A 136,270-nucleotide genomic window follows, 5' to 3' on the forward strand; every position below is an offset into this window, starting at 1 on the left:
GCAAATGCTGTGTTGAGAGGGATAGGCAAGGCTTCGAAAGGAGACATCTTATAGATGGAGTATCTGTCACGAAGCCAGGGCTCTGCCAGTACGCAGGCAGAGGTGAACCAAAACAAACACCCAGCTTGTGTCAAACAGTTTAATGAAAGCAGCACTTACTGTCTGACTGTTTTCATAGTCCAAATATAAAACATAAAGATAGCACTCAGCCACAGAATATAAAGCAAAGACTGATAGCAATAAAAGACACGTAATCACAATTATACACCACTAATTGGGAGAGTGGGACTATCCATATGTTGGATTTCATTCTTGCATTGTCACTCCTCACTGGCTATGCTGGGGGGAGGGGGCAGTTGCATCCCAGTTTAAGAAGAACCCTACATTCCCTAGCACTGGAATAAATTCTTAAAGAAAAAGTGTGACTTAAAGGCAGGTTAATCCAGAAACTACTTTTCAGAAATTGACCTGTGCTTGTCTTTGCTATCCATAATATGCTTATATACTAGAACTTTATGATATACAGTAGAGTCTCACTTATCCAACACTTGCTTATCCAATGTTCTGGATTATCCAACGCATTTTTGTAGTCAATGTTTTCAATACATCGTGATATTTTGGTGTTAAATTCGTAAATACAGTAATTGCTACATAGCATTACTACATATTGAACTATTTTTTCTGTCAAACTTGTTATATAACATTATGTTTTGGTGCTTAATTTGTAAAATCATAACCTAATTTGATGTTTAATAGGCTTTTCTTTAATCCCTCCTTATTATCCAACATATTCGCTTATCCAATGTTCTGCCGGCCCGTTTATGTTGGATAAGTGAGACTCTACTGTACATGTTTTCCAGTAGGAGAAGAGTAATGTTCAATATGTAGATACATATTAATATGTACATATATATTAAGAATCTTCTGTGTGTGATTAAATTATTGGCTTAAAATATGATATGATCAAAACATCTTTTAAAACAATGTTTGTAAATGTTAGGAAGTTTAAATGGGAAACTGAAAAATACAGCACACATCAACCCAAAATAAAATCAGTTTACAGCCATCTGTTAACATCTTACATTTGTATTAGTGTAAAGAAATATGTCTGGTGCTAGCACACCAGAAACAAATGATTCTTTAAATAACTACCTGGGAAACCAGACTCCCTAATATAGCAATAGATTTTTACTTATGTATAAACATATATATATATATATATATATATATATATATATATATATATCTCCAAATACAGAGTTATTTCCAAAGGCTTGCTGAATACTACAAAATGAAGAATGCCACTACTTTCACATTGGCAAGGGACCATTGAGCTTGCATATCTTGTGTTCTCAAATGTCACAGAACAAATTAAGTTTCTCAAATAGTTTGTGATGCTGTCTAATCCATTTAAAAAGGAAAAAGTTGAACCTCTCAGAAAGAATGCCTATAAAGCTTTCCTTGAGTCCAACCGATTATTGTAAGCTTAACCTAAAACCTTTGTGAAAATCTCAAAGTCAGGAATAGATCTTATCTAAAGCTACAAGAGAGATAATTTCAGCTGAACTTTAGGAAATGCTCCTTAACCATAGGAGAAGCTCATAATTGGAGGCAGTAACCAAAAGGAGTAGATAGGCTAGTTTTCCAGGAGGCCTTCATGTAGTCGCCAGTCAGCCTTCTGGTGTGATGCTCCATTTCTAGATTTCCTTCTTTCACTTAAGAGTTGATCTGGGGCCCATCTACACTGCCATATAATGCAATTTGAAACTGCATTATATGATCAATATAGACTCATATAATGCAGTTCAGTGCTGTTAAATTGCATTATATGTGTCCACACTGATCATATGATGCAGTTTCACAATTCAGTTTAACTGCATTGAATTTATTATCTGAAAATGATGTGGGAATTTGCAGTTCTCTTATGCCCTGAGGGATGCCTGGTGAACTAGCTAGCTAACATTGATAACGAATCAGGAAATGAAGACTCCGTCAGGATGAAGGCAAACAGAGGCTTTATTCAATATGCACAAAAGGGACACTAGTACAGCACAGGTACTCAAAAGGTACAAGTGTAAAAGTACATCCACAAGCAGACATTTTTATACACAAAATTTCCCATTCACTGATACTGCCTGGTTTCAAAATTTTCCTCCCTCTTCCCTGATTGGCCAGCTGGCAGAGCCAGTCAGCGTTTTTCCTGGCCTCTGATTGGCTGACAAGCGGGTTCAAGCCAGTGCACTTCACCCTGATTGGCAGGGGCACTGGTATCGTAGCTAGGGATCTCCTTCCAGCTGGGCAGGGAAGCTTGAAAGCCTCCAATCAGCCGGTGGGGGAGCTCCAGGGGCCATGCCAGCCCCCTTGGGTATGTAGTTCAGGAATGCAATAAACAATGAAAAAAAATCCAAATCCGATCTGACAGGATTTTGTAAATGCGTGGCCCTGCCAGATGACACAGTGGGAGTTGTTGTCCCAGATGTGTTTCCAAGTCCAGAGACAAAGGGAGAGTCCAGAGATGTAGATTTGCAGATGGAATCACAATCACAGTTTTGGTCTGGATCTTTGTCCTGTGACTGTCCAAGATCTCCAAGAAGATATCTCGGGGCCATGAATGGATGGCCTCCTGTTGGGATCTGGACCCATCTCTGGTTGGCATCTGGGATGTGGATGTGGTCTCTGGAAGACTGCTTAAGGGGAAAGTTACTGGAGTTCACAGTTTTGAGTTTAATGAATATTTGTCTTTCTTTTATAGAATTTAATAATAAAATAATAGCAAAAGTAATGAAAACAATAAAAAATAGAAGAGAAACAGTCATGGGGTGATGTTTAGTAAGGGTGGGAGAGAGGGATGGAGAGATATGAGAGAAGGGAGAAGAATGGGGGCCCTTGTCAAGGCTGAGTAGCACCTGAGGAGGTCATTTGTAGTATTTTATTATATTTTTAGCTCATTCAGTTATGCATATGTTTGTAGAAGAAGGAAAATAAATAGAAACAGAAGGAGGAGGAGGAGACGACGAAGGAAGAAGAGGAGAGGAGAGGAGGAGGAAGAGAGACGTGAGGAGAGATGCATGGTAGCTAGGGAAGGAATGAAAGAGAAACAAAGTGACTGGGGCCAGGAAGTGGAGGTGCTTTGGCTACTGTGTGGCTGCTGGCTGGCTGGCTTCCTGGCGGAGACAGGGAAAACGATCAGCTGGCAAATCTCCTCCGCAGCTGCGGAGGGTCGCCGGCACAGACCAGCCCAAACCATTCTCCTGTGCTATGGGTGCTGAGATGGGTGCATGGGGTTGTGATGGGTGGGTTGTTGGTGGTTCTGGGGGACCCAAGGGGCCATAGGAGATGGAGGCCATTCTCAATTCATTATGGCTTCCATCCTTGGGAGAACTACAGGTCACAGGGTCCACATTATGTGTATCTTTTATTAGGGGGGAGGGTCTGGTGTATTTGATAAAAGTCTACACTGCCATATAATCCAATTGAATACAGTTAAACTGCATTTTGAAATTGAATTATGTGGCAGTATAGATGGGATGTAGAGGGCCTACAGGATGGTTTCAGCATATAGAATTCTATGAAACAAACATAGTGGTGCTGACTGCAATCAATCATAGTTTTAACAATGATGCTGGATGCCAAGATACTTTGTTATCCAATTATTCATATGCTTTAGGCATTGCACCAGAGAAAAGTGTGCTCAATATTAAATCAGTTATAATCACAGTAACATTGTAATGAAATATTCAGTACAGAGGTCTTAGTCCAAGTTCAGTTGCTTGAACCTGGTGCAACATCATTTTCCTCTAGAAAACTTCTGGCTCAGTTGATTTTCAGGGAAAGGCAGTTGCCAAAATATGTCACATGCCAAAATGGGAGCCATTGTAAAGGTACAAGATGCTCACAACTGCCCTTCCTTGAGAAAACTATGCCCCCCAAGAGAACAGCAATAATGTGTACAGGGAACAAAGGACTGGGAAACTAGAATCAGAAATGATCCTATTGGGCTCTTAGAATCAGCCAGAAAGCTTGGCAAGTTGATCAGTGGATTTGCAGCCTGATATTGATAAAATAAGAAATCAAAAAGACATTTTCAAGGACTAAGAGTGTATATAAATGCTAGCAGTTTTCCATTGTACCAGGAAAACAGATGTATCAAATTGCAAGCAGGCTAGATTGTAAACCCAACTTTTGCCAGGGAAGTTAGCAAGAATGTATGCTTTAGCCAATCCAGAATGTACATTTGGAAGCATTCCACATGAGGTGATAATATTTGTTTTAACCAATATGTGAATGCCACTTGGCCCATCAGTTTATGTAGCCCAAGGGGTATAAAATAGTGTCACGTCCCTTGAAGGGGGGCGATTTTTTTTCTTTTGAGGGCTACCTGGCTCCAAGTCCCAGCTAGTAAAAAATAACAAATAAAAACCAGTGTTTTCTAACCCTCGGAAAGTCTCTCAGAGTGATCTGTTGGCCACTCGCCTCTCTAATATAGGCATATAATAGCTGAATTCCTGTCAGTATCAGCTGATAAAATTAATATTTGTACTCCAGCGCATGTCGTGCTGCCCATAAGTCCTGAAATTCTGACCATGGATAACTGAATTTCACCCAGTGGAGTAGTACTGGAACTGACTTCTAATTTTAAATGTGTATGATTGTTTTAATAGTAATATGTTCATGTTTTTTGGGGGGGTATGTTGTATGTTTCTATGTTGATAATTGAATGTTTTACCTATGCTGGAAACTGCTCTGAGTCCCTTTGGGGGGGGGGGGGAGATAGAGCAGCATACAAATAAAGTTGTTGTTGTTGTTGTTGTTGTTGTTGTTCTAAGTCATCTTTTAAACATGCTGGATTTGTTGTCTCCTATTCATAGACAATCCTCTGTAATGTGGCAAATTGTGGATTTTCACTTTCTAGCATAGGGTCCCTGAATGTGAACCTTAATGTCCTTTGCTTTCAGTTGTCCTCTTATATTAAATGAGGAAAAAGAACCAGCTGAGCTTTGAGCCACATCCATTTTTCTGCTTATGAAAATTGAAACTAGACACACACACAAGGGGGGCGGGATATAAGTAGTTACCCTTGCCTAGGTTGCAAAATAGCCTGGCCCCAGCACTGCTTGGAAGGGAGATCTCCATGCTTGAAGTTTGGTAAGCCTAAGGGCCCATGCTGAAAGAGCTATGGTGGTGTAGCAGTTAAGGTGTTGGAGACTCAGGCTCAAATTCTGGTTTAGTGGGTTGGCTTTGATGAGTCACAGTCTCCCACACTAATATTCCTAGGGATGGTATGAGGAGAAAAGGGAAATGATTGTCTTTGTTATTTCTAACTACTCGGCGAAAAGGTTTGATACAATACATGGACTAAATCTGATAATGTGACATTCCCATCTCTCTTTTTCAGGACTCTTAATTATTCGTATCCACTTTACAGCCGTTGCTCAGGATGAAAACTGTAAGTCCTTTCGGGATCATCAAGACAGTAAGAGCAGCATTAAAAGGCCTGTAGTTTTAAATGGTTTTATTCATTTTTTGTGAGGAATGTAAGTTCACTGGGAATGCCACAAAGGAAAGTCTACAACCCTAAACCTGTAGCTGAGTACAAAAAATTCCAGAGGTCCTTTGTTTTTAATTAAAAAGTAGTGATACTAAAAGCAGAGAGCAGATGAATCAATATCCATTTTATATTTGGATGAACTGGCTACTTGGGAAGTGGTAAGAGGCAAATCTACTTTATGAAAAGTGAAACAGAGTGCTTTTCTCTAAGGCTCGGTTCCAATAATGGTAGCTATTTCCATAATGCACTGGCAAATTCTAACCAATTCTATTCTTCCATTTCTCTCCTCTTAAACAGGTTGTGATTATTATGAGAAAGATGGAAACTGTACTGAAGGGTGTGAACCCTGTCTGTCGGGAGACTTCTGCTGTGGTAAAACGACTACCTTGCTTTTCAGAACAGAGTGAGATAATGACAGGGAACAGGAGGGGGCTGCTGCTGGCCCACAATTTCAGTTTGTAGTTCCTCTATCTTCACCATCTGGTAGCAGTTCCTGCAGATTCCTTGGTTAGACTTCCCTGTGAGAACCTTACCAAAGTACAAAAAAATCAACTACCAGCATCAGATTTCCAAGGTCTCAGATCAGTGAAAGGTTTATTCCCTTTGGTACTCTCAATTCAGCCAGCCTGGACAGGGCTTTTCTCAGTGTGAGCTTGCACTACTAAGACTTGGCCCTGCTAAGTCTGATATTTAGCAAGATACTCAACCTCAGTTCCTCATCTGGAACATAGGAGTAATAGCAATCTATCCTATATGAAATACGTTATTAGCCCTGTCTGTACAATATAGCTCTAAACATACCTTACTACATAAACATTGCATAAAAGATATATTTAAAATAGGGCAGCATTAAAGAAATATTTTACAGAGTTGTTAACAAACTTCATATGTAGATCCTACAAAAGTTTAAGGATGCAACTGTGGAGTGTGGGAGATGTAGGGCATTGTTTTTCAATATGAAATCTTCTCTCTAATGCATTTTTCCTTCAGTAATCACACTTCCAGCATTTTAGTTTCAGTTGCACACTTTAAAAAGTGGTTTAAGTATAAACAGAAAAGGGGCTAGCAAGGGAATACAGACACAGCAAAGATCAGGTATGAATGGTTCTCAGTGTCTCTCACTTTCTGCAAAACAGAAATCTAAGAACTGAAAGAGAATTTCATGGAGGCTGTCAAATTCTTATGTGTAGAGTGACCTAACTGAATATTGAATACAAAGTAGTCTTTCTGGATCCCACAGATAGCAGACCCTGACATTTTTCTACCTGAACGTGAATTTCAAATACCTCCCTTGTCTTCAAGATTAAGAACAGTAAGGTTCCAAACCTAGGAAATTGTTTTGGTATCTGAAGCAGAAGAATTTCACAATTTTTCTCCCTGGCTGTTGCAAACACAATAGCAATATGTTGTTGAAGGCTTTCATGGCTGGGATCACAGGGTTTTTGTATGTCTTTCGGGCTGTGTGGCCATGTTCCAGAAGTATTCTCTCCTGACGTTTTGCCCACATCTATGGCAGGCATCCTCAGGGAAGCAACGCTCTGAGGACAGAGGAGCCCCAAGGACGGCTAATGACTGAACAAAGGATGCCCCTCAGGCAAGAGACAAACCTTTCCAATGCTAATTAGGGTGATTAACTGAAACAATAATGCTAGCTTCCAACTGACAAAAGATTCTTGTCACACCCTGGACTCTCCACAGATATATATATTTTCCTTTCCTTGCCTAGTTTATCCATGCCTCACAACCTCTGAGGATGCCTGCCATAGATGTGGGCGAAACGTCAGGAGAGAATACTTCTGGAACATGGCCACACAGCCCGAAAGACATACAACAACCCCACAATAGCAATAAATTACATGACTGGCCATTTCCAAGTCTTCTGTAATATTCCTCAGAATCAGTTGCCCAAGACCTCATGGCTTGCCATCCTCCTGCCCTTTCAAATATCCCTCCACCCCAGCCACCACAAATACTGCCAATTCTACTATCTCTACTTAGTCCTTCTAAGTGTTTCAACACCTTGGAAATAATTCAAAATGTGTATGAGGAGCCTTATTTTTGATACTCCTGAGTTAGAGGGGGGGAAATGCTTCACTCAGTGGAATTGGGGTGAGGGCGTAATCTCCCCACTATATTGCATTTCCTTCTCCACCCCCAAATCATAATTCCAAGAAAGCTAAGAAACCCCCAAGAACTCATTTATGGGGGGGGGGGGGGATGAGGGGGGAGAAGAATGTCATCACACCCCTGAGCAGCACTATTGTGACATTGGATTTGGGCCAAAATCTTTTCAGAATTACTCTTGCCACCATCTGGCCATTTAGTGCATGCATGAGAAAATTGACTTCAACTTGAATTCTTATATATTATAGCTATTAATATATGCCAGAAGAGTGAAATAAAGTGTGGATCCCACGCTACCTGTAAAAATCGTTGTGGGGATTACATCTGTGAGTGTCTTAAAGGATTCTCACCAAACACCACGTTTAAGAATTCTACTGAGAACAACTGTAAAGGTAAGGACATTTTGAAAACTTTTGCTCCAGATGTTGCATGTTTACTTTTTGTGCATAGTGCTAACAGAAAAGGCCTGAAGGCTTCAGGAGAAGCCATGAACTGCACAGATAGATGTCAAAATTCGTACTTGTAGGATACAGGACACTGCTGTAAAATATAAGCCACCCAAAAAGCTACACTCCCTACCTACATCTGCAATCTATAGCCAAAATGAAGGTTTTTACATCTGTATTGGATGTTCTGTTACCACTCATGGCTCCATTAATTACATACATTTCCCCCTCTGTTTCACAATTCTAGCTCTGCTGATAAAATGCATTCTGAAGGGGCTCTTCACTTTCTGTAAGATGGTCTTGGAAGGATCTTTCACTGTACTGAATACTGTCCGTCATCAGGGCTTCCATAAAGTTTCCTGTTTCATTAGAAGATGCTTTTTTAGCTATTTCCCACAGTAGTGTATAATGGCTGTGGATGACCCTGTACCAGAGCAGCTTACTGATGCTGTTTTCAGGTACATAAATAAGAAACGTTTTTGACAATAGAGCAGTTTAAAAATGGCAAAAGAGTGGATAAAGGACTACGCCATGAGAAATAAAGAAGTATATAAACAGCCAGGGGTAAGACAATTATTATCCATGTTGGCTGGAGGATTGGGGTACTTCTAATCCAAAAAAGTCAATTTTCTAAGCTATAGATCAGTGGCTCCTAACCTTTTGTCCTCCAGATATTTTGAACTTCAGCTCCCACAAATCTTAACCGCTGGTAATGAGCTGGCTGGTATTTCTGAGAGTTGAAGTCTATAACAAATAAAGGACCAAAGATTGGAAACCACTGCTCTAGGTTGAATTGTCTAGGTTAGCTTTGGCTGTTCTGGCTGGAAGGACTCATTGAAGTCTCCCCAACACACCCATCCTCGACCCATTTTGACAACATTTGGATTTAATTTACCTTCCATGTGCAAAGTACACGTTTTGTAACCTAAGCTTTTCTCCCATCTGAAAATACCTCCAGACGAACAGCACTTTAGAAAAATGATGTGGCAAAGAAAAATACAGTAAGGGAAGGTTTTTTGGGAGGAGTATGAAAACAAACTAACATTCGCTCACTAGTCCTGTGTGTTAGATCTGCCATTCATATCACTTTATGATTTTTTTGTGTACTTTAGAGATTCTGTATAGGGACTAGTTACAGGCATGGACAAACTTTGGCTCTCCAAGTGTTTTGGACTTCAACTCCCACAATTCCCCTCTATGAACCACCATGGAGATTAAGATCTTCCGGGGAGGCCCTTCTCTTGGTCCCACCACCATTACAGGCACAATTGGCGGGGATGAGAGAGAGGGCCTTCTGAGTGATTGCCCCTCGGCTATAGAACTCCCTCCCTTGCGAGATTAGATCAGCCCCCTCCCTCCTGTCCTCTAGGAAGATGGAAAAATCTTGGCTGTGGGACCAAGCCTTTGGGACAGTGCAATAAGGTAACAATAGGAAATTGTACCCGACTGACCGGATTCAGTATGGATGATCTGTGATGGTTTTAAACAATTGATTTTAAAGTGCAGATAACTGATTCTATTGTTTTTTATATTTATAATTTATACTTTATTTTATACTTTGACATTGAATGTTTGCCGTATATATGTTGTGCTCTGCCCTGAGTCCCTTTCAAGGTGGGAAGGGTGGAATATAAATATAAAGGGCGGAATATAAGTAAATAAAATAAATAAATAAATTCCTAACAGCCAGAAAACTGGCTAGGATTTTTGAGAGTTGAAGTCAAAAACACCTGAAGGGCCAAAGTTTGCCCATGCCAAGACTAGTATGAAATAAGGCCATATAGAAAATGTATTAAGAAAAATACTTTCCTAACCCACTAAAGTGGATTTTATTGTTATTTTCAAAATTTAATAAAAATTATTTTAAAAATTATTTGCATATTTTACAACATTTAATTAATATGATATGCAGACATAATGTTCGGACATAGCTAGTGAATAATGTTCTGTATAATCTTTGTTTTACTACTGCTAAAAATAATATATGGGAAAACTTAAGAATTTTCTCATTTTAAGTGGCCACTAAGTATACAAGCCCAATCTGCTGACATGTGAGCAAGTTCTGTTTCTATATCACAGACGGATAGAACCTTACTCTTGTTTAGTGAAAGGTATACAGGCTGTCCCCAACTTATGAACAAGATAGGGTCTGTAGGCTTGTTCTTAAGTTGAATTTGCATGAAAGTAAGAACAAGTAAAATATTTAAAGGGAAGGATTTACACCCCTATGGTGTTTGTTTTACAGTCTGCACCCCTCTTTAAAAGTGCTTTGACTTCACTTTTTGTCCCTGTGAAAATTGGATTTTGGAAATTTAACTTGTTGTGGAAACAAGGATTATTGATAAAACTTCAGTGGATACAACTTTTTCCCATGATAACTCTTTCAGGGCTGAATTCCTTTTCTGAGGGGTAGATTTTTCACACTTCCTGTTGTCTCACCCCCATTCTTAACTATGAGTTATTTGTAAGTCAGATGTTTGTAACTAAGGGACTTACTATATTTGTGATTTTCAAAAGCAGTTTTGTTCATGTTCTTTCCTCATCGGTCACTTGGGATCTTATTATTTACAGCAGTAATTCATTATTCTTTGAAACCTATGACATTCCTTTGTCAGAGTTTGTCCACTTGTGGTTCTCTGGCAAAATGAATAAATTTCCAGTGGAGTAGCCATCTTCCTCTGCAGCAAAAGCAATAGAGTTATGTGGCACCACATTGGCTAACAAGCATTATTTGGCATCAACCTTTGTGGGCTGCAGACCACAAAGCTTGTGCCAAAACTCAAGGGTTGCAAAACTCTCTGAAGTGAAGAAAGATATCCTTTGTACCTTTTAGTGTGTTCTGCAATCCATTTTTTCTGTTTCTGCAAGGAATAGTGAATGACCAGTTAGAGAAGAGAGAGAAAGATCACTGCTTCATTTGGCAGCACTCCCATCATAGCATCCTCTTTTTTAGTTAAGTGTTCAGTGAGAAGAGAGTATCACCTATTTTTGCTCTTTATTTGTAGCTGAAACTGAGCATTTAATTACCTTCTCTCTGTGATGTGTGAGTTTCTCTTCATTCTTCCTCTTTTGAGCTGTAGATTTACCGTATTTCTCCACTTGATTCCATATGGGAATCACCAATGAAATCTAGTCTTTGCTTGGATAGGAAGCCTCATTGTCCCTTCCAATACCCTGCTATCATGTCCTCTTAGGATGCATGAAGAAGTCTTCATTTGTGAATTGCTGCTCTAAGTGAAGATTTCACAGCATGCTGCTTTGAATGGCTTAGGAAAAGCAGACCTTTGTAATCTACGAACTGGAATGACTTGTCTTTCTGCAGCCGCATGCTATTTCCTCCTCATTGAATAAATGATACCCCCTCTTGGGATTGATTTGCCATGTTTCACATAGATGCAGTTGTCTCTTTGCAGACATTGATGAGTGCCAGAAAAATGCTTCCATTTGTGGACCTAATGGAAGTTGCATCAACATCATAGGGGATTACCATTGTAAATGCAAACCAGGATTTGCGAAGAGTATAAAAGATGATAAAAAGCTATGCAAAGGTAACGCCTGATGGGCACATAATACTTCCTTTCTTCTCAGAGCAAATAATGCTTGGGCAGTGATGTTTCTTAAGTCACATCAGCACTACAATAAGCTAGTGTGTCAAAGTGAAGGTGACTGTGTGAATTCACTCCAAAAGCTTTGGGATTGGTCATCTGGAGCTGTTGGTAAAGCAGAACAGATTTCAGAATTTTGGGTGCTTTTTGAGAGATGGTCTGAAAACCTATCTACTATTTTTTGAGCTTGATCTACAAGCATGATAAACTGTTTTCAATCGAAAAATACTTCAGTGAAGTAGAGCAAACATCCTAAGTGTCATGTTGCAGGGCTCTACCCAGTAATGAGGGCAGAAACACACCCAAGTTGTGCTAAAACCAGTTTTGCTAAGCAATGAACTTAAAGAGTCTTTTCAAGGTCTGACTACAAAACATCAAAATAGCACATGGCTGATGTAATAAAACAAAAGTCCCAAGCTACAAAGGCACAAAGTCCAAATTAACATGAAATAAGCAAGGCAAACTGATGTCCAGTGTCTGAAGGTACAAACTGGTTTTCCAATCCAGGAATCTGTCAGGTATTTTCCTCTTCCTCAGTAGAGTACCAGAAGCGTTCCCAAGCCACAAACCAGCTAGGCCCCAGATTCCCCTGAATGATGCAGGAAATTAACTGTGCAATAAAGAGACCACACTCAGATGTTCTTTCACTGGAATATGTAGGAAGGGTTTATTGTCATGCATTTTACCATGTGGCCAGACCTAAAGCCCTCAGTACCTTACCTTTTGAGCTATGCCATGATTATTGACAGAATCAAGCCAAGAAGTCAGTCCAAATGAAGATACAGGGCTCCAAGATATAATAGGCACATTGCAAGGTTCTAAGGTGCTTCAGGATACAAAACAAGATCTGGGTATCAAGAGCCAGCCCAGAGGAACCAGCCAGAATACAAATCCCATAGTTACTGTTCTCCACACCTCTTTTAATGCAGACATTCACAATTGCAGCCCATATTGGCAGTCCTTCTCAAATAATCTCTGCAGCCTATGAACCATTACTTGGAAGGGAACTTGACCTCTTGCATTCCACAGCAGCTGAACTAAAACCACCAAACTGCTGGTCATGACAGTGGGCATGATTTGATATAGAGCAGATCTACACAACTTGGCAGTAGTAAGGGACCAAAATTAGTATTATAGAATAATAGAGCTGGAAGAGACCATGTGGGCCATCCAGCCCAACCTGCTGCCATGCAGGAAAAGCACAATCAAAACACCTCCAACAAATGGCCATCCAACCACTGTTTAAAAGCTTCCAAGAAAGGAGCTTCCGCCACACCCTGAAGCAGAGTGTTCCACTGCTGAACAGCTCTTACAGTCAGAAAATTCTTCCTAATGTTCAGGTGGAATCTTCTTTCCTGCAGTTGCTCTGAGTTCTAGTTTCCAAGGCAGAAGAAAACAAACTTGCTCCCTGCAGTTGACGGCATTTCTCCTTGTTGAAATTCATTTTGTTAGTTTTGACCTAGCTCTCTAATCTATTAAAGTAGTTTTGAATTCTGATTCTGTCTTCTGAAGTTGTCTGTATGTGAATGTTATTATCCTAACCTATTATTGGCCCAAATTGCTATATTATTAAGTACAGAGTTCATTGCTTCTCTTGGCACTTCACTTCGTAGGTTATATTAAGTTGTTCTTATCAATTAAATGATTCTCTATAATTAAATATGGAAAGCTGCATCTGAGATTAATCTAAATCTGAATAAGATGTATTTGTGAACATGTTTAAAAGAAATCCTTGGTACTTCTCAGAGCATCTCCCTGTGGAAAGGATAATGGCGAGAGCCCAAAATGTACATGTTCAAGAGCTTCTTATTACTGTTCTATGAGATGATGTGATATAAAGAGTGGGGATTTTCTTCAGGCAAATGGAATCCCCTTTCTTACTACCAGTACTTGCCAGGTCACTCATACACCAGAGTGATTATGCTGTTCAGCTTCAAGTGGGCCTCTCTTGTGGGCTATCATCCATAATGAAAGACACATAATTTAATTCAGTTACAATTAAAGTCACTGTACAAACATCTATTTGTTGAAGCATGAGCAAAATTTATTTATCGTGTCAGAAGCGAACTGAGGGAACAAGTTCTAATGTATTTGAAAACACAAAGTTAAAAAACTGGTATTATACTAAATGTCCTTTGACCAGTAGCTGGCCACTTGGAGTGCCTCTGGTGTTGCTGTAAGAAGGCCTTCCATTGTGCATGTGGCAGGGCTCAGACTTCATTGTAGTAGGTGACCTGTGGTTTGCTCTTCTCCACACTCACATGTCATGGGCTCCACTTTGTGGCCCCATTTCTTAAGGTTGGCTCTGGATCTTGTGGTGCCAGAGCTCAGTCTGTTCAGTGCCTTCCAAGTTGCCCAGTCTTCTGTATGCCCATGAGCAAAATGTCACATAGAATTTTGAAGAATGCCTTTCACCATGTCTTAGATGATTCATAATCAATTTTACATTTCTATTTTGTCACCAAATATGCCACCAGTCTACTCAGCAGATAATCAGTTTTCCTTTGTTGGGGAGGCACATACATATTTGTGTTTCTGCATGCATACATACCTCATCTCTTCAGATTTCTTAAGTTTCATGCTGTTTTCTTTTCTTTTTCTCCTTCTCTTTCAGATATAAATGAGTGTGGGGATAAGAATTGTTGTGATCCAACTGCCACATGTGAAAACACCATAGGGTCTTACAAATGTATATGTCCAACAGGGCACTTCAAATATAATGATGCTGTCCGTGGTGGCAGAAACGCCATAAAATGCAAAGGTGAGTTTTGATGGAGAAGGCTGTAAAATCTTTTGGGTGGGACAGTGTTCTAAAGATGGAAGGCTAACACTGAAGCAAACTGTGCAAAATAATATATGTAGAGTCTAAAACTGTGTGCGTTTATGGATGTTTGTTCATTTACCTGATCTGGAATAACAGGGGCATAAATTGACTCTGCTCCCTTTTGTCTCACATTGATATTTGCTACATAAATGTTCTAGCAAAGTTAAATCTGCCCAAGACAGAAAAAAGGAGAATAGTTCTATTGATTGTTTCAATAAGACAAAACACTTACCTCGCCTGGCTTGTTTCAGTGGCTCCCTGCATGCAAAGACAATTTGATTCCAGATGTGTTAACAGTGCTCATTTGCTGCTCAGGCTACATCTAACTAGGCTTCCCAGGTGTGTTATATCTATTACAACCACTATTGATGGCTCATCTCCACAGGGGTGACTAGTTTCTAGTCCCCTGGAATGCTGGTTTGACAGCTTCCTCTTCCAGCCTGAGTGACTGGCAACAATTAGCCCCCCTCTGCTCACCACTGTTTCTGCTTCATTCAGATGGTTCTTGAATTAGAAGCCCATTTCCGCAGTGCCTGTAACCCAAGCAGCTTTTGTTCCTAGATCCTCTAGCTGGGGGAAACTTGGCTGGCATCACTGACTCCCTCTGTTTGTATCCCGGGGAGGCACCTTTTTTCAGTATGCTTCCCACAATCCAAAATTTATGTGGCAGCTCCATGCCAAGAATTCAGTGGGACATCAACAAGATGAAACCTGATTGTACTGCACAGCAATCAGTGTTTGCAAAGGGTTACAACTCAGACTGTAGCTCCCAGAATCCTTCAGCCAACATGGCTACTCAGAGAACTTTAGCCTGAAAAGTCCAAGCTCTGACATAGCTCCCAGGCCTTCTTGATGCTTAAAGATATTTGATTGTGTTTCTAACCCTCAATAATGCAAAACTTTGGAGCAAAAAAGCCAGACAATTTTATAGTTGCATTTAGCATATGAAACTTTTGAAAACATGGCATGCTCAAGAGAACCTGGATTCTTGTAGTGTAAATTTGTCCTTATTAGCTGATACATATCACTAGCATATGGAAATAATTTTTAAATGGCAAAGAACATAGGATTTTTATCTTGCTCTTATTCCAAAGAGCTCAGAGAGGGGCTGCATGAATTTCCCTTCTCCCCATTTTGTCCTCACAACAACTTTGTGAAGCAGGCTACAATGAGATCAGCCAGCCAAACATCAAGCAGTGATCTCCACATCTTAGTAGAGCTTTGCAGCTGCTTCTCATAGGAAGAACTTTTTTACCAAGTCAAACCACTGGTCAGTATCACTTAGCCATCCTCAGACTTATGCCCCCAATGTGTTTTACACTGCAGTTCTCATTCTCATTGACTGTGCTGATTGGAGGAGTACTCCAGATCCCTTATTACATCACACTGGCTCTCTGGCTTGAGTAGACTTTTTAATCATTGCCAAATCTCTTTTGGATGCCTTTCCCACATTTGAAAAATAGGAATAATACAGATTGGCCTCCCACAATGATAAGGAGGACAAAAATAGTAAACAACAGTCTATGACTGAGTCTGTAGACTGAGTCTACTTCTGGTATCATCTAGGAATAGAAGCTGCTTCTCTTTCAAGAGCAGCTAGTGTAGGAGGATCCCAGGTGCCAATCAGCAGAAGTGTACTTGATAAGATTTTGGAGCATCCGGGAAAGGAGACAGAGCCTTCACTGACAGTTAAAGGCTGCTCCTTCTCCAGATGATCAAGGTGTCTGGGTGTATCCCCGCACCCCATATATCCAGGAGGAACTGCAGCTAGGAACCTTCCAGCTTTAGTTGCATACCAGCACATTGCAAAAGGGGGGTACCAGATCCCTCCTTCCTCAACATCTTGAAAAGTGCATCTGCAGCTGTGACTGTATGTAACCAAACAGATTCTAATCAAGTACCAATTACCTCATTCCCTTGGTCTGAAGTAGAACTTCTTGAATCCAACTGTCCCTCAGCCAAATGCAGCCATGGTAAGTCCTCTATGTGATGTTGAATTCTGCCATATTCAGTGGTTCCCACTCAGAGAGGAACTACTGAAGCCATTGTGGACATTCCTGATAAAGAAACAATGTAAAATGCTTTGTCCGTTTTTTAAAGACCAGAATAATGCTTTTGAAAGAGATGTGGAATAATACTTTCTGGTTTCTGTTTATTTCCATAGCAATCAGCATTCCTGCACCTTCAGATCATAATTGCTCAGATGGACAGGTGAGTCACAAACAGTGGAGCTTGCAATTCAAGGCCAAATGGAATCCATGGCACAGATCAAGGGTGCAGGGCTAAGCTCCAGCTAAAGCTAGCTATATGTCATAGGAAGAGGAGCCAATGCTGTCATGCTGTAGTGGAAGGGGTGGCAAACCACCCGCATGAGGTCACATCTGTCCTGGAGGTTTCCAGTAAACCTGTAGAAAGGTTTTTGTGTGTTACTAAGTAGAGGGGATCCACACTAGTAGAGGCCATTTTCCAAAGATGTTTTATGTTCAGCTAAAGAGGACTGGGAATTCTCGTTGACATTCTCACATTGCTAAATTCTGGCATGCTCTTATTTTTTATCTACTTACATACTATGCTATTTACTACAGAAAACACAACCCTGATTTATTTGCCCAGTAAACAGAATGGTGGTCTGTGGACAAGTGCTAGTCCATAGCAAGTTTCCAAGAAAGAAGTAGTTATAGCCAGATATGACAATATGGTACAAACTTCAGGTTAAAAACATTTGCTGGTTTCTGATATCAAATGGTCTGAATATCGCATAGAACTGATCAAAACTTGTGGAATTGAAACTTCCCACTAAGTGTTCATTCTCTCTTTTCTGTCCTCTGGAAGCCACCTATAGTACGCTATCGGTCCAAAGGCTGTCTGCCTCAACCAGTGTGTTGCAGCTAATCTCTTATGTTGTGTAGCAACAGAAGCAAAATGGCCACAAATATTGTTGTTTCCCTGAAAACAAGCTTTCAGTTTACTGAAAAGGGGAATTTTTAAATTACTGTTGTAGAAAATATGAGCTGCTTTGAATTTTGCTATTAAATGCATTAGAACAAATTGTTGTAATTGGATTACAGCCAGGCATTTTTATTTCACATTCCTCTCTCCACCATTCCCACACCCCCTTTCCTGTCTCCCAGCCCACAGCACCAACCCTTTTTGACTTTTCTCCCATTTCGAATAAACAACTGGTGTGCTGATGGAGTTTGGATTGGGACCCTCTCTCAGGCCATTGACTCAATGCAGCTTGGCCTCCCCTGCCACCTGCCCCCTGCCCCCAGTATTTTATTTTATTTTTAAATCAAGCATGCCAGGGCCAACATTGAATCTGATTTGACCCTTAAACTTCTAAACAAATGTAACAATTGGCCCAGCTGTTCCCGTTCTCACCTCCTCACCCCCATCTCCACCCAATGGAGTTGTGGGGTAATTGTTTTGCAGATCTTCCTCTGTAACTTTACGACAGAGGTGAGACATCTCTATAATTCTTCACTGAATATGCGGACCTCTGGGGATGTTGAAATAGTTCTGAAGGTATGTTTCACCTAATGAGTTTGTTTCGTCTCTGTGTCCACTCACATCTGCTTTTGTGACCCAAAGGTCAATGCCATTGGGATTAGAAAATTGTGGTACTCATTCTCAAATCTGCAGGGACAGAGGCCAGCATTTCCTATTGATTGTAAGAGGAATAGGACTTCACACTGTCCATGTTGGGGAAACACACTGCAGGGATCTGTATTCAACTGGGAGTCCCTGTGGTGTGCCTCCATATTTCACTCTGACTGTAATACAGTTCAAATCATCCACTTCCTGGGCTGTAAGCGATACCTCAATACCTTGGATCCATATAAAACTTTGCCTGACTTCAAAAGGCTTCTTTTCTGTTACCTCCAATCAATGAGCAGAGACAAAAATAGAAGAGGCTCCTGGGCTGCTGGTAAACACACACACACACCCCTCCTGGTGTGTAGCACTTGGTCTAAAACAGAAAACATCAATGTAGCACTTAGGCTTGAAATTTTCCATCCTCACTTTGCGTATTGCAGATACATGCAAAAAGTGTGTGACATGGCATTGCTCTTCGATCATGTTTGCAATAGACTCTTAAGACATTTTCTCCTATTTCCTGCCTTTAGAAAGAAAATGTCAGGGAAAATACAATTGCTTTTTAGAGCACTCAGTTTTGCTTTCCACGCCATAGCAACATAATTTGCTACTGTAGATTCTGGACAGAAAAGTTGTGCAAGCACCCTTAAAAATGGTCACAATTTACTTTGGGACAGCCATCCTCAAACTGCAGGCCTCCAGCTGTTTGGGCCTCCAACGCCCATAATTCATGTCCATTGAACAAGCTAGCTGGGGTCCTGGGAGTTGGAGATCCAATCAGCTGGAGGCCTGCAGTTTGAGGATCCCTGCTTTGGGATGTCAGGAGGGTCCATCAAAAACTCAATTGTTATTAAAATTAAAGTTTTTGAAATTCTGAATTTATGGAGTTTACTATTAGTAATGCAAAGTCTTTCTGTTATATAAACACATATTGCTTTAATCTTCCTTTCACTGATGTGTGACTTCAAGTCACCTGTTGACTTAGGGTGACCTTGTGTATTTCATAGGTTTTTCTTGGCCAAAGAATACTCATGACATGGTTTTGCCAGTTGCTTCTTCTAAAATACAGTATGACCTCCTCCCCCTTATACCTGTATTTGATATCTTCCATGATTTGACTTATCCAAGTCCCCCAGAGTGGATCTGTGATATGTTCAAAGTACAGTCAAGATATAGGGTTCACTATTATCTATGGTTAGGAGCCCCCATTGGCATAGCAGATTAAACCACTGAGCTACTGAATTTGCTGATAGAAAGATTGGTGGTTTGAATCCGGGGAGCAGAGTGAGCTCCCATTGTTTGCCCCAGCTTCTGCCAATCAGTTCAAAAACATGCAAGTGTGAGCAGATGAATAGGTATCGCTCCAGTGGGAAGGTAACAGCACTCCATGCAGTCACGCTGACCACATGACCTTGGAGGCGTCTACGGACAACGCCGGCTCTTCGGCTTAGACATGGAGATGAGCACCACCCCCCAGAGTTGGACACGACTAGACTTAATGTCAGGGGAAAACCTTTACCTTGACTATTATCCATGGTTTCATGTATCCATGGTGGGGGAAGTGTCTTGGGACATATGTTCCATGATATGGAGGTCAAACTATATAGCCTACAGCACCTGGTACTTGATGGTCTACCATTCAAATACTAACCAAGACTGGTTCTGCTTAGTTTTAAAGATCAGATGGGATCTGGTCATTGTAATTCTACCTTAATGCTTTCCCTCAGCTCTTTTTCATTTGTATCCTGCACCCCATCCCAAACAAAAAACACTTTCCCTGTGTTCAAATTCAGACTCCTTCATCCTATCTCCATCACTCAGCATAAACCAATACATTTGCGCAATATTGGCAAACTCAAGTCTGATTCACCAAGCTGACTTAGATCTATCCCAGCTGTGTTAAATACTGGTAGGAGAGATTTTATATATATGTGTGTGTGTGTGTGTGTGTGTGTGTGTGTGTGTGTGTGTGTGTGTGTACACACACACACACACACACATATATATGGGAGAAACAGACATCAGATTCCAGCTGGCAACTAAGAGTAAAAAACCATAAATGAACCAATGCATTTGACCAATATATTAACCACTGTGAAAGACAATTAACTGTCAGAAATCTATTCATAAAAAATACAAGAGAATCACACACAAACATTTGCTTCAAAAGTGAACTGTAACCAAATTGCGCAATATTATTTCAGACATCATCTCATATGACGTTTGTAAAAAAAACTGATGGGACAACAAACTGAACATGTGCATAAATAAAATGGTTATAAGGAAGGTGTAGGAACATTCTATACCTAAGAATTTGATCGTCTGAGCAGCATGAGATCTTTCTATTTGTACAAACCTTCCTACATCAAGCAGCGCTCATTGTTTTCAGGCAGGGCCTTATCAACAGATCTTTTAACACTGAGATATAAGTTGCAACATGTTATAACCACAGAGGAAATCAATATGCCTGTAAGCCAGTTTCTTTTATTCTTGATGGAAATTTAAAATGTGCATCTTGTTCCACATGCAAGAAAGAGAAATGAGATCAGTGTGTATGTGCTATTAATATTTCACGATTGTTGCCATTTTTTGGATGAAGTCCTAAAAATGTTTATGAGGTAGTAAATACAGCTGAAAATGACGGGGCTTCCTTCCAAGTAGCTCTGCTCTGGAACAGAGTGTTAACATACAGAATATTTTCTAATTCTCACCCATTTTTACTATTAGGTTTTCTTTGCCATCAGAAAAGCTGAAAACTGGTAGTCCTTTCATAGAAGATAAAGACATTACACTTCAGTTGGAATGTCCTGAGCCAAGTGAGCACAACTGGCCTTTTCATATTAGCATTATGGCACCATTCACTCTCTCAGAGCTAACTACACAACAGTTTACATTTCAGTGCATTGTCTTAAGGCAGCTTCAAACACTCTTCCGTATGCTCAAGAACAAACAAACAGTTAAATTTCACACACTCTCTGATTCTCATTCTCCGGTTTTTTGATGGCAGATGACCATATTTAATTGACACCCCCACACCCTTTCTTCTGGAAGTCTTTGGGGATCACACTAAATATGATTAGCATGTATTTAGAAGGAAAGCACTCTCAAACAGTAAAAGATGTCTTTTTGACATAGCATGTGCTTTTGCTTTACTGTGTATCTTGCATTCTGATTGCTTTGGTTTGTGATTGATCACTAAGAAATAAACATGAGTTAACATTGACAAATCTGATTGTTCAATCATAAACCCACTGTGGGAAGGAAACTATGTCAATTGCAGTGAATATGCATTTCTCTTAGCATCTCTTTCGAACTTGAACAATTGGAGTATAGTTCCTCAATTGAGCTACATCTTATCCTCCATTGCAGAGTCTTTTGGCTCTATTGGATAGTCTAATGAGTCTGTTGAAGACTGCAAGCAAGGTGGAAAGACACAATACAGTCACCGAGATGATGAAATCAGTAGAAGACTTCCTCAGAGTTTTGGCATTTGCTCTCCCCTCAGGGCTCAGCAGTGTGTCCAGTGAAACCACAGGTGAGTGGCTGTAGAGTACTGAGTTGGGGGGGGGGGGGTGATCTGAAACTTTTTTTCTGGCAGAAAATGGAGTCCTCCTTCTTTTTCTGTATCCTATAATACCATTAGTGGGGGAAGCTTGATGCTGGTGGATGGAAATTATTGCGCCAAAATGCTTGTGTGTGTGTGTGTGTGTGTGTGTGTGTGTGTGTGTGTGTGTGTGTGTGTAAAGAAATCCTTGCAAAGTTGGTTTGCAAAGGGAACTCTGCAAAAGAGCTCAGCTTTGCAGAGGCAAAGCCACGCCTAAAACAATGTATCTGTTTGCTGACAGATGGCTGAGATTGTCAGTTGGAATTTGAGCTTCAAGAGAGAGCACAGGAAAGTCAGTCTCTCTCTAGCTACAGTCAAGTAGCTATTTTGAATATGCTATGCCAGGGGTCCCCAAACTAAGGCCCGGGGGCCAGATGTGGCCCTCCAAGGTCATTTACCTGGCCCCCGCCCTCATTTATAATATAATATTTTTATATCAGTTTTAATAATATAATATATTATATATACATATGATATTGATATATTATCATGTTATACAATGTAATACTAATAATAATACCATATAATAATATTAATTACATGTTATATATTACATATAATATTACAGTATAGTGGTATAGTTCAATATAGTAATATATAATGCTAATATTGTGCTTTGTTAATAATATAATATATTGTATGTACATACAGCTGCTCTGAGTCCCCTTCGGGGTGAGAAGGGCGGGATATAAATGTAGTAAATAAATGTAGTAAATGAATAAATAAATAATTTTAGACTTAGGATTGCCCAAGGTCTGAAATGACTTGAAGGCACACAACAACAACAGCAATCCTAATTAACTTGACTATCTCATTGGCCAGAAGCAGGCCCACACATCCTATTGAAATCCTGATAGGTTTATGTTGGTTAAAATTGTTTTCATTTTTAAATATTTTATTGTTCTTTCATTGTTGTTGTTGTTTTGCACTACAAATAAGACATGTGCAGTGTGCAAAGGGATTTCTTCGTATTTCTTTTTCAAATGATAATTCGGCCCCTCCACAGTCTGAAGGATTGTGGACCGGCCCCCTGCTTAAAAAGTTTGAGGATCTCTGTGCTATGCTGTATATATATTGATGCTGATTGATTGGTTATTGATCTTATGCAACTACATGAACATTGTACGATTGCAGAACTGTTTTATATTTCAACTCAACAAGCAAGAGTAAAGTTTCCTTTGTTCTTTTCAATTCCTCTGCCTGGTCTGAGTCTTTTGCACATGGTGTTAACTGGACGCTACTGATTCCACTATACTCTCACCTGGTAACAGAAATAATCTGGGGTTTTTTTTCATTCCAAGTTCTAGGTTACTGTTTGTAGGATTCCTTCCGTGTTGAAAAAGACCATAAATGGAGTAACAACAACATTTTGCAGGGAGTGATGCATGATCCAGGGATGTTGCCCCCTGTCCTTTTTGGCTTGCTGTCAAACATGGCTTGAGTTTCATTTTCTTTTGTTTCATTCCAGAGCTGGCCATGTACATTAGAGGAGCTGGAAGCCAAAACCAGAGCTCAGCCCAGCTGGTGCAGAATGAGACACAGATGGAGCTGAACTGGGACGCAGCAAGCAAAGAAGGAGAAGGTAAAAAGCCCATGCGCCAAAGGAGCACAGTTTGGATAAAGGTGTGAGCCACTACATAGTACGTCTGTGGCCAGACATAGCTGGAAAAAGGCATACACACACACACACACAAAGACAGAGCTACTTTCTTGGGACATAGCTTCAGGGCTGGACTTTGGATGTAAAGCTAAGAATGTAGAACCCATTGTTAATGTTGTTGACAACCTGGGGGTTCTCTGCCTGGAGTGAGGTGGGGCTGGAGGTGAAAACAGGTGGGGTCAGTCCTTATTTCTTTTCTAATTTCCACCCTTTTTCCATTCCCTCTCTCTTTCTTGCAACCATTTCCCTTCCCATTCCCACAAGATCTTTTCTCCCCAACTCAGAGAGTGGCTAAAGGAGCTAGAGAATATTCTAGCCATGAGTGGAATATTAGGAGGGGAGAGGTTGTGGCTCCACCTTATTGTCCTACGTAAATCGAGTAAGATCCTGTTCACACTACACCATTATGACACTATGATTCCACTTTTAACCACCATAGTCCAATCCTAGAGGATCTGTGATTGGCAGTAGAGAGAAGGGCCTTTAGAAACCTCAGCCAGAGAGCTCCTCTGGTGCCCTAATCAAACTACAAAACCCAGGGTCCCATAGGTTGCAGCAAGTGGAATCATAGTACCATGGTGCTGTAGTGTGAATGGCCTCCAGATGTTTAGGTTCTATCATGCCAGCTCCTATTCCAAGGGAGCAGCTGAACTATTTACCCTTGCCTTTTCAGCCTTCAGCCTGGCTGGCCTGCTCACATACCATGGACTGGAACACATGATGTCTGATGCTCGTGTTGAAGGGGAAGAATGGGAGCAAGTTGGAAAGTCACCCGAGTGGCTACAAGAAGTGGGGAAGCCCAGCTACAAAGTATTGTCCCGGGTGGCAGCAGCTTTTGTAGGCCACAATGAGACCAAGCTGTTGAATTCCCCTGTTACTGTCAGCTTCAACCATCAGAAACCAGTGAGTCATTCATTCTCTAATATTTTCACTGTGCAATTTCCACTACTATAACCTCCCCATTTTACAAGAGGAAGGAAACATTTTATATGAGGAAAGAATGTCCTGGCTGGTCCATCTGTCTCAATCATCCACATTAAGGGCAACAAGGCCAACCCTTCCCAGACTCCAGTTCCCAGCAGCCCCTGGGCAACACCTCTTGGCTGGAAGATAGTCATCAACTGGATCTGTAGCCTAGAAAGTTAACTTTTTTCAGGCTCTGCCTCATTTCTTTTTCCTCACTTCCTGTGGAATAGATGTATTTCTTACCTGCCTCGAACTGAAGGTGCGGGTAAGAAAAGAAATTATTATTATTATTGTTACATATATGCCCAATCTGTCTTTCTATATTTTTGGAATAATTAGCAACTAAGCATGAATCCTGGTCCCCTTTTCCACCATCTTCAGGTACCCCAAAACCTCCAGACTGAGATAACTTCTTTCTTCCTAGGACTGGAAGCCAGGGATGAAAGTGATTTGTGCTTTTTGGAAGCCTGTCAATGGTAGTGGGCACTGGTCTGAAAAAGGCTGCACCCGCTTGACTTCCACAGACAGCCAAACGGTTTGCCAGTGCACTCACATGACCAGCTTCGCGGTTCTTATGGCCTTCTATGACATAGAGGTGAGCCGCAGGGGGTTTGGTACTTCTTAACTTTCCCATGAACAGTTGGTCCTGAGTGAATCAGAAGAGAAGAGAGCAGGAATCACAGCTATTCTGTAAAACAGTGTTGCTCAAAATGGTGTGCTATAAATTGTTGCTGGTCCTTGATGCCAGTGGGCATAAATATGATGCCAGACCCTGGCACACTGGGAAAAAATGATTATTTGTTCTCACCTCAGATAATCTGAAAAAGCACTAATGTAAATGACTTAACAAAAGTGTGAGAAATTGTGATCTCTAGCAGAGGCAGAGGCAGGGAGTGAGTTTACATATTGCAAGCAGGCCTCAACTAATAAAATCCCTCAGCTAACTTTTCCAAACTCTACAAGGAAGTGACAGCAAAAACAACAGAGGATTCTTGCAGCCCCTTTCAGGCGAACATGTTTTGGTTGGTGTATGCTGTTTTGGACTCTACCTTGTAATCTGCACAAATCTTGTGGCTGCGAAATTTCTCTGCAGAGGAAGTGTATTACTCCCTGTCTGGAAATATTATTAATATAAGTGTGAAAAATGTGTGATTTGTTTGTATGTGAGCATAGTATCTGAAGCAACCTTTAATGATCTGGCTCTGCAGGCAGAGATGCAAGTTTCTTCTTCAAGTGTTACACTGGGGTCATGAACAGAGAATGCCTGACAGTGAGAAAGAACTATTTGACAGACCTGGTGGAGTAAACCATTTACTTACACTAGGCATGGGCAAACTTCGGCCCTCCAGGTGTTTTGGACTTCAGCTCCCACAATTCCTAACATCCTGTTAGGAATTGTGGGAGTTGAAGTCCAAAACACCTGGAAGGCCAAAATTTGTGCATCCCTGACTTACATGGACATCTGCTGGAACCCGTGAGGCCAGTCAGTCATGGAAAGTGGCATAGTCAAGGTTTCCAGGAACACAACCCTAACATCCATGCTACTTTCTCACATATTGGGCAGAAATTAAAGCCCTCTGTCATAGTTATCTCCTAGCCGCTGGGGAACTGGAGTTCTAGTTAGACTTTTCAGCTCTTGATTCCCTAAGTTTTCCGCATAGGGCTTCTTTTGTGGGTTCATTATGGCCATCCGCCTGCTAAGACAAGGCTTCTGTTGCAGTGCGTTAACCATTTGTCCTTGTGGCAGGACCGGGGCCTGGACGTCATTACCAAGGTGGGGCTCGTGGTCTCTCTGGTCTGCCTCTTCCTCTCCATCCTCACCTTCCTCTTCTGTCGGGCCATCCGAGGCATCCGCACCACCATCCACCTGCACCTTTGTCTGGCGCTCTTTACTGCCGATGTCATCTTCCTGCTAGGAGCTGGGAACCCTAGCAACATGGTAACTAACTGAGTGCACTTAGCAGGGAGACATTTCAAAGGAAACAGCCAGGACGGACAATAAACAGAACACCAAGATTTTTCTGTACTCTTTGGTAGTAATAGGATAAACACCCATCTTCCGATAGAGGGCACTCTTACTCTGATTGAGGAGATATCCCTGAAGTACTGTTGCTTTAAAGAAATCTGCACTTCTCATTCAGGCTGGTCATGTACAGATAGACAGGATGGTAGAATTGGTGGCAGGTTCCAAGTTATGAGCAGCAGCAACACATTGTGTAAGAGAGGATTTGGACATGACAGTCACAGGAGTACCTCACAATTCCTGTTGATTCATGTTTCCATCACTGAGCTCTCTCTCTGTGCAGAGGATGTTCTGATGTGGGACAAAAGATGAAGAATGCGCCACTTGTTATTTTTATGTTTATGTTGTAGTACCGAGTTAGATTTAGAAATGTCTAGCTGAACTGCAGCTCCTTTTGCCAAAATAGCCATCATAAATTGCATAAACAGTCTGCAGTATATATTTCACTAGAGTGTGCTTGGTATTTTGGCAGGATAGTAAGTCTCAAATATGTGCTCCATGAACAAAATATAGGTTGTGCCTGTTTGTGAAAGAACGGGCTGTTCTACTCTTGGCCAGCAGGGGTTGCCATTTGGCATCTGGAGGACCACATATTTCCAATCCCTATATCAAGGTTTTGTTTCTTCTAGCTCAGGCATGAGCAAACTTTGGCCCTCCAGGTGTTTTGGACTCCAACCCCCACAATTTCTAACAGCCAGTAAGGAGGCTGAGATTTCTGGGATTTGAAGCACAGCACATCTGGGAAGTTTTGCCCATGTCTGCTCTAGCTTAGGAGATTTGTGCAAAAATCTTTAGGCAATAGCTCTTTCATAGTCTCCTTCTGGTCCTTCCTTCCTTTCTAGATCGCATGTGCAATAGTGGCTGGGCTCCTGCATTACTCCTTCCTGTCTGTCTTCTGCTGGATGCTGCTCGAGGGTGTGGAGCTCTACCTGATGGTGGTTCAAGTCTTCAAAACCCACAGCCTCAAGCACTGGCACATATTCCTGGTGGGATATGGACTACCAGCTGTCTTAGTGGGCATCTCAGCTGCCATCAACAGCAAAGGCTACGGCAACAAAAAGTGAGTTGTTTTTGAGATATGGGAGACCATTGAGAACTGCAGGACACTTGAGCTGATGCTTGAACATAGACTACCAACTCCAGAACAGAAAGGTGGACTACCTGGTGGCATGTCAGCAGTTCCTAATAAATGCTTGTGTCACACTTTTGCACTTGAAAAAAGATACATGCAACACCCATTCTAATGTTGGAAGCCCTCGGTGACAAGCCACTGTATTCAATCTGCATGATGAGTCATGAGCTCTCTTCTCAACTGAGGCCACATGTGAAAGGAGAGGGCATTTACAAGTGAACCCATGAGCCTGTCTAATTTGGGTGGAAGGGAAGTACATTCTGATAGTTGCAAAAATTCAACCTCTTCCTTTTCCCACAGTTGCTGGCTTACGAGAGATGGTGGATTCCTATGGAGCTTCTTAGGACCAGTCTCTTTAATTATCATGGTAAAGCCTGAAATATACCCATACCAATTTCCTCTGCCCTCTCTATTAGAAGCCATCTTACAGCCAATGTCAAGTTCTTTTAGAAAAGCATGATCTTTTAGAGATCATAAACTTTTAGAGAAGAGCCAAAAACTCATTTGAGTAGAATGTTCTCAAGTGGTATACAACCAAATGTAATTATGCAAGGCAATTGGCTTCAGTTATTAGACTGAATTACCTATTGTCTCTGATCTGTTAGGAAACAGAGAATATGCCAGTGCATAAAAATAGCAGTGCTTCAGAAGTGTTCTTCAATACTCAAAAATATATCTACTCTCCCATAAAACAACTTGTATATTATGCACTCATGAGACAAAATAGACTTTGGTAAAAAATGATGTGGTTTACTCACAACTTCATGTATTCAGTATACACAGGTACACAACTTATCAGTCAGTTACAGATATGTTTGAGATAGTTTTTGTGCCATCCAGTCAGAACATCTATCTTATAATAAACAGCAGGCAAGTGTTTATAAATCTGCGATCTGAGTAGTCCCAAAGTCTAAAGAAGTCTGTGCTCTGCTCGTCTCAGAGTGGATCATATGCTCTGCAGCCCTCCCACAACTTCTCAGGAAAAACATAGAGCAAGGAAAGAAAGCTGCATACCAGAACATACATACAATAAGTAAACAATAGGATTATAGATAAAAAACAATTTATTAGAGGAGATTTGAAGAAGGTTGTAATTTCCAACACGTTCCTCTCTAGTCCAACTTCTGTCAAGCAGTTGCTGATGGATGGATTGTTTGTTTATTCACTTACAGTGTAGTTGTCCATATGCTCCTGTGAGTTCACTCAGTAATGTTTCCCAGGCCATTTTTTTCTCCACAGGGACATTGGTTCCATCATCTTCTCTGCTTCATCTGATACCAAGCTGTCAGTTCCCATTCTGTCATTACAAGGGAATGGTTTGGGGGCATAGACAGAAATTGGCTGATTTTTAACTCCACTCGACTCCCAGGTCCATTTGGGAGTGTGTTCGAAGATCAGCTTTTTATCTGCATGTCTTCAAACTGAGATTAAAGTTTAGTAAAATGTATGAAAGATTTGTTGGGGAACATTTGGATTGCATGTATTTTAATAGATTTCTAAGGATTTTAATGATTTTTAACTATGTATTTATTTTCTATTTTAATGTTTGTACATTTTCAGTTTAAAATTGTACATTCTTATCTTATTGTTAGCCACTTTGAGTCTCTCCTAAAAGAAAAAGCAAGATATCAATATATAAAACATTTGTGTGCCTACTTGTTTAATTGGAAATTCCAAATACAGTAGAGTCTCACTTATCCAACACTCACTTATCCAAAGTTCTGGATTATCCAATGCATTTTTGTAGTCAATGTTTTCAATATAACGTGATACTTTGGTGCTAATTTTGTAAATACAGTAATTACAACATAACATTACTGCGTATTGAACTACTTTTTCTGTCAAATTTGTTGTATAACATGATGTTTTGGTGCTTCATTTGTAAAATCATAACCTATTTTGATGTTTAATAGGCTTTTTCTTAATCTCTCCTTATTATCCAACATATTCGCTTATCCAATGTTTTGGCGGCCTATTTATGTTGGATAAGTAAGACTCTACTGTAGCTCTTATCCATGACCCCCATCTTAACATAGTTGTATTTCCTTTCCCACATTTGATTTATTTATTGAAACATTGAGCCTTACTGGTATCTATGTCCCACCTTTTTTGCACAGGTCAATGCCATTGTCTTTGTGGTTACTGTCTGGAAGCTTTCTGAGAAGTTTGCCGACATCAATCCCAACATGGGTAAATTAAAAAAGGAAAGGTAAGAAGTCAAGACAAAAGTGGTCTTTCTGAATTTTTCAGTGGTCAAGAGCTGATAACATGGAATATACAGCTTCCCTGTAGCAATGGTGCAATAGTAAATGCCCTTGTGTGGAAAGAATAAGATTATTTCAAAATTCTGCCTTGATATGCAATTTTGCAGACATCATTTCTCAGATTGGGTCTGACTTGGATGCTGCAATTGAGACAGGTCCAATGGATGTCATCTTGGCTCCTGCTTCTCCTGTTTTTATTTTTTTGGATGAGTTTAAATTTGTGCTGTCCAAGGATGTGAGCAGGATCCTTTGAGAAGTAAGAGCCACCACATGTACACTAGATTCTTGCCTTTTCTGGCCTCTGGAAGCAGCTAGACGGGGTTGGCCAATAATGCCTCACTGTCACAAGGGAAGTTTCTATCCTGCCTAAAGAGATATCACATTGCTACAAAAGGCCTTCCAGGACTCCACCATCTATACACATAATAAAAGTGAAAATCTGTATGTGTCCGCTCACACAGACAGCCTCCAGCCTCCACAAACAGGCTATAGTTCCCAGTGCTGAGGAGCCACCAAGTCACTCTCTCCCAGCACATTGCAGATTACAGGGATCACATCCCAGTGTTCCTTTCTCTTGCCATGTGCACTGCCTCTCCCTTAACCCTTTTTATATCATTTCCTATGGCACACAATAAACAAAGGAATTGATCAGCAACTGAACATACTGGAGAGGTTTGGGGAGAATTCATCATGATTTATAGGAGTTGTAGGGACTGGGATTTCTAGTTCATCTGCAATCTAAGAGCACTCTGAACTCCACCAATGATGGACCTGGAACTAATTTGTCACACAGACCCAACATGGCCACATTTGCATACTGGTGGGGTTTGGGGGTGATCGACCTTGACATCCAGGAGTTATAGTTCATCTGTATTCAGATGGCGGATCTGATGACGGATCTGGAACAAACTTGGCACACAAATTCAACATGGCCAACTGGGAATACTGGTGGACTTGGGAGATGACCGACCTTTATCTCTGGAAGTTATAGTTCACCTGTTTTCCGTGAGCATTCTGAACCCCACTAATGACTGATCTGGACCAAACTGGATACACAGACCCAACACTGCCAACTTAGGGTGATTGACCTTGGCATCAGAGTTATAGTTCATCCGGACTCAGGGAACGCTGAACCCAGCAAGTGATGGATCTGGACCAAACTTGCCACACAGACTCTACATGGCCGACTGGGAATCCTGGGGGAGTTTTGGAAAGGTTGACCCAAGATTTTTGGCAATTGTAGTTCGCCCACATCCTTATGATCCTAATGGGAGCATTCATAAAAAAACAAAAACAAAAGCAAACACTGAGGTTTTTTTCTAAGAAATAGAGTAACATATGACCAAATCGATATTACCCAACAGCCACAAACAAACATTTTCAAATAACCCGGGCATCGCTGGATACCCAAGCTAATTCTGAATAATTATTGGCCAATCTCAAGCATTCCATTTTGGGGCAAGGTTTTACAATACATGATACAATCCCAGTTCAAGGGATTTCTGGATGAGATAGGTTATCTAGATCTCTTTCAGTCTGGCTTCAGGTCTAGTTGTGAGACAGAGACAGCTTTGGTCGCCTTGATGGATAACATATGCAGGGAACTAAACGGGGAGTACATCCCTCTTGGTCCTGCAGGACCTCTCACTGGCTCTTAACAGCATCATCCACTGCTTCCATCTGGGATGGGATTTAGAGGCACTGTTATGCATTAGTTCTGGACTAGTGTACCAACTGCGCCCATTCCTTGAGATGTCAGATCTGGCCACAGTGACACATTGATTACCTCCTGATTGGACTCCTGTACCATACTACATGAGGTTTGTCCTGTACCTTACTACATGAGTAAGTCTAGATGCAGCAGCCGGAACGCTGCCCTAGGCCAGTTATAGGTACCATATAACTCCCTTGTTAAAATAGCTTCACTGGTCTCCTGTTAGTTTCCAAGCATCATTCAAAGTGCTGGTTATGACCTATAAAGCCTTGTACGGCTTTGGTCCAGACTATCTGAACAACCATGTTTCCTGATATAAACCCTGTGGAACTCCCTACCACTGAAGACGTGACCCATCCCTGTTTTCCTATTGCTGGCAGGCAAGAAGGTTTCTCTTCAAGCAGGCTTTTAATATGTAATTATTCTCAACAAAGAAATCAGGATGCTGGCTTTGTATTTTGTTTTTAACTTATTTTATCTTTTTCAAACAATTGTATACTGTTTTTAAAATGGTTTTGTTTCCACTAAGCTTATCTATGAGCTGCCTTGCTACCAACTTTGGGGAAAAGGTGACATATAAATTCAATAGAATACAATAATATTGGGGGAGAACTAATAAAAACATTTTGTTGCTATTTAGGGACCTCTGCTGTAGCAATTCCTCTTCAATGCATGCACTGAGCCTAGTCCTATAGATTCCTTTAAGGCCAGGAATCATGGCACTGCCAGCCTAAGCTTTTTTCCAATCCTCTTTTTTGCCAGGGTGCTCACAATTACTGCCATCGCCCAGCTCTGTATCCTGGGCACCACTTGGATCTTCGGCATGTTTCAGTTCAGCGACCACACCCTTGTCATGTCTTACATCTTTACCATCCTCAACAGTCTGCAAGGGCTTTTCATCTTTCTCCTGCATTGTTTGCTCAACAAACAGGTATCTGCAACATGGGAATGGCAAATGGATGGGAACACCTTAACTGCAATCTATGTTCTCATTTGCAGTCAAAGCTCTAATAAACTTATGGGGACTTGATTCTGAGTACATGTGAATAGGATTGAACTCAGTGTTTTATTAGTGTTGTTACTGGATAAGAAAGCCAAGGTGCATTATTTACAAATGTTAGGCATAGAATGATTTTTGTACAGAAATGTTAACACCCTAAATCATAGAATCATAGAATCATAGAATAGTAGAGTTGGAAGAGACCACATGGGCCATCTAGTCCAACCCCCTGCTAAGAAGCAGGAAATCGCATTCAAAGCACCCCCGACAGATGGCCATCCAGCCTCTGCTTAAAAGCCTCCAAGGAAGGAGCCTCCACCACGGCCCCGGGGAGAGAGTTCCACTGTCGAACAGCTCTCACAGTGAGGAAGTTCTTCCTGATGTTCAGGTGGAATCTCCTTTCCTGTAGTTTGAAGCCATTGTTCCGTGTCCTAGTCTGCAGGGCAGCAGAAAACAAGCTTGCTCCCTCTTCCCTATGACTTCCCTTCACATATTTGTACATGGCTATCATGTCTCCTCTCAGCCTTCTCTTCTGCAGGCTAAACATGCCCAGCTCTTTAAGCCGCTCCTCATAGGGCTTGTTCTCCAGACCCTTGATCATTTTAGTCGCCCTCCTCTGGACGCTTTCTAGCTTGTCAACATCTCCCTTCAATTGCGGTGCCCAAAATTGGACACAGTATTCCAGGTGTGGTCTGACCAAGGCAGAATAGAGGGGGAGCATAACTTCCCTGGATCTAGACGCTATTCCCCTATTGATGCAGGCCAGAATCCCATTGGCTTTTTTAGCAGCCGCATCACATTGTTGGCTCATGTTTAACTTGTTGTCCACGAGGACTCCAAGGTCTTTTTCGCACACACTGCTGTCAAAGATAATAGGCATACCATAATTAACAATGTAGATGTGTTCGTGGGCATTAGTTAGTACAAGAAGCAGAAGTAATATGAATAGAATAGTCAGTCTTTCCCAGATCATGTGTTATTGCATTGTTTAATGAAGGCAAGCTGCTGCAATGCAACACCCACAATGTTTCTCCAAACCTTCTTCACTGTCCCAACCTAAAGTGCCAATGCCACAAAAAATTTACAGCAAGCTAGAAGACTTGAGTGGCTTTACGAAGCAGCTTCACTGCCAAAGGCTTTGTCAATGGAGATATGCCTGTATGCACAAACCAAACCTGTTTTCTGTTTATAGGTACGCGATGAATACTACCGCTGCTTCTGCAAATTTAACAAGGATCATAGCAGTGACAAGTACTCAGACATGAGCTCCACAGCAGGTTCCAACACGTTGCGGGTAAGATGAAACAGTGGAGGGTGTTGGGGTTTGATCACTCTTCTTCAGTGAAGCTATTAGCTGGGCTGCATCCTTGTGCCATCACAGCCATGGCTTGAGCATGGCCACAATTCCTGCAGTTGCTCCTAAAGATCTAAAATAATCATGGAGGCAAACTAATTGGAAGAATGCATGGTTTTAACTAACTCACTAAAGATCCTTTGTTGAAATTGAATTAGACAATGATGAGTTGAGGTAGTTCAGGTTACTTCTTAAAAGTAATGGTTCAAAACAAGAACATTGCTACATGTGAAACATTTATTGGCTTTACCCAAGTAAGAGTAGGAAGGAATATCTTTAAAGGTATGATTCATCTGTGAAACTAAAACTGAGGCAGGAAAACAAGAAATAAAAATACAACCCAATAAAGATGAACAGCTGTAAACATTTTGAAGGGGGAATGGGGTGACAGAACTAAGTGTTTGTAGTTTCCATACCTAGTGACACAAACTGTTGCACACTACAGAAAGCACTAGCCAGTCTGTGGCTGGCAGGCAGGTAAAGGTAAAGGTTTTCCCCTGATATTAAGTTCAGTCGTATCCAACTAGGGGATTGGTGCTCATCTTTATTTCTAAGCCAGCGTTGTCCGTAGACACCTCCAAGGTCATGTGGCCAGCATGACTGCATGGAGCAACGTTACCTTCCCATCAAAACAATACCTATTGATCTACTCACATTTGCATGTTTTTGAACTGCTAGGTTGGCAGAAGCTGGGGCTAACAGCGGGCGCTCACTCCACTCCTCAGATTTGAACCTGCGACCTTTTGGTCTGCAAGTTCAGCAGCTCTTTAACACGCTACGCCATCGCCATCGGGGGCTCCCCTCTGGCTGGCAAGTGTTATGTTAATTAATATGCCTGTGCTGCCTTCAAGATAGATGAGGGCCCACCCTAATATATAAATGGTTAAAGTAAGAAGTGTGCCTTATATTTAAATTCTGACATCTAAATTGGAAGTAAGTTGGTATATAATGTGTGCTGAATCTATTATTTAACATTTATTGGCTTTAGCTGGAACCAAGCCCAAACTAAACTATTTCAGCTGCCAGTGAACCTGAATCAAAGAATTCAATGGTGTAATTCCTTGAAAGCAACACACCACTTTCCATTAAGTGCATTAAAGCTGCAGTCAGCGAGGGAGGCTTCTAGTCATTTTGAGCTGATAAGGTGTAATTTCCTTGGAATATTTACAAGGTTTCAGGTCTTATTTCTGATGGCCCATGATAACGGACTTACTCAATAGGATGTCAGAGGGATGCATGATGGACATATATTATTCTCATAGACTTAAAAGAGTATTAAGGCTCAAGCTATATTCTTTGTCTCCTGTAGGCACAGAAGTCCTCCAGAGAATCAGGAATGTAGCAACGCTCTTTAGAACCAACTTCTTGAAGTGCTGCTTTGCACAATTACACATCCTGTAACTGAGGCAGGACTCTCTTCAGAAGAGGTACCCGGTGATACAGGCCCTATTACAACGGGGACAATAGAACTGCCAGAAGCCTATATAAGGACACACTTGGCAAGCACAACTGGAGCAATGCTTTTAAGCAGATGTGGGCACAAGTCTCTTCAGCAAGGGCCCCCTTCTTCCTTCAAGCTAAGGCACTCATCTCTCAAAAAGATATGGGAGTAAATCTATAAAGAGGTACTTGCACACTTGACACTTTTTCCAAATGCCTGTACAGTGGATATTACTGAGCCTTGCAGTGAAATTACTGCTCCAGAACTAGCTGTAGGTGCATCAGTAGCCAATTATCTGAGCTCCAAAGTGGACTTCTTATGACAGGTGGAAGTTTTCTGTTCGTCAACACCATACCCTTTATGGACTAAGCCATAGATCTTATCCCAGAGCTGTTATTTTTAACCTTTGCTTGGCCACTGATAGCCTGTTTGCCAGATGTAAGTATTGAGACCCACCCCTTAGTCAATCAGTCTTTTTGCGTTAGCTTAGGAGGATATTGACTGCAACAAAAATAACCCAAATGGAGTGCAACGGGGGAAAAGACTCCATTCAAAGCTTTCTCATGAGCTGGAAGAGGAAACTACCTGGAGTGGAATAAGTCCTCAGCATTTTGACTCAAAACTTGGAGGAATTCTGCTTATACCTGTCAAATTTATTTGACCTTATTTATTGAAGACTTCAAAAATTGAAATCTAGTACTCAGCTAAATAAATATGCACCTAGATATTATACCATTGTAGACTGTGATTTCTAACTATCCACCCATTAATCTGAAGCATGTCTCACAACCGCTTTAATATTTACATTTTAATAAAATGCATTTTGTGAATCTGAATTATGCTGTCTTTCAAAATGGAAGGGGGAGGAGAAAGAAGTGAGAAGAAAGGCATATAATTCCTCTTAAGTGAAAGACAGAATATGAAAGAAAACTGAAAGATCTATGTATATTCTGAAAAAGTGAAACTTACTAGGATTACAGTATTGCCATTGTAATGCCTCTGAAGGATCAATCAGACAGTAATACTTTCAAAAATCAATTTATTCTAATACTTAGCTATTCCGAAAATAAAATCATCTCATGTAAAAAGCCCACTGGCTAAAGATGAAGCAAAATACCACCTGGGCAGTTTGTAAAACATCCGCTTTAAGTTCCCACTCCCCAATAGGGTATTAAAAAACAAAAAACAAAATATAGCGTTCTGGTTTCAGCAGGAGAAAGCAATACAGCATATTTGGTTTCAAGTTCCACCATGGAGTAGCTGAAGAGTATCCCCATTGGCACAGGCTACCGGCTCTGTTCAACTGTAAGAGAGAAAGAAAGACAGCTAGTCAGGGGATTTCTCAAGCAAAACTTCCATTAAGCTAAAGCTGTGTAGGCAGACTACTAAGAGCTCAAAATGAGTCTGTAGCCCAGTTCAGCAGGCTCTGTTTTCAGTATGTGGCCATTCCCCTGAAGATCATCCAGGAGAGCAAGGCCATTTTGGACATTTCCATTCAACCCCAAACCTCTCACCTTAGGTGCCAACTGATGTTTGCTCAAAAGGTTCACTTCTTATTGAAGCACTAGCTATGCTAAGCCACGCTGTGGCCCAATCTGGTTCAATGAAAAAAAACCCAGGAAAGAGTTCTTTCTCCCACCCTAGACCTTCCACAGATATATAAAGAGAAGCCTCCCATAGGATAGTAAACCATGTGGGTGTCCCCTGGGCAATATCCTTGGTGACGGCCTATTTTCTCACACTAGGAACAAGGCTATTCAATGCTAATCAAGTTGGCCAATTGCAACATTTCTTGCAGTAAATAAAGAACACCTCTCAGAAAACAGTGGAATACCAGACATGAAACAATGAGGGCCAGCTAACACCTCCCAACAAAGGATTCCCCCAGGCAGAAAGTAGCCAGGGTTTGAAGCAGCAAGGCCATTCAATGCTAATGAAGTTGGCCAATTGGAGCATTCACGCCTGTAGCATAAAAGTGTTATTTCTGCCATCCTGGACCTTCCACAGATACATAAAGAGAAGCCTCCCAAAGGATGGCAAAACATCTGGGTGTCCCGTGGGTAACATCCTTGCTGACGGCCTCCAGTTGTCTCACACCAGAAGCAGCTTGCTGTTTCTGAAGTCACTCCTTACAGCCTTTCTGTGGCAATGCCTCAGAGCCTTGGCCTTGCGTAACTCCTTGTGAGTAGCCATCCCTTGTGGCCCCGCCCACACCACTTACTAAAGGGTGGAGACTGCTTGGTAGTTGCTGAGGGGAGGAGCTGTCTGTTACAATGGTTACTAAGGGAGGAGAGTGCTTGGCAGTTGCTGAGGGATTTTGCCTTTCTCAAGTGTCAGGTTTGTGAGAAATTTAAAAACCCCAAAGTAGTTCGAATGCCATGGTGTGTCCAAATTTCATAGTAATCGGTGGAGTAGTGTGGGAGATATGAGGTCCCTCACTGACGGACATTACATTTTTATTTATATAGATTACAGGGTTACCAGAAACAAGCGGATAATTTATACTAGTACATTGCCGTAGCTAACCTAATGTTTAGTTCTAGAATAATAGAATAGTAGAGTTGAAAGAGACATCACGGGCCATCCAATCCAACCCCCTGCCAAGAAGCAGGAAAATCGCATTCAAGGCGGGGTAGACAGATGGCCATCCAGCCTCTGTTGAAAAGCCTGCAAAGAAGGAGCCTCCACCACAGTCCAGGGCAGAGAGTTCCACTGCCGAACAGCTCTCAGAGTGAGGAAGTTCTTCCCGATATTCAGGTGAAATCTCCTTTTCTGTAGTTTGAAGCCATTGTTCCGTGTCCTAGTCTGCAGGGCAGCAGAAAACAAGCTTGCTCCCTCCTCCCTATGACTTCCCTTCACGTATTTGTACATGGCTATCATGTCTCCTCTCCGCCTTCTCTTCTGCAGGCTAAACATGCCCAGTTCTTTAAACCGCTCCTCATAGGAGCTCCCAGATGGCGTAGTGGACTAAGTGACTTGAAGGGTGGGTTGCTGACCTGAAAGCTGCCAGGTTCGAATCCCACCCGGGGAAGAGTGCGGATGAGCTCCCTCTATCAGCTCTAGCTTCATGCGGGGACATGAGAGAAGCCTCTCCCACAAGGATGGTAAAAACATCAAAACATCCGGGTGTCCCCTGGGCAACGTCCTTGCAGACGGCCATTTCTCTCACTACAGAAGAGACTCAAGTTGCTCCTGACACGAAAAAAAGCCGTTCTCATAGGGCTTGTTCTCCAGACCCTTGATCACTTTAGTTGCCCTCCTCTGGACACATTCCAGCTTGTCAACATCTCCCTTCAACAGTGGTGCCAGAATTGAACACAGTATTCCAGGTGTGGTCTGACCAAGGCAGAATAGAGGGGTAGCATGACTTCCCTGGATCTAGACACTATACTCCTATTGATGGATCAAAATCCCATTGGCTTTTTTAGCAGCCACATCACATTGTTGGCTCATGTTTAACTTGTTGTCCACAAGGACTCCAAGATCTTTTTGACATGTACTGGTGTCGAGCCAGGTGTCCCCCATTCTGTATCTTTGCATTCCATTTTTTCTGCCAAAATGAAGTATCTTGCATTTGTCCCCGTTGAACTTCATTATGTTAGTTTCGGCCCATCTCTCTAGTCTGTTAAGATCGTTCTGAAATCTGCTCCTGTTTTCTGGAGTGTTAGCTATCCCTCCCAGTTTGGTGTCATCTGCAAACTTGATAATTGTGCTTTTGAACAGCATAAACAGAACCTATGCCAGGAAGACAAGCTCACTCGAGACAATTTCTAATGCTTACTATACGTGGAGATGTCTATCTCTTCAGGGAGTTCAGCTACATTGACTTCAAAGCGGTCCTGCACATCATTGAGTATCTTGGCATCACTTTCATCTGACACAAAGGTAACAGCCAGACCTTTTGTACCAAAGCGCCCGGCCCTGGCTACCTGCAATGAAAAGAGTGTATAGTAAGGATACAATGAAGCCTTTCTTGGCTCTGAATTCACATCCCACAGATCTGATTGCAGGAAATGGGTCATCTACTCAGCCAACACTGAATATATTAGCATTTATGAGAGTGCAATGCATAATCTTAACTTCCTTAAAAGAAATTTGAAATACAGGTTATGTTCAACAGCATTAAGTAGGTTGAATGAAGAAAAATTAGGAAATGCCAATGTCAAAAGAGCAGAGAAAGTTTCAGCTGTCTGATTAGGAGCTCCTAGGACCTGTTTCCTGGACAATCTGGAATAGAGAAGAGAGCTAGTATCATGGAGAAACAACCCTCATCTAAACAGAGTAACTCATTTGTTTGGCTCACACTGAAGCTCACCCTGTGCAAATAGGTATCTGAATCCTCAGGCATGTCATAGTTGAATACAATGTTAACCCTCTCTATGTCCATCCCACGTCCAAACAAATTTGTGGCCACCAAGATCCGACGCTGGAAGTCCTTAAACTGCTGGTATCTTGAGAGTCTGAAATGATCAAAAAAAGAAGCAACTGAACCTTCATGAATGACAACGCATCATTTCTCTTGAACTGGACCCAATTCACAGAACACCTCCATCCCTCCCAATCAGGACATGTGTGCCCTTACACACATGCACAGACATTTCCTAAATCATCTCAACATACCTGTCATGCATATCCAACTCAAAAGATTTACAACATGCATACAGTCATAAAAGGCCAAAGTTCCGACCTCCAGATGAAAGACAAAGCTCCCATCAGGCCTAGCCTGCATTGGCAGTGAAGAATGCTGGAAGGTAAAGTCTAACATTTATAGAGCCAAATCTTGGATACAGGATTTAGCCTTTGGGTATGTTCAGAAGCTATGAAAGTGAATCAAGGGAAAATCTACATTCCTGCATGGCCTCCCTTCCTTCTATGCAGCAAGCCAGGGTCAACTATTTTATCTCAATAGGTATAGGCAGTCTCCCAACACCTGGTCCCCTCCGGATCTCCTGGAGTTCGATTTTCTGCCCAAAACATTATCAGAATGAGTCAAATGCTACAAACACAATTCTACAGAAAGTTTAATGCTATTTCATAATAAAACTTTTGTATGCTATCAATTACAGGTAAAGGCACATGTATTTTATTAAAAAATATATTGTAAGGTACCTTGAGCTGCAGTTTTGAAAAAGGAAGCAAAATGTAAATAAAGTAATTAGGGGAAATGGTTTATTTGTGTTGCTGTCATACAATACAGCCATCCTGCTGCACTCACCTCTCTTCCTGAGTCATGCCTCTGTGAATAGCGATGGCTGGGAAGTTCTGCTCAACCAGAAGCTGAGCCAATGCCATGCAGCGCTGCACTGACTTCACAAATATCACAACCTGCAAAGGGGCAAGAGGGAAAAAATGTCTCAAGAGCTTGCCAGCTTTGCTCAAACTCCAGCTCTTGAGCTCAGGAGCCCTTGTTAAGAGCCCTCTCCCATGTGTACCTGGTTGAACTCTAGCACATCCAGTAGGTCAAAGAGTTTGCGGTTCTTCTCTGTGTCCTTCAGCTTCACATAGTATTGCTGCAGGCCATGGAGAGTCAACTTGGTCTCATCATCCACAAACACCTCCATAGGCTGCAAACAGTAAAAGACTATTATAATCATTTATCAATAACAACAGCCAAACCCTCCACCCACTTCTTGCTTTGAAAACCAGAAGTATCAAATTGGCATAGTAGTCTGCATTATTTTGATTGCTACATGGGCATAAAGGGGGTAGGCTATTATATCTGCAAAAGTGTAAATTAAATCTCCACACACTAAAGAGCTTCCTATGCCCAATATGAAGGAACGAATTCCTGCTACTGTTAATTATCCATAAAAAGTGGTTGAAGTGCCTGACAGTAAAGGAATCTAACTTGATAGGCATGAATCAAGGCCCTAAATTAACGTTTTATCCACAGGTGTCCTGGTGTCCCCAGGATAGCTATTTCAATACAGCTCTCTTTTATGAATGACAGCATTTAGTAACATCACTCTGAAGCTGCACAACCATTACAACAATGCTCCAGGTTGTCACATTTTCTACTACACTGGATACTTCCTTTGCCTGTCCATTACACACTTACTCCAATTAGTGAGGAAATGAGATACCTCATCCTCTTCAAGTAATAAGGCACATACTTTGCATGCTAAAAGGTCCCAAGTTTAATTTCAGTTAAAACAGTGGTTCTCAACCTGTGGATTCCCAGATGTTTTGGCCTTCAACTCCCAGAAATCCTAATAGCTGGTAAACACCTGAAGACCCACCGGTTGAGAACCACTGAGTTAAAAGGATTCTTCAAACCCTGGAGCCACGACTTACATCCTGCATGAACTTCCTGCAAACGGGCCTGATCTCTTTGCTCAGGGTGGCACTAAACATCATACACTGTTTCTCATGAGGAGTCAGTCGAAAAATCTCCTGCACATCCCGGCGCATGTCTACAAAAAAACAAGAGAGTTAATGATCTGGGTTCTAAACTCAATGATGCATTAATCCAAATTCTAGCTCTTATCCCCATTCCCAAGATGCATCATGCCTCTGCTCTTCTGTGGTTTGAAGAATGGGGGCAGAACTGCAGACTGTGATGGTCCCTAGAGAACCTCTCCTCAATTTATGGGACCCCTTTGGATCAGTTTCATTCAACAAAATGTCCTAAAGAACCTCCCAGCCTTCTTCCTCAACATTTGGGGAATGATCCTCCACATCTCTACTGTGTAAGCCATAGTGTTTTTAGTCTGCGCCAAATCAGCCCAAAATTTACCTTCACATACTACTTCATTTCCCTGTTAGAAAAAAGTTAAAACACTTCTTTGAACTAGATCTGGCAGACTTTCCCCAAAATGATGGATTCCAAATGTCCCTAATTATGACTCGCTTCGTTTCTGATCAGCATTACCAATGAACAGTTTATAGGAAGAAACAAATGGAATAAATACAGCTAACATAAAATAAACTATGAAAACTATAGTTCAACAATATCTGGTGATTGGGAATGCTTAGATATAATTTGCAAGTGTGTCGCAACTAGTCTGATTCTGGTCTGTAGGCAAGCATAACTGGTGAGATCTTTAATGCCATTTCTCTTCAAAGTGGAAAAGCAGTACAGTATAAAATAAACTTCTAAGTTTTTATTTTCTATCTGAAACTTCTAAAAGCCATGCTTTGAAAAAGACTGTGTTTTGCAATGTGAAACCACAGTTTAGTACCTCATTGGAAACAATTTTCACACAGAAAAGATTAAAAACTTCGGACTGTGACAACAAAAACTAACATCTCCTTCATCGAAGCCGTCCCAAACTGTCCCTTACCCAGCTGCTCAAGCATCTTATCACATTCATCCAACACAAAATGCTTCACGTTGCGCAGGTTGAGCGTCTTGTTGCGAACAAGTGCTAGAATACGGCCTGGGGTCCCCACCACGATATGCGGACAATTCTTTTTCAACACATCTTCATCCTTCTTGATGGAAAGGCCCCCAAAGAAGACTGATACCTGCAGGTCAATTAGGAGTCATTGTTATACAGATTGACAAAACCAGCTATCTACCGTAATGACAAAACCTTTGTGATTCGGCTGCAATCTACAATCGCTGCTATACAGAATAAAACATACTAGTATTAAATTTCAGTTAAAATCCAATAAAACATATTCAAAGCTAAAATTCATAGACCCCCTGACTTGCTCTTAAAAGCCTTCCTCTTTAGAAGCCTGTCTAAATGAAAAGGTTTTAGCCTGCCACCAGAAGGACAGCAGGGAGGGGGCCATTCTGGCTTCCCTGTGCAAGGAGTTCTAGAGTCGAGGGACAGCCACCGGGAAGGCCCTCTCTTGTATCCCCCACCACAGATACCTGGGCTTCCAGGGGGAGTGTGACCCCATCCAGCACAGACTGCATCCCTATTCCCTGATCTGCCTTCCAACTGACCAGGAATACCTCTGTCTTGTCTAGATTAAGTTTCAATTTGTTTGCCCTCATCCAGTCCATTAGGGTCAGAATAGCTTCCTTGGCTTTGGATGGAAACAAGTAGTAGAGTTGGGTGTCATCTGCATATAGGTGGTACTGTTCTCCAAAGTTCTGGATAACTCTCCCAGAGGTTTCAAGTATACGTTAAACAGCATGGGGGACCCCTGAGAAACCCCACAGGTCAACAGCTAGGGGTTCAAACAGGAGTCTCTCAGCAGTACTTTCTGGGTACACCCATCCAGGAAGGACCAGAGCCACTGTAAGACAGTACCTCCTAGTCTCATCCAAGTGAGATGACCCAGAAGGATACCATGGTCAATGGTACTGAAAGCTGCTGAGAGATCCAAGAGAACCAACAGGGACACACTCCCCCTGTCTAGCTCTCTGCATAGGTCATCCATCAAGGCAACCAAAGCTGTCTCTGTTCCATAGCCAGGCCTGAAACCAGATTGAAATGGATCTAGATAATCTGTTGGGAGGCCACCACATGCTCAAAAACCTAGCTCAAAAAGGGGAGGTTGGACACTGGTCGATAGTTTCCATTATGGAGGGGTTCAGAGATGGCTTTTTAAATATTGGTCTCACAACTACCTCCTTTAAGCAAGCTGGAACTTTGCGTTGTTCTAAGGAGGCAATGACCACCACCATCACCCATTCTGCCAGTCCCTCTCTGACCTGTTTGATCAGCCAAGAAGAACAAGGACCTAGAATACATGTAGTATCTCTCACCTTTCCAAGGATCCTGTCTGTCCCCACCCTCAGGCTGCACAAATGGACAAGCAGTAGCCAGAGTTACATCCTCTAGAACTGTATCAATAACTGCATTCAAGTCGGAACGAATCCAAGATACTTTATCTGCAAAGTGCCATGCAAGTTCTTCACAGCGGGCTGCAGAATCATCAAGGATTTCTCCTTAAAGACCAGTAACAATCCTCTGACCACTTAAAATGGGTCAGCTGGGCAGTTCCTTGCAGATGCAAGGGTGGCAGTAATGAACGATTTCTCCACTGCCTCCATTGCCATGGAGTAGGCTTTCAAATATGCTCTAGCCCATGCTTGGCCAGATTCGCTTCAAGTTCTCTCCTAACGTCTCTCTAATCTCGGTCTCACTTGCTTCATCGCCAACTCCTTGGAAAGGCAAGGGGCTGGTTTGGCTCTGCTCTGTGAGAGGGGACGTTCAGGAGCAATTGTGTCCACCACCCTGGCCATTTCCCCAATGAGCAACTGGCACAACCCATGCCGTATCCCCTGGCTCCTGCAACAAGGAGGATGGGAGGGGACAGTAAGGGTGGCTGTCAGGCAGCACTGAATCAGGTTCAATACCGCTGGATAATCAGTGGATTCCCTCCAGCCTCCACAGCGGTGGAGGTGCTAAACAATCCCAGGGTTGATTCAACATTGCCACACTGGATCAGCCCCCATTCCAGAGATCAACCGGGGCTTTGACAGGATCACCTACTGAGGTGGCGGGAAACTCCCCAAGAGCCGTCAGGAACCCATCTATGTCCATGAGTCTCCTAGGGCAAACCGTCTAAATAGGTCCTCCACTCTTGCAGAGGTTAGAAGTCACTGTAAGCCTAAACCTGACCAGGTAATGGTCGGTCCATGACAATGGAACTACAGAAAGCTATTTCTTTGCTTTCTCTTCCTTCATCTTCCTTTTTTTCATCCATTTTTTCCCTTCTTTTCTCTTCCCTTCTCTGCCTTTTCCTTACAGTAAGGTACAGACTCACAAACAAACCTCTGCAAAAATATAAATCTTCATTAAACTGCTTACTTCCTCATAGGAAGTAGCCAGCACTGCACAGTCCTTGTAATTGCACAACCCCTTTCCGTCATCTTGTTTCCTGAACAGGGCAACATCCACCGGCTTATCAGTCACTGACACAAAAGCAGCAAAACATCCCTTACCTTGACAGCAGACATATATTTGGAGAAGCGCTCATATTCTTTGCTGATCTGGAAGGCCAGCTCCCGGGTGTGGCACATCACTAACACTGATACCTACAAGAAAGAAAATAATATGCTCATATGAAGTTCAGCTCAGGATTTCCCCAATGCTACCTGGGCCTGGAGTTACTTTCCTGAATAAGGATATGATCATCTGCAGCATATACAGCACCACTCAGAATTTGGTAGTTTAGTATTATACATGTAGCCTTTCTTCATAGTAACAGTATGGAACAGTTTGGATTCTTACTCAATTAACAGGATACACTCAGAGGTCAGATACAACAAATCCCATGAATTGATGAAACTTGGGAGAAACAGCATCTATTTCAAATTACTATCCAGATTAAGATTGATACAGATTGATTATTGTAGATTTGGGGATACTGAAGGTGACCTTGTAAGGAACTCAGGGCACTTCCAGACAGCGCCAAAACCCGCATTTTACATTACAAACAAAAAAATCTCAGGAACTGACTGCAGGTCCCCACACAGACCTGTTAGTCCCAGGATTTGGTCCTCCGCTGTCCTCACAGGCTTCCTCTATATCAGAACAAGATGGAGGGCAGATGGGGGACATCTGGCAGAAGGTTTTTTTTTAATCACTCAGTTATTCACAGGATTTTATATGCACAGGATTGTATATGCACACATGCAAGTATCTTAATATAAGCAGGTTCATATGTGTGAATACACATTCCAGTGCATAATGGTGGACATTTTTTTAAAAGAACTTCCTCCGGAGCTCTCTTTTCCCCCAATTGTTAATTCAAGCTCTGTTTAAGATTAGAAAGTTTAAAATAAAGAGTTTCATATGCTCTCCATATGTGCTTCCTTTTAAACAGCTGTGTGTCCATTTCACAGCTCAATCAGCTGATCAGCTGTTGAGGGCTTTTTAAAAGTGCAAGTGCGCTGGAGCATTCTCCACTGGGGGAAGGAAGGAAATCACCTGTTTTTCACAAGTGCAGAAATATACAGGGATGCAAATATGCACATTTTCTGGATGGAATTGGGATGTAAGCGAACCTTTTTACCCCGTGTTTTTCGTCCATTGCAGTGGATTACACACTAGCATCCTGTAGCCACCCCCCCCCCCTTTTTAGTCTGGCAACTTCCATGTTTTAGGTGCTATGTAGATGGGCCCCCAGAGTGCATTAAATGGTGCACAAGGGTTTAGCAGTTGTTGTTTTTTTTAAAAAAAAGTCAAATTTTTTAGCTAGCATTGTTTTTAGCCTTTGTAAGCTTTGGATTCCATGCCAGGAAATATAAATAAATAAATACAAATCAAGAATAAATAAGTCTGGTTATAGCTGTGTCACTACAGAAACTAACTGCAAACACCTATGCAATGTCTCAGTTAAGAAAGACAGGAAGCTAGCTAAAAGCTCATCTCAGTTACAAGTACAGTAGAATCTCACTTATCCAACATTCTGGATTATCCAACGCAGTCTGCCTTTTAGTAGTCAATGTTTTTGTAGTCAATGTTTTCAATACATTGTGATGTTTTGGTACTAAATTCGTAAAAACAGTAATTACTATGTAGCATTACTGCGTATTGAACTACTTTTTCTGTCAAATTTGTTGTTAAACATGATGCTTTGGTGCTTAATTTGTAAAATCATAACCTTATTTGATGTTTAATAGGCTTTTCCTTAATCCCTCCTTATTATCCAACATATTCGCTTATTCAATGATCTGTGGGCCTGTTTATGTTGGGTAAGTGAGACTCTACTGTAATAGCACTGAGAAAGAAGTCTCATTAGCCTTTCTTAATGGCCCTGGAGTCCTTATCTATAACACTGCCCAAGCCCCTATACCAACTTTTCAAAGTCTTAGTCTTGCCCAAGGGTATGATGTCTACTACACATTTTTGGATTCCAATCATTCTACTAACATTTTTTTTCCAGAATAGAAGTGACATGTGTCATGAACACAGGAGACCACTACTCCTCAATACATACTTGCCCATCTGTCGGTTCAATCTGCTGCAGCGTAGCCAATACAAAGACAGCTGTCTTGCCCATGCCTGACTTGGCTTGGCATAAAACATCCATGCCTAGGATTGCCTGTGGAATGCATTCATGCTGCACTGTGAGGGCAAGAAGAAAAAGCAGTCATACAAAGAGATTTGGTAAGGTTTGTGAAAATGGGAAAACCCAGAATGAATAGAATGAACCCCAAGAGACCTCAAGCCAAGCTCTTTCCCACATCTTTAAAACTGGATAACCCCACATAAAACTGTTCCAGAAGTGTGACCTTGCTATACACTTTCTATACTTTTTCACACTTCAGGCAATTACTGTACAAGCAATAAGATGTTCAATTTTATTGTCTTGAATGACAAATCAAAGCAAGCAGGCCAGAAAAGACTCTAGATATAATATCTGCAACCCACCCAACCCCCAGCCTTCTCCCTTAAGCACTGTGCCAGGTCCTCCACTTAATTGGATGAGCAGAACTATGAGGTCTCTCAGTCCCAAATAACTTCTGTGCCCAAGTAAAATCCACTATCTACGACATGAACTCTAAATTGGGAACCATAGCCCTTTGGGTGGTGTTCAACTACAACTGCCTACATTTCCCAAACATGGCCATGCTGCCCAGGGATGATGGACACCTAACAGTATCTGGTGGTACAGCACAGGCTTCCCAAACCTGATTTAGCTAAAGAATAATGTCAAATATAGCTCCCCCCATCCCTTGCCCCTCCCGCCCCTGCTCCCTGCAGCCCCCAGCTCTCACCCTGTACCGCTTGGCACCACTGGCAGTTGCTCTCCGGTGGGTGGGCTGGGCTGGCTGACGAGGGGGCCAAGGGCCTTGGCTCAGCTCCTACCTTCTGATGGGTGCTCAAAACCGCAGTCCACAATGGCACGAAGCAGTTCTGGCTTGAGCAGGAAGTCACGGAAGCCAGAACTGTGAATGGAAACGTAAGAACCCTTCACGTCCTTTTTAGCAGGGACAGGGGTGGCATCATTCACTGCCTGGGGCTCTTCGTCCTCCTCATAGTCCAGTAATTCATTCTCCACATCCTGCTCTGCCATGTTCTATGGGAAGGCAACATGCATATTAATGAGTGTTTCTAGAGCCTTGCAGAAAGACAGTTAAGCCAGTGATTACCATTAACTATGACTTTGTAGACATAACAGAAACTTGGTGGAATGACTCCCATGACTGGAATATAACAACTGGGGAATACACTACATGTATTTAAAAACAACAGGTGGGGAAGGAAAAAGAGGGAGAGCAGCATTATATTTCACATTCATGCCCACTTGTCCAGAAATCTATGTGATCGAAATAGATCAATGGAGAGCACCCGAGAAACAATAACAACAACATGGCAGGCCACCAATCTAAGAAGACCTGTAGATAATGTCTTTCTGAAACAAATCTCAAACATCTCAAAGAAACAAGATTTGGTAGTTCAATTACTCTGATATTGGCTAGGTGATTTGCTCTGCTAGCCACTGGTTCTGCAACAAAAGAGCAGATATTCTGCTTTCAAAAGTTGAAGGATCAAGGAAGCCAGCAGTCTTGGACTCAATCCTAACCAATTGGGAGAAGCAGCTTAGTGGAATCAAAGAACTTGGGATCAAAGTGGAATCAAAGAACTTAAGGGAACAGTGATCATGTAATGCTAGACTTCATTATTGTCGAACTGAGTAAAGAAGTTTGGGAAACTGTTTTTAATCAAGCTCTGGGAAATATTGGGCACAATCCCATAGTCAGAGATACTAAAGGAAATAGACACCTAGCATAGGCAGGATTTCATGAAGAGGAAACTGCTAAAAACACAATCACTAAAAATAACATAAAAGCAGAATAGATTGAAACACCTTTTTAAAAACCAGTGTGGCTGCACAGTAAAGTGAATGGAAGTAAGGGCAAATCATCAGAGATGTATTTCAAGTTTGCACAAATAGTTTAAGAAAAGTGGAGACAAAATATAGGAGAACTATATTTTGTGTTTTTATTGTATTTTAATCTGTTTTTACCTTTATCCACACTATATTATTTAATTGGTTTTTTTTTGTATTGCACTTTTTAAAACTATGACCACTGTGGGGGATTGTTAACCACCTTGAGTCCAAACACAGAATAATATGAATATAAAGTTAATAAATATTGTGGATTACAACAAGAAGAAGATAAATAATGAAGTAACAGTAATAAGAAGTAAGATTTAATCTCATATTTGTAATAACAGCTGGAAGCACCTCCCTTTCCCCATATTTTGCACATCCTTGTGGAACTTGAAAGAAAACTGTAGCCATTTGATCTCAGAAATTCTCCTTTTAGAACTATCAACTTGTACTTATTTTTATATAAACTTTAGAAAGATTTCTCTCATTTTTAGTGCAGACTGACTGATTTCATCATCTGCCAAGCAAACAGAAAGGAAAATGTAAACCCATATTAATTTTCCATTTGCATATCCACCCAAAGAGTGCCTAACTATTTGGCTAAAGTATGAATTTCAGAAGTTCTTCTAGCCAGGTTGCACTTTCATAAGTATTAAATTGGCCACATCACAGAGGACAGTATTTAGAAACGTTACCCAGTGGTTGCTTCATGTAAGATGCCAAGATGTCAACAAAACAGAGGGATTACTTTAACAGTTTAAGATGTGGAATTATAAATCAGGGAAGAGCATCTAGAATCATAGAATCATAGAATAGTAGAGTTGGAAGAGACCACATGGGCCATCTAGTCCAACCCCCTGCTAAGAAGCAGGAAATTGCATTCAAAGCACCCCCGACAGATGGCCATCCAGCCTCTGCTTAAAAGCCTCCAAGGAAGGAGCCTCCACCACAGCCCCGGGGAGAGAGTTCCACTGTCGAACAGCTCTCACAGTGAGGAAGTTCTTCCTGATGTTCAGGTGGAATCTCCTTTCCTGTAGTTTGAAGCCATTGTTCCGTGTCCTAGTCTGCAGGGCAGCAGAAAACAAGCTTGCTCCCTCTTCCCTATGACTTCCCTTCACATATTTGTACATGGCTATCATGTCTCCTCTCAGCCTTCTCTTCTGCAGGCTAAACATGCCCAGCTCTTTAAGCCGCTCCTCATAGGGCTTGTTCTCCAGACCCTTAATCATTTTAGTTGCCCTCCTCTGGACGCTTTCCAGCTTGTCAACATCTCCCTTCAACTGTGGTGCCCAAAATTGGACACAGTATTCCAGGTGTGGTCTGACCAAGGCAGAATAGAGGGGGAGCATAACTTCCCTGGATCTAGACGCTATTCCCCTATTGATGCAGGCCAGAATCCCATTGGCTTTTTTAGCAGCCGCATCACATTGTTGGCTCATGTTTAACTTGTTGTCCACGAGGACTCCAAGGTCTTTTTCGCACACACTGCTGTCAAGCCAGGCGTCCCCCATTCTGTATCTTTGATTTCCATTTTTTCTGCCGAAGTGAAGTATCTTGCATTTGTCCCTGTTGAACTTCATTTTGTTAGTTTTGGCCCATCTCTCTAGTCTGTCAAGATCGTTTTGAATTCTGCTCCTGTCTTCTGGAGTGTTAGCTATCCCTCCCAGTTTTGTGTCGTCTGCAAACTTGATGATCGTGCCTTCTAACCCTTCGTCTAAGTCGTTAATAAAGATGTTGAACAGAACCGGGCCCAGGTCGGAGCCCTGCGGCACTCCACTTGTCACTTCTTTCCATGATGAAGACGACGCATTGGTGAGCACCCTTTGGATTCGTTCGCTTAGCCAATTACAGATCCACCTAACCGTAGTTTTGTCTAGCCCACATTTTACTAGTTTGTTTGCCAGAAGGTCGTGGGGGACTTTGTCGAAGGCCTTACTGAAATCCAGGTACGCTACATCCACAGCATTCCCTGTATCGACCCAACTCGTAACTCTATCGAAAAAAGAGATCAGATTAGTCTGGCATGACTTGTTTTTGGTAAATCCGTGTTGACTATTAGCAATGACCGCATTTGTTTCTAAGTGTTCGCAGACCACTTCCTTAATGATCTTTTCCAGAATTTTGCCTGGTATTGATGTGAGGCTGACCGGACGGTAATTGTTTGGGTCGTTCTTTTTTCCCTTCTTGAAGATAGGGACCACATTCGCCCTCCTCCAATCTGCTGGGACTTCTCCCGTTCTCCAAGAACTCTCGAAGATAATTGCCAGTGGTTCTGAAATAACTTCCGCTAGTTCCTTCAGTACTCTTGGGTGTAGCTGATCTGGCCCTGGGGACTTGAATTCGTTTAGAGAGGCCAAGTGTTCCTGGACAACTTGTTTCCCTATTTGGGGTTGGATTTCCCCCAATCCTTCGTCCATTCCGTGTTGCTGAGGTTGAAGATGGCTTTCTTTTTCTGAGAAGACCGAGGCAAAGAAGGCATTAAGTAGTTCTGCCTTTTCCCTGTCCCCTGTCGCCATCACCCCATCTTCTCCTTGCAATGGCCCTATCGCCTCCTTTTTCTTCCTTTTTCTACCAACGTAAGCAAAAAAGCCTTTTTTGTTGTTTTTTATGTCCCTGGCAAGCCTGAGCTCATTTTGCGCTTTAGCCTTGCGAACCTTTTCCCTACAGGTGTTGGCTATACGTTTGAATTCTTCTTTGGTGATTTCTCCCCTTTTCCACTTCTTGTGCATGTCACTTTTGAGCTTTAGCTCAGTTAGAAGTTCTTTGGACATCCATTCTGGCTTCTTTGCACTTGTCTTATTTTTCTTCTTTGTTGGCACTGTTTGCATTTGCGCCTTGAGTATTTCACTTTTGAAAAACTCCCATCCATCCTTAACTCCCTTGTTTTTTAATATCGGCGTCCATGGAATGCCGCTCAGTAATTCCTTCATTTTTTGGAAGTCAGCTCTCTTAAAGTCCAGAATGCGTGTTTGACTTGTCTTAGTTTCAGCATTCCTTTGTATTGCAAACTGCAGGAGCACATGGTCACTTGCCCCTAAGGATCCAACCACTTCAACTGTATTGATCAGGTCTTGTTATGATTGAGCCTCATGGCTCTGTTACTGACAGACGTGGGCGTAAGACTCCTCGGGAGTCAGATACTCTCGAGGAGCGAGAGAGAAAAAGACTGCGAGACATATTTGCAGCACCATCTGACGAAGAATCTTTCGAAGGGTTTACGGAGAGAATGGAGGAGGGGCTGGTTAGCTCAGAGGAGGATGAGATGGATTGGACTCGGGTAAGGGAGGAATTGGGTGCCACTGGCCATGATGGGACAGAAGATGAATGGGGACCTTCAGGATTAGACCCATGGCTTAGCTGGAGGGATGGGACGGGATCCACAGCTGGAGATGCTGTTGGGCGTAGTCAGAGGTGTTCCAGCTCTGACGAGGAAAGTGATGAGGAAACGCCCGGGTTAAGGAGGACAGCTGACAGTGATGAAGATTTGTAACTGGCATAAAATGGGGCTTGGGAGCAATTGCAAATTGCGTCGGGCAAGGTAATCTGGGCAAACGCTTGGGATCCGTGTGTGTGTGGGACGCTTCCCTGAAGACTTGTGTGCTTTCCTGTGCTGAGACGTAAGTTGATTGGAATCCAAGGTCAGACGGCGGGAGGGATTGTGTGGGCATTTGTTTGTGCAAACCTGTGCTTACTCTTATTAGCTTGACCTTCCGTCGTCTTTCTGACGGACGCCATCTCCTGCTTTGAGAACCCGGACTGAACTGACCACGGCTTGTCTTCCCCCCTTCTTGGACTTGGAAAAACTACAAACGTCTGCTTCTGGCTTTGATCTACGGAACGGAACTGGTCTACTCTACTTCTGCAATCCTTGGCTGAATTGCTCGTGTTGGAGTTCCTGTCTACTGTGTGTGTGTGGGAGCGACGCAAGTTACTCTAAGCACAGTGCTGGCAGCAGAGAGGAATCTGCTGCCAATTAGTTGCATTCTTTGTATCTTTTGTTCCTTGGCTTTTGTTCTGTTAATACCTAGGCTGAAGCAAGCAGTTTGTTTTTACCCGGATTAAACTCCGGTTTAATCCGGTTTATCTTTTGAACATTTACTTTTGTCCCTTTTTGCTACTAAAGGCAAAAACTGCCTGGCCCTTGTGTTTTTACGGGCATTTTTGAGTTCTGTAATCTAATAAACTCTGTTACTTTGAATCTTGTGGCGTTCTGTCTGTGACAGATTGCCCGACGCCCATAAAAAGTTTATTGCAGCAATAAACCCGTCAGGAAGACGATGGATGAGTTAAGAGCCAAAGTAGACCAATTGCAAACGGCCTTTACCGTAAGCCAAACAGCTTTTGCTGTGAAAGGACATGTTTTGACTCCTGAACGCTTTGACGGAACCAGGTGCAAGTTGCCAACCTTTTTGGCACAAGTGGAGCTTTATTTTTCACAGCTCAGTGTTCATGCTTTTCCTACTGACACTAGTAAGGTGGCTTTTATTTTGAGTTTGTTGACCGGTCCCGCAGGACAATGGGCCACTAATTTAATTTTGGGAAATGACCCAGTCAAGGACAATTTGAATAATTTCAAAAAGTTGTTAACTGATACTTTTGGGGATCCTCTCCGCACGGAGAACGCTGGGTGGGCTCTGTATCGGTTGAAACAGGGAAAGGGGACTGTTTTGGATTACTTAAATAAGTTTAACCTGTATCGCCACCAGCTGGATTGGGGGGAAAATGCATTCATGCTTTTATTTACTGCCGGGTTAAGTGATATGCTCCAGGATGAATTAGCACGCTTGGAGCCGGCTGAAAGCTGGGACGCCTTAGTAGCTAAGGTGCTGCGTTTAGACGCAAGGTTCGAGGCTCGTAAACACTCAAAAGCAATGTGTGCGCCACCCATGCATGTAACCAGGGCACCTGTGGTGATGGGGGAAGAGCCCATGGAGCTTGGGGTCTTTAAAAAACTGTCTACAGAGGAAAAGAGCCGTAGGAGGCAGCTGGGCTTGTGTTTGTACTGTGGGAATGCTGGGCATTTTGCCAAAAATTGTAATGTGAAACCTTCCCAGCTTTCGGGAAAAGGCCAGCCCTAGTGCGACGTGAGTCCAACGCACTAGGGCTCCTCAAGCAGTCAACTGAGGGGAGGAAGCATGTTTTCGTACCCATTACATTATCTGTTGGGGGAAGGGAACTTGTTTCTACTCTGGCACTGCTGGACTCAGGAGCTACGGTCTCCTATATAGATATTGAGTTTGCTAAGAAGCATGGCATTCCTAGAGTGCGCAAGGCATGCGACGTGTGGGTGGAGGGAGCAGATGGGAGACTGCTGGAGACTGGGGTGGTTAACCAGGAAACCTCAGCAGTAACGTGGGAGGTGCAGGGAGTAACGGGAACGTTTGTGTGGGATATTACGAGCTTGCCTAGATATGATGTGATCCTGGGGATGGATTGGCTAGCTGTAGTAAACCCACAAGTGGATTGGGCAACACGTAAAGTGATCTTAAAGAGGCAGGATTGTTGCACTTTAAACGTTACTCATGCTGATATGGAGGGAGTGCCTGCTGAGTATGGGGAGTTCTCTGATGTATTTTGTAAAAGAGAAGCGGACAAATTACCACCGCACAGGCCATATGATTGCGCCATCAAGCTGGCAGAAGGTGCGAAACTGCCAGCAGGGAGGCTGTATGCCTTGACTGTACCGGAAAGGCAAGCTTTGCGGGAGTTTTTAGATGAAAATTTAGCCAAGGGGTTTATTCGCCCATCTAGTTCTCCAACTGCGGCACCAGTATTCTTTGTAGCCAAAAAGACTGGGGAACTTAGGTTGGTCTGCGACTATCGGATCCTAAACAAATACACCATTCGGGATAGGTACCCGCTCCCTTTAATCTCGGAACTGTTATCAAGGGTGCAAGGGGCTAAGGTCTTTACCAAGCTTGACCTGCGGGGGGCCTATAACTTAATCCGTATACGGGAAGGGGATGAATGGAAGACGGCATTTAACACGTGTTTCGGATGCCACGAGTTCCGAGTCATGCCTTTTGGGCTTTGTAATGCTCCTGCGGTCTTCCAGAGGTTCATGAACGATGTGTTCAGGGACCTAATTGACCAATTTTTAGTGATTTATTTGGATGATATCTTGATTTTTTCTAAGGACGAGAAAGAACATCGTCAACATGTCAAGCAGGTTCTGCACCGACTGCGGGCTAATGGGCTTTTCGCCAAGGCTTCCAAATGCGTCTTTCATGTGCCTGAAGTGGAGTTCCTAGGTCATGTAGTGTCAGGTAGGGAACTTAAAATGGACCCACATAAGGTTGACGCCGTCAACTCATGGCAGGAGCTGAAAACTAAGAAGGATGTACAAAGGTTCTTAGGTTTCGCTAATTACTACCGGGAGTTTATTCCGAATTTTGCAAAGCTCACGGTACCTTTGACGCAGCTTCTGCGCAAGAAACAGCCATTTGTGTGGGGGCGGGAAGCTCACGAGGCGTTTCTACAACTTAAGTCTAGTTTTCAATCGGACAACATACTAACCCATCCTGATGTTGACAAACCGTTCGTGGTAGAAGCGGACGCTTCTAGCTACGCGTTGGGGGCTGTATTGTCTCAGAAGGACTCCTCAGGGACCTTGCGTCCCTGTGGATTTTACTCGCGGCAACTAACACCCTTCGAGCAGAACTATACCATATGGGAGAAGGAGTTGTTGGCGATTAAGGTGGCGTTTGAGGTGTGGCGGCACTGGCTTGAAGGGGCACGGCACCAGATCGTGGTCAGATCTGATCACAAGAACTTAGAGCACTTGCAAACAGCAAAGAAGTTAAACCAGCGTCAAATCCGATGGGCTTTGTTTTTCTCCAGGTTTAACTTCAAGGTGCAGTTCGTAGAGGGGAAGGCAAACTTGCGGGCCGATGCTTTATCCCGCAAGCCGGAGTTTAAGACCAATGAGCAGGTTGTATGTCAGACCATCTTGCCTACTGCCTCTCTGTGTGTTGTAGATAATGAGCTCGGGTTACATGACCAGATCCTTGCGGCTCAGAGGGATGATGTGTGGACACAGGAGCAACTGATGCTGCTCTCAGCAGGTAACCGTACCATACTGCCGCATCTACAAGATCAAGACGGAGTATTGGTACGCAGGGGGCAGGTCTACGTACCAGTGGGGGCCCTCAGGTTGGAGGTGATTAGAGCCCACCATGACGAACCCATGGCTGGGCACTTTGGCAGATTCAAGACCGTGCAGCTCATTACCAGGAGCTATTGGTGGCCAAAGATGCGGCAAGACATTCTGCGCTTTTGTGACAGCTGCGCCGTTTGCCAGCAGAGTAAGACGCCTGTTGGGCGCCCTAGAGGGTTGTTGTCGTCTTTACCTGTTCCGGACAGGCCATGGCAAATCATTTCCATGGATTTCATTTCAGATTTGCCTAAGTCTGGGGGTTATACTTGTATTTGGGTGGTGGTGGATTTATTTAGTAAACTGGCTCATTTTATTCCTTGTTCAACCATTCCGGCGGCCCCTACGTTGGCCTTACTATTTACTAAGCACATCTATCGTTTGCACGGAGCACCCGAGGTGATTATTTCAGATAGGGCTCCGCAATTTGTGTCACGCTTTTGGAAACATTTCCATGAGTGTTTGGGGACTAAGTTAAACGTTTCTTCAGCTTTCCATCCGCAAACGGATGGACAGTCGGAACGGGTTAATGGGCTCTTAGAGCAATATCTGCGTTGTTTTTGTTTAGACCAACCCACGGCTTGGGTGAAGTGGCTACCGGTGGCGGAATTTGCTTACAACAATGCGGTGCACACATCTAGTCAGCATACGCCGTTTGAGCTAACTTATGGTTTTCACCCACGGGGAGGTGTGGCGCCGTCGACCAATGTGGTCTCTTCGGACCCTGTGTACCGCTCTACGGAAATGGCTGCATTGCATGATGTTGCCCGTCGCTTACTGCTGGAAGCTAAGGCAACGCAGAAGACTCAGGCTGACCGCCACAGGCAGGCAGGGGAGGAGTTGGAAGAAGGGGATTTGGTGTGGTTATCTTCCAAACATATTAAACAGGCTGGGGGAAAGTTTGCGCCTCGGTATTTGGGTCCCTTTCCTATCGTTAAAAAGATTTCTTCCGTTGCGTTTCGTTTGCGTTTACCGTCTAGTTTAAAGGTCCATCCAGTCTTTCATCGTTCACTGTTGAAACTTGATACCTCTAGTCGTCGTGGTGCTATAGCGGAGGGTATCACTGCCACTTCTCCGCCATCGGGGGAGGAGGCCTTTGTGAGAGGGGATAGTGTTATGATTGAGCCTCATGGCTCTGTTACTGACAGACGTGGGCGTAAGACTCCTCGGGAGTCAGATACTCTCGAGGAGCGAGAGAGAAAAAGACTGCGAGACATATTTGCAGCACCATCTGACGAAGAATCTTTCGAAGGGTTTACGGAGAGAATGGAGGAGGGGCTGGTTAGCTCAGAGGAGGATGAGATGGATTGGACTCGGGTAAGGGAGGAATTGGGTGCCACTGGCCATGATGGGACAGAAGATGAATGGGGACCTTCAGGATTAGACCCATGGCTTAGCTGGAGGGATGGGACGGGATCCACAGCTGGAGATGCTGTTGGGCGTAGTCAGAGGTGTTCCAGCTCTGACGAGGAAAGTGATGAGGAAACGCCCGGGTTAAGGAGGACAGCTGACAGTGATGAAGATTTGTAACTGGCATAAAATGGGGCTTGGGAGCAATTGCAAATTGCGTCGGGCAAGGTAATCTGGGCAAACGCTTGGGATCCGTGTGTGTGTGGGACGCTTCCCTGAAGACTTGTGTGCTTTCCTGTGCTGAGACGTAAGTTGATTGGAATCCAAGGTCAGACGGCGGGAGGGATTGTGTGGGCATTTGTTTGTGCAAACCTGTGCTTACTCTTATTAGCTTGACCTTCCGTCGTCTTTCTGACGGACGCCATCTCCTGCTTTGAGAACCCGGACTGAACTGACCACGGCTTGTCTTCCCCCCTTCTTGGACTTGGAAAAACTACAAACGTCTGCTTCTGGCTTTGATCTACGGAACGGAACTGGTCTACTCTACTTCTGCAATCCTTGGCTGAATTGCTCGTGTTGGAGTTCCTGTCTACTGTGTGTGTGTGGGAGCGACGCAAGTTACTCTAAGCACAGTGCTGGCAGCAGAGAGGAATCTGCTGCCAATTAGTTGCATTCTTTGTATCTTTTGTTCCTTGGCTTTTGTTCTGTTAATACCTAGGCTGAAGCAAGCAGTTTGTTTTTACCCGGATTAAACTCCGGTTTAATCCGGTTTATCTTTTGAACATTTACTTTTGTCCCTTTTTGCTACTAAAGGCAAAAACTGCCTGGCCCTTGTGTTTTTACGGGCATTTTTGAGTTCTGTAATCTAATAAACTCTGTTACTTTGAATCTTGTGGCGTTCTGTCTGTGACAGGTCTTCCACATTTGTTAAGATTAGATCAAGAGTTGCTGATCCCCTTGTTGCCTCTTCTACCTTCTGGACCATAAAATTATCTGCAAGGCAAGTGAGGAATTTGTTGGACTTTGTACTCTTGGCTGAGTTTGTTTTCCAGCAGATATTGGGATAATTGAAATCACCCATGGGATAATTGAAATCGCCCATGTTTTGAAAGATGCATACATTATAAGAAAATGCTTCCTTATAATATTTGTACCCAGGCCCTATCAATACATTTGTGTGCCTTCAAGTTATGTTTACCTTATTTGGGGTTTTCTTGGCGAGATCTTTTCAGAAGGGGTCCGCCTCCTTCTGAGGCTGAGAGTGTGAATTGCCCAAGGCCACTCAGATGGTTTGCCTGGCTCTGGGAGGATTTGAACCCTGGTCAAGGTTCAAGGCCATTCCGCCAAGCTGACTTTCTCAGGCATAGCTCATTAATGATAGATCATTTGGCGTCTAGACAGTGTAAAACTGAGATGAGAACAAAGCACAACACGTGAAAGCATTTCCTTCGAAAACTACTTCTCATTTTATAAACCACTAGCTGTGCCCAGCCACGCGTTGCTGTGGCGAAGTATGGTGGTATGGGAAATAAAGTATTGAGGAATTGGTGGTAGTTAAGGTAAAGGGTCTGTCCTGCCACGAGGAGGCAAAACATTACCTGCTGCCCTGTCTCTTTAAGGTTCCAAAGGGGCGGAGCTTAGCCTTGGCCCCTGCCAGCCTGAAATGGCAGTTATTTTTGTCAGTTAGAATTTGTCAGTTGGTGAAGCACTGGAAGGAAGTGTAGGAAGTAAAAGGATCACAGAAATTCACGTCACGTTGGAACTGTATTCAAATTAGATTAAAAAGCCATAGACTACAGCAATAGAGAAAGCCATGTCAACAACACTGCATTGAAGTCATCTCAAAGATACAAAGAATCCAGTCATAACAAGACTTTATACTCTGTGGCAATATCTATCCAGAACTGCATAGACTCAAAGATTTCTTTCCTCACAAGAGACTTCATAGTGGCATCAAGAGGAAAAGAGATCAATTTTGTCTATTAATAAAATATTTTGTTTCACAACTACAGTCTCCAATCTGTCCTTCGTGCTATGAGTCCTTCCAGTTCATTTAATTAAGCATGGAGGCAGAACAGTGAATTTCTTTCCTTTGAGCTTCCCCAGTAAAAGTGAATTTCTTTCCTTTGACCTTCCCAAGTAAAAGTGAATTTCTTTCCTTCAAGCTTCCTGAATAAAAGTGAATTTATTTTCCTTTGAGCTTCCCCAGTAAAAGTGTATTTTCTTTAAGCTTCCCAAGTAGCAGTTGATTTCTTTCTTTTGACCTTCCTGAGGAGAAGTGAAAACTACCTCAGAAGAAGGAGTTAAGCAGCCATTTTGACTGTAGAGAGAGTGCAGTCATAGAGGGCAGCGCCATTTTGAAGGAACCTGAGGGAAGCCCTTTTGGAGGAAAATGTGGTTTTCAGGACCACAATAGTTATTTTTAAGTCTAAAAAGCTTTAAGTCTCAGTAAAAGGACTGAGAATCTTAAAAGTTAGTGATCACTTTATTTAAGGGACTATTAGTAACGGACAGCAACAGGAGAATAAAAGACCTACATTCCAAAGTAACGGAGAATAGGCTATTCAGTCCTTTCTGTCCAAAAGCAATTCAGTCTAATATAAAGTGACACAAACTTCAGAAGACTTAAAGATGTCTGCTTCTTCCTCACAAAAGAGCAGAATATCTAAACCTACCTCAAAAATGTTGTCCTTCTGGCAAGATAAACTAGATTCCTTGAAACCTAAATATCAGAAGTCATGGCAGAGAATTTTAGATATGAGTCAAGCAAGCCATCGCTTTAGGCAGCAGAAAGAAATATTAGATTGTAAGGAAAGATTACAACATCAATACTGTGAGTGGATAACATATTCAGATAATATAATCTCTTTGCTTGAACATATGAAAACATCAGAATCTTTAAGTAATAAGGAAGAAATGTTGTCAGAGAGAGAGAGAAGGGAACTAGAATTTGATACCATCATGAATGATTTATCTAACAAAATATCAGAAGGTCAGGCAGAAGAAGACCCTGCCTCCCTTATGGAAACTGTTGATGAAGAACAAGTGCAACACATGTTTAGTAAAGACACAGATACAAAGTCAAACAGGTCTGTGTGTACATTAGCAGGCAAATCAAGATCATCTCACACATCCCATAGAACAGAAAGAACAAGAGGGACTTCTGTTCATAGTGGTTCTTCTGGCCAATCCCTTAGTCTGGTCATAAAGGCTAGGGCCGAGGCAGCTGCCGCAGTAAAACAAATAGAGTTTCTTAAGAAAAGACAGCAAATTGTTTCAGAGAAGGCAGAACTGGATGCCTTGGCCGCTGCCAAGAAGGCAGAAATGGAAGCCGCAGCCGCTGCCAAGAAGGCAGAAATGGAAGCCGCAGCTGCCGCTGAGCAGGCAGCAGCCGCTGCCAAGCATGCAGGTATGGATGCAGAAAATAAGGCCCGTCAAGTTAAAACAGAAGCTGCTCTAGCAACGTTAGCACAGGTTGCAAAGGCTGAGGTGTTACAAGTAAAGGCCTCAGTCCTAGAGCAAGGTCTCTTAGGAAATACATTTCCTCCAGATGTTACAACAGAAGATCCTGTCACAAAAGTGGATTCTTATTTAAATACCCAAATTATCAATATTGCAGCCCCTCCTGTGCTAACAAGAGAAAGTGCAGTAGCAAATAATTCTTTTGTATCACAACCAGAAATTATAGAGGTTTCTGCACCCAAAGAACATTATTTGCCGTATGCAGAAGTAGCAAGTCAAGCAGCAGTTCCATTGCATGATATATCTCAAACCAAGTTAGAGCACAGTTTTCCAGTAGACACACAGGACTCAATACAGTCAAACTACACAATGCCAACAACTGCATTCAGTCTCAATCCCAAAGCAGCTAGTTGGGTTCCAGAAAACCCCCAGATCCAAACTAACTCTGAACCAACTTTGCAACAGTCCTCAGTCCCACTTGATATTTTAAATTACACCTCCTACAGAAACCCAAGAAGGGACTTAGCAGACAGAGGCATTCAGAAATTCTCTGATAAGCCAGAGGATTATATGTTGTGGAAGAATACATTTCAGTCAGCTCTCAAGCAACTAAAATTGCCTGTAGAGGAAGAGTTAAATTTATTGATCGCTTGGTTGGGACCTGCTTCTTCCATACAGGTGAAGAGAATTTATGCAGCAAACATAAATAACCCACATGCAGCCTTAAATCGAGTGTGGGACCGTCTCAATGAACGTTATGGATCATCTGCACAGATAGAAACGTTGCTTCTGCAAAAGCTTAAATCGTTTCCTGCATTTACAAAAGGGGAATATGAGAAATTATGGGATTATGCAGATTTGCTTGAAGAATTGGAGGCAGCTAAGGGAAATCCAGATTTACCAGGGCTTGCATGTTTAGATCAATATTTAACACAACAAGAGATTATTGATAAACTGCCTTTCTCACTGAAGGAGGTATGGGGCCGGGAAGTTTTCTCTTATAAAGAAACTCATCAACGGAAATACCCACCATTTACACATTTAGTGAAGTTTCTCTTAAGATCAGCTAGAGAGAAGAATGATTTGCAAACGGGGTTTCCTCTTTTATATCAAAGTAACAAAAAAGATAAGAAACATTTCATAGAAACCAAAAGCAAACCACAAGTCACAGTTAGAAAAACTGAAACCAAGGTCAAATCAGTTGAACATCACACAAAGACATCAGCAGGAGTAATATGTCCAGTACACCAAATAGCACATGATCTGAATAACTGCAAAGAATTCAGGAGCAAACCTTATGAAGAGCGTTTAACCTTTGCCAGAGATCAAAGACTTTGTTTTAAATGTGGTACTTTCAGAAACCACATAGCCAAGGAGTGCAGGAGAAAAGTGAAATGTCAAGAATGCTTTAGTGAAAAACACTGCTCTGCACTACACCGCGAAACAACACCTCATCAGAAAGGAAAGAACTCTGAAAAGTCAGAATGTATTCTTGTGGAAACACCACAACCTAAGGAGATTAAGATAGTAACATCAACTTGCACAGCTTTGTGTGGAGAAGCAGGAAAAGAACGAACATGTCATCCTATTTGCTTGGTAGATGTCTACCCTGAAAACTCTCCAGATCAAGTTAAACGCATGTACGTTGCCTTAGATTCTCAAAGTGACACCTCCCTAGCAACACCTGAATTCTTTAACATCTTTCAAATTCAATCAAAAGAGGTAGAATACGTTATGACTACTTGTGGTGGAGATCAGGTCATGGTGGGGAGAGTAGCATCTGGATTCATCCTCCGGACTATTGATGGCATGAAACAATTTAGGTTACCAACGTTCATAGAATGCCAAAATATACCTAAAGATGAAAGACAAATCCCTACAAGAGAAATAGCTATGAGTCATGCACACCTAAGATCCATGGCACATAAGTTACCAAGATTCGACCCTGGCGCAAAGATTCTTTTGCTTATTGGTATAGACTGTCCAGACTTGTTTTCAGTTAAAAAGCAAATAAAAGGTCGACCAGGAGCACCAATAGCTCAAGAACTAGAGATAGGCTGGACTATCCTAGGTCCAGTATGTTTAAACCGCAAAAGGTTGCCTTCTCATGCTCGAACCTTTTGCACAGGCTTCATGCCAAATGGACGTCCTACACAGATGTTAGATTGTCCGAATCACATCCAAATACGTTTCCAAAACACCGAGAGTTCAGAATCTTCAGTATTTAGGACTACAGTTCATGACAACCTAATAGCTTTGTCCAAAGAAAACCGGCGTTTCCTAGACATAATGGAGAAAGAATGTGTTCAAGATAAAAAAGGTAACTGGGTTGCACCCTTACCCTTCAAAGAGGATAGAAACAGACTGCCTAATAATCGCATCATGGCGATGCAACGCCTCAATGCTCTCCAGAGGAACATGGAGAAAAAACCTCAATTAAAGAAAGATGTTATTGCATTCATTAACACTATGATAGATAGAGGTCATGCAGAGAGGGCTCCTAACCTCAAAGAGCAGCAAGAATGTTGGTACCTACCGTTCTTTGGGGTGTACCATCCACAAAAGCCCCAACAAGTCAGAGTAGTGTTTGACTCTAGTGCCCTATTTAAAGGAACATCTCTAAATAAAGTTCTATTGACAGGCCCAGATTTAATCAACAATCTTCTTGGCGTACTTCTACGTTTTAGGAAAGAAGCAGTTGCAATTATGGCAGACATCCAACAAATGTTCTATTCCTTTTGGGTCAGAAATGACCATAGAGACTTTCTTCGTTTCCTGTGGTTCAAGGACCCCCAGCAAATGTCTGAAATACAGGAATACCGGATGTGTGTTCATGTCTTTGGTAATAGTCCATCACCAGCCATAGCAAACTATGCGCTAAAAAGAACAGCACAACTCTTAGAACATGAATATGGATCAGAAGTATGTGAGTTTGTTTGCAGAGATTTCTATGTAGATGATGCTTTAAAGTCAACATCTACTCCTCAAGAAGCAATCTACCTTCTTAAGAAAGCCAAACAAATGTTAGCCACAGCCAACATAAAATTACATAAAATAGTTTCGAACTGCCTCGAAGTTTTATTAGCCTTTCCCAAAGAAGATAGAGCAAAGGGGATGGAAACACTAGAACTGGGACAAGAGTTTATGCCGGTTCAAAGAAGTCTAGGCTTATGTTGGCACATCCTGGAAGATAAATTCATCTTTCGAGTACCAAACACCCAAAAGAGCTTTACACGCAGAGGTATATTATCTGTCATAAACAGCATCTATGATCCACTTGGTTTTGCTGCACCAGTCGTTATTAAAGGAAAATGCCTGATGAGAGAATTAACCCATGCAGTGAAACATTGGGATCAACCTCTTTCAGAAAAAGAGAGGTCTATATGGGAAAAGTGGACGTCTTCTCTTATAGCTTTAGAACAAGTTGGAGTCTTTAGGAAATATGTGCCTGTCTCAGGCAACTTAAAACAGTTACAGCTTCATGTATTTTCGGATGCTTCCAACAAAGCAATTGCCGCTGTAGCTTATCTTAGAGTGTTGCAAGGAGACCAGCCCTATTTAGGGTTTGTAATGGGAAAAGCCAAGTTGACACCATTACATGGTCATACAATGCCACGATTAGAACTGTGTGCAGCAGTGTTAGCTACACAACTTGTAGAAATAATTAAAAGAGAAATAGACTTATCTTTCAGTGATATCACACTATATACAGATAGTAAAATTGTTTTGGGTTATATATATAACACCCAACGAAGATTCCATGTATACGTTAGCAATAGAGTAGACCAAATACTCCAGATAACTAAACCTAATCAGTGGTGCTACGTATCTTCAGAATCAAATCCAGCAGACCAAGCCACAAGAGAGATTTATGCTCACGAGCTTATGAATTCGCATTGGTTGAAAGGTCCTGACTTTTTAAAGGATCCAAAATATGTGCCTCCAAAGGACCAAGTATTCAAACTCTGTAACCCAGAAGAAGATAAAGAGATAAGAACACTTAGCACCAACATATCAAAGTCTCAGGAAGATCTGTTCTCAAGAAGATTCATTAAATTCTCATCCTGGAAACGACTAGTTATAAGTATAGCTAAGATCTTACACTTCGTCAACTATAAAAACAACGAACCTACTTCTGTAGAGGATAGAAAAGAAGCAGAATCAAAGATTATCCAGATTGTGCAGTCAGAAGTGTACAAAAGTGAACTACAGTGCCTTAGACATCACCGGCCTATACCAAAGTCAAGTACCTTAAGGTATCTCAATCCCTTTTTGGACAGTTCCGGTCTAATAAAGGTTGGGGGTCGCTTAGCCCAGGCCAAACTTAAGTTGGGAGAGAAACATCCTTACATACTGCCAGCTAAACATCATATCTCACTACTCCTCATAAGACATTATCATGCTAAAATATATCACCAAGGCAGACACTTTACAGAAGGAGCAGTGAGAAGTGCTGGAATTTGGATAGTGGGAATGAAAAGGTTGGTCACTAAAGTTGTTAATGACTGTGTTATTTGTAAAAGACTTAGGGCTGAACATCCCCATCAAATCATGGCTGACTTACCAAGGGACCGTGTCACTATACAACCACCATTCACTAATGTTGGTGTCGACATTTTTGGTCCATGGGAAATAGTAACTAGAAGAACAAGAGGAGGAGTAGTAAACAACAAAAGGTGGGCAGTAATGTTTACTTGTCTATCCTTACGAGCTGTTCATATCGAACTTGTAGAATCCATGGATTCAACATCATTCATCTATGCTCTACAACGTTTTTTCGCAATTAGAGGTCCAGTGAAACTTCTGAGATCGGATTGTGGTACGAATTTTAAAGGCGCATGTAAAGATCTAGAATGTCCAGAGAGGTCTGTGTTAGATCCAGATGTTCAAGTATTCCTCAAGCAAGAAGGTTGCAAATGGCTATTCAATCCTCCACATGCATCTCACATGGGGGGAGCATGGGAAAGGATGATAGGTATCGTCAGAAGAATTCTTGATGCCATGTTGTTAAATGTTACCATTCTTACTCACGAGATTCTCATCACCCTTATGGCAGAAGTGATGTCTATAATTAACAGCCGTCCTCTAACACCAATATCAACAGATCCAGAGGATCCAAATGTGTTGACACCAGCGACCTTGTTGACCTTCAAGACACCAGAATGGAAAGACATTACTATTGCAGCAGAGCTGAAGAACATCCATCGTAAACAATGGCAGCAAGTGCAATCATTAGCCAATACATTTTGGAAACGATGGAAAAGAGAATATCTGCCTCTACTTCAAAGAAGATCCAAGTGGGAGCAAGTCCAAGAGAACCTTCGCATAGGCGATATAGTTTTGATGAAGGAAAAGGACACGCCTAGAAGAAAGTGGCCATTGGCAGTAATAACCCAGGTAATTCCAGGTGGAGACCATCAGGTACGTAAGGTAAGAGTGAAGACTACAAAGACAACAGGATCCAGAATATTAGAGAGGCCGATCACAGACCTTGTATTAATGTTTCACAGGAATGAACCCATAAGCTAGTGTGACCATAATCTGCATTAGATTAGTTAATAGTTGATATTTTGTGTTAGTTATTTGTTATTAATAAGGGGGTAAAACTTATTGATAAGTTTTAGGTGGGGAGTGTCCTGCCACGAGGAGGCAAAACATTACCTGCTGCCCTGTCTCTTTAAGGTTCCAAAGGGGCGGAGCTTAGCCTTGGCCCCTGCCAGCCTGAAATGGCAGTTATTTTTGTCAGTTAGAATTTGTCAGTTGGTGAAGCACTGGAAGGAAGTGTAGGAAGTAAAAGGATCACAGAAATTCACGTCACGTTGGAACTGTATTCAAATTAGATTAAAAAGCCATAGACTACAGCAATAGAGAAAGCCATGTCAACAACACTGCATTGAAGTCATCTCAAAGATACAAAGAATCCAGTCATAACAAGACTTTATACTCTGTGGCAATATCTATCCAGAACTGCATAGACTCAAAGATTTCTTTCCTCACAAGAGACTTCATAGTGGCATCAAGAGGAAAAGAGATCAATTTTGTCTATTAATAAAATATTTTGTTTCACAACTACAGTCTCCAATCTGTCCTTCGTGCTATGAGTCCTTCCAGTTCATTTAATTAAGCATGGAGGCAGAACAGGGTCCCCTGGGCTGAGTGGGTTGCTAGGAGACCAAGTGAACAGAGCTTAGCCTTCTAACTGGCAGCAATTGGATAAAAACAATTATTCCTCTTCCTCTAATTAGGACTTTATTTTTCTTTTCTTTTTGTTGTATCAACCTAGAGGCATGGATGAGGGGTTGTGCTGGCAAGTTTCGAGGTTGTGGGGTGTTTACTTTTGTTGTTTTGTCCGCTGCCGTGATGCCATCACTCTTTTATATATATAGATGGAGGACAGAGCTGCTCTTCAAATTTGGTGGACTGCGACTCTTGTCAGCCTTTGCGAAGGTTCTCTACGCTGAAAAATGTGGGGAGACATTGTCCACCAAGCTCTGCAAGGTTATGCTCTAGGTTGTCCACCTCTAATAACAAACATGTTAAGAAAAGGCAGTACTCTTCCATTATGTGTGCGGAGAACAATAGGGGGCGCTAGAGAAAGGAGGGTGGGTTGGAGGGGGGAAACCATTTCTCCCTGTTTTCCACTTATTCCCCCCAGCCATGTCCACATATTGTTTATAATATTCGAAGGGAGGAGGGGGAATAACCAGCGAAAACGGGGGAAATAGTTTTCTTCCTTCAAATCCACTCCCCAAAACGGACTCGCCTTTTATTTCTCTAGCGCCCCCTAGTGGTCTCCGCCGGGATAATGGAACAGTACCGAAAAAACAATGGCTCCAGAAGTAACATCTGCCTCCTAGCAAGACCCCGAAGCCTGCTTAGGAGCCTGCAAGCCTTTACTCCAGGCATGAGCAAAATTCGGCCCTCCAGGGGTTTGCCCATGCCTGCTTTACTCTATGCTTTTTCTAATATGTTAACCGCCTTGGATTTTTTTTAAAGCATTACCGACCACAGTGTGCAATGGCCGCCAACGTGGCTGCTCTCCCTTCTTTCGTTGCCTCTCTTTCCGAAGGCCCTTTCCGATCGCCGAAGGGCCACTGGGGATACCGCGGCGAGAGGCGGGAAAAGAGAGGGCCTCGTGCGGGGCGGGGGGGGGGGGGTCTCCAAGGCCAGAGGTTTGGGGCTGGCCTGCCGCGGCTTGGAGGGTTTGCGGCCAGCGACAGAGGTGCCGCCAGGCCTCGCCCCGGACAACGGATGAGGGCCAAAACTCAGGGCGGTGGGGACTTCGGGGGTGCCCTCCGTCCACTTCGGGGGCCAAGCACTCACCCTTCGGCTCCAACCAGCGCCTTCGTCCTCGCTTCTGCACAAACCGCGCTGCTACTGAGCTGCCCCGGAAGTCCATCCCGTTCACATTGGCCGCCTGAGTAAGGGCCCGCCCCCATTCCCAAGCCGCCAATGGGAACCTCACTCCCCAGAACCGTCAATCAAAGCTCTCCGTCCTCTGATTGGTTCATAGAAGATTATGTACTGCTTTTCCTCTCCTTCCCTGGTCTCTCGGGGAGGGAGGGAGGGAGGGAGGGAGGGAGCTAGTTCGAGCAAAATGGCTGCGGGAGAAAGAGCAATGAAGAATTAATGCCGTTTGATACCTTAGCTCAGGCATCCTCAAACTTCGGCCCTCCAGCTGTTTGGACCTCCAACTCCCAGAAGCCCTAGTCAGCTTGTTCAATGGTCAGGAGTTCTAGGAGTTGGAGGCCCAAACAGCTACCAAGCCACAGTTTGAGACTGCCTGCAATAGAATCATGGGAGTTGTTTCATAGAATCATAGAGTTGGAAGAGACCTCTTGGGCCATTCAGTCCAACCCCCTTCCAAGAAGCAGGAAAATCGCATTCAAGGCAGGGTAGACAGATGGCCATCCAGCCTCTGTTGAAAAGCCTCCAAAGAAGGAGCCTCCACCACACTCCGGGGCAGAGAGTTCCACTGCCGAACAGTTCTCACAGTGAGAGGAAGTTCTTCCCAATGTTTCACAAGGTCTGCTTTAGAATCATAGGAGTTGTTATTTCACAAGGTCTTCAGCCTTTTCTACAAACGACAACTTCCATGATTTCAGACTGTAGAAAAAAATGTGTTTTCTGTGACTAGCAGACTGTATAGTTTCAGTCTCTCTTCTTAAAACGAATACCCAGCTGGTGGACCACGTTGAACTGACTGCCTCGGAAGTGACCATGCCATGTCTCCAAAATAATAAAGAAGTTGCTTTATTTATTTGTTTACTTTGTCCTGTAGCAAGACATTGTACTGCTAGCTAAGAGTACCCCTTTGTTCCACTTTGTTCCATTTTTACAATCTTCTCACAAAACCATGATATGTAGACCTAAGGGTCCTTGACAAACTCATGCTCGGTTTTACAGAGCTATCAAGCCACTTTAACTGCTCTGGCTGCCTCCTCGGGGTCTGCAGGTCATTGAACCCTGAGGGATCCCTGGCTGAGACTGCCCAAGGACTTTCTCTGAACATAAAGAGGGACAATAGCATTTTCTTTCCTTTTTAATTGTTTCCCTTCAACATTCCTAGCTAATGACAAATATAGGGTTAATGGATACACTATACATCAGGAAATAATAGAAAGCTTGGAAAGCCATGGCATGAAATGAAATTGACAAATGTGATGAAATTTTAACACAATGTGGTCAAAACCCATTCTTTGGCATAGCATCATCATCTGCTACCTCATAGCCGAGTATGATTGCCTTCCAAGCATAGGGTGTTGGTGGTGGGTTGCTGTAGATACCTATTCTGGATTCGCATGTTCTCATGCAATGAGGACATCGATTTCCAAATTGAAGGCCATCCCAACAAGGGTTGGCTTGACACACCTTCCTCTTGACACGTTTCTCCCTTCCACCCTTCATTGGTGCCTTTTTGAATTCCACAGCACTGTTGTAACAGCTGACCTCCAGTTTGAATGCCTGGGGGCCAGGGCCCTTAGCATAAAATACTCCATAGCTAAGATGAAGATGGCAAATTTACCATAAGTTTCCTCTTTTATTACAGTGTGTCAGAGGCTACTCACCTCCCAAATCTGCCTTCAGACTCTCTTTTCCCCCACCTTCCCACCTCAAAGCCTCATCAGGATTTTAAACCCTTTCTCTTCTCCTCAATTCCCATTTTAAACCCATTCCTTCCCCTCTAACATCCCCTCCTTCCCACTTTGAGGCTTCATAGATTCAAACCCTTTTACCTCACTTTCTCACCTTCAGTCCTCACTCAGATTAGTCTCCCTTACTTAGTCTCTGATTTTCCCACCTTCCTACCTCCTCATCCCAATATTAGGAACGTTAAACTCCTGCCTTCATCTCCCATTTGCCCTTCTTCTAACTTCAAAGCTGTTAAATTTCATGCAGCAGTTAGGGACCTTGAATTAAGAAGCAAACAAGCTCATGGCTTGGAGAAAAAAAACAAGCTTTACTGTGGGAACTCCATCCTAAGAGAAAAGTTACTCAGGGTGCTAACTTTCATTTATATCTGAGAGACGTCAGGTTAAGCAAACATCAGGGAGGACACTGCAGGTCACTCACACTATCTAGCCCTAGGACTCCTACCCACTCTAAGGCATTCCTTTTCTGCCCCCAGGTAAGTATGCTAATGTTCTGAACTCTTCAGTGTTAAGCTTAATTGAATTTACAACAAAAATCTCATCCGGATTTTATTTCTTCTTTCCCTTTCTCCCCACCTCGAACTAACTCCGACACTCTCTGCCCTTTAGCATGGACCCCACCAATCTGGGGAAGATATACTTTGTAGCCAAGCAGGAGATTCCCAGAGCCCGCATTCCGCCATTTATGTCCCAAACCTGCCTTCTTGTGCATGGGAGAAACTGCAGGTCCAGACTGGACTCTCAATGAGGCAGACTTTGTCTCCACACGCCACTTCCTATTTTTCCTGAGACAGGATCTCCTTTGGGGCCCCATCCTCTAAAACCAGTAGGGTAAAAACAATTGACACTATCCAATGCCCCTTAAATTCCTCTTATATTTTAAAATAAATTAATAACATACAAAAGTTATCTTTTTATTTGCCCATCAAACCCCACCCCTCCATAGACATTAAATAATGAGATTGTGGCCATTCTAGAAGTGGGGTGCAGAGACAAGGTAAATATCCGCGTCCTGACTGAATCCCCATCTGCACCAGCATCTCCATCCTTTCTGTTGCCCAGTTTATAGGTCCAGAGTAAAGATGTCAAACAAAGGGGGGGGGGGGTTGGATGGGGTGTGTTTGAGTCCCCTGCTTGGGCTCAAAGTTAGATATACTCTGAGGACCCTGATCGTCGTTGGAAGAGCTGCCGGGGGGGGGGGGGGGGGGGAGGAGGAGAAAGGAAAGTGGAGCTTTGAGATAAGAAGAAAGGGAAAGGGGAGATAAATGGCAATTAGATAATGCATAGAGGTGAGGAAAGGAGAGACTATCAATGTGAGTGAGGCTTCAAGGTGGGATGGAGGGGAGAGATGAAGGAAAGAGTTTTAAATCTGAATGAGACCTCAAAATGGTATGAAATACCATTGAAATATGAAATATGGATGAAGCTTTGAGGTGAAAAGGTGGGAAAGGGTGCCATGGAGCAAGTTGGAGTGAGGTTTGAAAAGCAGTATGGAACTCTCCAAAAAGTCCATACAGTTTTGTGGCAAAATGTGCATATGGACTTTGCCCAGAAGATTTTCCTCATGGGTGACTTTCCTCATGGGATTTGAGGTGAGTCTGCTTTCCAGACCTGCTGCTAAATGGGTGAACCATTCCTTACCAGGCAAAATTCTCAAAGTATTGCAGCCTAGATTCTATATCAAAAACCAAGATGAAATATTTTTATTAGAGAACAAGTGACTGTGTGGGTGGCCAAATGTAACAGGTAGAAATATTGTGTTCCAGTGATTATGACATGCAACTTTTGAAACAATGCCTTTATAAAATCATGTAACTGGGGCCAACCTTTTAGTTCTGAAATGTATAGTGTATAGAGCCCCTTCTTTGCTGTTTATTGGTTGTCGATTCCTACTCTTCGTGAACTCATGCACCAGCCCACGCTAGAGCTCCTTGTCAACCATCACCACCCCCAGCTCCTTCAAGGTCAAGCCAGTCTTTTCAAGGATACCATCTTGCCCTTGGTTGGCCCCTCTTCCTCTTTTCCTTCTATGCTGCCCTATGTCCCAGGATCTGATCCCAGATTATCTTCTTATCCCAGATTACCTGCCAATGTAGACTCATATAATCCAGTTCCAATTGGATAATCAGGGATCAGATCTTGGGATATAAGACAGTGTAGGGGCCTAGTTGTTTTTGCCATTTTTTCAATAGTTATCCCTTGTTTGGAAAGTGGGGTTTTTATTGAGAGACAGGCTAAGTACTAGTACCATATCTGAGGGAATAATGGGTTCAGAGACAGGACAGTATTGTCCAATGTTTAGTGGAAGTACAAGTGGGGTCAAGGGACCTATTCTTGAATTCAGCCCTGCACTCCAAATGAGGGTTTGTAGCACCATAGGCTTGAGAATAATGGTTTTGCAGAAAGGAAAGGTTTAGCCAGGTGCCTGCTAAAAGTGGCATATACAGCAACAGCAGGCCGACTGCCCACACCTCAGACTTGCCTGGACGCCCCCAAGTAAGACCTTGTAGTACCATAAGCCAAGGGTAATGGTCTTTGAGAGCATCTATATTAAACAGTCTCTTATGCCTCATGCACAAGGTGCAAAGTGAAACATACATTAACTTCATGTTTAGCCAGCCCCTAGTCATATCTTCCAGATAGCCCCCGATGTACGCAGGTATTCCCAAATCAGAAAACGCAGAAGGGCCGTCTCGGACGCTAGGAAGGACAAGGCTAAGGCCACTATCATAGAGCGCAACCCCTAGAGCGGCACGACGGAGGGTGTTGAGACATCACTTCCGCCCAGCATGGCCGCTCAATCCGGGCCAGCCAATGCGTTGCGAGGAAACCTTGTCCGGGATTGGATGGCTTTGAAGCAACCAACGAGATGTCGCGGGCAGAGCGTAGCGTTCGCGCCCTCTGTCGCTGGAGCAAGAGGCAGCCGGTGCCTCCTTCTTTCCTGCCGCCTCTTGGAGCTGCCGCCATGGCCATGCTGCCCGCGGGCCGCCTGGGCGCCGCTCTCCGCCTTCTTCTCCGGTACGAGAGAGAGGGCTGGGCGGGAGAGAGGGAGGAATGGCGGGCCGAAAGGAAAGTGAGAGGTCACCCGCGAAGCCGCGTTCCTGAGCCGGCCTACAGGAAACAGGTTTCCCGCCCAGGGGCCGTCTTTACGGAGGCAGGCCTTTGGTCGTCTTTACACCAATCCTGAAGTTGTTGCAAGGCCTCGTTACAGATTGCATCTCCCATATGCGAAATGCTAACAGGATTTGTTGGGGCTTTTTTTTTTTTTTACAGATTTTGGAATATCTGTATTCTAAAGTGTCTTGGGGTGCATCCAAACGTGCAGTTTGACCTCACTCTCAGTGCTATGGATCCTGGGAGCTGTAGTTTTGCAAGGTCTTTCGCTTTCTCAGCCAAAGAGTGCTAATGCATCATCAAATTACAAATCCATGGCTCAATGTTATTGAGCTATGGCAGTTAAAGTGAGATTTAACTGCATTAATTCTACAGTGGAGATAAACCTTTGGAGAGGGGATGCAGGTCCAAAGCACAGATTTCATCTTATTTATTTATTTATATTACTTACTGCATTTATATCCTACCCTTCTCACCCCGAAGGGGACTCAGGGCAGCCTACAAAAGAAAGCACAGTTCTGTGTCACATATACATACATAAGTAAAACCAACATATAAATTTAAACCAATAATTAAAAACATATCACTGCTTCATATATACCTTATATATGTGGCTGTGGCGCAGGCGGGAGACCAAGCCAGTGCAATTAACTGCAATGAATCACTGACCAGGAGGTCATGAGTTCGAGCCCCGCTCGGAGCCTATGTTTGTTTGTCTTCGTTCTATGTTAAAAGGCATTGAATGTTTGCCTATATGTGTAATGTGATCCGCCCTGAGTCCCCTTCGGGGTGAGAAGGGCGGAATATAAATGCTGTAAATAAATAAATAATAATACATTATACATCTAAACGGAAGGTAATTTGATTTCATTTCTGCAGTGATTTTGTTCCTGCAACTAAACATGTGTTTTAGTAAAAAGCAAAGGTATACAAACCAGCTAGCCTTGTGGGCAATTTCAGATTTTGTAATTCCAGCTAAGGGATGCTCAACCTGAGTCAGCATTCTGCTGCTGGGCTTAACAGGAGCCCATCTCCTGCCTGATCTTGTTTTCCTTCTTTTGTGCCATGTTTCATTTACTGTTTCTGATGATCAGGACTGCACAGATTAAGTATACTTGGCTATTAAGAGATTCTGAGTTCATGCTTTTAATTTCTACTGCTAGAAGGAAAATAAGCTTCTTTTAAAAAAGAGGGTTATGCAAGTTTGGAATGGGACTTCCCCTGTATTGCACAACATTTGCACTCTCAGCACATTTGTGTGAAAATTAATTACTTTATACTTCTAATTAAATACTTTCTCAGGCATATGTTTTGAATCAAACAAATGCAAAAACTGTTGCTTTAGGAAGCCATACCCTTTTCCTTCCTGGGCAGTGACATCAGCAACTGCTCAATTTCTTCCTCACTTGGACTGTCTCAGCATTTCTTCTAAGATTCTGCTCTTTGTTCTTTTGAAGTGGTAGGCATTTGCTGCTAATATGTATAATCAGATGAGAAAGCACTAAATGTGATTACTTCTTCTCTGGCTTTCAACAGGCAACATCAACCAAGAGTGTGTCCTTTCAGGATGCTGAAGGGTACCTGTACACAGCAAAGTGAAGCCCTGGCAAGCCCACCTCTGGACAATGCCCCCAAAGAGTACTCACCCAAGATTCAGCAGCTTGTGCAGGACATTGCTAACTTGACCCTGTTGGAGATATCTGACCTCAACCAGCTGTTAAAGGTAACAGACTTTGCACGGGAGGCTAAGTGGGGATAAAACCAGGGGGAAATTATTCATGGCCAATTCATGGCATTGGTAGTTTTTTTCTCTCTTGATAGAGGTGGGATGAGGTCCCTTGCATTCTCTCTTCTGTATTACAAATGGTATACAATCAGTAGTTTAATAATGCTTCTTGTATCTTCAGAAAACCCTCAAAATCGAAGATATGGGACTCATGTCAATGGCTGGGATGATGCCATCAGCACAACCAGTAGCTCCGGTAAGAGACTCACCTTGTAGTTTAATGTTCACTTGGGTCAAATAGCCATTGCTCCTGAGCAAACATGTGAATGACAGGTGGCATCTGCCCAACGGTGGGGTACTCTTCTGGGAGGGTTGTGAGAAAAGAGCTACTCTTAAGAAAATAACTCTTGCTGACATACATATTATAGTTGGTAACTAATAGCTTTCCAGGAAGAGGAAGAATGCTACACAGTTTTATGAAATAATATCATTTTAAGTAGGGACATTAGTAACAATTAGTAAAAATCTCAAATTTCCATGACCATATATGAATGGCTACAAATATCCACTTCAACAATCTTCTCTCTCACTGAAATAAGTTATGCCATCTTTTCCAGATGAGCTTAACTTTTGTAAACTAGGCCTATCGTCCTCATTTCCACACTTTCAACCTATTTCTAAGCAGTACTGCTGGCATTTTAAATCTACAGTGGATCTAAGCGAGTATTTTCTTGAAAATGGCCTCCTTGGTATCATCTGTTTTGGGTTGCTTGATAGCATTTCTGAATAGGGTTGCATTTCCTCTGAAAGATCAAGTTTGTAGCTTGCGGGGTAAACTTGGACTCTTGGTGCTCCTGTTCCCATTTCTTGGGGAAAGCAAATCTAGCCACAGTAGTTCATGCCTAGTTACCTCCCAGCTAGATTACTGTCATGCAGTTTACATGGGGCTTCTCAGAAATCTTTGGAAGCTGGGACAAGTGTAAAATACAGCTTTTAGACTGGTGTCAGGTGTGTATTTTATAGGTCACTGGACAGCACTGACTTCCAATTTGCTTCTGAGTTTAATTCAATGTACTGGCATTGACCTAAAAAACTATAAATGATGTGGAACCACGATAATTGAAAGACCACTTTCTCACATATGAAGCTGCCAAAAAATTGAGCTCCTCAGAAGAGCTATTATTGTGTGTCTCAACACCTTGTAAAGTTAGGTACATAGACGTCAAGAGGTGTTCTCTGTACCAGCACCATGCTTGTAGAATTCCTACCCAAGGAAGTTAGGCTGGCTGAATTTCTTTGGAGCTTTTAGTGGTCAGCCAGAAGAGTGCTGTTTTGCATTGCCTTTAATGTTTGGAAATTGTATCGTGGGATTGTTTTTCAGCTGTTTAAAAAAATGTAAAGAATAGAAACAGCCTCTATATCTGAGGTTGATACATTCCTGGACATCAATGGCAGAAAAGAAAAATTATTCATGGTGTGGTCTATTCTTTCAGGTAGGCTTTGTTTCATATTCAGCCAAGTGCCATTCAACCCTCCTGTATCCAGTATTTTAGATACATAACTTGAACTATTCATTAGTTTCTCCATAAATAAAGAAAATTATATTTGCAAGGGTACAAGAGAACTCTGTTATCACTAGATTTCAGGCAGCTTGTTTATAGAATAGCCCTTAAAATCAAAAACCAAAAATCTGTAGAGAGTTTTGTAAGCATGGTGAATCTGAAATCTTCTCCCTGAAATGTTTGCATTTTACCAGTTAATAGTCTGCGACAAAGGGAATACAACTGTATCATCGGGTTTTTTTCTAAGGTAGTACCAAAGTCAAATCTGGAGTGATGTGAAGCCTGTAGTAATGTAGGATAGCCCCATCGATATTGTAGAAGCCACAATGATATATGTTATACTAGATAAGGAAGCTTGTGCTTAAGTGGTTAAATCTCTCAGTTGTCTTACCTTGGCCAATGCCTCCAGCTTTAATACTGCACTTTTAAAAACTACACAATTGAAGCTATGCCAAACAGGCTCAAATGTTTTGTTGGCCACTCACCTTGCATTTATGGAGATCAACTTTGAATTGCATAGTTTGGGGAATAGCACAGTGAGTCCACAACTGCCAATGACCTATTCTTTTGATTGCACTTCTCCAAGAACCATATAATTGTAAGAGACACATTTTATAGTAATCTGATTTTGTCGGGGTCAGTTTTCTAACTAAAAACTTTCAAAGATCTGCCAAAACAATATGTACCATAAATGTTTCTAAAGGTGGGATTCAGCACTTCTGTAAACACAAAAGCCAGCAACACTCCCACTAATTTTTTCCTTTTTTGTAAGGATCTACTCTTACTAGATGTTAAACACATAACATATCAGTACAACCCCCTTTATAATGTTATGCAATTACTTAGGAACATGACAACTGAAGCCAGAATTTGTTTCCTTTTCTGGACAATTAGAAGGTTCTGGAACATCCAAAGGTAGGCAGCCATCAGCCATTAATTTAGTTCAGCCCTAAGTTTCTGCCAATTTCCAGTAACAAAATGAAGTTACTTAATCAAAATGAAGATTGACATTACAATGGCTAATTTCCCATCTCTTGTCTCCATGCCCACCTTCCTATTGAGTACAGGAAAGTAAGAAGAAATAAGAAAAGACTAGCTAGTGTAAGTTGGTAAAAGTCTGCTCCCATCTCAAGTCTAAACAACTTTCTTCCACTTATGACTTCTCTGTCGTCATGCTGCAAATTGTGAATAGACTATTTCTTCTCTTTCAGGTACTAGAAGAGGAAGATGTCCCGAAGAAGCAGGAGAAGCTCAATTTCACAGTAAAGTTGACTGATCTGAAGGCTGCAGAGAAAGTAAAACTTATCAAGGAAGTGAAGAACTGTATGCAGGGATTAAATCTCGTCCAAGTAAGGAGCTGGTGCTCTCTCATAGGCTTACTTCGCAGATAACACTGTTAGCCATCTTAGGGGTGCTAGTAAAGTTCTTTTGATTTAAATATATACTAAGTAATAGCTTGACATTCTCCCCAAATGCCGAGGCTAGAATATCTGTATCTTTTTGGACTGAGCAAACACATAATACATTTTACAAAAGTTTTACATGCCATCTTGCTTTTTGCATCTTATTTCATTTTTATAGAAAAATATATATTGTATATAGCCCCCAATAGTGCAGTTGGTTAAACCACTGAGCTGCTGAACTTGCTGACTGAAAGGTCGGTAGTTCGAATCCAGGGAGTGGGGTGAGCTCCCAATGTTAGCCCCAATTTCTGCCAACCTAGCAGTTTGAAAACATGCAAATATGAGTAGATCAACAGATACCGCTCTGGTGGGAAGGTAACAGTGCTCCATGCAGTAATGCTGGCCACATGACCTTGGTGGCGTCTACGGACAACACCAGCTCTTCAGCTTAGAAATAGAGATGAGCACCAACCCCCAGAGTTGGACATGACTAGACTTCATGTCAGGGGAAAACCTTTATCCTTTGCTATATCATTTTTAGGATCATTCAGGATTACTGGACTAGTTCACAAAAATAGAACCATTTTGGTGTATTAAAAATATAATACATTCAGGGTCAGCACACAGTTAAAACCATTTTAAAAATCTGACAAAATAAAAATGGGTTCTAACAAATTCCTGAGCTCCACAGTAGGGTTAATTCATGAATGATTTCAATAATAATACTGAATCCATAAAAACCGGGCAAAAAGACCAGGTAAACTTGATTAATGATTTGACTGAGTATCTAGATCTTAGATATGACCAAAATTGTAATTTTGATTGCATGTTTTTGTGAAGAGAATGACATCATCAAGCTTGCAGACAGTCATCAGGAAGCAGAGAATGTGTCCATAAACATGAAGAGAAATCTGGGGGAAAAGTCACAGACACTGGCTCGAAGGGGGAAATACTGTTGGCCCTCCACATTTGCAGATCTGATTATATAACATGTGGCTATGTGGCTCAGTACCTGGAGGACATTCATGTTGCTCTCCTAATTAGTCCCCAATCCTAAGACACTACGTTTTGATGTTAATTTACATCACAAACTCTTACCGAGAGACTGGCACTGCTTGATTCATTTTGTCAAACTTTCCTGTTTTTATCATCTTAATCTGGGGAAAATTACCGAAAGGCCGCTTTTGCACTGCATTGATACATGTACCCTGGTGCCAGCACTTGATTCTGCCACTGGGGGGCAGTAAGCACATTTATGAAGCTCAAAGAGACATCATTGTGAAGGGACCAAACTGAGGCAGCACTATAAATGAACTTGGCATCCTTCAATATAGTGGCAGATGAGGAAGCAATTAAACTTGATGTTTCTAGAGTATTTTCCTTACCATTTGGAGTCTTGTCCAAAATAGTTCATTGTCTCTTGTCAAAATCCTTGCTAATTGCAAGTTAGGTGTGTAGTGGGACAACTTCTCTTGAATTCACCCTTTCCCCTTTGAGTTATTAAACAGAGTTACTGTTCTTCTGTTGCAGGCAAAGAAACTGGTGGAGTCTCTTCCTCAAGAGATTAAGGCGAATATCCCTAAAGAGGAGGCAGAAAAGATCAAAGCAGCTCTAGAGGCAGCAGGAGGAACTGTGGTTCTGGAGTAACAGCATTGGCCTAACTGCCAAAGGACTAAAGAAGAGTGGGGGAATTGTCCCCTGACTGATGTGGCCCACCTCCAGCTCTTACTGTCTGCTGACTGGTGGTGTATGAGGGCTGTGTGCCCTTGCCTTTTACTTTGTGATGGGGTTTTCCATTGGGATGATCCAGTGCGTGACGAATGTCTTCAGCAGCATGATGTCTGCTACATGTACCAACACTGCAAAGAACTGAATTTATAAAGTGTATACACAAAGGAAAATATCTGTGGAACAAGTGATGTGTGAAGAGATTTTCTTGCATGCCTGTGCTGCCTTTCCAACCCAGAAGGGCTGCTGAGTTTGGGCATCTGAGCCTGTTGGTAGCTCCACTTAGTCACTTGGCAAAGTGAGGTACGTTGTAAGATTCAGGGACACTGGGCTGTTATTTCTAATACTACCTACTAAAATTGGGTGGGAATTGTGTGGCCCACCAGATGTTGTAGATTGCAAATCCCAGCAACCCCAAGACCCATATTCAGCAAGGAGAGATCTGAGAGCTGTGGGCCACATGGTTTCCATCCCTATACTAAAAGATGGATGGTGCAACGGAAAAAGAGGTTCTCCTACTATTCACATAGGAAGGCAGAGGCTTGGGAGCTATATGCTGTAGCCTATATTTCAGAGGAAGGAACCGGCGAAATCACCTCTGAGTATTTTGTGCCTAATAAAACTATAAAATTTAAGGGGTTGCCATTAGTTGACAGGAGAGTTGAAGTCAGACACCACATATTCTACACCATTCCTTTTTAAACTGTGGGCCCCGACCCCACATGGAGTCCCCTTAGCTCAATGTGGGATGATGAAAAAAGCAGTAAAAGCCACCCATATACACAAACGTGTTAGCAACAACTTGCAGTGTAGACTGCAAAATACTCAGCTGTAGTCCACAAAAAAGAAATTTAGCAAGCCTTGCAAACACTGATTTTTTTTTGTCAGTAAATGCTTTATTTTTATACCTATTTTACATACTTGGGGTCATGTGACAATTTCTGGGTAAAAAGGGGTCACAAATGGTAAAAGTTTAAGAAGCCTCACTCCATGCTACAGTCAGTCTAACCATCCCCAGAAAAATATTTATATTGGAGATCTGTGCTCTGTATTTTGAGCTAGCCTTAAAGACCTCGAAACAATTTCTGCTCTTTTCCAATTGCCACAGAAATCTGGTTAAAGCAAGCTTTAATAATTTCTATAGTGGTTGCAAAGGTATTCCCAGACATGGTAGAAGTAGTGGTAGATTGATTAAATTTTTACAGTTGAATGCTTTAAATTCTTTAGAAAGACCATTATCTGTACAATTAAAATGTCAGGTTATTTCAGGCAAAATATTATATTCCAGAATTGCAGAAACGAACGCAATATTTTGTTTATACAGAACATCTTAATCCTTTTACCCTGTTTGTGTATTGGGTGTCCTTGATTAGCCTTTGCTCTAAAAATAGTTTGAAACAGAATGAAATCATATTCCTTGTGCCTAACAATGGCAAAACATGGACCAAGTTCCTGCATCAAACATAGCCATGACATTGTAGCTACATTTTCATAACCATCTCATCAGCTTGAAACCCACCATAACCAGTCAGGCATGGCAAGCAATGCACTGCAAGATCACATGATCAGCACACTTCTGCCAAAGCGCAATATTGCAATGAATAATTGGCAATAGATTCTTGCCAGGATCTCTGCTTTTGCTCCTTGTTGGCAGCACCTTATTGCCCTCCTTTGCTTTGGAAGATGCAGTTGTGGCAATGTTGCAATGCTCACAAATGAGAATACAAAGTTGCTCAGATGTCCTATGGCTAACAGTAAGTCCAAACACCTGAAGGCCCAAAGGTTGGAAACCACTGATCTAGGGCAATCTCTTCCATTTAATAACTTAGATTTAATGATTTTTACTTTTTAGGTGGAAAGTTACTAACGCTTATCTCCAGTTAGAACCAAAGTTCCAAATACCTCTTATACCACATAAAGCATGTTACTGTGCTACAAATGGGATGTCACTAGACAGATGAGACAATGTCTTGTTTCCTTAAAATACTTCAATAGTTATGATATTTTAGTTACTCAGCACATCCTGCTTGCACTTCAAAATTGAGCAATTTTGTACATTCCATCAGCTTCTACTTCAGTTATTGCAGTGATATTCAGCATAGAATAGAATCATGGAAAAATTGGAAGACAGCATAAAAGCCATGCACTCCAATCTCTCATGCAGGTCTATTCAATCAAAACAATCCTGATAGATGGCCACCCAGGCTCAAAAAACCTCCAGAAAATGAGACCACCACACTGAGGCTGTTGAATTTCTGTCAGGAAGGTCTTCTAAGTAAGTGGATTTCTTGTGGCTAGGCAGATTTAGTCTTCTGTTGTGGTGTACCTTCATATCATTTTTGACTTATAGTGACTCTAGGTCAAACCTATCATGGGAATTTCTGGGGATGAGAGTGTGTATTTCACCCAAGCCTAATCTATAAACTTGTAGTCCAACACATAAAGCACTCCATCTCTCTGGCTGTCTTTGATTCGCCTACCTGCTAAATATGTTAAGCTATGGTGGCACAGTGGCAAACAAACCTAAATTACCCGCTGAAACAAATGGCATTGACACCTATCAACATTTCTGCTGTACTACACTCCTAATGTCAGCTGCCATTAACTTCATCTTAGCCATGCATTGAAGACAGTGGCCAATGTGCAGCAGTAGCTAGGGACTGATTGTTGTGCTTGTCAAACCAGGTATTCCCTTTCAGGAAAAGAGGATAGCTCAGTGGTAGAGTATACACTTCTACAGGCAAAAGGGCCCAGGTTGAATCCTTGACTTTTTATAGGGTTGGGAAGGGCTCCTGGTGAGTAGAGAACCCAATATTTTTATAGTTTGCAATATTTACCTAAAATCTCAATCCTTGTTCATTACCACAAAAGCCCCATGTTAGAGGTCAAACCTTGCTGCATAAAGACAAACCCAGAGTGGCTGTAAAAGGATTCCTACAACCTGTTGTAAAGTTATCAGAATGACTGCTAATTTGGGAGAGAGTTGCTGTTTTTGCACTGCTGAAACCTACTGAACTAAAACAGCAAAGACTTAGCATCCATATCAAAAGCTTGTTTTCCAAATGTTCTTATTGCTATCAAGAAAATCTACCTGTTACCTTGGCATGATATTCTCCATGCAGTTCCTGCTGAAATCGGATCCAGCTGACTCCAGAATGCCAGAGAGAGCTTTCGTTTAGCAACTGATATTTATACAAAGTTACTTTTGACAAACCCGTTCAACTCACAGTCATGGCCAGAATAACTACAGAACAGATCTTCAGTGAAAGCTATCAGTTGATTAGAATAAGAAAGCAGGCCATTCTAGTTGCAATCCCATTGCATAGTCCAGGAGATAGGCAGAGGTGGTTGGCTGCCAACTCTTAGGTCACAGGACTAAATATTCAGAAAACATTTGTGAAGCAAACTTTTTGTAACTGGGAAAAAGTCTTAGGTAGACAGGGAAGAACAGATATGGTGAGAGGAAATTTTCAAGCAAAACAACTCACTGGAATAAAAAAAGCTATTGGTTCTTATTGTGGGTACAGTAGAGGTGGAAAAGATGCAGTTCTAGGAGCCTATATAGCAGTGGTTCTTAACCTGTGGGTCCCCAAGTGTTTTGGCCTACAAGTCTCAGAAATCCCAGCCACTTTACCAGCTGTTAGGATTTCTGGGACCTACAGGTTGAGAACCACTGCTATATAGCAATACAAATAGAAATAATACATATAGTCTTCTTGGGGAGTAAAAAGATGATTCGATTCAATGTTTGGTTGATGGAACTTACTGAACCTTTTCTCATCCCTTCCTACCTTTGGTGCCACCTGAAAACTACTTCCAGATAGTATCCAGACATCCAGAATGCTTTGAGGTTGCATGTACAGGAAGGGCTACAATGGGTAGAAACCAGGTCCTCCTTCTCTACTCTACAGGAAACTGCTGTTCTGCAGCCCTCCTCAGTTTCTCAGGAGGAGAGGGAGGAAGCCTGTCTTAAGAAATCTCAGGAGTGGCAATCTGCCTTTTAAATAGGTTAAATAAGTACCTCTATACATCAGAACTACCTATTACATAATTACTGTGCTTTGGGGCATTTGGACAGACTGTACAGCACTGGGAAAAGTCTAAAGCAAACAAGCACTGAGAAACGCACTAGCTGCTTTCCTTTGCTTCAAAGACTGACAGATTTTATGGCAATTTCAAAATGGTAAGTGTGTTAATCTGTCTCAGTACAAAAGGGAGTAGAATTCTTCTGGCACCTTTAAAACAATTAAACAAAAACCATTTTGGCTTTCTCCTTGATTATATTTCTACTTCCTTAAAATATTTCTTGATGCATTTGAGGAAATGGATTATAACCTACATAAATTCATGCCAGTTTTTTAACTTGTTTTCAAGGTGTCACAATCCTTTTGAATAAAAATGTGATATAATCATGTGGACTTGATTTTTTGTGATCAGATTTGTGAAGCGCAATCCCAAATTGTCAGAAATATTGTATGTAGACGTCCTGGTGATGTAAAATGAGGAGCTGTAGAGTTGGCATAGGTGGTAATAAAGTCATAATGCAACCTATCTAGTTTGATAAAATTCCATGGTCCTGGTTAATGATAAGAGTTGAATTTTCTGATTAACCTGCTATTGTCTCTAATAGAGAAGATTCTGGTCCACAACAGTTTATGTTGCAGGTACATTTTCATTCTTAAGTGCCATCTTTGCAATCTACTAGTTAGCTCATGTGGAACATGTTTATAGTGGTTATTGCGCCAAATTGCTATGTGTGTGTGTGTAAAGAAATCCTTGCAAGTGTTGCTTGCAGAAGATCTCTGCAAAAAGGGAGTTGAGCTTTTTGCAGAGGCAAGCCACGCCTCAAACAATGTATCGGTTTGCTGGCAGATGGCTTGGTTTGTCAGTTGGGAATCTGAGCTTGCAGGGAGAGCACTGAAATGGAGAAGCTCTCTAGCTACGGTCAAGTAGCAGTTTAAATATGCTATGCTGGGTATATTGAATGCTGATTGATTAGTTATTGATCCTATGCAACTACAAGGACATTGTACGATTGCTGAACTGTTTATTTAACTTCAACTCAATTTGTTCTTTCAATTCCTCTGCCTGGTCTGAGTCTTTTGCACATGGTGTTAACTGGACGCTGCTGGTTCCGCTATACACACTCGCTAACAGTGGTTTCAGTGTTAGAGTACCCCTGCTTGGCCATGAAACTCACTGGGTGACCTTGGACAAGTCACACACTCTCAGCCTCAGAGCAAAGGCAATAGTGGCACACCTTTTCTGAAGAAATCTTGCCAATAAGAGCCCATGATAGGCTTGCCATAAGTCAGAACGACTTGAAGGCACACAATAACAAGAGCAGCATGGGATTTGCCTGTCTGGGGTTCCAGGTCCCCCACCTCAACCACAGTCTTCTGGAGCTGGGAAGAAATTAAAACCCACCTAAAAAAGTGCTGTGTCATGGCCAGTCAAAGCATGGAGTGCAAAGGTCAGTGGCCTTGTTAGGCTGCTGTGGGCCCCACAATGCCAGCCATTTTGCTTTACTGTTCTGAAGTACATTCAGTACCTCTGCCAGTGCAAGAGAAAGTAACAGTCAGCACTCATTTCGCAAATGTGTGTCTTCATTTGTTGTAAGTGAAGCCCTCATATATAGGGAGAGTCCAAAGTACAATTGGCACTGAAGCATCAAAGCACACCTTTTGCTTTGATAATGTAGGTCTTAGTTCAAGCTAGTAATATTTTTCCAGGACACATACGTTGGTGATAAAAAAAAAGTTGTAATCCAGGACTCATCTGGGACACAGGATTCAGAGGCGGCCACCACAGCCAGCTTTGCTTGCACTCACTTCAATATCCTCCAATTGTCCCAGTTTGGTAGGGACAGTCTCAATTAATCCTCTGTTGGCCATTTTTAAAACCTGCTTTGAGAATGTTTTGGTTTCTTTCTCCCTCCCCAGCCTCTTTGTCCTTGGCTTACTTTTCTTGGTGCAAACTAAGGTCAAAGAGCAAAAGCAGTTTGCGGTTTGTGCTCATTGAAGGGGAGTGGGAGAGGCAACAAGGGAGTGAACAATTTCTCTTCCCACTTGGTTCAGGCAAAGGTAAACTGCTGCAGCTCCTTCTAGCTTGTATGCTAGAAGTAATGTTTGTTATCCCCATCAGTAATGTTTGTTATCTTGACCACACTCAGTTTGGCCATGCATGCCCTGGTATTCATCTGTGAAATGCTGGGATTCACTCACAATAATGCCCCAGTGCAAAAACGGAGTTTGATCGCTTTCTGTTTTGGAGCCAGAAGCATGTTGTCTCCCTTTGTTACCAAAGAATGCCCAAGTACTTTTTGAGGATCAGTTTAGATTGACAATCATTTCTCCATGTTGTGCAGATTTTATTATTCACAGATTTTATTACTATGTCATCTCTATAAATGTCTAGGTGGAGTTCACTATAGAGTCACCATGGAAGACCCAGCACTTTCCAAGTGTGTTGGTGGCACACTTTTTAGACATACAGTTTGTTTTACTAGGTCGAGTCAGTTGAAAAGACACCCTCTTGGAGGGCGTGAAACTGAAGAGGATGATGACGCAGGTATGCAGATGATTCCCTGACCAATTTAAGTGTCCAGTTCCGTTAAGACAAAGAGGCAAGATCCAGGGGGAAAAAGTGATGATTTTGGGTAACCGGCAGCTTGCCTGCCTTTTCAGAAGGCTAATGCATTCATGTTGGTTTTAGCCTTCTCTTCCACAAGAACTTTTAAGCCTCCAGTCATATTTGAACAGGTAAGTAGTATGAACACAACTTTAGTGATAAAGGGATTATCTATCTCACATACAAACACAAGATGATATTATCTAACTTGGACAATTGCTGAGGGACACCTTCCATGTTATTCAGCAATCTCCATTCTCAGAAACTTATGTAAATGGGCAGTGGGAGAACTGATGCCTACACAATACATTTGATACAATTTTATACATTTAAGATTTGATAAAGTCTACCATCAATATAGGTTAAACAGAAAATATAATTTAGTGTATGTATTAAAGTGTTTTGGCTTTAGGATAGCTGATCTGCATGGAAAGTAGACACATCTACACTGACCATTTAATGCAGCTTCAAAGCAATATCGAAGAAAGAGGTTTCACTGTGCAGATGACTACATAGGAAATCCCCAAAGTGATTTGAGGCCCAGAGGTTGATTACACAAACCACAGAGCACTGATGCGCATGAAAGGCTTGCTTTTGCGTACTTTTGTGGGAGTTTTTTGTCCTTTAATGCTTCCAATGACATTAAATGATCAGTGTAGAAGAGGCCTGGGCAAACTTCGGCCCTCCAGGTGTTTTGGACTCCAACTCCCACAATTCCTAACCGCCTACTGGCTGGATTGCTGTAAGTTTTCCGGGCTGTATAGTCATGTTCCAGAAGCATTATTTCCTGATGTTTTAGCCTCCTCTATGGCAGGCATCCTCAGAAGTGGTGCAATATATTGGAAACTAGGTCAGTGAGATTTATTTATTTATTTACAGCATTTATATTCCGCCCTTCTCACCCCGAAGGGGACTCAGGGTGGATCACATTACACATATAGGCAAACATTCAATGCCTTTTAACATAGAACAAAGACAAGACAAACATAGGCTCCGAGCGGGCCTCGAACTCATGACCTCCTGGTCAGAGTGATTAATTGCAGCTGGTTACAGCTGGCTTGCTCTCCAGCCTGCGCCACAGCCCGAGTCCGATTTATATATCTGTGGAAGGTCCAAGGCAGGAGAAAGAACTCTTGTCTGTTGGAGGCAAGTGTGAATGATTACAATTAATCACCTTGACTAACACTGAAAAGCCTTGAAGCTTCAAAGCCTGGCTGATTCCTGCCTGGGGGAATACTTTGTTGGGAGGTGTTAGTTGGCCCTGATTGATTGATGTCTGGAATTCCTCTGTTTTCAAAGTGTTCTTTATTTAGTCCTGATTTTAGAGTTTTTTAAATACTGGTAACCGGATGTACATTTTCATGGTTTCCTCCTTTCTGTTGCAATGGTCCACATGCTTGTGGATTTCAATGGCTTCTCTGTGTAGGAGTCTGCCATGGTGGTTGTTAGTGTGGCTGTTAGCCCATGCCTGGCGTACACTAACCAAGGAATGCTGCCTTCCAGTTCCACGGCCGCGTAGAGGGAGCCCCTCTTATCTATCCGCGGGGTGTGAACCTGATAGGTGTGGAGATTAAAGGATCTCAAGGGCTCGATTTAAGCAGAGCTGGGATTTATCTCAGATGAGAGCGAAAGCAGAGGCGAAGCTGCGCGGGCGGGAACACGCCGGCGAGGAGGAGGGAGGGAGGGAGAGAGGGCCCGCCCTCCTCAACGTGTCTCTCTTAAGGAGGACTTCCCTGTTCCCTCCCTCTGAGCGTGTGGGCATTGCCCCTTTAAGGCGGGTGGGGGGGGGCGCCAGGAGTGAGGCCGGGCTTGCGTGCTCGGCGGGGCAGAGGCAGAGAGAGAGCGAGGAGGGCCGGGGCGATGGCGGAGAAGCGCGTGTCCCGCTGGTACTTCGGGGGCCTGGCCTCCTGCGGGGCCGCCTGCTGCACCCACCCGCTCGACCTGCTCAAGGTGCGTCCCAGATACTATCCCTCCATGCAAGGAAAGGAGCCTTTGGAACAAGGGAGACCCAGAAGGAGTCGCTCCGGAGGGTGCAGCTACACCGCAGTTTGGCCCCATGCATAATTGCCACAGTTTGGTGGGACCGAGAAGGACGAAGGCCTTGCAATACTAGGATCCCATCGCACAGAGCCAAGGCAGACCAAGTGGTGCCAAGCCGCTTGAACTGTACAGTCTAGATCAGGCATGGGCAAACTTAGGCCCTCCGGGTGTTTGAGACTTCAGCGCCCCCCATTCCTAACAGCCGGTAGCCCCCCTGGTAGCGCAGTGGATTAAACCGCTGAGCTGCTTAACTTGCTGTCCGAAAGGTGGGCGGTTCGAATCCAAGGAATGGGGTGAGCCCCCGCTGTTAGCCCCAGCTCCTGCCAACCTAGCAGTTTGAAAACATGCAAATGTGAGTAGATCGATAGGTACTGCTCAGGCGGGAATGTAACCGCTCCATGCAGTCATGCCAGCCACATGACCTTGGAGGCGTCTACAGACAACGCCGGCTTTTCAGCTTAGAAATGGAGATGAGCACCAACCCCCAGAGACGGACACGACTGGACTTAATGTCAGGGGGAAACCTTTATCTTTACCTAAAAGGTTTTTAATGTAAGCTGCTTTGAGGCCCCTTCCACACAGCTGAATAAAATCCCCCATGTATCTGCTTTGAACTGGAATATATGTCAATGTGGCCTCTGATAACCCAGTTCAAAGCAGATATTTCTGTCTTCATAGTCTGGGTTATATGGCTGTGTGGAAGGGCCCTGAGTCTCCTTGGGCCCTTCCACACAGCCATATAACCCATAAGAAAATACCACAATATCTGCTTTGAATTGGGTTATCTTGAGTCCACACTGTCATATATCCCAGTTCAAAGCAGATATTGTGAGATTTTATTCAACTGTGTGGAAGGGGCCCTTGTTGGAGAGAAAAGTGGGATATAAACAAACATAATACTAATAATAATGGGTGCTCTCTGGAAATGCTTTCCCAAAAGGCAGTCCTCTCCAGCCTTTGCAGAAGATCTTTGCAGTCCCCACTTTTAGTGAAGTCTAGGGGCCCTTCCACACAGCAATATAACCCAGAATATCAAGGCAGATAACCCACAGTACCTGCTCAGAATCCACATTGACATATAACCCAGTTCAAAGCAGATAATGTGGGATTTTGTACAACTGTCTGGAAGCAGCCCAGGGCAGACTGATTGAAAGAGTGGGAGAGGAAAGGAAGACACCCACCCATACATACATGCACACAACTCCTGGCGTGGAAGCTGAGTGAGTGAATGGGGAGTATAAGCAGCAGCTTCTCCCCACTCTGGCACACATTCCTTTGGCCTTGTGGAAACTGCCATTTTGGCTTTGCAGCTCATGAGGAGCACTTTCCCCAGTTGCCTGGGCAGGAGACACTGGACCCCATTGGCATTCCCTTCCTGGCAGCTTCTGGCGTCTCGTTGCCTAGGAAAACCAGGCTGGCATCCACTGGTGTGCCCTTCGGGGGCAGTTCTCCTGGCCTGGAGGCATTGGCCGCCTTCCAGGAAGCTTTCCCCAAGAAGCTAGCGGCTGGCAGGAGTCTTCCTGCCGCTTGCAGGGTTTTCAGGCCCAGATGGAGGCCCAGGAGCCATGGACAAAGCTCCCCTTAAATGAATTTGCAGAGGAGGGAGCTTCGGCCCTACTCCCAGAAGCCCTAGCATCATGGCAAATGATAGAGGGCAATGGGAAATATAGTCTAAAACAGTGGTTCTCAACCTGTGGGTCCCCAGGTGTTTTGGCCTACAACTCAGTTTACCAGCAGTTAGGATTTCTGGGAGTTGAAGGCCAAACCATCTGGGGGCCCACAGGTTGAGAACCACGGGTCTAAAACATCTGGACAACAAAGGTTTTATGTTCAAACAGTACGAGAATTTCGGCTCAAATGGTAGACTGTTCCGTTTCTGAGTGAGGTTTTCAGAGTCCCCTTCCACACTGCCACAATATCCCAGGATCTGATCCCAGATTATCTGATTATCCCAGATTATCTGGCAGTGGAGATTCATATAATCCAGTTTAAAGCAGATAATCTGGGATCAGGTCCTGGGATCCAGGAGCAGCATGGAGTGAAATCCTAAGGTTCAGCCGCAGTGTCTCTTGAGATGAATGGATTTTCTACTACAAATGGAGCTAGTAAGTTATAACTCTGTGCTTTTCTCTCAAAAGTAGCTTCAGATCTTGTCCTGAAGAACAGAAAGCAAGGGGATGGGAGTGCCCTGGCGAAGGACAGGAAGGCAAAAATCAGGAGAAATTGTTCTTCAGAATCTCTGGTACATGACTCGCACTGATCCCTAGCTACTGCATTGGATATCAACAGCATATCAGTGCAACGTCACCTATACCAACAGTACTATTGTCTATGCTAGCTCAGGCTGATGAAATGTATATCCCCACAGCAATTGTGTTCCAGAAAGCCACTACCAACAGCCTCAGGCCAGTCCCTCTCTCTTCTTCATCGGGGCTTGCAAGATGTTCTGGCAACAGTTGTTTAATGTGGCTGGGATGCCCACTTTGTTTCTGTATGCCTCAACTAAAAGATGAAGGTTTTCCCCTGACGTTAAGTCCAGTCGTGACCGACTCTGGGGGTTGGTGCTCATCTCCATTTCTAAGCTGAAGAGCCGGCGTTGTCTGTAGACACCTCCAAGGTCATTTAGCCGGCATGACTGCATGGAGCTACCTTCCCGCCGGAGCGGTACCTATTAACCTACTCACATTTGCATGTTTTTGAACTGCTAGGTTGGCAGGAGCTGGGGCTAACAGCGGACGCTCATTCCGCTCCCGGAATTTGAACCTGTGACCTTTTGGTCCGCAAGTTCAGCAGCTCAGCGCTTTAACACACTGTGCCACCAGGGGCCCCCTGCCTCAACTACAGAGGGGAAAATCAGCAACTGAATTTTGGTCTTATAACAGCAGCAGAGAGTCAGTATGGGATAATGTTTGAGTATTGGGCGATGACTCTCGTGGTCAGGGTTCAGATCTTCACCTGCTGAAAGAAATTTACCAGATCTTAGAGAAGTGGCAAACCCCTCTTGACAAATCTTGCTAAGCAAACCCTGTGACAGATTTACCTTAGTATTGCCATAAGTTGAAAATAACTTGAAGCCACCCAAATAGCAACATAAGAGCTATGCTTTCTTCCCAACTCACTGAACAAGACCAAGGGACAAATGTAGCCCATAAGCTTCAAGCAGATAGGAAAATGATCAGTCTGAATAAACTTGAAATGTAACTGGCTTGGCAGGGGGAAATTTAGCTTCCCTGACGTTTCTTTGTTCATTGGCTTGTACGTAAACAGGCAAAACCTGTCCCCCTCTTCTCACCCACCCATTGCTTCCTCCACATTATGCATGTTTGGCCTGGTCCCGTGTGAGGGAGGCATCCCTTCCTCTTGTTATGGCCGGGCACATTAATGCCATCATGAATTTGCAAATGCTGGAGACTCAGCAGATTTCAGCTTCCATCACTGCCTGCTTTTGTGTTCCCTTGATGAACAAATTCCAGCTTCACCCTTCACAATAGATCTTTGAGCTCCCACTGGCTGCCTGGGAACTCTGCCCATCCAGGCCCCATCTGCCTCTTTATTGCCCTCTCCTGGCAGCTGGTATCTCGGCAGCATCAGCTGAACTAAATTCCCATCAGTCTCAACTGGATCAGTCCTTCATGAACCAGATCTCTTGACCAGAGTGAGGGAACTTTTAGCTCTCCTAATTTTTTAGCTCTCCCAATTGTGGCTTGGCTTGTGCTAGGGATTTATTATCTAAAACACTCCTGACAGTTTTTATTTATTTTATTGTATTAGTATCCTCCTTTCCTCCCACTTTTGGACCTGGAGTCTCAGGAAGACTAGTTATTTGGAATTCTTTCCTCTGCAATCATCCTGAATATGGTTGGATGATGTAAGACTGGTGTAACAAGTGAGGCTAGAAGTATCTGTACTCTTTTTCTCCTCGACCAATGCGGAACTCATACAGGCCACCACCTCTTCCACTCTTAGTTATTTGACCCTTCTCTTTCTACAGGAGGCCCGCCAGCCAATGACCCTGCCAGCAATTTTGATTTTTATCAGCATATGTGCCTTTCACCTAGATTCTTCTTTTAACTGTACTATAAACATCAGCTGCTTTGCATCTCAGTGAAGCCTGCCAGATTACTTTGGCCTGATACCTGGGACCTCACATTGAGGTGTATTCCAAGCTGCAGATGGGCTATAATCTTCTGTTCTCAGTACTGTCCTTTGCTCTTGTTAGAACGATACTATATAGCTGCAATGTTAATATATCCAAAATTCATCTTGCTTGCTTATTATGAGGGCATAAAATATGAGCAAAGATTTGTCAATGGTAAGGGAGTAGTATCAGGTAGATTTGGACTGGAAAACCTTTGACCTGTTTGAAGTTTTTGACTGTAACTCCCACAAACCCTGACCAAGGGGAAAGTGGTATCTAGTAGCCTAGGGCTGGAGAACCTTTAGCCTGCTGAAAGTTTTGGACTATAACTCCTGCAATCCCTGGCCATTGCCCATGTTGACTGAAGCTTCTAGGAATCGAAATCTGAAACATCGCAAGATCTACCTTGGGGCAGGCAGAACATGGGTAAAATTGTGGGAATGGATTTTAGCAACAGCTAAGATCTAGGCCTTGCCTTTGTGGAAAGAATGGGACTGTTACATCCTGATGAGGGAAAAACCTTGTTGGAGCAAGATAGCTAGAAGTCACTTTCCAGGTTTTTTTTTGAGGTGGGGAATTGGATGGGAGATAATGAAATATCAATGTTATACATTCTTATACAAAAGTGTTGCCTTTCTTTCAGGTGTTGTTATGGAATGGGACTTGTAGACATAAATAATTGGCCCTGAAGGATAGTAACTCCTGGCACTGAGCACAGGATTCAAAGTTGATGTTAAAATTAATTTTGATATATTGTTGGAGAAGAGTTCAGTGGATACCACAGACTGCTAAAAAGACAAATAAATTGGTCCTAGAACAAATCAAGCCAGAACTCTCCCTAGAGTCCCTAGAGTCCAAGATGACTAAACTGAGGCTGCTATACTTTGGTCATATCATGAGAAGACATGTCTCACCAGAAAAGACACAATAATGCTTGGCAAGGCAGAGGGCACTAGGAAAAGAGAAAGACGCATTTAAGCTGAATCGATCTGGTTAAGGAAGTCTCGGCCCTGAACCTGCAAAGCATGAGCAGAGTTGTTTAAGATTGGGTGACTTGGAGGGCTCTCATTCATAGGGTTTCCATAGGTTAAATTCAAATGGAAGGCATTTAACAACTATCTTGCTGATTGGGAGATTGCTGCATCAGAAGTGCCTGCGTAGTCAATCTCCCTGCCTATCCCAGCAATGTCTGCTCAGGCATGAGGAACCCAGCCTTAACCTGTTTCTTCTCCCTGCTTTTTATGTATAGGTCCATCTGCAAACTCAGCAGGAAGTGAAGATACGCATGACAGGCATGGCTGTGCGTGTGGTCCGCAGTGATGGCTTTCTGGCACTTTACAATGGATTGAGTGCCTCCCTTTGCCGGCAGGTGAATCACAAACCATGTCAAATATTGCTCTTCACCCTCCATTCAGTCCTGCTTCTTGTGTTGCCAGGGCTTCACAGGCCAGCTTCCTGGCTTCGTCATTGCCTCTCAGAACTTTGCTGCTTCTCCCAGCATCCTCCAAAAAAAGAAGGCAATTTCTGTTACTTGTGGGCCAGAGAGGAATGTCTGATTCTGTCAAATTACTGACAAATATGTTGCAAAATACAAGAGCATAGAGTTCAGTAGATGCAGCCAACTGCGAAGTTCAAGTACCGTATATACTTGAGTATAAGCCAACTTGAATATAAGCCGAGGCACCTAATTTTACTACAGAAAACTGGGAAAACGTATTGACTTGAGTAAAAGCCAAGGCTGATAAATTTCAAAATAAAAATAGATACCAATAAAATTACATTAATTGAGGCATCAGTAGGTTAAATGTTTTTTAATATTTACATAAAACTGTACTGTAAGATAAGACTGTCCAACTCTGATTAAACCCTTACTCTGACCTTCTTCAATGTAAATGTGTTTACTTATCCTTCTAATAATAATAGAGTAAAATAATAAGGTAATAAAAATAACAATCGAGTAAAACAATGGAAATGTAATAACAGTAATAATAGAGTAAAATAATAAATGCAATAAAAATAATAGAGTAAAATAATGTAAATGTAATAATAATCATAAGTAGAGTAATATAATAAATGTAATAAAAGTAATAATAACAACAGATTAAAATAATAAATAACCTTGACTTGAGTATAAGCCGAGGGGGGCTTTTTCATTCTAAAATAAGTGCTGAAAAACTCTGCTTATACTCAAGTATATATGGTAAGTTCTAGGAGTGGATATTTATGAAATAAAGCTTGTTCTGTTAACTGAGTTGATCTCCTGTCTAGACTTTTAGCAGACTGGACAACCTTTACTGATGAGTCCCCACTGGGAGCAGCAACTAATTCAGTTGATTTAGCAGCCCATATGTGATAGTGATGATGGATTTTCCCCCTCTGTGTACTGGTAACCTAGGGCCCTTTCACACAGCTATATAACACAGAATATCAAAGCAAAAAAACCCCACAATATGTTCTTTGAACTAGGATATCTGAGTCTACACTGCCATATTTTCCAGTTCAAAGCAGATAAACTGGGATTTTATTCAGCTGTATGGAAGGGGTCCTAGCTGCTTCTCACACAAAGCTGTGCACATAAGCTAAATCCCTACAAGAAGCTCCATGTGCTGAACAGGGCAGCTGGGGCCTGAGACAATACTGCCATACTCTTTCTACTTCCTCAGATCACGTACTCCCTCACTCGCTTTGCCATCTATGAGACTGTGCGAGACCGCTTGAGCCGGGGTGCCGAGGGGCCCATGCCTTTCTACCAGAAGGTGTTGCTAGGTGCAGTAGGAGGTGAGCTGGGGCTTGGCAAGCGTAAGATGATGGGCCGGATCAGGACAGATTGTACAGTCCCCTTTCACCCGCTGTTCTCTGGTTTCAGGATTCACTGGTGGGTTTGTGGGGACCCCGGCTGATATGGTGAATGTCAGGTCAGTACCCCTTTCCTCTTTTCCTGTGCTGTTCTTTGTCCTGTTCAGAATCCCATGACCCATCCTTGCAAGGAATTCAACACAGAGAGTGGAAAGGGAGGTCAAGGGATGGGGGAAATCATACTGGCAGTGCTCCTACTAAAATCTTAAAACATGTCTCCACCAATAGGGGCCTGTTAAACATTGATGAAGTCCCATCATGCCTTAGTATAGGCCAATTTGACGAATGCTGATGGAAATGAGTGTTTAACAACACCTAGTGGACCCACAGTTTCACCTTCTGTTAATCCTCTTTCTGTTGTGTAAACTCGGATATAACATTGTAGGGTGATGGGGTGGCAAAGCTTTTTATTTCTGCAATCTTCTCAGTGTTGTAATATTCCTTTTCCAGGATGCAGAATGACATGAAACAGCCAGCTCATCTGAGGCGCAAGTAAGTGTCAGAATAGCAGAGGGTTTAGATACATATATGGGAGGGGGGGAATAAGAATATGGAAGTTAGGATGGAGGCATCCTGTGCTTCCTCTCAAGCTGCTAAGCCACTGAGGGGCAGACATCCAATGTTTCAAGCTTTAGGTGTCTTTTCAATTGAAGACAGTAGCTCTGATGGTCAGAGCTCTGTTATGCCCACTAGAATTGTAAGGGTGGGAGCATGTGACTGAACCCTCCACAAATGACCAGATTATATGGGTGCACTGTGGCAAATGCAAGCATGGTACAGGCAGCTAATTATCTCTCCTTATTTCCTAGCTACTCACATGCCTTGGATGGCTTGTACCGGGTGTTTCGTGAAGGTAAGAATTTGACTAGCACACAGCAGACTAGACTGCAGTTTTGAGAGACCTCGGAAGTCTTTTCTCCCTGAATGTGACAAGTTGACATTAGAAAGAATCCTTTTCTATGCAATGTGGGAAACCTTGAGTTTTAGGGGACAATCCTGTGCTGCAGGCAACAGGTGTTAATAGAGAGTTGTGTTTGGAACAGAGTTCAAAGGCAAAAACAGCTGCTGCAGAATGGGCAAAGCTGTGTGCACAGCTAGTATTTATTTATTTATTATTTATTTACATCACTTTTACCCCACCTTTCTCTCCGAGGGGACTCAAAGCGGCATACAGTAAATAGGCAAAAATTCAATGCCTAAAAACAACAATTCATATAAAACAATCTACAAAACAGTTCATATAAAACAGTAAACACAGTGGCTCAGTTGATTACCCATTATTGTCTGTGGTATTCAGTGTTTCCAAGGCATTTGAAGGTCTGGCTTGGGTCTGTTTGAATTATGGGAGAAAAGTTATTGATAATTTACATATGATCAATGATTCAAGACATAAACTATAATGTTGATGTTTGAACCTTCAGAGAGGGTGAACATTTAGGGCTCTGGAAAGAAGAGTAAAAAAGACCTCTTCATCTTCATCTAGGCCCCCTTCCACACAGCTGAATAAAATCCTATATTTTCTGCTTTAAACTGGAATATATGGCAGTTTGGATTCAGATAACCCGGTTCAAAGCAGATATAGTGGGATTTTCTGCCTTGATATTCTGGGTTGTATGGTGGTGTGGAAGAGCCCTAGGAAAAAGAAACATTAGAAAGGAGGAGTAAGGTGAAGGAGTAGGACTCTTCCTTTCTGTCTTTAAGGCCCAGCATCAGGGCACACAGTGATACCTTCTTACCACCTGGTGATGTTCTTGGAATCAAGGAAAGAGGACAAGGAGTGGAATATCTCAGTATGTAACTAGGTTCATAGTCATCCAAATTACTCAAAAGCAGGGGTCCATAGGATAGCTGCCAAAATTGATTGGAATACCCATGCTAAATCCTTCTTGTAAAACTGTGCAAACGTGTAGATACTCAGTGTGCAGACTACTTATATTCAGAGATAAGAGTTTCCCTATGGTGGTGTACTGGAAGCAGTCCTTAGAAGGTACGTGTAGTCACCCATGAATCATACATGACCTTGAACATTTAAAAATCTGCTGGAATGTATTTTAATTATCACTAAAACTTAAAGCAAAGGAAGCCCTGAACTTGCTTTTAGATGGATGGTTTCTGGCATCCATAATTCCTTGCTCATCCTTTGTAAGATGCAAGCAATGGATTTTCTATACGTTTAGATATGATAATGACTTTTTTTTCAGTGTTGTGGGTAGGGAAGTGGAAAGTCCAAGTAACAGCTATTTGCCATTATGGGTGATCTGAACAGCCCTTTAAAGAATTATTAATTTTACTCAATAATAAATGTTGCATTCATTTAAATGTGATTACTTGTTGCCACAAAATCTTTTAAAACCCAACAACACACTAAAAAACCCCAAGTGTTTTAATTGCTCCACCAGGGTACTGACACTGAAAGTTGACAGAGAGGACCCTTCTACACTGCCATATAATCCAGAATATCAAGGCAGTTAGTCCACATTATCTGCTTTGAAGTGGATTATCTGAGTCCATACTGCCATAATCCAGTTCAATGTGGATTTTCTACAGCTGTGTGGAAGGGGCCAAAGTTATAATTGTTTCTTCTTCCCTGGCTGTGTGCTGATGTCAGAATGTACCGCCATGGCCCATCAGTGCCTCCAGAGGGAATAATGTTGTGTCTTGGTTATTAACGATACTATAATGCAGTCAGGGAAGGAGAAGCAACCTGGAGGACCAGATGAACAATAGCTACTACGTTTACCCTGGTGGCATAGCAACTACTGGGGGACACCAGGGTGTAGTTCCAATCACCACCACCCCAGCTGCTAATTGACCTGCTGTTTTTTAGCCAGAGAAAGAGGTACTTGCATAGGACCTGGGAAAGTCTGGAAAAATCTGACTTGGCCATGGTGATATATGCTCTGGTTACTTCAGGTGTCCGGAAATTGCAATTGGTCCAGCATAGGGCAATCGGAGCTGACTCCAGGGAGCACATCATCCCCCTGCTGAGACAGCTCCATTGGCTTTCTATTAGTTTCTGGGCCCAAATTAAGGTGCTGGTTTTAACCTATAAAGTCCTACACGGTTTTGGTCCAGGATAATTGATACAGCATGTCCTACCATATAAACCGGCTAGACTCCTAAGATCGAGTAGTGAAATGCTCCTCTCCACTCAGCTCAGGGACAGTCGTCACTTAAAATTGTCTAGAGATGGCACCTTCTCGGGGTGGCACCTAAACTCTTGAATGCTTTGCCAGAAACCATCAGAGCAGCCCCCACCCTCTTGTCTTTTAAGAAAAACCTGAAAACCTTCCTGTGTGGAATAGCTTTTAATTAGAGCTGACAGAAGCCTAAGAGCTGCATTTTAGTCATATTTTATCTTCTTGGGGATTTTAAATTGTTTTATTTAGCTAATGATAATTTTATGTCTGACTGGGACTGAGTGGGATTATCTATCTTTTCTAATGGGTTATTTTTTATTTATGTTTAACTGCTGTTGTAAACCGCCTTGAGTCTTCGGAGAGAGATGATATAAAATTTCCCAAATAAATAAAATTAAGTACCGTTTTTCAGCCCTTTTTAGGGCTGAAAAAGCTCTCCTCAGCTTACACTGTAGTGAGGGTCCTGGCCAACTTATATTCGGGTTGGCTTATACTTGAAAATATCTTATTAAACTCTTATTATTATCTTAAATTATAGTTTTATGTACATATTCAAAAATATTTAATCTACCAATGCTTCAATTAATATAATTTTATTGGTATCTCTGTTTTAATTTATCAGTGGCTGCTGTGTTTCCCACCCTCGTCTTATAATTGAATCAATACGTTTTCCCAGTTTTTGTGGTAAAATTAAGTGCCTCGGCTTATATTCAAGTCATCTTATATTAAAGTATATACGGTACGTAAATTGGTATAATCCCCAATTACAGCAACATGAGCTATCAAGCCGCTATTGACCGATGATATATTCATTTGACTTGTAGGATCACTGCTCATGTCAAAATCAAATGGATTTTCTATAGTGAAGAGAAAAAGATGGAAGAATCACTGCAAAGACTATTACAAAAGATGATTACAAAAGGATAATGATATTTTAGGGATCTTTTCCCTCTAAAGTGTGAGTGGAGAATTCATCATAGAATCATGGAGTTGAAGGGGTTTTATGGGCCATCAGATCTCACCCCCTGGTTAATGTCGGATCTGCATCTAGGCCGGGCACCCGCAGATAATGATTCTATGCTAAACGTTGTGGGAGTCTTACATCCCAAGAGAATCCTGGATCTTTAGCATCAGCTAATCCCATCTCATCTGATTAATTTCTGCAGTTCTTTCCCTTCGAAATGCTCTGATACTTACCAATTTGTTTAGTTTTGTAATCTTCTGTGGTAGAGGATCAATATATTTGACCATATCTGAGTGTCTGATCTTAATTTTAGCCAAATGCTCATATATTTCATCTCACTGAAACTATCCCACAGTGGTAATTGAGTGAAGTCCATGGCTCTGTTGGTAATTGAGTGCAGTGGTAATGGTGTGAAGTCATTTATCAATTGGCTCTATTTTCTCCTCATAAACTATAATATAACAGAACTTTTTAAACTTTGGATGCTGTCAGGGGTAAAAAAGCTGGAGTTGTGAAAAAGCTAATGGGCAGAAACCACAATTGTTTCTAGACAAGTGCAACTTGGAAGGGCAAATGTTTTGGGATCAGCATCCAAATGGAGAGTGAATAGAATCTATAATGGGTGCATTTAATTACTCTGGTCTCTTTTGTCTTTGCAGAAGGATTAAAGAAATTGTTTTCTGGAGGAACAATGGCATCAAGTCGAGGGGCCTTGGTTACTGTTGGACAGGTAGGAATCCAGCAGCCACAGAGGCACCTCAAGGCAGCCTGGTTCTTTACATGTCTTCTTTTTTGCATCAGATCCACCCAGAAGGTTGACATAGGACAGCATTTAATAGCACTTTTGTCTTGAATCAAGGAAGTATAATAGAAGAGCCCTTATCTCTCGCCAGGTGGTGCTAGAGAGGGAGGCGCAGAGTCCCCAGCATCCCATGAGTTGTCAGGCAGCAATACTCAGAGGACAGCCAGTGTTTTAATTGGTTTAACTCTTTGTATTCGTTATGTTTATTTAGTTTAACCCTTGATTTCAGTTTGTTTATAAGTTATATTGAGTTATTTGATTTCATGCTTTGCTTTGATTGTTGTTTTTCTGTTTATTGGCATTGAATGTTTGCCATTTTTGTTATTTCTGTAAACTGCCCTGAGTCCCTCCGGAGAGCGAGAGCGAGTTATAAATAAAGTTTTATTATATTATAATTATTAGTAGTAAAATCTTTAGGCAGCCCTAACAGAATGTAACATTAAGTGGTACAGAAATCTGAGAATTCATGGGCAACTGGTATAATTTCTGAAATTAGAGAATGTGGAATATTGCTTGCCAGAAGTGTGCAGCAGTAGAACTTTTTTTGATCCAAGGTGTCAAAAAGTTTAAGGGGTTGTTTGTTTTTTTTAGCCCATCTGTCTCTCACAATGAATGTGTAGGCTTTACAGATGTCATTGTTTTCCCAGCAGGTGATGAAGGAAAATGTGTACAGTATCTTGAGAGACTGAGGTTAGGTTAGGGACTGGGATGCTACCTGACCCAAACCCCCAGTCAACCTGTGCCCCTGGCCTTTTGGCTAGGGACTTGATAGGTAGGGTGAGGCCTTTAGCATCCTAACCTCACCTGGTTCTGACAGACACAATAGAGAGTAAAAGTTAGTTTTGTAGCTTGTGTTTCTGAGATATCAGCATAAGGGACTGACATTACTGCTTTGCTTCATTTCTTGTAGTCCAGAGCATGATGGATGCTTTGACCAACTTCTCTGTCTGTGAGCATGGACAGATTAGGAGCCTAATCTCACAATTTTCTGCTTCTCTGCAGCTCTCCTGCTATGACCAGGCTAAGCAGTTGGTTCTTGGGTCCGGTTTGCTGTCAGACAATATTTTCACCCATTTTCTAGCCAGCTCTATTGCTGTAAGTATATAACTGTGCCTGTAGGGTTATTACAATGAAATACTGTAATGTTCTTTAGGAAAGTAGAGATCCAAAGAGCTATCAAGGCTGGGATGAGAATGAGTTGCAAAGGCCAGCTAGGTCCTTTCCTGCAAGAGTTGAGGTCTGCACTCTTCTCCTGGAATGATTGTCGGTTTTAAAGTGGGTCATGAGAGAAATCGCATTAGAAGATGATAATAGTGGCAGGCCAGACCTGACCAAGTATTCTTTCACCATGCCAAACAAAACATATGGTTTTGCTTCATATTTAAACTTGCCAAAGCCGAGAGGGAAGGGCGGTGGGGTGGCTGTGAACTGCCTGGCAGTTTCCATACTTTAGCTGCAGACTGAATTTGGCTTTCTGGGGTCCTGAGCTGTTCAGGCCTTACTAGATAGACAAGTCATCCTTATTTCAGTACAACTGTTGAAATGTTTTTCAGAATCATCTTGTCATACTCCTGATAGCTTAATAAGATTTTGGTAAGATTTTCTTCCACCATTTGACAGGATAGGATAATGATTAGTTTACCCAGTGGTCACAAGCATGCCATCTGGTGAGCGGGAAACTTTCTCAAAAGGGTCTGTCTCTCCTCCAACTTCCAACTGCAGGGAGGATGTGCCACATTCCTCTGTCAGCCTTTGGATGTGCTGAAGACGCGAATGATGAATTCCCAGGGTGAATATCGGGTGAGTGATCTGATTCTTCATGTTTGCTTTGATGACAAGTCATTTGAATCTTCACTGAGTAGTTGCTTGCTTGCTTTGAGCATCATATTGGCCTCAATTTCTGCCAGAATGTTTCCTCCTTCCCCTCCTCCTCCTCCTGTTGACATGTTACCACAATATCTGAGCCTCATCCTGGCTATTGCATCTAGACCAAGATACCCAGACACTGGGCCTTATTTTTGTACATGTACAGGGACGCACTGAGTTCTTACGTTTTTCTTCTCTGCTCCAGGGTGTTATGCACTGTGCACTGGAAACTGCCAAGCTTGGGCCGCTGGCTTTTTATAAGGTAACGTGGAAGGGATGGGAGCAGGAGTAGGCTGTTGTGCCACTTCAGTCATGCATAGAATACAGACAGTGTAAATACCAACCCTGCTATGATTTCTGGTTCCTTCAATATCCCTGCTATGCCAAATAATGGCACTCGCTTCTTTTGTCCAGTTATTTTCTTCTTTATGAAGGAGAAAGTAGCTTTTCTGACACTGCAGCTTTCCCCCTCTAACCCTAGTGCTTGCAGCCCTATATTGAACTACTTGCCCTTTCAAGCACAGACAAGTCAGCTGCATAAGGCAAACTGCTCTGTTGTGGGGCAGATTCTTATCTGTGGCTAAATTCTCTGTGGCTTCTGTGGCTTCCTCTTGGCTTTGAGACCCAGTTCCACCTTCTAGTTTTCTAGTTCCACCTTCCCTTCCTAGTTCAGCCTGCATCAGAGAAAGTGCGAGCTTTCCAAAACTGGCAGTAGCAGAACCTAACCGATTTTTCTTATTCTAGGGCCTTGTTCCTGCTGGCATTCGCTTGGTCCCTCACACTGTGCTTACCTTCGTCTTCCTGGAGCAGCTACGCAAGCACTTTGGCTACAAAGTGGTAGACTGAGGGTGAAATAGCCTGCTTGGTTAGAGATGCAAAAGATGAGGGACTGCAGCCTGGGAAGTGGGGTCCCACAAAGCTCAGGTGCATGTGCCATTCCTTGTCAAGGTACAACAGTCTTAATGAAGGCCTCTTCAGTGCCATGGCATGAGTTGAACTCTCAAAGAATGCCCCTTTTTAGTGCCTAACCATCTCAGGAATATGAGCCAACCTGTCAATATTCTTTGGTGCCTAATGTTGTAGCAGCCAACCAGTCAAAAATTTCTCCTCTAGTGCCCAATAGCAATGAGTGCCCACTCCTCTCATGTCTTTCTCCTATGCCCAGCCATCATTTAATTCCTTCTGTACCATCAGCATCACAGTGCCACCCCCAGTACTGCGTCCTTGCTGATCCACAGCATTCCACAGTAACATCTGGTCATCCTGCAATGCCATTGTCTTAAAGCCAGCATTCCAGCAATGCCTCTGCTTTATTTATTTTGCAACCCTACCATAATGCTCTTCTACTGTATTGTGCCATATTGCTCTCTCTAGTGTAGCACCATGATTAGTAAGTTGTCTCACCCAATGGGCCATACCTTTTCTTTTCTACCTCCTCGGTCACTTTTTTTTGCTATTTTTTGGGGCGGGGAAGGTACTAACTTCCTCCTATTCATGTAACATTTTCTCGAGCAAAAATGTTCCTTGTCCACAGGAGAAGCAAAATCATAATCGCTTTCCTTTAAAATGTTTATGATTATAGTGAATTTGCGAGTAGGAATCCTTTGTCCTCCCATGACTCAGATTTGTAAACAATTTTATTAAAACACTGCTTCCTTGTCTCCTCCCTTGTTCCTACTTCAGTGTCCTCTCACCACCATAGCCTATAACCTGAGGAACAGGAAGTCCCTTCCGTTTGCATTCTGTGACTGGAAGCAACTGGGTCAGTCAAGTCCCCTCCTGTGTCAAACCTTGCATCTCTTGTTGCTTTCATTTGCCTGTTTCATCATCTAGACCTTGTTCAGCCAAAGCCTCATGAAACCAAAGGGACCTACTGAGGCTTCAGTCACAGATAGTGACAAATTGGTACTTCTGAGGTGCCATTAGTGAGCAAGAGTTAAGCTTTCCTCTAATATTTTTCTCTAACAGTGGGGGGAAAGGCCCTATTTGGTTTAAGGTGGGCAAGCTTGTTCTGATGCCTACCCTCTGCTCTTGCGGTTCCTCTGAGCCATATAAAGAAAGCCTAGTAGACTGGGATCTCCCCAAGTTGTCTTGTTTTCATTGTGATGTTGAGAAAACTCTGCTGTACACTGGATTACTTTTTTTTAATGTATCTGGCTCTGACCCACTAAAGCCTTGCCTAATGAAGCAATTCTAGAAGCAATTCTGTTGTCTGTCCCGCCTTGTAGCTGGCTTGTGTTCACCACCTGCTCACCCATCAGCAGGTGGGCAAAGCGTCATTCCAGAGGGTGGTGACTTGGCGGGCACCAAGAGCCAGGACCCAGCACTTTTGTAATTATGACAATAAAATAGTAGTTCAAAGCAGGTGTCTCATTTTTTAAAGTTGTACTCCTTTTGAAATAAAGTGCATGTGGCTGCAAATTAACATGCTTAGCATTCAGTCAACTGGAAGCTTTGAGTATTGCTTTTCAGAATATTAGTGCTTATTTTGGGTAGGAATGCTGAGTTGAAGTATAATATCTGACTAACAAGTTGGGTTGTATGATTGTCCCTTTCAGCATCTAATGGATTCCCTTTGCTGTCTGAAGCAAATCGTCTAAAGCCATAGGGGCACCGATGACCTTTAAGGTGAAGTAGAGTGGAGCTTCTTGCTTCAGCACAATTTTTGTTACGACACTAAATACTGATTTTAAACAACTTACATGGTTCTTGGCTGTGGATTTCAGTGGCAAGCTTTGTTCTATTACATATGGGGTTGGCCAACAATTCTTTGTAACAGGCCTGCTGACAGATTTGAAGGCTATTTCCAGAATCCCTGCTCCAGTTATGGCATGAATGCCAGAGTAGTGTCTAAACCACAGGTGCACAGGCTCAACACACCATAGTTGCCAATTCAGCCTGCCCCATACTGTGTAGTTTGCATTGGAAGTGAGTCTCAGATCTAATGCTAATTGGGCTGTGGAAAGAAGCCAAGAAAATGAAAGCCCATCATCTTAACAAAGCTTAATGATGCTGGGAGAGGCTTTCTTCTCAAGACTATTTTATTTGGGGGGGGGGGGGGGTCTAGGGTGGTTGAGGCACCCTAGAAAGTGGATTGGAAGGAATGAAGAATCCAGTGCCGCTGGTTAGTTACACACTCATGTCATCAATGTGTTCTCCATTTCACAGGAGGAAGGATAAGATACTGCTAACGGTGTCTTCCATGCTATTTTCCTCCCTCTGCCTAATTTCATCATGTATCTTTGCATGCACAGTAGAATTTGAAAGTTCTATTACAATACTGCTTACTGCAGAAGGAGAGTGCTCTTTACTTCTCCCCTGCCCCTCTTTGCTTCTGGATGCATGCCATGATGGGTTACCGAATGATGGATTGAGCAACATGAGCTCTGGAGAAGGCCTCAGGCACGGGTGCTACACAGCAGATGGAGCCCAGGCACCGAATGCTTCCTCTCTCATCTCAGTGCCAGAGACGAGATCAACATATGTGGCACGCTCCTTTGAAGGACCTGTTTGTAATGAGATAATAGAGAGCAAGTTCACCCATTTCATCTTTTGAGGTGCTCTTCCGTGAATGGCAGGAGCAAGGCTTAGGTGTGCTACTCTGTAACCTTAATGTGGAAACCTTTAAAGAACACAAGTGTGCATCTACACACACTCTGTATTCACATATACATAGACAAATGCAATATCCCATTGATGCCAAAAGTGTAGAGCTATATTTTGACCTAGTTGTACTCTCTCCATCTATGCAATGCATGCCAAAATAGGGAGGCATATCCTGCGTAAGACTTCAGTCATTCCTAAAATGGGGTGGGCACTTACTGTCCAGGGTTTAATGGACCCAGAACAAGGCAGAAGCTGGCTAAGGCCTCCAATGTACTGCTACCCAATAAATATATGGGACTTCTGAATCTTGCACAGGAGAGCGCAGTCCCTGATTTGAACAATTTTTCAGTCTGGCATTTATTTACTATTACTGTTATACCACCCTGAACTTACCTACTCCCAGAAGCTTTACAAGGTCAGACTTACTAGTGAGAAGGAAAACTTCTAAGAAATTCCATGGCTCTCATAAGGTATAGAAAAAAATTGACCTGCTGCTAATCTAATGGATTAATGGCCTGTATAAGGTATCTTCCTCTGATAATAAATACTTGGCCACAGTCCCTAAATCCCATCTCTATTCTAACCTGAAAAGGCAACTGTATTCAAAACTTGGGAGCAGTTAGCTTTGAAGCCGCAGGTAACTATGGTAGCAAAGGAATAAACAATCTGTCAAGACAGATATTAACAGAGATTAATTTCTGCATCCACTGTTTAACAGATCATTTGTCAGGTAGTTACAACGTCTGTTGTGTTTGAAGAGAGAATAGGTGTGAAAGCCCTGTTTCTTTTGGGTCTCCTGGCAGTTTTCTGAAAAGTGACTCATTAGCCTGCTGCCCTCATACAAATTGTGGGTAGCAGTTTTAATTTATAAACATCTGGCTGGGGTATCAAACTGAAACCAAAAGAAGTGCGGTGGGCTGGGGGCTTCATTGCAGACTTCGTGCCATTTAGGATTATATGTAGCTAAAAGGTAGTAAAAAGCCAGATACAATAATTTGACTTTTTGTAAAAAATAATAAAAAAAATTAAATGCTGAATGCTAAATGTGATGAATGGGTGCAGTGGCTCTGCAGACAATGAGAGTAATCAATCCACTCCAGATGTTAGTCTGCACTTTGATGGAGTTACATAAAGTGCTGAATCCCATCTACCAAACAGGTCCAACAAACTGGAATGTTTCTTTAAATCTTGAACTGAAACGCGAAGCAAATTCTGTGAGCTATTAACATGGGGATCACAAACTGCCATTACACTGCCCTACAAGGGATCATAATAAATTTTGGCAAGTTCCTGGTAGTATGGGGATACCCAAGTCACCCTGTCTGTCTCCTGAGGAATCTGTATTAATGACCAAGTAGCAACAGTAAGAACAGACCACAAAACAACAGACTGGTTCAAGACTGGGAAAAGAGTACGGCAGGGCTATATACTTTCATCCTCACTATTCAACTTGTAAGCAGAACACATCATGCGACGTGCGGGGCTTGACAAATCCAAGGCCGGAGTTAAAATCGCTGGAATAAACATTAACAACCTTAGGTATGCAGATGATACCACTTTGATGGCTGAAAGTGAGGAGGAGCTGAGGAGCCTTATCACCAAGGTGAAAGAAGAAAGTGCAAAAGCTGGGTTGTAGTTAAACATTATAAAAACAAGATTATGGCAACCAGACTGATTGTTAACTGGCAAATAGAGGGAGAAAGCATGGAGGCAGTGACAGACTTTGTATTTGTAATGTGAAAATTACTGAGGACAGACTGCAGCCAAGAAATTAGAAGATGTTTACTTCTTGGAAGGAGAGCAATGACCTCGATAAAAGAGTAGAGACATCACAATGGCAATGAAGGTCTGCATAGTTAAAGCACTGGTATTCCCCATAATAACCTATGGATGTGAGAGCTGGACCATAAGGAAGGCTGAGCGAAGGAAGATAGACGCTTTTGAACTGTGGTGCTGGAGGAAAATTCAGAGAGTACCTTGGACCGCATGGTACACCATGCTCCAGGAAATAATGCCCAACTGCTCACTGGAGGGAAGGATATTAGAGGCAAAGATGAAGTATTTTGGCCACATAATGAGAAGACAGGAAAGCTTGGAGAAGATGATGATGCTGGGGAAAATGGAAGGAAAAAGGAATTGGGGCTGACCAAGGGCAAGAAGACAGGAAAGCTTGGAAAAAATCATGATGCTGGGGAAAATGGAAGAAAAAAGGAAGAGAGGCCGACCAAGGGCAAGATGGATGGAATCCTTGAAGTAACTGGCTTGACCTTGAAGGAGCTGTGGGTGGCGACGGCCAACTGGGAGCTCTGGTGTGGACTGGTCTATGAAGTCACAACAAGTCGGAAGTGAGTAAACGAATAAACAACAACAACAAAGGGAAATCTTCATCTATCATAGCAGTTTGTATGTAAAAATCTACAGAAGAAGTATATTAAGAGGCAGCATAGTTTTATATGTAGTACACATCCTCAGTGTGAAAGACAACACAGTGCAGTGATAAGAGCACAACACTAGGATTGTGGATGACCAAATTCAAATTTCACATTTAACCAAGATGCTCACTGAATGCCCTGGATCAATGTTTCTTAATCTGTCATATTCTGCAGGGTTGTTGAGAGTTTAAAATATAAGCCAATGAGAAAGCTTCTCAGAAGAAAGATTAACTATCAATGTGTAATTATTATAGCACTATCAGAAAATAGCAAAGTATTAGAACAATTATTGAAGAAAGTCAAGGCAGAAAAATGTAAAGACAGATTTACAGTTGAACATGAAGGGGGAAAATTACCACAGATGATTTACCTAACTCTGAAGCAGACAATGTACATACTGAAATTGTTCAAGATTTCTACATCTTGGCTCAGTCATTAATCAGAATGGAGATTGTAGTCTAGAAATCAGAAAACTTGGGGCCCTTCCAGTCAGGCTCTATATCTCAGGGTCTGATCCCAGGTTTTCTGTTTATCCCAGATTATCTGACAATGCGGATTTTTATTTATTTATTTATTTATATCCCGCCCTTCTCACCCCAAAGGGGACTCAGAGCGGCTTTCTTGTAACCCAGTTTAAAGCAGAAAACCTGGGATCAGATCCTGGAATATAGGGCCTGTTTGGAAGGGCCCTAAGACCTAGAAGGGCAACTATGAAGGATCGAGACAGAATCCTGTAATGGAAAAGATATATCATTGGATAATACTGAAGTGAGAATTGTCTATTAAATCGTATTTCTAATTTGTGTATGTTTCAATAGCAGGACAGTTTAAAAAAATGAAAGGACAAAAATCAACTAATTTGAACTATGAAGCTGAAGAGTTCTAGAGATACTGTGGACCAATCAAAATACCAATAAAAAGGGTCTCAGTAGAGCAAAATAAGCTCTCATTACAAGAAAACATAATTGCATTAAGATTGCTGTACTTTGGCCATATCGTGAGAAGCCACAACTCACTAGAAAAGGCAACAATGCTTGGTAAGGTAGAAGACAATGGGAAAAGAAAAAGATGACAGTCCAGATGGATGAACTCCAGCAAGGAAACTACAGTTGTTGGTTATTCTGTTTCTTACATCTATTGCCAGATTTGTCATGAGTTATCCGCTCACTGGCAGGATTAGGAAGAGCATCAACCTGGGAAACATGGGAGCCTTTCTGTAGTAGAATTAGATCAACTCCCAACTTGACTTAGGTAAAGATAAAGTCTGCCCTCTTCTTCTAGGTTTTAATGATTTTGCCAGTGCCTTATTACCTCTATTAAATTATTTGGCTGCCATATATTTTGTTGTTTATAGATCCTGGCTCGTTAAAACACACACACTGCTATTCTATTCTGCACACGTCTTTTCTGTTTTTATTGTTCAATGCTGTATTACATTGTATTTGTTAAGCGCCTAGAGACAAATGCTGAGGACAGGATATAAATCTATAAAATAAATAAATAAACATCTGTTTCCCAAACAACTAAAATTAAGCTTCTCCAATAAAACTGAAATTGTCAAAAAACCTGAAACAGTAGTATGCAGTACTTTTTTCACAATCAATAAATAGCACAGGTTATATTCTATATAGATAAGGAAGTAAGACTCACTGGGGCCTAAATGCCCCAAAGGGATGAGAGCCAGTCTGATCTTGTAAGTTAAGCAGTGTTAATACTGGGATGGGAGAGCAACAATGATTACCAGATGCTGTAGGATATATGTCAGAAGAAGGAACTGGCAAAACATTACCGCACAATTCTCTGTTAGAGCCTCATCAGATGGACAAAATTGCCTGTCATACACTTGTGGCACCGAGTCCACTGGCTCCCATCCCACAAGTTTGGGGCTCCGTGGTGCAAGTGAAGTGAAAGCATGGTTAGCCACTACAGTGGCAACACAGGAGGCTTCCCATGTTGCATAGGCAACAATGGGAGAAAGCTGGGCAGCTGACACTTCTCCCTGTAGGATGAAGTGACGAGCAAGACGGGCGATGGGTTCCCCCCGTCCCCCACTGGGCCCCGCGAGATTCACCACACATGCTTAATGTGATGAGGTCCTTGGTCTGCAACAGTTTAGCTCAGGCATGGCAAATTTCGGCCCTCCAGGTGTTTTGGACTCCAACTCCCACAATTTCTAACAGCCTACCGGTTTAGGCTGTTAGAAATTGACTGCACGATTATGTACTTTCAAGTCAGCTCTGACATATGGTGATTAACCTAGAAATTTCTTTGTAGGATTATCGTAATTCAGAGGAGGCTGGGTTGCCTTTGCTGAATGGAGATTCAAACCTCTGGTCTCCTAATGTCCTAGTCCAACCTTCAAGCTACAGTGGCTTTCACAGTACTACCCCTGCAGCAATACAAGGGTTAGTTCTACCTTCCTTTACTTGTGAACTTCCTAATGAGAACTGGAAACAGAAAGCTGGGTGTGATGCAATTGAACAAGGTGAACCTGGAATATTACTGACTGTACAGATGAAAAATAAGGCAAGGCCAACTTATCTTTTTGCTAACACAGTGGAAGCAAGCCTAATTTACCTGCCCTACTTGCTGCACTGCCTCTGGAAGGCATACACGTTGTTTGGCTATGTGGAGACTCTATTGTGTAATTCCTAGAGGCAGAGATCCAGGTTTACAAACATTGGGTTCATTGCATGCTGAGGGCATTTCGTTTCTACAGGCCAAAGTGTACAGCTGCAAGACCAGAAGGATGCCTGGTGTTTGTCTCCATCTATCCCAGGCACAAGGCAGGGCATCCAGCCGTCCCATTAATGAGCCCTCAGCAGGGTTCCCAGGTTTGACGTGGCCATGCATTGTGAGAGGAAAGCTACAACTTACTCTGTGTGTGTGTTGGAGGGGCAAGAAGGAGGGGAGGCATGTCACAATGAATCCAACTGGCCAAGTGGGCAGGGAAGCTCGCAGTGCCAGGGAAGGAGACAAATATCTAGTCTCAGTGGGAAGGAATAGAAGAAATCATTCAGCTTTGGATCAGTCCCAAGGTAAACAGGGCAGTGTTTGAAAACACTTTGATGAAGGCAGGGAAGCAGGACCAGCAACGCTCCTTGCCTAGGGCCCTTTCTATGGAGTGGGACTCTACAATGTGTACCAAGCATTGCCACATGGCTCTAGAGCTTGGACAAGTGACCCTGGGCTTGAGGAATCGAGAAACTAGAGTCTAAACTGTAACGTTTTCATACTCTGAGTAAATTCTTTTTAGAACCACAAGACAGTAGTACCGTAGGTATAATTAATCAATCAAACGATCAATCATAGATCAGAATGCCTTTGTTAAATCAGTGGATCTGAAGATAAATTTCAGCTTTTGGCCTTGGAACTCCCAAAGGGCATGCCAAAATGCACCAGACTTGATGGAAAATAAAGTTCCTATATATCCATTGAGTTTTGGGATATTAATTTAATACAGTAGAGTCTCGCTTATCCAACCTCCGCTTATTCAACGTTCTGGATTATCCAATGCAGTATGCCTTTAAGTAGTCAATGTTTTTGTAGTCAATGTTTTCAATACATTGCAATGTTTTGGTGCTAAATTTGTAAATACAGTGTTAACATGTATTGAACTGCTTTTTTCAGTCGATTTGTTGTAAAAAATGATGTTTTGGTGCTTAATTTGTAAAATTATAATGTAATTTGACATTTATTAGGCTTTTCCATAATCTCCTTATTATCCAACATTTTCGCTTATCCAATGTTCTACCGGCCCGTTTATGTTGGATAAGTGAGACTCTACTGTAATAAGAACCAGTAATTGAACTAGACTATGCTTAGCTAAAAATACTGGAACAGCGTGTGTGCCTGCACGTACACATACACCCCATTGATTGGATGGAAGTTAACAGTACCGTATTTTATATCTTACCCCATAAAAATCTAAATGTGTTCAGTAAGGCTTGTTTCCCAGCGTCAAAGGGTTCCATCTTCAACCCCATATTATTTCTCTGAAATCAACAATACCAAAATGTGTGAACTTATGTCAATACAGCTTTCGTAGTACTGGCAGTCGTTGGGCTTACTGGTATTTATCTTTTAAAAGCTATTTCCCTGTATTTATGCAAAAAGAAATATTTCTGACCCTCCATTTTGGTGGTGGGGGGAAAGGAACACTTTAGTAATTAGCAGTGGCATTTACTACCAGTAGAAATCTAATCTATCTTTTTTATTTTTCAAGCATATAATAATGTACTATGTTGGAGTTTTGTCATATGCCAGTATTTCTACATATCGATGGATCGATTAAATCAGAAAATTATTTGTAATCAATTGACATTCAAAATTCTACCTCAGTGGCATATAAATATGTTTCACCACCACCATCACCCCAAAATAACATTGGATGTGGCTTTATACTATTCCAGCAGAATGCATTTAAAATGTAGATAGGCCATACCCAAGGAGAGAAGCTTATGGTACTGCTCCTGCCAAAGAGGCATTGGACCCAAAGCAAAGTCTATTAGACCCTAAACCCAGCCATTTTGGTACCCACAAGGAATATCCGTATCAATATCTTCTTGCTTTCAGCAAAGAGATAATCATGTCAACAGATTAAATAACCAGCCATGTGTTGCCATTGCATGAAACAACAAATTGCTGCCTGAAATATTTATCTCATTCTGTCAAATGGTAGAGCTTGGCCTGAGCTTTTGGAACAAAGAGCCAAGTAGGGAACAGTAGTACCTTGCTAGTGTATTTTAAAGTTTTCCCGGCAGATGGAGCTGTCGGTGGGAAGAAATGAAATGCTACCTAGCAGGTGCCCCCTCCCCTCCAGCAGGGCCAATGTCTGTCTGGCAGGCTGGCTAAAAACAAAAGAGGCTGGCAGGCAAAGCCAATGAACTCAAAACCCAAAGCGCGTTGGCATATCTTCTGGTCCCATTCAGTGGCATGCTGTTTGCAGGAGACTGGGGGATTGTGTACACAGGCCTTTGACCTCATTCCGTGTTCAGCTCTGTGTCCAATTTAGATCCCTTGCATTTTTGCTTGTGCCTGGTGCCTCTCAGATGTTCCCTGTGTTTCATTGCCCCCCCCCCCTTCCTTCCCTCTCTTTCTCGCTCAGTGTGTGCCTGTGCCATCCACAGATCCAGACCCCTAGGCTGCGGGAACAATTCTGGGGCTTCCATTCACCCAGCTCTAAGAGGAGCAGCTGAGACCTTTCTTGGGGCCGGGGGTAGCTTTTATTTCTCTTCCACTCTTTGAGCAAACAAAAATGCCAGAGGAACATCTCCTGGAAGCTGAAAACTGTTGTGCTAGGAAGCTGCAACCCGGTTCAATTTGCAGTGAGCGTGGGCTGAGCTGGCTCCAATCTAGTCCCACGGTAAGCAGAAGGCCTCTGCAGGGTGCCTGTTTAAAGCAGTTTCTGCCCGAGGACAGATTTGGCTCTCTCAGAAAGATAAACTGGGTTATTCCATGCAATTCATTTTATTTATGATTTATTTCCCTCCATTTTTCTCATTCTTCTCTAATGCCAAGGACTTCAAGACAGATAAAATGGTTCTCCCTTTCTTTCTGCCCAATCCCAATTTATTGTCACAACAGTCTTGTGAAATAGAGGGAAAGATAGAGACTGGACCAAGGTTTCTCAAGGAGAATTTTGTGGCCAAGATGGTACTTGAACCTGGCTCTTCCTCACTCTTAAACGCTACAGTGGGCATTTTGGTATCTGAAGAGGCTTGATTCCAGGTTGCCAAAATTATGGATGTTCAAGTTCCATTATATATAATGGCATTATAAAAAATATTTTCAAGCTGTAGATGATTGAATCCATGCATATGAATGGTTGACTACACACCATGTTGGGTTTCCAGCATGATTTTTTAAGCCTTATTATTAACTCCATTTCTGTCTCAGGTAAGCATTCATGATATCTGTAAGTGGCCCCTCACGCAGAGACTCTTCAGGTCTGCAGTAGAGATGTGACACATCATACACATGCCTCCACCCACACATTTGCTCTATTATCCTTGTAAGGATAATAACATGGGACTACATATAAGATGAAGGTCACAGACATCAATAGACCATGATTCCTGGTAATATTCTACTAAAAACTGAATGACCATGTGCCCTGCAATCTTAAACAACTTCTGTATTTATTATTGTGACATTGTTTTTGAATAAATTTGTTTCTGATTGTTTACATTTAATATATTGCCTTTTTATTTTCATTGTATGTATTCAGTTAATTTTGTTGTGAGCCGCCCCGAGTCCTTGTGGAGAGGGGGCAAGATATAAATAAAGTTTAATGATAATAATAATCACCCACAACAGGACACATGGATGGAAATACAGTAGAGTCTCACTTATCCAACATAAACGGGCCGGCAGAATGTTGGATAAGCGAATATGTTGGATAATAAGGAGAGATTAAGAAAAAAGCCTATTAACATCAAAATAGGTTATGATTTTACAAATTAAGCACCAAATCATCATGTTATACAACAAATTTGGCAGAAAAAGTAGTTCAATACGCAGTAATGCTATGTGGTAATAACTGTATTTACGAATTTAGCACCAAAATATCACAATGCATTGAAAACATTGACTACAAAAATGCGTTGGATAATCCAGAACATTGGATAAGTGAGACTCTACTGTATAGGTAGCTGGATGCCAACTTCATCCCTACATCTACTCAGGCTGTAACATTACAATTCCTAACAATGTCATGCACAGCGTCACTGGTATTTTTATGTGCTCATCCTCCAAAGAGAATGTACAGTAGAGTCTCACTTATCCAACATTCACTTATCCAACATTCTGGATTATCCAACGCATTTTTGTAGTCAATGTTTTCAATACATCGTGATATTTTGGTGCTAAATTCATAAATACAGTAATTACTACGTAGCATTACTGTACATTGAACTACTTTTTCTGTCAAATTTGTTGTTAAACATGATGTTTTGGTGCTTAATTAGTAAAATCATAACCTAATTTGATGTGTAATAGGCTTTTCCTTAATCTCTCCTTATTATCCAACATATTTGCTTATCCAACGTCCTGCCGGCCCGTTTATGTTGGATAAGTGAGACTCTACTGTATATCTTTCCCTGTGAGCAAGGCTCCTCTGCTCTCTTCATTGACAAACGGCTGGTTCAACAAAACGAGATAAATAAACTCAAATACAACCTTAGAAATAAAAACATCTAAAAGCTCATTGTAGTACAAGTCAACCTAGGAAATTCAATTTCCAATTACAAGTTGATATCCTAGAACAAGCAAACAAAAGTCAATGGGTGATTGGAAAGGGAAACATCTGTTGGGATATATTCACAAATTCCAATTAATTAGTATAAACAGAGAATATGGTTTCTTGGCTTACGATATATATTAAAGGATGGATTGACATAATATATAAACATATAACAAAAGAATTCTTTCTGCCTTGCATCCTTGAGAGCTATTCAAAATGGTATGAGAGGCCACACCAAGTTCAGAGGCCACTATATCCTTCTTCCCTCTCATTCAACACTCAGGCAGGGATGGTCTGCCAAAAGCATGGTGGTGCTTTCCTTCTCTCCATTTCAACTTTCCCATTTCCCATTCTAAACTACAACCACTGGGGATGATAAAAATTATAATACTAAATATCTGGAAGGCTGCCACTCATGAGAGAGTCAAATACTCTTTAATCAATGAACCAATAAATCAATTAAATAACATCTGACCCTCCCTTAAGTGGCAACCTTTAGATATTTAGTAATATGGTCAGTTAATTAATATGCTGCCTTTATCCCAAAGTGGGGCCCAAGTTAGCTAACAGAATATTCATCTTTGAAATGGAACCCCTAAATATGCTCACGCTACCTTTAGAGATATATGCAAGTTGTTTATGTTATTGTTTTAAACATAATATATCTTTTAACACTTACCATGGTTCTCCTTACATGTACTGCACAATAACAATAACCCCCAAATTATTACCTATTGATTTGAAAGGATTTGCTACTCCAAACAAACAGTTGACATTTAGTGCCAGAGTTTGATCTCGCATGAGATAAGAGCGCTCCCTAAAACCTGCCTTGGAGACCTAACATTTGATGGCATCTCCTGGGTTTTCTGCCTTGGACTGATTCAGAGACAGGTCACAAGAAGCAGGAGATGCGGTGTTTATTCTCTAAAGCACAGGCTTTCTGTGTTTAGAAAATCCTTGTTTGTTGAACCCTTTGCTTAACCATACTATGCACAAACATGCCTCTCAAGTACCACAAAATGGCATTAAATGTGTATTCCCTTACCAGCCTGTAAAGGCCTTGTGATGGCTCAGAGGGTCTCTTGGGGGAGTAAAGTAATTCAGAGGCTGCCCCGATGTGCCCCTCACATGAAAACATCACTACTCTTTGACACCAAAGAGATGTATCTGCCCATTGCTGCCATCCTCCACAAAACATAACTTTCTCCCTTTGCTTTTCTTCTGCATCGTGTCTCCTTCTTTCTCGGCAGCCATGGCAGGTGATGATCTCCCATCTCAACTCGGCAGCTCACATTTGCTACTTGGATGTCGCACTGTATCTAAGAGCTTATCTGCTGACTTAGCACTGCCATCAGTGCGTGCTTCTTCCCCGGGAGCTGGTTGAAGATTGAGATACATTTCAAATAATAATAACAATATGTTTTATTTGGCAAGCGGGGTAAGTGCTGGGAGGTATAGTAGAGGTAATGCTTAGGTCTGTTGTCAACACTATTAACTCGGCAGCCATACAAGGGATTTGTGGTCTCTATTTCTGCGGCTAATGTGATAAGCTCCCTTTCTACTGACAGGCTCATCTGCAAGATCCAGTTTAGAGTGTGATTGTAATCGCTCTATCCAATTACCAAGGGGTCAGTCACTCAAAAAGAGGGCACGGGGAGACAAAGTGTCACTTCTTTAAAGTATCATTAAGGGGAAACATTTAGGAGAAAATGACATGGACATTAAAAAAAAAATCCTGGCAGCTGCATAGCTGACTCCTGAACCATCGCTTAGAAGTGCCTACAGGGAAAATGGTGGAGCTGGGGAGGGAAGAAATAAAGGAAGGCACAGGGAAGCTAGGCAAGTTCTGCTATAGGTAACTCTGTGGTTTTGGTAGAACCATGAGAATTTTGTCACAATATTACTTTCTCTATTTTTCCTTTCTTTTTTCTCTTGTTCTCTTTCTTTCTTCTCCTTCTTTAAGCCAAAATTGCCAACAAGTATGGGTCTGGGGCAAGTTTTCTGCCCCAGGTCCCTTTGGAACAAATTGTATAGATTACCAAAAACAGAAACCAAAAAAAAGGAAAAGTAAACAGGGTGGAGAGGGATGTCAGAAAGTCCACTTCTAGTTGTGAGAAAAATACGTTAAATTGATGGGGATGGCTGATATCTAGTTTAAATATTACTGTGTACAGTACTTTATAAACTGCTTTCTTCCAATTGTTATTGAGAAATTGATCCCGCCTCACAATGAACAGAGATGAATTAAACATTATTTTATTTTATTTTTCCTTTTTACCAATTTTGTCGAAATGCCACTCTTCCTCAACTCTGGAAATGTCTGATCAGCTATATCTCCTCTTATGTATGAAGTCCACTTTTAAGAAATTGTATAAATTATATCAAATTAAATCAGTTAAAGTGTAACTGGATCTGCAAGTCTATAAAATTGCCTTGCTTACTCTCATGCCTTTGGGATAGGAAATGGGCTAAGCGGGCTAATGTATGCAAGCCTGGAGGTGCCCAAGTCTCATTGATGGGATATCTATTGTGTTTATTTAAACCACAACTCCTTTCCATTGACAAACCTCTCCCCCATTGCTAAATCTGTTTATATGTACTGGGAAACTTCCTCTCTTCCATTTATGGAGTCGGAACCATCCGGTGATGCAGGTGAGACTAGCACATTGTTTCATCAAGTAATCCCAATCACCCTTTTGTACTTTCCGAGCTACCTCTTTGTGTTTACATAGACTTGACATTAAGTTAATCACAGGACCATTTGCACTTGACATCAACATAATCCTGAACTCACACCCTTCATGGGGGTGGATCTTTAAACAGACATAGACTTTGAATTTACCAACCACAGCTGTTCTTTTTCCCTGCCAGGTGACAGCAGGAAGAATCGCCAGCCAACAGGAGCCCAGATCCAAACCAGGCTGGTTTTCCCGCTAATCAAAGTAGGGAGTGGGTATTTTGAATGGCTGTCAAAGTGGATAAAATGCTCTGTATATCTATGTAATACTTATATTGGTTCATTTTGAGGGCAAACTCCATACTGGCATCCTTTCTGGCCAGAAATAATTAGCTTGTTTGTTGCCTTCAAACCCAGTTTGTATTTTGATCTGGCTCTCGGAGTAGCAAAGCGCACCGGGCTCAAAACCCACATTTTGCGGTTCGCTGGAATCACTCAACTCCATCAGCACAAGGCAGCATGTACAGTTTCCAGGGTGGGCAGCTTGCAGCCTTTGGGCCCCACATGGCCCTTGGGTCAATTTCTTGTGACTCACAGCCTAATTTCAAAAAACCCTTGCCGGAAATCAGTTCAGATCTCTACCAAGAACTATTGCAGCCTTCCTATTCATCTGCTGATTTTCTTCATGCACTCTGTTAAACCTTCCTCCACGCTGTCCCAATGCTTTTGTGATCGAGGTGACCACCCTCCCCCCCAGGACTTTGTAAAAGATAGTTCAAAAATCAAGACTTTATGTTCTATATTCCATATATTTATAGTAGAAGGTGATTGAGACTTTTTACTGGAGTTTACTGTGGATTATCCCTGCACTCTGAGGCAAGAGATAACAACTTCATGAATTGTAAAATCATGCTGCTAAAACTCCACTTTTATGAATTTCCATATTGGGTTCCCCAGATGTTGTGAACTTCGTTCTTATCAAATGTTTTCAATTGTTTATATCATTCATGATTCCCCTTTATGCAATGTAACCCACCTTTATGGATTCTCCCTTATTTCCTCGAAATCTATCTATCTGCCTATATGTATTTGTACTCTTTGGGATCCCCGGAAAATATGTATTTTTCCCAGCTGGGTTTATATTCCAACTTTATTTTATTTTTCATTTTATTTCATATAATTGCCAAGTCATGAAATCAAATAGGGAATATTTCGAACTCAACTTGAACCCCAGAACCTGCCCCATTTTCTATGACCCAGGCTTACCCTCCCAAAAACAAAAGGTTAATCCGCTGCCGCTTAACCCAATCAAATTCAGATTGCATGGACAATATAGGGCTTGAGTCACCAAATTCGGAGTATTGACCTAAAGGTGATTCGCCCTCAAGGCAAACATTGTCATATCTCCTCCAAAAGAAAATCCAGGACACCTCAGGAAGGCGCCCTGCTGAGCCCATCACCACCCATCTCTACTTCCACCTCTGACACCCCAAGGCATATCTGAAATCTGTATACATGACAGGAACCCTTGATTGCTGTCATTAATCCCTTTAGAATTCGGCCGGGCAGGAATTAATCCGATCTTTCCTGCTCAGTCACTTCATTGTTTCAATAACTCCCGCCTTCTCCTCCCTGATTGGCTCAAGTGGGGACAAAAAGCAGCTCCATATTGGGCCAGCAGAGCAAGGCGGGAAACGAAAGCCCGCCTCGTTCAACCCTCTAGCCTATCCGTGATCAGATGGGCAGGGGAGCGGGGCGGGAAATTCAAGGGGCTGTCAGACTGAAACATTGTATAAATATGGCTTTATTTTGGTTATATGGTACCCTAGTAGACTGAATGATCACTACTAGAGTCCTTTTCAGCTGAATCGCTCAATAAAGACTCCTTGGTGGATTTTCCTTCAACTTTGGCGGACCTTCTTCATTTCGGCTTCAGGTTGTATTGCGGCTCATATTTTCCTATTGGCTCCGCCAAGGTCCGTTCTCTCAGGACCAGATCGGCTCTCTCCTTAAGGGGCCCGATCCCCTAAAACGCGGTCGACAACACTTTGGGAAACATGTATTGATTTAACAGAGTTCATGAATTAAATAGGAAAAGAGGAGAATGCATTACAGTGTGATAGATTCAATCAAGAAAACCACAGACATGGATTTGCAAGACCTGAGCAGCACTGTTGATCACAGAATGCCTTAGAGATCTCTCATTCATAATCTGAAGCTGACTTGACTACAATGAACAACAGTAACAACCAGGAGAGTGGATGAGATAGGATTCCATTGTCACTCCACAATCAAAACATGCAAACTAAATGCAATCCAGTAAATGCTGGACCATAAATTCAGGGCAAAGAACATGGCTCCTTAACACATGACACAATTAGCTTACGGAACATACCATTACAAGATGCAACAGTTCCTGTGCTGGGAGAAGAGTTGTTTCTCCTTTCAATTTGCACTCATTGTTTGGTAGCTGGGTTGCTTATTTTGCCGAACCAGTACTCTTGTCTTTTGTGGCGCACTGTGATTTTGTCATCTTCAGAGCATCACCCAAACAACTTTTTAGAGCCTGGGTCTGACTGAGCCCATGCCCACAGAGCTGGAATTGCATGTGAATCTCCTCAGTAGAGAGCAAGACCTAGCCACATTTATGGCACATGGTCAACAATGGTCTCTGGGTCCTAACATTGACAACAGCAGCAAGAAGTGTGCTTGCCCTGCTTTCACTAGTTTGGTAGTATAGTTGGAAGGAAGCAGATATTTTTGGATTTGATAAAGCTCTCCTGTGCTTGGGCAGCAGCAGTTAACATTTCAGGGTGTTGTTGCTCACTGGGATAAATTTGTAATACTTTTCAATTTCTTTCCTTAGTAATTTCCCAAAATAGTTAATGGCTTATTAGAGCCACATATGCACAATGAATGGCAACTTTGATCAGGACAAGAGAAAAGAGATTTGAAAAAGTGTTCACATGCTCTCCAACTGTCCTGATTTGGCAGGGGCAGCACCAATTAATGTTCCATCATTCAATTTGCTCAGTTGCTTTTAAAATGTCCCAGTTTCTCCTCTCCTGACTTTCTCCTTTTGTCCTAGGCTTGCTTTAGTTGTTGCCAACTGAGTTCAAAGTGCAAAAGTAGTTTGTACTGAATTAACTTGGGGGAAAACGGGGAGAAGAAGGAGAATCTTACCCTCTCCCACAGACTCAGGTAAAAACAAACTGCTGCTGCCTCTCCTAGCTTGTGGGCTCTTCTTCCGTATTAAGAACCTTTGCCATCTTGACCACACTCTTGTGCTGCTTATGTCAAGGACAGAACGCCACAAGATCAAAGATAACAGAGTTTATTGGATTTACAGAACTCAAAATGCCCGTAAAAAACAAGGGCAAGGCAACTTTAGCCTTTAAAAACGAAAAGGGGCAAGAAAAACGTTCAAAAGATAAACCGGATTAAACCGGAGTTTAATCCGGGTAAAATCAAAACAGCTTGCTTCAGCCTGGGGATAAACAAACAGAAGCTGGGAAACAAAGAGTTCAAAAGAATGCACTAATTGGCAGCAGATGCCTCTCTGCTGCCAGCACTATGTTTTGAGTAACTAGGAGTCACTCCTTCACACAGCAAGGCAAATTTCCAATACAAACTCAGCAGCCAAGGATTGAAGCAGTAGCGTAGTCCCAGTTCGTTCCGAAGGTCGAGAGGCAGAATCAGACGTTTGCAGTTTTCCAAGTCCAATAGGAGAAAGCGAGCCCGTAGTCAGTTTTCAGTCCGTAAATCCAGAGTAGCAGATGGCGTCCGTCAAGAAGACGACGGAAGGTCAAAGCTATTGAGATTAAGCAGAGGTTTTGCACAAACAAAAGCCCACACAATTCCTCCCGCCGTCTGAACCCAAATTCCAAAACAACTTACGTATCAGCACACGAAAACACACCAGTCTTCAGGAAAGCGTCCCACACAGATCCCAAGCGTTCGTCCAGATTACCTTGCCCAACGCAATTTGCAATTGCTCCCAAGCCTCATTTTATGCCAGTTACAAATCCTCATCACTATCAGCTGCCCTCCTTAACCCGGGCGTTTCCTCATCACTTTCCTCATCAGAGCTGGAACACCTCTGACTACGCCCCACAGCATCCCCAGCTGTGGATCCCGTCCCATCCCTCCAGCTTGTCCATGGGTCTAATCCTGAAGGTCCCCATTCATCTTCCATCCCATTATTGCCAGTGGCACCCAACTCCTCCCTTACCCGAGTCCAATCCATCTCATCCTCTTCCAAGCTAACCAGCTCTTCCTCCATTCTCTCCGTGAACCCCTTAAAAGACTCTTCGTCAGATGGTTCTGCAAAGATATCTCGCAGCCTCTTTCTTTCTCGCTCCTCGAGAGTATCTGACTCTCGAGGAGTCTTACGTCCACGTCTGCCAGAAGCAGAGCCATGAGGCTCAATCATAACACTATCCCCTCTCACAAAGGCCTCCTCCCCCGAAGGCGGAGAGGTGGCAGTGATATCCTCTGCTATAGCATTACGACGACTGGAGGTATCCAATTTCAACAGCGAACGATGGAACACTGGATGGACCTTTAAACTAGACGGTAAACGTAAACGAAACGCAACGGAAGAGATCTTTTTAACTATAGGAAAGGGACCCAAATACCGAGGCGCAAACTTTCCCCCAGCCTGTTTAATATGCTTGGAAGACAACCACACCAAATCCCCTTCTTCCAACTCCTCCCCTGCCTGCCTGCGGCGATCGGCCTGAGTCTTTTGCGTTGCCTTAGCTTCCAACAGTAAGCGACGGGCAACATCATGCAACGCAGCCATTTCCGAGGAGCGGTACACAGGGTCAGAAGAGACCACATTGGTCGACGGCGCCACACCTCCCCGTGGGTGAAAACCATAAGTCAGTTCAAATGGCGTATGCTGACTAGACGTGTGCACCGCATTGTTGTAAGCAAACTCCGCCACCGGTAGCCACTTCACCCAAGCAGTGGGTTGATCTAAACAAAAACAACGTAAATATTGCTCTAAGAGCCCATTAACCCGTTCCGACTGACCATCCGTTTGCGGATGAAACGCTGAAGAGACGTTTAACTTAGTACCTAAGCACTCATGGAAGTGTTTCCAAAAGCGTGACACAAATTGTGGAGCCCTATCCGAAATAATCACCTCAGGAGCTCCGTGCAAACGGTAGATGTGCTTAGTAAACAATAAGGCCAACGTAGGGGCCGCCGGAATGGTCGAACAAGGAATAAAATGAGCCAGCTTGCTAAATAAATCCACCACCACCCAAATACAAGTATAACCCCCAGACTTAGGCAAATCTGAAATGAAATCCATGGAAATGATTTGCCATGGCCTCTCAGGAACAGGTAGAGACGACAACAACCCTCTAGGGCGCCCAACAGGCGTCTTACTCTGCTGGCAAACAGCGCAGCTGTCACAAAAGCGCAGAATGTCTTGCCGCATCTTTGGCCACCAGTAGCTCCTGGTAATGAGCTGCACGGTCTTGAATCTGCCAAAGTGCCCAGCCATGGGTTCATCATGGTGGGCTCTAATTACCTCTAACCTGAGGGCCCCCACTGGTACATAGACCTGCCCCCTGCGTACCAATACTCCGTCTTGGTCTTGTAGGTGAGGCAGTATTGTACGGTTACCTGCTGACAACAGCATGAGTTGTTCCTGAGTCCACACATCTTCTCTTTGAGCCTCAATGATCTGGTCATGTAACCCGGGCTCATTATCTACAACACATAGAGAGGCAGTAGGCAAGATGGTTTGACATACTACCTGCTCATTGGTCTTAAACTCCGGCTTGCGGGACAAGGCATCGGCCCGCAAGTTTGCCTTCCCTTCCACAAATTGCACCTTGAAGTTAAACCTGGAGAAAAACAAAGCCCATCGGATTTGACGCTGGTTTAACTTTTTAGCTGTTTGCAAGTGCTCCAAATTCTTATGATCAGACCTGACCACGATATGGTGTCGCGCCCCTTCTAGCCAGTGCCGCCACACCTCAAACGCCACCTTAATCGCCAACAACTCCTTCTCCCATATGGTATAGTTCTGCTCAAATGGTGTTAGTTGCCGCGAATAAAATCCACAGGGACGCAAGGTCCCTGAAGAATCTTTCTGAGACAATACAGCCCCCAACGCGTAGCTAAAAGCGTCCGCTTCTACCACGAACGGTTTGTCTACATCAGGGTGTGTTAGTATGTTGTCTGATTGAAAGCTAGATTTTAGTTGCAAAAACGCGTCGTGAGCTTCCCGCCCCCACACAAATGGCTGTTTCTTACGCAGGAGCTGCGTCAAAGGCACCGTGAGCTTGGCAAAATTCAGGATAAACTCCCGGTAGTAATTAGCGAACCCTAAGAACCTTTGCACATCCTTCTTGGTCTTGAGCTCCTGCCATGAGTTGACTGCGTCAACCTTATGTGGGTCCATTTTAAGTTCCCTACCTGACACTACATGACCTAGGAACTCCACTTCAGGCACATGAAAGACGCACTTGGAAGCCTTGGCGAAGAGCCCACTAGCCCGCAGGCGGTGCAGAACCTGCTTGATATGCTGACGATGTTCTTTCTCGTCCTTAGAAAAAATCAAGATATCATCCAAATAAACTACCACAAATTGATCAATTAGGTCCCTAAACACATCGTTTATGAACCTCTGGAAGACCGCGGGCGCATTGCAAAGTCCGAAAGGCATGACTCGGAACTCGTGGCATCCGAAACACGTGTTAAATGCCGTCTTCCATTCATCACCTTCCCGTATTCTGATTAAGTTATACGCCCCCCGCAGGTCAAGTTTGGTAAAGACCTTAGCCCCTTGCACCCTTGATAGCAGTTCCGAGATTAAAGGTAGCGGGTACCTATCCCGAATGGTGTATTTGTTAAGGATACGATAGTCGCAAACCAACCTAAGGTCCCCAGTCTTCTTGGCCACAAAGAATACCGGCGCCGCAGTTGGAGAGCTAGATGGGCGAATAAACCCCTTGGCTAAATTCTCATCTAGGAACTCTCGTAAAGCTTGCCTTTCCGGTACAGTCAAGGCGTACAGCCTTCCCGCTGGCAATCTTGCACCTTCCGCTAGTTTAATGGCGCAATCATACGGCCTATGCGGCGGTAACTTGTCCGCTTCCTTTTTACAGAATACATCAGCGAACTCCCCATACTCATCAGGCACTCCCTCCATATCAGGCTGAGTAGTATTCAGAGTACAACAACCCTGCCTCTTTAAGGTCAGCTTACGTGCCACCCAATCCACTTGTGGATTTACTACGGCTAGCCAATCCATCCCCAAGATCACATCGTATCTGGGCAAGCTCGTAATATCCCACACAAACGTTCCCGTTACTCCCTGCACTTCCCACATTACTGCTGAGGTCTCATGGTTAACCACCCCAGTCTCCAATAGTCTCCCATCCGCACCTTCCACCCACACGTCGCATGCCTTGCGCACTATAGGAATGCCATGCTTCCTAGCAAACTCAATATCTACGTAAGAGACCGTAGCCCCTGAGTCCAGCAGTGCCAAAGTAGAAACAAGTTCCTTTCCCCCAACAGATAACGTAATGGGTACGAAAACATGCTTCTTCCCCTCAGCTGACTGCTTTAGAAGCCCTAATGCGTTGGACTCACGTCGCACTAGGGCTGGCCTTTTCCCGACAGCTGGGAAGGTTTCACATTACAGTTTTTGGCAAAATGCCCAGCATTCCCACAGTACAAACACAACCCCAGCTGCCTCCTACGGTTCTTTTCTTCAGTAGACAGCTTTTTAAAGACCCCAAGCTCCATAGGCTCTTCCCCCATCACCACAGGTGCCTTGGTTACATGCATAGGTGGCGCACACATTGCTTTTGAGTGCTTACGGGACTCGAACCTGGCGTCCAAACGCAGCACTTTAGCTACTAAGGCATCCCAATTTTCAGCCGGCTCCAAGCGTGCCAATTCGTCCTGGAGGTAATCACTTAAACCAGCAGTAAACAAAAGCATGAATGCATTTTCCCCCCAATCCAGCTGGTGACGGTACAAATTAAACTTATTTAAGTAATCCAAAACAGTCCCCTTTCCCTGTTTCAACCGATACAGAGCCCACCCAGCATTCTCCGTACGGAGGGGATCCCCAAAAGTGTCAGTTAGAAGCTTCTTGAAATTATTCAAATTGTCTTTGACTGGGTCATTTCCCAAAATCAAATTGGTGGCCCATTGTCCTGCAGGACCAGTCAACAAACTCAAAATAAATGCCACCTTGCTAGTGTCCGTAGGGTAAGCATGAGCACTGAGCTGAGAAAAATAAAGCTCAACTTGTGCCAAAAAAGTTGGCAGTTTGCACCTGGATCCGTCAAAGCGTTCAGGGGTCAAAACATGTCCTTTAACAGCATGGGCTGCTTGACTGACGTTAAAGGCCGCCTGTAATTGGTCAAACTTAGCCTTTAACTCATCCATCGTCTTCCTGACGAGATTTATTACTGCAGTAAACTTTTTAATGGGCGTTGGGCAATCTGTCAAGGACAGAACGCCACAAGATCAAAGATAACAGAGTTTATTGGATTTACAGAACTCAAAATGCCCGTAAAAAACAAGGGCAAGGCAACTTTAGCCTTTAAAAACGAAAAGGGGCAAGAAAAACGTTCAAAAGATAAACCGGATTAAACCGGAGTTTAATCCGGGTAAAATCAAAACAGCTTGCTTCAGCCTGGGGATAAACAAACAGAAGCTGGGAAACAAAGAGTTCAAAAGAATGCACTAATTGGCAGCAGATGCCTCTCTGCTGCCAGCACTATGTTTTGAGTAACTAGGAGTCACTCCTTCACACAGCAAGGCAAATTTCCAATACAAACTCAGCAGCCAAGGATTGAAGCAGTAGCGTAGTCCCAGTTCGTTCCGAAGGTCGAGAGGCAGAATCAGACGTTTGCAGTTTTCCAAGTCCAATAGGAGAAAGCGAGCCCGTAGTCAGTTTTCAGTCCGTAAATCCAGAGTAGCAGATGGCGTCCGTCAAGAAGACGACGGAAGGTCAAAGCTATTGAGATTAAGCAGAGGTTTTGCACAAACAAAAGCCCACACAATTCCTCCCGCCGTCTGAACCCAAATTCCAAAACAACTTACGTATCAGCACACGAAAACACACCAGTCTTCAGGAAAGCGTCCCACACAGATCCCAAGCGTTCGTCCAGATTACCTTGCCCAACGCAATTTGCAATTGCTCCCAAGCCTCATTTTATGCCAGTTACAAATCCTCATCACTATCAGCTGCCCTCCTTAACCCGGGCGTTTCCTCATCACTTTCCTCATCAGAGCTGGAACACCTCTGACTACGCCCCACAGCATCCCCAGCTGTGGATCCCGTCCCATCCCTCCAGCTTGTCCATGGGTCTAATCCTGAAGGTCCCCATTCATCTTCCATCCCATTATTGCCAGTGGCACCCAACTCCTCCCTTACCCGAGTCCAATCCATCTCATCCTCTTCCGAGCTAACCAGCTCTTCCTCCATTCTCTCCGTGAACCCCTTAAAAGACTCTTCGTCAGATGGTTCTGCAAAGATATCTCGCAGCCTCTTTCTTTCTCGCTCCTCGAGAGTATCTGACTCTCGAGGAGTCTTACGTCCACGTCTGCCAGAAGCAGAGCCATGAGGCTCAATCATAACAGCTTAGCTACAGTTTTCATTTGTAAAATGTTAGAAAATATACATTCTTCACTCAGCACTTAGGCTAAAGAGAAAGTAGACAAATTAATTCAGAAATATAGTCAGCCTTCAACGTTCAGTGGGGTTAGGGGCCCAGGACTCTGGTGAAAGTGGAAAAAACACAAATTAAAAATAAATTAAACCTGAGATAACACCTCTTTATGTATCTTTAGGTCTAGCATGAATGTATGGCCAACCTCATTGGAAGTTGATCATAAAATCACATAGACAACCAAGAGTTTTCTACAGCTGTGTTCTCTCTAGGAATCTTTAGATCCTCCAACATGACCCTATGGGCAACGTCTAGCCAAAGTTGGCCATAAAGTTACACTGGATTCCTAGAGAGAATATTTTAATCAAATCCGTGAATAATCAAATCTGCAAAAGTCAAACATCAAATGCGGAGGGACAATTCTAGTCAGTTGTGATGAGACTACTACCTATACATTACTATTATTCCAGATTTACAGGACTGGGGCCAAAGCAGAGTGTGCCTATGACTTTGCCCAAATTATTTAACTTTATTGCCTAAACCTCCCAGTAACAATACACAATCCACTACATCCCATCACATGTAAGCCATGGTTCTGCCCAAAGAAAATATTTGTACAGATTTCCACTAGATCTACCAGCATGTCTATTTAGCCCAGTCATGGGCAAACTTTGGCTCTCCAGGTGTTTTGGCTGTTAGGAATTGTGCGAGTTGCAGTCCAAAACACCTGGAGGACCGAAGTTTGCCTATGCCTGATTTAGCCCAACACTCTATTTCTTTATTGTAGCCAAGTGGATATTTCTGGAAAGCCCTATAGTCACAGTCTGCAAATAACAGCCCTTTACCCTACAAATTACCTGAGCCTCTGAACACTCCATGCTTACTCCCCATCTTTCTCACATACACTCTTTTCACCTCTCTATTCACCATCTATGACATAAGAAGTTGAGGGAGCACACATAAGTGTAGTTGTGATTGCTTTTTTAAAAAGGTAAAGGTTTCCCCTGACGTTAAGTCCAGTCATGTCTGACTCTGGGGGTTGGTGCTCATCTCCATTTCTAAGCCGAAGAGCTGGCGTTGTCCATAGACACCTCCAAGGTCATGTGGCCGGCATGACAGCATGGAGCACTGTTACCTTCCCGCTGGAGTGGTACCTATTGATCTACTCACATTTGCATGTTTTCGAACTGCTAGGTTGGCAGGAGCTGGGGCTAACAGCGGGCGCTCATTCCGCGCCTGGGATTTGAACCTGGGACCTTTTGGTCTGCAAGTTCAGCAGCTCAGCTATTTAACACACTGAGCCACCGGAGGCCCCTATTGCCTTTTTGGCGGGCGCCAAAATACTGTTCGCCTACACTTGAAAATTACCTAGGGCCAGCCCTGCTCCCAGGCCAATCACTGAAAAAAGAGGTGAATAGAATAGATAAAAGAGTTACCTTACAAACCAGAAGTTAATTTACATCATTATGTTCATGATGTCCAGGGTAGAAGAAAGAACTTTTGTCTGTTGGAGGCAAGTGGAAATGGTGCCATTGGCCAGAATGATTAGCACTCAATAGTCTTGTAGCTTTGAACCCTGGCTGATTCTTGCCTGGCGGAATGCTTTGTTGGGAGGTGTTAGTTGGCCCTGATTGTTTCCTGTCTGCAATTCACCTGTTTTCAAAGTGTTGTTCTTTATTTACTGTCCTGGTTTTAATTTTTTGTAATGCTTAGAGCCAGGCTTAGGAGGTTTTGTGGGAGACAGTGGGAGTTTTGTGGGAGTCTGCGATGGAGCTGAGTGGAACCAGAGTGGCCAGGGCGACAGAGGAGGAGAAAAAGTCGCTGTGAGGAGGGCTCTACGGTACCTTGAACTGGAGGAACTAGGGCTTGCGGCTCTGCAACTCCTGCTGCAGCCACTCCTGGCAGGGCTGCCCTGCGACTTCCCTCCTCCTCATGGCAGAGAGAGCCTGATCTTTCCCTCCTCCTCTCCTCCTTGTGGCAGAGAAAGAGCCCAAGAGAGAGCCCTCTTCTGCTTCCTGGAGGCACCTCAATTGCGCCCTCTAGAAGACGGTGCCTTCTGCAACTGCATAGTTTGCCTACTGGTTGAACTGCCCCTGCCTGGGAGACCAAGCTCCAAATTCCTACTTGCCCACAGAAGCCCACTGGGTGACTTTAGAAAAATCACAGTTTCTCATCATTAGAGGAAAACAATGGCAAACCTCTTCTGAATGTATATTGGCAAGAAAACACTAGGATAGGATTGCCATATGAAAACACATAATAAAAGAAATAAAATTTTGAGTCCAAGTTATTTTTAAAGAGCCTTTATAGTGTTTTACATTTGCATGGTTATTTTCTTTTTTTCACCACTGTTACGCACTGAGTTGACGTGTTCATTCAGTGACTATTCCAACATGTCTTTCCTGGTTAGGCATTGCCAGTTTTATTCCCATCAGAGATGCTTTTTTTTAACTCCAGTGTGCATAACCGCAGCATTATATACACTGTATTTTCCATGTTGTTACACATTCTATTACTTCAGAGGACGTTTGGCATTGGTTTTCGCTGTTTCATTGCTATAGGGATACAAGGTAGTTCATTCCATCATCATCATCATCATCGCTGAATCCTCGTGGCCAAGTATGATTGTTTTTCAAGGGTAGAGTTTTGGTGGTGGGTCCATAAATGACTATAGAGACATAAGTGACTATTAGAGACCTTTTCATTGTGAAATACATGGTATTTCACAATAAAAACATTACAAGTCAGGTATACAAGTATACCTATGATAACCTTCAGTCAGAATTATTATGTATCTATTGCAATACTAATGTACTCATTTGTAAAAAAAAAAAAAAAAAGGCCTAGATGAGCTGTATAACTGGAAAAACCTCAAATGAGCAGAAAATTTCTCTGACCACCCCAACATTGTTGACAAGAATCATTAAGTTGCAAATCAAATCCATCAAGAATTAATATATAGTTGATCTCCCGTACCCTCACACATTTCTTCTTGGGTTTAAAGCATCCTGACTATTTGCAAGCATTTCATCTAAGTTACATTCCTCTTCCCTGTAACATATCATCTGCCTGCTACACATGATCAGTATGTTAACAGATCATCAAAAGAGCCTAGTGCACATTGTCTATGTTTTGAAATACAGTGTACATCTAAAGTATTGTGCAGGTATTTGTGATAGTTGACCATTTCATTAAAAAGGTATATACAAAATGGCTTTTGAAATTAGAGATGGAAGATGAACATGTGAAAGAGTACCTGATAACTTTAGACATAATGTTCATCCAATGTATGGGGGGAGATAACCAAAAGATATATAGTAGATATTTACTTTGTGTAGTAATGTAATAGAAAAGTTGTATAAGACAATGTATATATAGTATTTAAGCTCAAATAAGCTATCTAAAATGTCCCAGAATATTTCAGATTAATGCTGGGGATGTCCACAATATAAGGTGAAAATGTATTAGTTTATATATTAATCCAAAGAAAATTTAATAGTAGATTTTGTAAAGTTATCAGAAATGTTTCTGCTGAGAATTATGAATAACGAAATGGACAGTAAATTTCTCCCATGTTGGACATTCCACAGATATATATACACTTCACTCGCCTCACCTCCAACAGACCTCTGAGGATGCCAGCCACAGGTGCAGGTTCCCCGTGTCAGGAGCAACCAGAGTTGCTTCTGGAGTGAGAGAATTGGCCGTCTGCAAGGACGTTGCCCAGGGGACGCCCGGATGTTTTGATGTTTTACCATCCTTGTGGGAGGCTTCTCTCATGTCCCCGCATGGAGCTGAAGCTGATAGAGGGAGCTCATCCACGCTCTCCCCGGGTGGGATTCGAACCTGGCAGCCTTCAGGTCAGCAACCCAACCTTCATGTCACAAGGCTTTTATCCCCTAGGCCACCGGAGGCTCTAGAGACAAATGATTAACTCTTGGTGGGAAACAACATGTTTACATTACCAGAGATTACTCTTTTGGTTAAGAAAGGAAACAAGGCACCTTACAAAGAAGAAAAAGCAAATATCAGTTAAGAAGAAAAGTCAACATCTGTCCGGGAACTGATGGAGTCGGCAAGCTTTAGACAGAAAATTTGTCATACATTTACAACAATTTGGAACAACATCAGCGAAATATTGCTATATGACAGACATTTGACTATCTCCAAATTGTGGCAGATAGCAGAGCCTAGTCCACCCACCATCCAGGCATTCATTCAGAGTAGCATACTATCCTTAGCTGAGGTTGTTTTTGAAGCCATGGAGAAATATATTTGGGTGTCATCAGCATAGTTGAAGGGACACAAATGTAGGCGACGGGCTCACCAGCACTCCAAATGACTTAGAGTGCCCTCAAAGGCCCAGGAGGCCACAAGTTGGATTTTTACTACAAAGGATTTTAACAACAGAAATGCATACAGGAAAGGTTTTGTCGCAACCTGAAATGGGGTTGCAAGGCCTTTGATCACTTTCTCAGAAAACTGAAAATACATTCTCATTGGTCTTCAAAGATCAATCATTTCATTGGTCTAAAATTGATTAAGTCACAGGCATCTTAACTAAGACACGTTTCCATTGGCTTTCAATTCTCAGACAAACAAAAAGCACACGTGGTACCTTAAACATGAAAATACTACGGCTTGGGAACCACTGTTTTACAGGGAATTAACTAAATTTCCCAAATACAGTACGGTCTCGCTTATCCAACCTTCGCTCATCTAACATTCTGTATTATCCAACGCAGTCTGCCTCCCACCCGGATCCACCTATGCATAAAGGCCCCGTTCCACTACATAAATCCCCCCCTTTTTGAAAAAATAAAAAAGAGAAGAGATTAAAAGTAAAAATACAAAAAAGACAGAAATTTTATATAATAGTTGAACTACAGAGCAAACTAACTACTAGATAAAACACAAAACTAAATCAAAAACTAACATACCAATGAGACAGATACCTGCTTAGACACACAAACTGAACTAACAAACAGATATGGGTACATTTCTATAAGCCTCATTCAGGTGAAACTCACTCACTCACTCACTCAGGTGTAGGTGAAACGTCAGGAGATAATGCTACTGGAACATGGCCATACAGCCTGAAAAACTCACAGCAACCGAGTGATTCTGGCCATGAAAGCCTTCGACAATACAAAAATATCACTGTTAGGCACACTTAACATTGTTATCCTAATTTGCGCTCTGGCACTGGTCTTTTTTCATATTCCATGTAACCATATGTTGGCATTCTAAAAAGAAAACTTGTGAAAGGTTGGTAAGATCTCTTTTCAGAAGCCACCCTGATTCTTCCTCATCAGTGTTGTCCTTCATATATTTCTTAATTCAGTTCCAGTCCTAATAATATCTTCCAACAATTTATCAAGAACCAAAATTAGTCTGCAATTCTCAGTTTACCCACTCTTAACAATTTATTTTTTTAAACTCTTGTTTGGTACAGAGGCTCCTTTAGTGACAAACTATTTTGTTATTCCGAGATTCAAGGGAAAGGTACAGTTGCATTATGATCACTAAGGCAAAGAGCTGATACTAAATGGAAGGGAGAGGAAGAATACAGCACAAGGGGAAAAACATATTTTGACCTTGAAATTAAGGAGCATCCACATTCACAGACAATATGCTATACGGGAGGCATGGAGTTGTGTAATGTAAATCACATGTGGAGTTACTCATCCATTGTGCTATGCAATGTGTGCACTGAATGGGGACAGAATGAGAAGCGCAAGGCACAATCAAATTGTGCAACTTCCTTAGCATCCAAAAAATACTACCATAAAGTTGAACTGGAGAAAATAGATACACACTCTAATTTTGCATGAGAACTGGTATGCAATAATTGCACTTATAAACATTCTGGTAGAGCCCTATAGAATATTATAATAACAGAGATAGAAAGAAAAGTGACATGTTTCTCCCAAGCTTTATTAGCAAGAGAAGTCAGAAACAGAGGGTGCCCCCCCCTCAAAAAAACCAAATACACCACCAAACAGCTAATATTAACTATTTTGATTTGTTGTCTAAGCAATACAGGGTGGACCAAAAGTCATGAAAGGGCTTCTATATTTAGTAACAATCAAATCCTGTTAATGCTTGGCACATGCATGATGTTGTTTTATTACCTCACTTTGCTGGTCATTATATGTTTTATTGTATGTTATGTTTTTAATCAATTTTTATTTGATTGTTGTATCTTTGTTTTTACTTATTGATATGTGTTTTAAATTGTTATATTGTTTCTGTTTTGGGCTCAGGCCCATGTTAGCCGCCCTGAGTCCCTTCGGGGAGATGGTGGCGAGATAGAAAAATAAAGTTGTTTTTTTTATTATGACACAGCAAACAAGATAGATATGCTGGATTTCGTATCACAAAATCACAAGTCGAACACTTCCCAAGTGTCTAGGACTGTGTGATGTATTTTCGGATGATGCTTGCAGATCCTAGTAGGGTGGCCTTTTGCAGTTGGCAGATCGTGATTTTGTCAATGTCTATTGTTTCCAAATGCCGGCTGAGATCTTTTGGCATGGCACCCAATGTGCCGATCACAACCGGGACCACCTGCACTGGTTTCTGCCAGAGTCTTTGAAGTTCAATCTTGAGGTCCTGATAGTGGCTGAGTTTTTCCTGTTGTTTTTCGTCAATGCGACTGTCACCTGGGATGGCGACATCAATGATCCAAACCTTTTTCCTTTCCACAACTGTGATGTCTGGTGTGTTGCGTTCCAGAACTTTGTCAGTCTGGATTCGGAAGTCCCACAGTATCTTTGCGTGCTCATTTTCCAATAATTTTGCAGGTTTGTGATCCCACCAGTTCTTTGCTGCTGGCAGGTGGTACTTGAGGCATAAGTTCCAATGAATCATTTGGGCCACATAGTTGTGCCTCTGTTTGTAGTCTGTCTGTGTGATTTTCTTACAGCAGCTGAGGATATGATCAATGGTTTCGTCGGTTTCCTTGCACAGTCTGCATTTTGGGTCATCAGCTGATTTTTCGATCTTGGCCTTAATTGCATTTGTTCTGATGGCTTGCTCCTGGGTTGCAAGGATCAGGCCTTCTGTCTCCTTCTTCAGGGTCCCATTCATGAGCCATAGCCAGGTCTTCTCCTTATCAGCTTTTCCTTCAATTTTGTCAAGGAACTTTCCATGCAATGTTTTGTTGTGCCAGCTGTCAGCTCTAGTTTATAGTGTGGTTTTCTTGTACTGATTTTTTGTCTGCTGTGCTTTGAGGAGTTTCTGATTTTTGACTTCAATCAAAGCAGGTTCTTCTTCATTATTATTATTATTATTATTATTATTATTATTATTATTATTATTATTATTATTTCCTGGGACCTTTCCATGACTTTGGGCCCAGCCTCTACTTTTCTATTGAGGAGGAAATACTGTGATATTATTTACTCAGTCAAAAAATACCACCTTAAATGACATTTGTTTGAGGTTTCTAAAGGGTCATCCCTGTGCAGCCAAGCACTGCTCACCTTGTGGAAGCGCCCCGTTGGAATACTCACTTCAAGGGCCTCTTCACATTTTGTGACACTTCTTTACTATGAATGTACATTGTACAACAGCCTCTCAGTTCACCAGAACTCAAGCAACCAGAATTCCAAGCAACCGGCAAAAACAAGCAAAGAAATACCAGCAAGACTTGAAATAAAAGTTAAATCAGATTTTAACAGAAACATTACATGAAGCTTGTCTTCATTTGCTTTTAATTACCATATTTCAATTAATCTCAAGTCCATACACAATTTATGGTATGGTATAGTATATTAATTCTATTTTCCCCCATTTTTAATTTTTAATTGGCATATGTATCAAAAAGAACAATCATATTTTAAACACGTGTATATATGCATGAACCAATGAAATATTTCATAATATCTATAGAATGATTGTACTTGACTATGCCATTCCTTCCTCCCATCCATCCCATTGTGGTGACTTCCCAACCTTTGGGTTGGAAACAGTCATGTACAGTTCTGTTCTTCCATGCTTCCTATTACAATATTTTTCCATTCTTCCTTCTGGCATAGTTATCATTTATAGATTCCATACAAAAATTCTGACAACTTAAACTATGAATCCTTCAATTCTTTTACAAAGTTTAGAAATGGTTCTGTCTTTGATCAAGTTTTTTGTGTTTTTTTCATTGTTTATCATTGCCAATTTGTCAATTTCTGCTGTTCTATAAACTTTAACAACCCAGTGTTCTATTGCCAGAAAGGCTTCTTCCAATGTTGTGCACGTAGCATTCAATTATCCTGCAGTGCAATACTCTGTAGTTTTCCAATTGTTTATTTCGCATTCCCAATCAAAATAATCCAGGTTCTAATGGTTTCTTTGATTTGATAATTTCCTGCAATGTTTTTTGTACCTTGCCGCAGAATTTCGCTTTTTTACAAAACCACCACATCCAGCAAAATGTTCCTTAACACTTATTTCTTCCCCTATACATTTTAGTTAGTTCTATTTCTAATACTCACTCTGAAGCAACCAGAAACTATATTGATCCG

The 136,270-nt window shown here is 42.5% G+C and overlaps 4 protein-coding genes across 4 annotated transcripts; 3 read left to right on the forward strand and 1 right to left on the reverse strand.

Moving 5' to 3' along the window:
• The first annotated feature begins 7,920 nt into the window (after nucleotides 1–7,920).
• On the forward strand, nucleotides 7,921–36,138 carry adgre5 (adhesion G protein-coupled receptor E5). The gene is made up of 15 exons (XM_062970520.1): nucleotides 7,921–8,064; nucleotides 14,338–14,484; nucleotides 16,712–16,758; nucleotides 17,980–18,072; nucleotides 21,514–21,679; nucleotides 23,217–23,330; nucleotides 24,082–24,311; nucleotides 24,799–24,969; nucleotides 26,122–26,313; nucleotides 27,240–27,457; nucleotides 27,830–27,896; nucleotides 29,647–29,738; nucleotides 32,270–32,438; nucleotides 33,700–33,801; nucleotides 35,171–36,138. The coding sequence occupies exons 4-15, from the start codon at nucleotides 18,037–18,039 to the stop codon at nucleotides 35,201–35,203; spliced, it is 1,590 nt and encodes a 529-aa protein (XP_062826590.1). The 5' UTR covers nucleotides 7,921–8,064; nucleotides 14,338–14,484; nucleotides 16,712–16,758; nucleotides 17,980–18,036; the 3' UTR covers nucleotides 35,204–36,138.
• Nucleotides 36,139–36,324: 186 nt separating this feature from the next.
• Nucleotides 36,325–68,444, reverse strand: ddx39a (DExD-box helicase 39A). Its single transcript, XM_003217302.3, has 11 exons — nucleotides 68,340–68,444; nucleotides 48,022–48,232; nucleotides 47,150–47,277; nucleotides 45,150–45,242; nucleotides 42,586–42,769; nucleotides 41,597–41,715; nucleotides 40,735–40,866; nucleotides 40,518–40,627; nucleotides 39,618–39,762; nucleotides 39,084–39,231; nucleotides 36,325–36,605 (listed from the first exon to the last, which is right to left on the reverse strand). Exons 2-11 carry the CDS (start codon nucleotides 48,227–48,229, stop codon nucleotides 36,589–36,591), a joined length of 1,284 nt encoding a protein of 427 aa, XP_003217350.1. The 5' UTR covers nucleotides 48,230–48,232; nucleotides 68,340–68,444; the 3' UTR covers nucleotides 36,325–36,588.
• A 4,578-nt stretch (nucleotides 68,445–73,022) lies between these two features.
• mrpl12 (mitochondrial ribosomal protein L12) lies at nucleotides 73,023–79,888 on the forward strand. The gene is made up of 5 exons (XM_008104601.3): nucleotides 73,023–73,186; nucleotides 74,819–75,005; nucleotides 75,190–75,264; nucleotides 77,782–77,919; nucleotides 79,504–79,888. The coding sequence occupies exons 1-5, from the start codon at nucleotides 73,038–73,040 to the stop codon at nucleotides 79,618–79,620; spliced, it is 666 nt and encodes a 221-aa protein (XP_008102808.1). The 5' UTR covers nucleotides 73,023–73,037; the 3' UTR covers nucleotides 79,621–79,888.
• Nucleotides 79,889–88,099: 8,211 nt separating this feature from the next.
• Nucleotides 88,100–104,498, forward strand: slc25a10 (solute carrier family 25 member 10). The gene is made up of 11 exons (XM_003217325.4): nucleotides 88,100–88,281; nucleotides 93,759–93,878; nucleotides 95,173–95,287; nucleotides 95,376–95,424; nucleotides 95,816–95,857; nucleotides 96,175–96,218; nucleotides 100,129–100,199; nucleotides 101,274–101,366; nucleotides 101,994–102,071; nucleotides 102,343–102,399; nucleotides 102,882–104,498. Exons 1-11 carry the CDS (start codon nucleotides 88,192–88,194, stop codon nucleotides 102,981–102,983), a joined length of 861 nt encoding a protein of 286 aa, XP_003217373.1. The 5' UTR covers nucleotides 88,100–88,191; the 3' UTR covers nucleotides 102,984–104,498.
• Nucleotides 104,499–136,270: the final 31,772 nt, after the last annotated feature.

This window comes from Anolis carolinensis, chromosome 2, assembly GCF_035594765.1.
Source record: "Anolis carolinensis isolate JA03-04 chromosome 2, rAnoCar3.1.pri, whole genome shotgun sequence".
Lineage (NCBI taxonomy): Eukaryota > Metazoa > Chordata > Lepidosauria > Squamata > Dactyloidae > Anolis > Anolis carolinensis.

Excerpts from the sequence above, each read along its gene's own strand:
- mrpl12 (XM_008104601.3), top strand. The coding sequence starts at position 73,038 with ATGTCGCGGGCAGAGCGTAGCGTTCGCGCCCTCTGTCGCTGGAGCAAG. Across the intron at positions 75,006-75,189 it reads ACCTCAACCAGCTGTTAAAG|AAAACCCTCAAAATCGAAGA; the intron begins GTAACAGACTTT and ends TTGTATCTTCAG. Across the intron at positions 77,920-79,503 it reads AGGGATTAAATCTCGTCCAA|GCAAAGAAACTGGTGGAGTC; the intron begins GTAAGGAGCTGG and ends CTTCTGTTGCAG.
- ddx39a (XM_003217302.3), bottom strand. The coding sequence starts at position 48,229 with ATGGCAGAGCAGGATGTGGAGAATGAATTACTGGACTATGAGGAGGAC. Across the intron at positions 42,770-45,149 it reads AATATATGTCTGCTGTCAAG|GTATCAGTCTTCTTTGGGGG; the intron begins GTAAGGGATGTT and ends ATTGACCTGCAG. Across the intron at positions 41,716-42,585 it reads TAAGATGCTTGAGCAGCTGG|ACATGCGCCGGGATGTGCAG; the intron begins GTAAGGGACAGT and ends GTTTTTTTGTAG.
- slc25a10 (XM_003217325.4), top strand. The coding sequence starts at position 88,192 with ATGGCGGAGAAGCGCGTGTCCCGCTGGTACTTCGGGGGCCTGGCCTCC. Across the intron at positions 88,282-93,758 it reads ACCCGCTCGACCTGCTCAAG|GTCCATCTGCAAACTCAGCA; the intron begins GTGCGTCCCAGA and ends TTTTATGTATAG. Across the intron at positions 95,288-95,375 it reads GTTGCTAGGTGCAGTAGGAG|GATTCACTGGTGGGTTTGTG; the intron begins GTGAGCTGGGGC and ends CTCTGGTTTCAG.
- adgre5 (XM_062970520.1), top strand. The coding sequence starts at position 18,037 with ATGCGGACCTCTGGGGATGTTGAAATAGTTCTGAAG. Across the intron at positions 26,314-27,239 it reads CTGGGAACCCTAGCAACATG|ATCGCATGTGCAATAGTGGC; the intron begins GTAACTAACTGA and ends CTTCCTTTCTAG. Across the intron at positions 27,897-29,646 it reads CAGTCTCTTTAATTATCATG|GTCAATGCCATTGTCTTTGT; the intron begins GTAAAGCCTGAA and ends TTTTTTGCACAG.